Source organism: Pinus tabuliformis, chromosome 1_1, assembly GCF_031772625.1.
Source record: "Pinus tabuliformis cultivar Carrire ecotype Pingquan chromosome 1_1, CPIR1, whole genome shotgun sequence".
Taxonomy (NCBI): domain Eukaryota; kingdom Viridiplantae; phylum Streptophyta; class Pinopsida; order Pinales; family Pinaceae; genus Pinus; species Pinus tabuliformis.
In genome coordinates, this window is record NC_142297.1 from 908,138,599 (window position 1) to 908,282,777 (window position 144,179).

A 144,179-nucleotide genomic window follows, 5' to 3' on the forward strand; every position below is an offset into this window, starting at 1 on the left:
TCAATAGTAATTATAAACCATTTTCTTATTTCTTTATCTTTATTTCAAAAGAGATTATGTTCCCAATTCCTTTTGAACTTTTATGCATGAAATATCGTTTAAAAAGTAAATCATAACGGTTTAAGTGGAATAAATGACTACATAGAATTTTACCCACATCAGATGTCCTTTCCCCTTTTCAAATTATTCCATGGCATCTCTATATTTATTCATAATTCTCATGCTATGCATCGATTTCAGCAACTCGATATTTTTTGTGATCTTGTCATAAATATGTACAGCTTACCATTTTTACCACTGTACAATTGTCGTTAGTATGTCATTCCTACATTTAACCAGTCAAAGGCGACCTATCATTTTTCAGGGAGGCATGGGTGACTTCCAAAGAACTTTTGTATACGTTTCAGTCTTTTATTTGGTTGTACTGGGCTACATGATATCCCATAATAGAAAGTTCTTAATGGTATCTATGTTAAAAAAGTATTATCCAAATTTAACAATTTGTTGTTCCATTAATAGCTCTATGCATTGATGTGTTACCTGTGTTAAGGCTAAGAGGATGATCAGTACACAGCGAGCCACAGACATTAGCTGTTTTAGATGTCGCCTGAGAAATTCTATTACGAGATGGATGGGTCACATATTTTCCACGACTGCAGCAACCCAATGAAACCGTGGCTATCGAATTTTTATAGAATTTGCAAGATGATCATTCTATAGTAAGAGGAAGACGAAAAATAGTGACGGATACAGTAGTAGCTGAGGTATCTGGACTACTAGCAGTCGGACCCATATGTACACATAAAACATTAAGGCTTCAAGACACTGTGGTTGTCTTTCAAGACGAGGGACAGAACCTAATTGTCAAAGGTAAAGGAGTCCAGCCTTCATCTCTGGGAGAACCATGGATAGAGTTGGCTAGAGTAGTTCAGAGCTACATTACATGCAACAGAAGAAAGGATGTGGTAAGACCACGCCACCTTAAATTACTAGCAGTTTTAAAACAGAAATGTTCTGTAAACTTGCCTGCATATTTGAATTTTTTGTTGCATGACGCTGCTCAAAGCATAAAGAAATCCTGGCATATAGATACGGTTGTAAGTCATCATTGTCTAATTCAGTTGATAGTAAGCTACAATCTTGTCCAGTAGCAAACCATTTGGGAAGAATTAGTGTTTTCTATAGATGGGGGGTTAGCCTTACCTGCCCCAAAAAGAAAAAGGACCACCAACACAGCAAATAGACCACAAAAACGTAGACACTCTTCCAAATTGAGAACAAGCATGGGAACAGCTAAAAACCTCCAAGGTAGCAGCAACCATCTCTTAGAATTATCTAGCCCTGAAAATGAGCAACCCTTACAGCTGGAAGGAAGAGACAACCAAGAATCAGAACTTGAGGAGGAAACAGAGCCTACTAGTGAAGAAGAGAGGGATGAAGCAGAACTTCCTCTACCTCCCAGCACAAGTCCACCACAAGACCCATCATATGAGGAGGAATTGGCCCATATTTTGGCCAATATGAGTGAATATATTCAGCCTGAAAGTCCACTCAACCTTAATGTTGAAGCAGAACAATTAGAAGAAAACTCTGCCCATAATAGGAGTATATCAAAAGAAATAGTTGGTGAAGTAGAAACAGGGGTAGAAACCACTCAGGAAAAGGCATACCAAGCTAGGATTACCTCTCCAAAAGAACCTACTCAGGTCGATGTAAACACAGAAGATGTGGGCCAAACAGAAGAAATGGAAACTAGTCAGGGCAAAGACACAGCCCTTGGAGAACAAAACCCAACTGAGCAACCAAGCTCAGTAAGAGCAAAAACGATTAGTGAAATAGTTGTTCCTCCCAAGAAGAAGAAAAGCAAAATTAAGAGGTTGCGAAAGGAACAGCAGAAGCTGCAGAGCTTAGTGAAAAGACTTAGACAAAAGATAAGAATATTAAAAAGGAGAAAAATTGCAAGTAGAACCCCAAAAATGGTGAATGCAACCATTCAAACTGAATTCCATGATACAAGGGCTATAGAGACTCAAACCAAGCCCATACTCATTCAAAACGATAAGGAACAACATGCAACCGTTATAGAAGTGGCTGCCCAAACAGAGACTGCACATTTCTGCAATACAACTATTCAAACGGAGGCAATACCCTCCAATAGTGTAGACACCTAGACAGATATCCAAGCCAAAGATGTTTTGATAAGCAGTGATCCTAGTATAACAAATCTTCAAGAGAAGCTGGCACAGGCTCAGCTGACTATAGAAAGGCTTGAGGAAGAAACTATTCCCCAACAAAGGTACCAAGAATTACAGAGGCAATTGCAGAATATCAATGCGTCGGAAAGTGAGGCCTTCAAGAAATGTCGGAGGGCAGAAGAAAGAACTGAAAAGATAAAGAGAAGACTGGAAATAGTCATGTGTCAGATGGATACTCTCTGTTCCCTTTACACAGATGTTTTAGCATGCAAGTCCCCTGCCAAGAACTATGCTTTATTTTTGTTAGAAAGGTATTTATAGTTAAAAATTAAGGCTGTTAGGGCAAGGAAACCCATAGAATTAAAAACTGTTGAGGATTTCATAAACTACTGTAAACACCATGGAGTGAAAGTTCAACGCTTACTCTGTGAGTTTTATTTGCATAATTTTATATTGGAAGAAGAAATGGAGAAGAACCCCGGCACTTTTGTGGGCGATGTATAGTTTCAAGCATTCATTCCATTTGCTGTTAACAAGTTAAAGCCCATAACACTTTCCAGAGGCAAGAACATGGGTTGGACCTTTGGGTCAGGGGTGAACCGAAAAACCCATTACAACTGCTGACCAAACATAAGAGTCTAATGCAAAAGGAAGGAGTAATCCAGACCTTGGGACCCATCCACAAACAAATTGTCCAGCAAGGGGTAGAGTATTTCCTCTCTATCAAAGACAATTACTTGGCAATAGCCAAATTTAGATGGAAAACTTCCAATCGTAATGTACAGGACAAAGAACCATTTAACTATAAAAACTTTAAATTAGCTATAGATCTCTTGGTTACTTATAGCAACCTCATCTTGAGGGAAGGGCCATATTGTCTAGGCTGTCGATTTCGTAGTCCTATTGTCTAGTATCTTACAGAAGGGTATAAAGCTATATATGAATTAATTGAAGGACAGACAGGGCACATCTTTGAAATTTTGACTAAAAATCATGGTTTTATACCACCTCATGACATCCCTTCTCCAACCTATTCTTTGACTGCTTTGCACACAAACTACATGGTTTTCATGAGGGCATGAAAAATGGTAAGCAGGGGAGTGTGTTGAGCTATGAAAAAGATATGAATTTGCCATTTATTTCATCATCCTTTCCTTCAATTATATCCCCTTTGTGTTCTAAAGATATTCATATATCAAAGGATTATAGTAAAAACTAGGGAACTATTTATTATTACAATTTAGCTAATTATTGTCTTTTCTCATGTAGGAAAAGGATGAAATGGGAAAACTATTGTTCCCTACCCGAGAGAAGGAAAAAGACAAAATGGAGTAACTGTTGTTCCTTCAACAGGAAGTAGTGTACAGGTAGCAAGACAAGGATGGAGCGCGCAGTTATGGATAATGACAGAGAAGATCACAGCATCAGCACAAAAGACAAAGATCTCACTGAAGATGGAAGATTGAGAGGATCTCTTAGGATCTCTTGATCCTGAGGGATCATTGTTACTATTCTATCTACTATTACTATTTTATCTGCCTAGCCATTATAAAAGGCACAACAATTGTAAAGAAGGGGGGTGCGAGATTATTCAGAAATTACTTTTGTATTTTTACTTTGATCATCGATTCTCATTGTTGAAACAGAGTACGAACTGGCTATAACCATTTTGCATATGATTAATATATAATACAGTTGTTGTTCCTTCTTTCATACTAAAGTAACCCGACAGTGTTCACTAGAAGCTAAGGACCCGACCCTGGTGGATTCACTTGGTGTTCTTGTATCATCCCTTTACGATTTATGCCGTGTGATGGTTTGGTTTCATTTCTATCAATTATAGTCGCATTTCTTTTCTAGACTTAATAAATTGATTTGTTTTATATGTTGTAATTGAATTGTGTTGCTATTCATTTCCCTCATAACAAGATCACTGCTTTTTGCAAGTATATTGTTGTGCTATTCATTTTACTTACAGAGCTTCACTGTTCATTTCAGTAACTTAGCTTTGTTGTTCATTGCAGTTACATAAGTTTTACTGTTCATTTCTATTATATAGTGTTGCTGCTCATTTACTTTCTACAATCATTTAGGTTTTCCTTTTAGCATTCTTACAGTTAGCATAATTATCTCATTTTGATCAGTGGTAGTAGCATTATTGATTTAATTCATTGCCATTTCCAATTGGTTATTTAGTGTGGTGTGTGTGAGATCAACAACTGTAAAGAACATTGGCTATTACTGTCAAAGCTCTCAGATTGAGGATCTTATTTATGCTTGATTTAGTTTACATCAGTTAAACAAGGAATGACTTATTGCTACTATATCCTTGACTGATAATTGTTGTCACTTTTTTGAATAAATAATTTAGTTTCAGAGCATTGAGTTTCCTTTAATTTCAAGTGAGTTTTATTTAAAGCATTCGTTTACACTTGTATTTAAAAGCACTGTACTGCAATTTAGAAACGTTACTCTTGAGTAAATAGCCACCACAAACTGTGTATACTCTTGAAATAGAAAATCTTTCCCGGATTGATAACTAATGTGAAGATAATTAGGAGTTAAAAAGTTACCTTTTATACCTCAACACTTGGAAGACGAATGTTAGCCATATTATGGATAAGGAGGTTTTGGTTGAAGGTTTCTTCAAGGTGTTCTTTATTAGGATTTCCCAAATCGGGCTAGGGATTACCTTCAGAGAGTGGATCCTCAGGAATTTCTTCCCAAGAAGTGTCAATACTTTGCAAGGACTCTAGCACAATATCTTCAAGAGATGGGGCTGCAAAGGTCTCTTCGTTTATGGAACATATCCTTGGATTTCTTTTAATTGTCGGAGGTAAGGAGTGAAAGATGGGGAGCTGAGAGAGGGAACAAGCGTAAGCCTAAGTAATTACTTTGACTGGTTGTTCCTGAGTGATAGGATACTCCCACAATGTCTCTTCTTCGAAATGAGGCTTTTCCAAATGGGAGGAAGTATCTTTTCGACCTTTACAATCCATGCATTAATCTTTTTGAATCCATGACATTTATAGATGAAATCATAAAAAGTTGTGGATGATGGTTCAGGCCCTCCTTCTAGCACCAATTTGTTGACAAGGAAAGTTTTTGTTATGCCAATAAGGGGAACTAACCCGATTGCAGACCCCAATTAGATCTACTTTCATTTGGAATGGCTAGTTCCAATGGGTTTTAAGGACCCAGTAAACTGTTATATGTGTTGGAAGATTGCTTCTTCGAGGAAGACTTCAATTAAATGAACAAAGAGAAACAACTAACCTATAAGTATCAAATCATATCTACACTAATTTTAACTACTTATGCTAATCCTAACTATTCTAATCTATCCTGCAGGAGCATAACAAAAGAGATTAAACATCATATATAGATTCCAAGTCCAAATGAATTAATAACTGGTTCATAGATGAACAAGTGTTATAGACATTTTGTGCCTTATAGCTCTAAGCATGAAATGTCCATAAACCAAGGGATCCTAAGTCCCTAAAAGTGTTGTTCCGACCCCTAAAGGAACAAGGTCAACAAATTAGAGTTTCTCCCAGAAGTTCTCCACCAGAAACTGCTCAGAATCAGTCAAATCAGGATCATTTCAGCTACTCCACTGGCTACCTGCGTTGCATAGCACCCAAATACACTAGCTAGGTGCGTTGCAACGCACCTAAATGCACTATCAGGGTGCGTTGAGTGGGAAATGACAAATGGCAGTGCCATTCCGTGAGGTGGAAAGACAATGGAAGCTTCCAGAATCTTCTCCAATGACACTTGCCTTACTGAGTTCGACCAAGGATGAGTAAGAGGCTCTCAGTCTCCAAGTGGAAGCAAGAACTGACAGAGAGAAGACACTAGTCAAATCATAAGCTGACTCATCCTCCTTGCATACATCTATATATGGATCCCTCATCCCAGAGATCCAGGGGCTGGAATTTTGTACATTGCAAAGAATTGCTGTTGGTTTTGAGATAAATATCAGAGTATTGGGTGATTTATGCTTTGTTGGAGGTGAAGAGGGGCTTCTTTGCTGCGAGGTTGATGCTGGATCAGGAATCATCGGTTGTAACTCCTCCTGCATCTTCTTGTTATATCAATAAAACTATTTGAGTTTCTCCTACATGCTTGTGTATCATTGATGCTTGTTACATTTGTATGTTTAGCTTAAATCTGATCCTAAGCTATTTATGAATATGAATCCATGTCTTTGTGTAGTTTTCTTCTTCTGTGATCTTACAGGAACTTGGTGAAGCTGGGAAAGTAAGGAAGCAGGTAGCTGGAAGCTGTCAAAGAAGAGAGAGATTGGATCAAAGGACTAGTGCAAGACACAGGTTGGTTCATCCTATTCCTCTTTGTTTATAGTTCATAAAGAAGAATACAAAAGTAGTTTTCTCTGTTTGTTTCTAAGGTCACTGTCACACCTTAGTGGGATAGGGTCGTTCTGAATAGACACTTTTCCCATTAACAAGAAGGCTGTATTAAATCTTAATTACAATCTAATTACTTATACAGGAATACACATTCCTGTCCATACAAATAAAACTTGCAATTGATGTTTAACAAGGTCTCGAATCAGCGATCAGTCATGAATTAACCATGGTAACAAATCATATTTGAATAACTAAGACTAGTCATGAACTGTCTATTATTATATTTATGCCAGCAACAACATCCTGATTCTAAACACATGAAAGGAGAGGCAAAGGAATCTGAAAAAGGCTCTTTCTCGACCAAACATTCTTCTTTATTCATAATAAATCAAAGCTGTTCTCCAAACAAAAAGCCCTCCTCTCCTATCTGGCGGTAATACTTATCCCGCTGGAAATGACTCTCGGTCTTCCTTTAACTCTTCATCTCCCCCCTGTTCTTTTCAATATACAAATCAGAATACATAGACATAGAACAGTCAGTGTCATTGCTGACACGTAGAAGGCATATCTATTACGATGCTTCCTTTTATGGGGAAATGAATGGATGTTGATTAAAAGAGAATGACTGCATGTCATCCCTTCGGACCTATATTGAGTGGATGTTATTCCCTATCATTTCTTGAAGGAAACTGAAGACACCGCACTCATCATTCCTCATCTGGCATGACTGAAGGTTTGTTTGGAGGTAATAACATCTTGATGTATCGGTGTTTTTCTTCCTCTTGACGTGGAGCGTGCCTCCATTATGCACTATGGTGGTTGATATCTATTTCTGCAGAACATGCCTCTGCAATATTGACACCGGTGGTGCAGAGGTGTCATCTTGATATAATTCGCCTTTGTACGTTACCGAGTCCACTTGAACTTGCCTACAGAAATAATTCATATGAGAAATATAATAAATATGCTCACAACAAACCTTGCATTCAGCCACAATTTCTATTTAATCTTACAATGCAAAGCAACTATGTTTACCAACCCTACCGAACATGCTGTGACATGTATTTCCTTTGCCCATAATATTCATTTTACTCAAGGATTGCTTAATCAATGCATCAAAAGTGGACCATTCACTTTATGGGATTTTCTTTCGAAAACCCGGACCACAGCCTTTTATCGTAATACACAGGAAAACACGAGAAAACCCACGGCCGAGCCATAAGGTCGGACCTCAAATAATATATACCCAGGCGTATAATTATCGCCAGGTCTATTAATCGCATAGCGCCTTATGTCTAAGCTTTGGGCTTTGCCGATTGTGACTTGCGATTAGCCGCACCTGAAATATATATGTGCCACAGTTCATAATCCCCTCAGGTCCGCCATATGAGACTTCCCTTTGAAAACCTGGACCGGAACGCTTTATCGAAAACATAGGGAAAACACGGGAAAACCCACGGCCGACCATAAGGCTGGACTTCAAATGATATACACCCAGGCCTATAGTTATCGTCGGGTCCACCATATCACATCGCAATGCTTCGATGGCAAGTGAATGGACCTTGGGTTTCATCAAAGCCCAATTGCGATATGCGATGGGCTCTGGACGTGAAATATATATATGTTGCACTTAATAGTCTTGGTGGGTCCACCCTATGGGCTTTTCCTTTTAAATACCGGACCACAACACTTTATTGAAAACATGGGAATACATAGGAAAACCCTCATCCGACCATAAGGCTAGACTTTAAATACTATATACCCAAATTCATAGTTATCAATGGGTCCAGTATATCACAGTGCACCTTATATATAACCCTTGGGTTCTGCCGATTCCAATATGCAATTGGGGATGCAGACCCAATAATGTATGTATTATACTTGATAGTCCTGTTGGGTCCATTGTATCGCATCGGCCTTATGGCTCGGTTTTGACTCCTACCGATTGCGATATGTGAAAGGCTCTAGACCCAAAAATATATATATTATGGTTAATAATGTTGTCGAGTCTGGTGTATCATGGTATGCATTACGTGTCAATGTTGATTGCGATAAGCAAAAAAGGGTATGTTATGCATGTTTTGCGAAGCATTTCCATTATAAAGAGTTATAATGGGAATAAAGGTGCAATAGAAGGTTTTGTGGGTTGAATCCAAATACAACCAGAATAAAGAGTGGGGGTTGGTTATATGCGTGAGCATAGAGCACCGTGAAGGTTTACGGGGATTGAAAAGTCCCAATGAAGGAAATGAATGAAAGGCTGGGCTGGGTCGTGAATGAACCAAGAAGCAGAGATCTATTACAGGGGGTCTTGACCATTAAGAATTGAAGCTTTGACTCGACACATAGTCAAAAAACAAATCATTCGAAGAAGTGTAGGATCAAACTTCTAGGGACCCATTCAAATTTGCTGCCAAAGCAGGTTTTAATAGGGTGGTGGTTGTGGCCACAATAACACCATAGTGCAGGCCCTGCGTTTGGTACTATGGGAGCTTCCTGCCTTAGGGGCATAGCCCCCCCCCCTAGTGATTTAATTCGCAAAGACAGGGCAGTGATCTTTATCATGCCCCTGATTTTTACACTTGAGACACCAAACTTCTTCGCGTACCTCTGGCCGAGCCACTTTTTCCTTTTTCAAGCTCTGCAACTCTACGTAGATCTGTTGAACCCCCAAAGAAGCACCCTAAATAGGCGTTTCATTCAATCTCATGCAATTTCCAGGGCTTCCACTTGAGTTACTATCTATTTTTGTGATAAAGAAACCCTTAGGTGGGGCAGGAGCGAGGCTACAAACCATTTGCGGTGCTGACTATTTGTGAGATTCATATTAGCTTCACAGATTTGGCACTTCAATCTTTGATCTAATTCCTAGTGCATTTCGCCAGGCCTCATCATGATTTCCTCGAATCCAATTACTGATCATGATTCAGACTTAGGCTTACGAAATTCTTTGTTCGGAGTAGTTTGAGTGTCTACTAATGATGCCAACGGGTTATCGGTGTAGTATTTAATGTACCGTATCAATGTGCAACCCTGTAGAGCAGTAAACAAATGCGTCTTCTCTATATTATCATCTATAATTTGTTGTTATATCCATACAGCCTTCACAAAAAACCAAAACTAATCTAGATCCTCACTTCCTAAGCCCTTGAAAACCAGAAACTTCATCGTATTCGACATGTTGACCAACGGCAGAGGTGGTGGCGGTGTGGGTGAAGGTTGGGGTGGTGTGGGAAGATGAGGTATCCACGAAAAACCCTGCCTTATCAACTGGATGGTGCTCTACAGTGAAGCCTGTGTTTCTCCCTCATCGTCACTTGAAGGAGGTCCAATCAATGGACTATATTTAGGGCTTGCTCCCCCTTGATTTCTAAAACTTCATCCACTTCATGTAGATCCAAACATCAAGGTAATGGCATAACCTGCTTTTCACACAAGATCATATTAATCCACGTATTCAAAGATATTAAATACTTACCTCACGGTCCCTTGAAGAATCATTGCTTTGCTTCGATGTAGCTGACTGTGGTACCAACCACGAATTTTGTCACAAAGCCTCCTATGACTCGATCAAGCTAGTGATCAAAAACACGCGTGATTTTATCTTCAGAAGCTTCCAACCTCTGCACTAGCTTCGGGGTCCACACTATTGAATCGTCAAGCCTCCACCTTCCTTGGTCGTCTGCCAATTTAGCGATCAACTTGTATAGTTCGATTGGGAAGGTGCAAAAGAAAATTTTGTGTATTTCTGTGTATAAATATTTTTCCAATCATTGTTCTTTCGTCAAGCATGGATTTCTATTTTCTTGCATTGCGAATTCATGGATATTTTTATCCAACCACTTCTCAGTTTCCTTCTTGGTCAGATTCCAGTGATGCGACATCACACATCTCTTTATGTAGATCCCAGTCCTAGCAATAGAATCATTTGTTGGCTTAGTGGGTCCTGACCCAAGTTTAGAGTTAGTTGTGCCAAAAAAATCCCTACACTACTAGCCCTTTCGACATCAATCCATAGAATGTGGACTGAAGACTCATCCGAAGTAGTATGGGGGGATGATGGAACCAAGTTTCTACACCTAGAGATTAGCGTGATGTCATTTTGTGTCCTAGATCTGCCTTTGTGCAGATCGATAATCCCTTATGGCTTATTGATGTAACTTCCTTTAATCAACCTCTAGGATTCTGTGAAGTTCTATGACTGGCATTCATGGAACCTGAACAGGTGAATTAACTACTTACACGCATCATAAATTACTCTTAACCTAGTATTTACTCAGATCTACTTAAGTGTTCGATATTTTTAACATACAAGGATATAATCTTGGCATAAGTACTTAACATTAATTGCGTTCAGATAACAATATAGATCAAGTAAAGTCGTGCATCAATACATCATTATTTCACAAAACCATGATTTATCATAGCATAAAGCACATTCACTTGTAACAGAAGTAAAGAGATAAAACACAGGAATTTCTGGAATAATATTCTTTTATTGATATTCAGTTAAGCTTACAGACTCAAGAATTCCCTGCGCACGTAGCTGCAGGGGTCCGCGCACTCAGCTGCAGAATCCACTCTAGGCCTCTATGCACTTAGCTACAGAGCTTTCTTCTACCTTTTGCACTAACTTAGATTCCTTCTATCGTACCCATAGAAAACTTCTATTCTTCTCTTATGCCTTAGGTTCTCTAAGACACACCTATTTATACAATCCAATGGTTCGCGGACCATGGGTAGATATTCAAATATCTGACTTAACTTACATAAAAGAGGTTAAAAACCCTTTTTGACTCTTTACTTAACTACACGCTCTGCTACCACAATTTGTGGAGACTTTCCATCTTTTGACATAAAACTTTGGCTTTTGCCCCAAAATTGACCCAGGGGACATCATCCCAACATGGCCTTCAAGATATTCCTCAAATGTGCCTCAGAATGCATCATTGATCTCCTGACATTTCAACTTGATGTCTTTGTCTATGATCATCTTGGTGTCTTCGTAAATCACTGAACCACTCGCTCAACTGCTTCTCTAGTTGCACTTCTATGGGTGTTCTTTAACCCTTCTCTCTTAGAGGCCATTGATCCTGAACTGCTGAGAGATGGATGGACACTTTCTTTATCTGGAGACATGATGACAAACATGGCAAGAAATATGTCAATTGAAAATAAATAAAACTTGAGGACTTACATGCAACATACCCGGGAGATTGATGGCAAGGATTGTGAAATTTTCACGGGGAGGTCGGGGGAGTAACTGCCAAAACTACACAAAAGGAAGTCCAGACTATCGGGAGGCTGATTTACTACTAGAATTGCATAATGCACAATCCAAACTGACTTGTTGGGTGTTGAGATCGCGCAATACGCAATTTCAGTCAGAAAGTCATGCAAGCCCAGGGACTGCATTGCGTAATTTTCTGGGCCAGCATACATTGCCTCTTTGAATTGTGCAAAGTAAGTCTCGAGGACACTATTTGGCTAGATTTTCACATTTTCTGGGAGGAAAGTAGAGCTTTCCCTCTCAGAAACGTGCAATGTTGTTCGCGCAAGGCAGAGACTTGGCCAAGATTGCCCAGACCTGTCAACGGGCAATTGAAAATAGATGAAGGTTTGAATCCATGATGAAATTAAGTGTAGGTAAGAGTGAATGATCATGCATGCAAACAAAAAATGTAGGATTCTGTTGAAGCCCCGAAAATCGGGTCGACAACAAGGGGGATACCCACTCGGTTTGGACCTTGGTTGGTAGCTCCTTATCCGTTTGGTGTAGCGGGTCCGACTGGGGATAATGGGACCAGTTTCCCAATCTAAGGGTGTGTGTGTGTGCAGAGTTGGATAATGTTGAACTAAGAGTTCTAATCTAAGCTACTTTAATCTAATTCTATGCTATTGTAATCTAATGAAAACAGCACATCTAATCTATGCTAGCCCGGGATGTATTTCTTCTATTATGCAATCTAAAGAGATTTCAAATAATAACTGGTAATAAAGATCATTCAGCTATCATAAGAATGGAAATCAATTAAGATGAACCACTTTGCATAAAAAGTTAGGCAAAACAGTTGTTAACAGCATATCACATAATAACTTATTCATATATCAAACATAAATAAATGGCTCCACCATACAAAAGTGCCAAATGGTAACTCAAACATTCATGCAATAACATATAAACAACTAAAAACTGTATATCACTTTAAGAATATAAGCAGAAATGATCAAGAGATAAAAGTACCATTTATGACTGGTCCTACTCATAAGCTTCAAGCAACAATGATTTATCTCTACTTGTTCTAATATCTACCGAGAGTACAGAAGTGCAACATCAGTAGCAGATATCAAATGCAAACGTTAATAAACCTTGATCCATTCATTCATCAAAACCTCCTTTGACGGTGCAGAAGTGCATGTTCTGAGGACAAGTTTTTGACAAATTTCTGGACCCTTCTCTAAATGCCTGAGAAGGGTTTAAATACTGCTAACTAAATAACTTAATTACATAAATTTCAGATACGGTTTAAATGACCGCCCTTTATCTAAGCAAACTTATTTCTAAAAATTGAATCTAATTCCTAACTATTTCTGCATTTGCTCCTTAGTGCTGCGAGCATGCAACATTTGCCTGGGAAGAGTCAGCTGGTTGTCTTCTGCTTTTGCTTGAGCTACGAAAATAGAAATGGCAAGCGCTGGCACCACTTTTTAGTAAACTAGAAGATATTTTTGGGAATCATCCTCTGGCTGGGCGAATTTACTGCGTATATACTTGGTAACAACCCAAATTTCTCTCAAATTGCTTCTGCTTTTGCTATCTCGGTTTCCGGACTTGTGGATGACTAAGCAAGTTAGGGACTTTGCTTTCTGAACAATTTTCTTAGCGATGCGCGATTAGCGCCTAGCGCTAATCGCGCATCAAAAACTGCCTCCGTTCTTTGATCTGGGCCTTTCTGGTGCGTTTTCCGCCTTTAGCGCTTTTTCCTTTACTGGGCATAAGCTTCAGAATTTTGTAAACATGCTGCTTTTGTGAGCTTTTGACCTTGAGTGTCGAATCGCCTATTGATATCAGCATCTGTTCAGTAATACTCTGGAATCTGCGTTTCTGTTGCATGCGGTATCCGTTTATGAGGGCATCTCTTCTCTGTTCTCCGAGCATTGATGCTTTCCCTTTTTCCTTAGATGTTTCCTGCACATTGCTTCATGTTGTTTCCTGTTTTTCATTCCTATAGTTCACGCAAAGAAAAAGAGTGATGATAATAAATTTTGACACGAAAGCTCTAAGCTCTACGAATGTATAAAATCATGACACCTCATAGTGAACTGACTCTTCGAAAAACAAAAAACTGTCCTTCATGAATACCTTGGCGTACATTCATTAATTTTCTTTAAGGCGCACGCCCAATTTTTGGTTTAGGGACAGCTTTTCTTGAATGCTGAGCCGAGGAAAATTTGCGATGGGTGATTTCTGCGACTTGCATCCCAGCATCGCGTTTATCGCAAGATCACAGATCGCATTTATTGCAAGATCGCAGCTTGCATTTATCGCAAGATCGCAGCTTGCATTTATCGCAAGATTGCATTTATCGCAAGATCGCAGAACGCATTTATCGCAATTTGTTAAGTTATTATGTGTTGTTTATGCGATGTTGCAATATGCGATGTCACATATCGGCCATCAGAGATTTCTTAAGATTTTCATTTATGGGCGCTTCTTAATGTATGCGATGCGATGAATTTCGCGTCGCTTCTTCGCAGTTTTTTATTGTGCTCATAAAGAAATGTTTCACACTTCTCCGTGCGATGTATTTTTTGAGGAGTATAATACAAAAAAATTTATAATTTTTTTTTTTTTGAAGTTTTTATTAAGGGTCCCCACTTCTTTAGTGTTATTGCTAATACTAAAGAAGGAGGGGGGTTGTTGGTGGTCACAACAATGGAAATTTACTTGGAAGAACGAGTTATCTCTGCTTTTCTATTGAACTTTTCAAATTTCCAAAACAAATTTTTTTTAGAAAATTAAAATTTATTATAAAAAGATAAAGTGCATTATACTCCAAACTGTCAATGACATTTTGTTCCAACCTCTTTCTATTTTAATTATTTGCTTCCTCAGCTTGTCCTTGCATTTACATCAGCCATTACTTGGTCTTGTAAAGATAAAATAAGGTCTTCCCTGTGTACCAGTTTTTTAAATATGCTCATTTGTCGTAGGTAGAGCCTCTGCTGCCAGTAGGTGTTCATAGCCTCGACAGGGTTACCTATTACCCAGTAATGATCCTTTATCCTGCTTAAGGTGATCTACAACTTTCAAAGAAAAACCCATATTGACACTTTTTCCTTTTTTATTCTTAAAGAACAATGTCTTGGTTTGGTAGCCAAATTATGACACAGTCATTCACTTGATTTACACTTTTGCTAAAAAAGCTGGCTCGTGATGAGACCCCTTGTCTTTTGATCTCAACAATCTTAAGTCGTTGCCCTGTTTTGGTGGACAGTAATGGCAAAGACAGCAAGTTATAATATCTGTGATCATGATAAGCCGACTCGTGATGAGACCTCTTATTCTTCAAGATATAGTGTATCCTTGGGTCGTTTCTCTAAATGCTGCGATTTTCTTTAGCAGGGAGGAAGTCATTTTTTCCTTAAGAAAGCTCTGGATGACAATAATAGAGTTTTTGGAAATGGCTGTTCTACAGGGAATCCTCATTTTGTTATTGATACCTTTCATTGTACTAATATAAAACAATTTCTTCACTAAGATTGCTTTCATCAAATTTCTTGAAGTTGAAACTAGCATCATATCTGGGTTAAAGTTTTTAACTGTATCTATTAATAATAAAGATCAAGTTTCCAAAAGATTTACTATTTATACAAGCAGGAGTTCAAAATCTGATAGAGAAATGGTGTCTTTAGTAAATGTCAAATGTTGTTAACCACAGCAAATTTTATTAGGGAGGAAAATATTTAAAGAAATGAGAGGTAACTATTCCCTTGGATTATGTACATGATAAGGGTAATTTCTTCTCTTATTTTGCCTACCAAGATTGAAAAATTAAATTATCCACCTAATAACCTAGCTAAACTACCCCTACTTCTATTCTAACTATACACAGACAAATTGACTAGGTAAAATGATATTTCCAGTGAAACCATCTTTTCATTTTTTTTCCTACACATATGTACCTTTTAAACATCAGTGTTAAGAATAAAACTTTTCTTGGACTGTGAACATTGAATGTAGGATTAGAAAGTGTAACTTCAGGTAGAGTTCCGCCTGAAATTTCTTTCTTATGAAATCTTCTTTCCAATTGGATACCTATTGGATCATAAAAATCAGGATGAATTTCTGTTATGGATTGGTGATCATATAATAGGAAAGATGACAAGCCAGGTTGCGAATATGATTTTTTAGTTTTAATGGCCTGTAATCTACTATGCGTTAAAGTCAAGCTTTTAGCAATTTCTCATAAAAGGAAAGTTTCCACATATAAATAACTAAATAAATCAATGAAGAATAGATGGAAATTTTTGGAAAGAGATTTATCAATTAACCCGAATTGCTGGCAAATTTCCAAAAATACTTTCTTTCGTTGATGATGTTTTGGATGACATAGAAGTTTCTTCTGAAAGGCTGATATTGATTGATCGTGGAATTGAAAAAGTTTTGTATTTCCTTGACACAATTTAGTTTTCCAAAATGGTAATACATCTTTCGAATGTTCTTTGATAAGGTGCTTAATATACCATAGTAATCTATCAAAAGTCTGAAAATTTAAAATACAATCTGATTTTATACAAAATGAGTGCAAGCGAAAAAGAATGCAATGATTATCTGTACAACTAATGTTACAGCACAACTGGGATTGACTTGAAATATCTTCTTTTTTACAAGAACTGGCCAGAATTATGGGATCCGAGTAATTTTGAATTACGTCTTGTGAATCAGAAAACAAGTTATGATTGGGAACAGGCATGCAGGTTTGCTCATGATACGAATCATAGATCAGGATATTGTTTTGGATAGTAAAATCATGCAAATGATCCGTCACTTTGGAATGAGAATCGACTGATATGATTCTTGAATTATAATATCTCTCATTATCTGAGCGTTGTTGAGTTACTTGAGATAAATCAACATCATCATCATCAAAGTAGCTATCATAAATGATTTTACAGGTTTCTCTAGATTTTTCTTTTTCATCCAATATTTTCAGAAAAGGAAGGTCAAGTCGTTCTTGTTTGTAAATGACCAAAGGATGTTCTATAGCTGCCTATTTATCTTGAAAACCTAATGGTGATTCATTTGAATAATCCTCTGTACTTTTTGAGATATCATTAATATTGAGGGGGAAAAAATTATCATCACTAAATACATCAGGATAAAGAGAAAAATGTGATTCTGAAACAATGCATTTGAAAATATCATCGTGAAAAAATTCTTGTTCATCACATTCATTGTAGACATCGGGCTTTAGATCATACCTTTGCGTGTTTGTATTTTCCGAAAGAGAATTAATTTGCTGTTCTAACCTTGGCGTCTGCATTTGTTGACTTGCGATGATATTATCTAACCTTGTCTCCAAGTTGCTTTCTGGTTCCAAGGCAGGCTTTCTTTCAACGTTCTCGCTTTTGTCTTCTTGCATTAGAGCAGGCATGTTTCCTAAGCTTTGGGAAGTTTCTTCATCATGAGTGATTCGCACATTCAAATTGGAATTTTCATTCCTATTAGAAGAAAATAAAACAAGACTTGGACTAATTTCTGATGGATCGGACATAGGAGGTAGGGAATGCTCAGCATAATCTGAAGATTCTTCATTCATGAGTTCATTTTCAAGATCATATTTTAGACAATCAAGATGAAATCGCATATTAAAATCCCTAACAGATTCATCTTCTTTTCGTAGATACTCAATTTCATCATATACCTGATCATAATCATAGCAATCAAATTTACAAATGAAAGCCTTGACAAATTGGTCCCAGCTGTGAATTGAGGCAACTGGGAGGGTTCTACACCATTTTCTAGCTTCCGCCGTGAATGTGAGAGTAAAAATTCTACATAAAATGCCTTCATCAATTCTTTGAACATTCAAACTTGAAACACTTTGAATAAATTGAAGGGCATGAAAATCAGAAGAATTATTTTTACCATTGAATTTTACCTGAGACAAGAGTCTTACCACTTCAGGTGGAGTGTTGGAAGAGGCACGAACATGGATACAACTCCAAATGGGAAGTTTGTGAGCAGCCATCCTAATTCAAATGTTTACGATTTCAAACCATTCCAACAGACACTATGCTCAGGCCCTCCTTCTAGCGCCAAATATGTTGAAGCCCCGAAAATCGGGTCGACAACAAGGGGGATACCCACCCGGTCCGGACCTTGGTTGGCAGCTCCTTATCCATTTGGTGTAGCGGGTCCGACTGGGGATAATGGGACGAGTTTCCCAATCTAAGGGTGTGTGTGTGTGCAGAGTTGGATGACGCTGATCTAAGAGTTCTAATCTAAGCTACTTTAATCTAATTCTATGCTATTGTAATCTAATGAAAACAGCACATCTAATCTATGCTAACCCAGGATGTATTTCTTCTATTATGTGATCTAAAGAGATTTCAAATAATAACTGGTAATAAAGATCATTCAGCTATCATAAGAATGGAAATCAATTAAGATGAACCACTTTGCATAAAAAGTTAGGCAAAACAGTTGTGAACAGCATATCACATAATAACTTATTCATATATCAAACATAAATAAATGGCTCCACCGTACGAAAGTGCCAAATGGTAACTCAAACATTCATGTAATAACATATAAACAACTAAAAATTGTATATCACTTTAAGAATATAAGCAGAAATGATCAAGAGATAAAAGTACCATTTATGACTGGTCCTAGTCATAAGCTTCAAGCAACAATGATTTATCTCTACTTGTTCTAATATCTACCAAGAGTACAGAAGTGCAACATCAGTAGAAGATATCAAATGCAAACATTAATAAACCTTGATCCATTCATTCATCAAAACCTCCTTTGAGGGTGCAGAAGTGCATGTTCTGAGGACAAGTTTTTGACAAATTTCTGGAACCTTCTCTAAATGCCTGAGAAGGGTTTAAATACTACTAACTAAATAACTTAATTACATAAATTTCGGATACGGTTTAAATGACCGCCCTTTATCTAAGCAAATTTATTTCTAAAAATTGAATCTAATTCCTAACTATTTCTGCATTTGCTCATTAGTGTTGCGAGCATGCAACATTTGCCTGGGAAGAGTTGGCTGGTTGTTTTCTGCTTTTGATTGAGCTACAAAAATAGAAATGGCAAGCATTGGCACCACTTTTTAGTAAACTAGAAGATATTTTTGGGAATCATCCTCTGGCTGGGCGAATTTACTGCGTATATACTTGGTAACAACCCAAATTTCTCTCAAATTTCTTCTGCTTTTGCTATCTCAGTTTCCGGACTCGTGGATGACTAAGCAAGTTAGGGACTTTGCTTTTTGAACAATTTTCTTAACGATGCGCGATTAGCGCCGGGCGCTAATTGCGCATCAAAAACTGCCTCCGTTCTTTGATCCGGGCCTTTCTGGTGCGTTTTCCGCCTTTAACGCTTTTTCCTTTACCGGGCATAAGCTTCAGAATTTTGTAAACATGCTGCTTTTGTGAGATTTTGACCTTGAGTGTCGAATCGCCTATTGATATCAGCATCTGTTCAGTAATACTCTGGAATCTGCATTTCTGTTGCATGCGGTATCCGTTTATGAGGGCATATCTTCTCTGTTCTCCGAGCATTGATGCTTTCCCTTTTTCCTTAGATGTTTCCTGCACATTGCTTCATGTTGTTTCCTGTTTTTCATTCCTGCAGTTCACGCAAAGAAAAACAGTAATGATAATAAATTTTTACATGAAAGCTCTAAGCTCTACGAATGTATAAAATCATGACACCTCATAGTGAACTGACTCTTCGAAAAACACAAAACTGTCCTTCATGAATACCTTGGCATACATTCATTAATTTTCTTTAACGCACGCGCCCAATTTTTGGTTTAGGGACAGCTTTTCTTGAATGCTAAGCCGAGGAAAATTTGCGATGGGTGATTTCTGCGACTTGCATCGCAGCATTACGTTTATCGCAAGATCGCAGATCGCATTTATCGCAAGATCGCAGCTTGCATTTATCGCAAGATCGTAGCTTGCATTTATGGCAAGATCACATTTATCACAAGATCGGATTTATCGCAAGATCGCATTTATCGCAAGATCGCAGATCGCATTTATCGCAATTTGTTAAGTTATTATGTGTTGTTTATGCGATGTTGCGATATGCGATGTCGCATATCAGCCATCGGAGATTTCTTAAGATTTTTGTTTATGGTCGCTTCTTAATGTATGCGATGCGATGAATTTCACATCGCTTCTTCGCAGTTTTTTATTGTGCTCATAAAGAAATGTTTCACTCTTCTCCGTGCGATGTATTTTTTGAGGGGTATAATACAAAAAAATTTATAAATTTTTTTTTTGAACTTTTTACTAAGGGTCCCCACTTCTTTAGTGTTATTGCTAATACTAAAGGAGGGGGGTTGTTGGTGGTCACAACAGATTCATAAAATGGGAAAACATGCATGTGTGTGAAATGAGTTGCCGAATCAGCGATTGTCTGTGCAAAATAGTGTCATGCATGCGAAAATAGTGAGATGCAAATAAAAACTAAAACGATGCTTTTATATGCTAACATGCATGAAAATGATAGAAATCATTCATAGAAATCAAGCATACAACACTCACACAAGCCAAAACACAAAAAAGTGATAGAAATGTTGCAAAAGACAAGTAAAGCAGGCTTACCCGGAAATAGCTGAGTTGGATGTGCTGAAGACTCCTAGATGTGTTGTGGTATGTTAGAGCTCTAAGATCTATTTGAAGAATGAGCTCTGGAGTGTCAAATAAATAAGTTTGAGGTTTATGATGTGCATGCCACAAATCTAGGAAAAAATGAGACTTGGAGGAAAGTTTCTAAAATGATCTTTGCATGTAACCTCACGCTGCTAAAAATGGATCCCTAAAATCTAGGGATGATTTTTTCATGTTGCTTTCTTCTATTTTGGGAAAAGCAACACATGCAGGAAAATCAAGTTTGCTAGGTCCTAGAGGGAACCGATCAACCAGAAGGCATATGCAACAACCTACAAAACTGGGATAGGGGTTTGGGCAATTTCTGGGAGGAGTTGGGTTGGATTTCCTAAAGCGATTTCATAATTTCTGGAGTCAGTAGGTGACTGCTATCCAGAATTGCGCAATTTATGGGTTGAGCTGTAGTGATGGGCTAGATTGTGCAGTTTTCTCAAGGAAGCATGTCTGTCTGCATTGCGCAATTTCTGAGTCCTATAGGTTGCCCAATAGATTTGTGCAATTTCTAGAGGGAAGGTTGGTTCCCCTCTAGAATTGCACAATTTTTTGAGGGATTTGCTAAGCCAGCAACTAGCTTAAGTCCAAAATGACAACTTGTGAAAGGAGTGAAGAAAACTGACATGCATAGGCTGGCAAGGCACTGAAAAACTAATGAAGCCTATGTACTTGACAATGCAAGACATGCTACTAGGGTGGTTGGTAGGGAGGCTCCAAAATGAAGCTAAGGAAAAATTTTGGAGAGTTGTTGTAGCCGCTACAACAAATTTCTAAGTGGAAAGAAACACATATGAAAATTATACATAGAGAAAGGAACACATACTACCACATAACAATGCTTGGAATCACCACATCCTACTTTATTAGGCTTTTAGAACAACATAGATGTATTTTTCCTTAATACCAGCCATATTTGTAGAAATAGTGGTCTCTTTAATAGAAAATTGAATGCTTCAAATGAGTTCCTTCATTCCTCTTATAGGGATATTTTTAAGAAAAAACAATTACAAAAATATCTTCCAATGCGATAGCTGGCTAAACTAATTAACTGTGCCAATGTGCCAAATTCCTAACTTCTCTAATCATTTCCTAACAACTTGATACCTTCTTGAAAATAAAATATATATAAAATGGCCAAAACAATAGAGATATGTTATGATCTTTAAATAAGGAGAAATCCTTATTGTTGACTCACTTGATCCTTAAAGGTGGGATTGGGCGTGACAACCCTGATTCGTGGTGGGCTGACCAGCTAGTCACACCTTTGCCATATAACTGGATCTGGTATAGGAGTGTGAATAAGGGTGCGTTAGGCCATCCTCTAGTTTGTGAGCATTTTGTAATTCAACTTGTTGATGAACAAGGTCTTCACTAACGATAGTAGCTAGAAGTCCCTTTGCAAATAGTTTCTTATGGTACTTCCTTTGAGAATGCTGATCCTTTCACATTATGCATCCACCTTTCTCTTGGTCTCACATAAAAATTGTTCATATTTCTCCCATGGTAGTAGTTTCCCTTGGAAATCCCAACAACTGTCCTTTGGTCAAAATTAGAATTGAAGGTTGTAACTGCGCTTGCCATGTCACTCACACATGCTTCAACCCTGTCTCTAGCTTCTTTCTTTTGAATCACTTTGGTGATATCCATGACTGCACCAGTCTTGTCAATGATGTTTATTGTCCTTAACTCATTAATTGATTTTTAATTAAGGAGTTTGACACTTTTCCTTTAGCACCTTGATCTCATTCGGTGTTGCCTGATATTTACTATTAATTTGGCCTACATTTTGGTGAGTTGACTGGAGTTGTTTTTCCTTTCCAGTGTGTGTTTAGTGTTGTCCAAGTCGATTTGAAACTTCTTTAGCTCATTTTCCAATAACTGCAATTCCATGAGATCTTTGGTTAATGACTCCATAGGATTTTGTGGGTTATCTGACATGACTAAGACACAAATATGGGACTCTATCATTTGTTGCAACTCTATCACCTGCATCTTAATATCCACTACCTCATCATTCCTCTCATTTGGCTCCCTAGAGAGAATTTCCTTATTTTCCACCTGAGCTAGCTCCTTGTTCTTCACATGCTCTGCATTAGCCATTCTAAGTTGTTGTTGTAATGACTATATTTTTTATTATGAGCCCTTGATAATGGCCCCTATAATGGCCTTATCATTGGGATCCACCCCCAACTTGATGATTATTTTTTTGTAGCTTTCATTCTGGAGATAAAGGGATCTTGAAATTATTTTTTATTGTTTTACCCTAGTAGCTTCTTTCTCTAGCAGCTTCTCAGCCTTGCTGATAGTCAACGCTCCCTTGTTCAATTTGCTATATAACATCTCCCCTACCTGTTTTTGTAAATTGATCTTGTCCTACAAAGGGACACTAGTCATGTCTAGAGAGAAATCTACCATTTTAAATTGTGGTTGAGAGGGGAGGGACTTCATTGAGGGGTGATATTAAGAGATCTTCATTTGGCTTCTTTCCAAGTCCATAGTGGCCAAAAGCCTGGTCTAATATGGAATTGAGTGGGATGCCAATTGCGATAAAATGTTGTCCCTGATTTTTTTGTTTCTCTCCTCTATCAACTACCTTTCCTCCCATTTAGGGCCTCCAACTAATGTATTCGCCACAAAATCAAGGATTCTCACCTCAGTCGAAGTAGAGGCAGCAAATTTTTGGGGATCCTCTAGTTGTACCTAGAAGTCAGGCTAATCCATCATTTTTTATTTCAATTTTACCTCAATTTCTTCTTCTGCCTATTCCTAAATCCTCACCTTTTTAACTAAGGATGCATCTTCCATCTTTCTATCCCCTGCCTCATCAATATTTATTTTCTGATACTTTTCTTTAGTTCTTGGTATCTCAATCTCCATTTTTTTTAATGGGCCGTAAGTTAGAATTATCCTTCCATTCTAATTCTAGAATAGATTCATGTTCATAAGCAGAGACATTGATGTCTTTCCTCCTATTAGAAATAACACTATTAGGATCATAGTGCCACACTTATCCAAGTTAAAATTTTAATTCCTTCAACATGAGTTCCACCTATTAGAAAGCCTTCCTAGAATTCACAATGAAGGGGCTCACCATGATGGGAATATTGAGAATATATCCCTTTTTAGCTGGACAAAAATTAATCTAATCTGCATTTAATCTTTTCTTGATGAATTCTAAGTGGAAATTATCATGGGAATAAATGTGGGCAACTCATAGGGAGGCAATTCATATCCATATAATTGGATCTTGGTATAGTCTTCAAACAAATATTAATTTCCCACCCTAGTGTCCTTTTTGAGTTAGAGGATTCTTCTCTATTGAGATAAGACTCTAGGAAGGGAGACTCTATTGATAATTTTGTACGCAATGGTCATGAAAGTAGATATAAAATGAGTAAACCCCTCATTATTATGCTTCTTTTTCAAGGAACTATCCCATCCCACCATAAATTTCGTTTTCTTATGGAATTTTGTGTTGCTTAGACCTAGCTACTCGAATTTTTCCATATGGTATAAAGGAACAGGTAAGAAAATATAGAATAATAACTGAAGGTGAAAGCTAGGGGGAATGCTTCACATTGGAATTTGATAGCCTCATCCAGGAAAGAAGGAATATCAAGGAAAATACTTGAATTCATCATTTTATGTAAAAAAAAATAAGGCTTCTTTGTAGACATTTGTTGTCTCATCATCATTGAACAACCATAAGGTAACAGAGAGGATGGGTTGCACAGATCCTAAAAATAGAGAAACGGGCAAGGTTTTCGAGATGGCGGAAAATTGAGCATCTAAGGCTAATATTAATTAATGAAAGACTTGTTTCTCTCCAAATGAGAGCCCAGCATAATCATATAATAGTGTAGTGTCTGTAAATGGAGCTTTGTGGTTTCCAGGTAAAGGAAGGCATTGTGTATTAATTCAGGGGTAATCTCCAAAATTTTATCCATGTTGGAGGAAACACAACAATTTTTCTATTTAACAAATGTGGCCATGAGCCAAGATATGAATTCAGGGAAATGGTAAAACGTGGGGGTGACAAGGTAGTACAACCCTGAATCAAGGACATGGAAGGGGTCATTCTTATTCAGATAGCAGCCATAAAAGTCAAAACATAGGTCAGATAAGTTTATAGGGGGGGACATAATAGCAGTGCTGACGGGCTTTCCAAGGAAGCCATGGCACTTCCCCGAGGAGAGTGGATGATACAGGAGCATAGAGGCTCCAATGAATATCGCTACTATCACCGGCCTTACAATGATCAGAACTACCACAGGGCAGATAGCCTCTAATTTGGAGTCTTTTTTGGTTCACACCTGATGGATATGCATGGCTTATATATTGTATATATTTATATATTCTTGTTTATATATATAGACCTACAGAAAAGACATCACCCTGCGTGGTGTATGTGGAATATTGTAGATGGCAGACATATTTATAGTTTCTTTTTATATCAGACAGTGACTGAGCACCCTGCATGGTGATGAATGCTATATGCATCCTATGTTTTTGATAAACTGAGCAACATTTTTGAAAATTCCCACAGTGGCAAAGGGAAAATACAGCATATGCTGAAAAGCATCTACAACATGTAATTTTTCAATCATAATGAAAGATTATGATTTTTCTAGTGGAAAAAAGAAAGTTTATAGGGTAGAAGGGATCATGAATTTCCACTTGGGTGTCCATGAGGGGTTCAGTATGGCTCGAGGGTTCTGTTTGATGTTGTTTATGGGTTTTCGGTGAGCACTTCTTTAATTTGAGCATGGTGACAAATTATACAAGGACAAAAGGACTAAGAGATACCTAGAGAGGAGGAAACTGGAAGTTGTTTTACTTAGGAGGCCTTAGGTTGTGAGCCTTCAGTCATAGTTAGCTTCACTCATAGAGGTGATAATAAATTAAATAGCTTGAGCCCGAGACAATTTAAATAGAAAAGTTTTCAAAACGTGATGTTTGGCATGCCAGGCATAACGATTAGTTTGTGGGGATTTCAAGCAAGAAATATATTGAGATGGTGCAAGGGAGACACGTGGCAGAGCTGGGTTGGGTGGAAGACAAGGGAGGAAATATGTAAATCAATTTATTTCTGCACTTCCTTACCATGCTTTCTTGATAACATACCCAATGGCTGACGTGATTGACATGTTGGACTGACAAGTGGCAGGCCCATTAATCTCCCCACTAGGGTGCCTGTGCAAAGTTCGAGTCAATGGCTCACCCCCCTATAATCAATCATAACCATTGATTTGACATTCAAATTTGCTGATTCTGACTTTCTAAGGTCTAGCACTAGCTTAGAAACCGCACTTGTCCCCCCTCTGGAGTTCCTCTCAAGTGAGAAATTTTTAAGATGGGCAGTTATTATCTCTTTAGGTATCCACTTGTTAATCATTTTTATTAGTGACATGTGGAAAATACACTATCACTTGGTGACTCCTTGACACCAAGAATGACGCTAGTCATTTTGGGCTTGAATCCGAACACTATGGCACCCTATACCTAGAAGCTTGAAACCCTTTATAATGCAATTAGACAAAGATATGGGGCCTTTGACCTTCTAGTGTATATCACTAGGATGACGGAATATTGACGTCAACCAAGACTCATGTTGACCCATGATTGATCCATGCATCATTCATATCTGCATCCTCTAAGTACTTGAAAACTCCATAACCACCTTCCACGTACCACCTCCTAGCAAAAAATTTTTGATGTCATATTTTCTCAATTGTATATTTCCACCCATTTTCCGAGAGAGAAAATCCCCAGTTTTTCACTATGCGCAACTCCATTATAAATGATGTAATATCAAGTGCCTTAAGAGTTGACTTAGAAAAGTATCATGGGGATCTTGGGCTGCGGGGTCTAAGCCTTCCATTTATGCTATGAGGCTCTGTCAATCAATGTCCCCGACTCTGAAAATTGGTATAGTTTAGATATTTGGTCCCTTGAACTATTTATAATTGATTCTACAACAAGAAGCGGGGTTCCAGGGTTTCAGGTTTTTTGCTTTTACGATCTCTGCTTTGGCCATCCTCCTCTTTCGATCTCAGTAATCACTTCAAGAGTTTTTAAAATCATTAGAAAGTTTATCCTAAGTGTTTTCTAATTGAGTGGGCTCAATATGGACCTTAAGCTCCTTCGTTTATCTGAAATAAAGTTTAATCTCTACCATGTTTTGCACCCCATTGCTCTGGGATGAAAAAATTAAGAAAAACAAAAGAATGTTACAACATGCTTAATACATTAATTGTGTAGGTTATTGATAATATTTGATGTATATCATAGGAAATCTAGTCTAGATAAAAATAAGGGACCCACACCTTATTTCATGATGACCAAAACTCGACTAGTTAGAGTAGTTATTACTCTTCCTTGTAGTTACGAGGTCATAGGGAATGAGATCCTACTTTATAGGGATTTTTGAGGGAATAAATCCTCTCTCCAAGGAATTTTCCCCTTAAGAATTTTTTTGTATAGATAAGAGGCCTTAGTAACCCATTGGGAATTTGAAACTCTGGTAGGAGATAGTCAACAATAGAAAAAGGATTTCTTGCATTTTATTTCAGTTTTTTCATGTTTCATGTATGAACACATTTGTTTATTAATGAAAATAATTGTTTTTTTTATAATGTGATTTTTATTTAGGGACCTGAGTCTCCTTGGATTAGGGACCAACCCAAGCGATAAAGCCCTTCTTTGTACCTTTATTTCCATGCATTAGTTTATCTAATCATTGATGTGATTTTATTGATAAATATTGTTTTTTGCGAGTTGATAAAATAATTATTTTTATAAGTTTTATTATGCATCTTGTCTCTTAGTCATGCACTATCATACCTAGATTATTATTCATTACCCGTTGTTCACATATTTATGCATGCTGTATAAATATATTCTTGTTTTTCAAAGCTATATGATAGCCCATATTTTCCTATTCCTTGCATGAACTAATCCATTGGAGGCACATGAGCTTGGAAAATGTTCATTTACCCTTATATAACCTTCCTCCACCTTCTTCACCCATCATACCACATTTAGACCTCATAAATTTTCTCTTCGTTTTTTTTAGTAACAAAACAGGGTTATCATATAGTAGTATGTAGATTTGATTAAACACCTCTAGATTCATACCCAAAGCCTGCTTATCATTCCTTAGCATGTTACAATGCTCATTAAACCTTCGAGATGGAGTTTATAGGTTCACATACCCCTTAGAAAATTTACCCTATTAGTTGTAGCTTTCTTTCTGCAATTAGGGTTTCTAATTCGTATGTCTTCTTTCAGCTACAAGTTAATCTATTATGAACCATAGAAAAGGATTAACTTGTCTGCAACATTCTTAAAATAATTTTTCTTTTTCTTTCTCACAATTAGCATAGGTTTCTTTTTTTCCATTTACTTTCCTGCAATTAGCTTATATTTATTTCATGCAAAAGATAGTAGGTTTACTTCTTTTCATTTACCTTTCTACAATTAGATTAGGGTTTACCTTCTGCCATTTTTTTCCTGTAAGATAGAATAGTGATTTATTTATGATGTTTCCTTTCCTACAAGCTAGATTAGGCCTATTTTATGTTCATTAGTTTTCTAAGAATTTCCTGTAGCCTAGATAACAAAAGTCATCGCTATGTATTTTTAGCTTCTCTTTAGCTGCATCAGGTCAATGAAAGAGTGAACATTACATGTTGCACACATAGTGTCGACATCTCTTAAGTTATTATGAATCCCAAGTTGATAATTAAAGTTTAGATCTTCAATAGTTTCAACATTCTTGTTTTAATACTAAGGGTCATCACTAAGTATTGAGAGAATAAAGCATGGTCACCCACACAACATACTGTATACACATGTCATCTGGGATTAGTCATGATACAGATCTCTAGCATAATATCTAGCAGTAGGGCTAGACTCTAATGTGAGTGCACCTAATGATGGCCCTCAAAGTACATAAACATTCTCCAACACAACTTGGGAGAGGCTATGGACATGAGTGAGGTATCCCCATGTCCCAAGGTATTTGACTCATCTAAATGATATGACTCGACTATATACGAATGAATGAGTTGATGTCAAGCATGCATGGAGACCATCTGATTACTAGCAATTCAGGTATCTCATTACTAGATGTGAGATAGTCTGCTAATAGTGAAAATGTTTCCCATGATACCTAGTACAATCTACAAATTTCAAATGAATTAACTAATGTCGATCGCTCCATATAATCGGTCAATATGGCCCAGTGATGAAAACCCATGATCAACCACAAAGAAACCTGTCATTGAGGATTGCAAGCTCCAAGGTACTTTATTTTTTCTAGATCTACATCTCAGATAAGGCACTAAAGTAAATGGGAGGAGATCCATTGAATGAGTGTGTTGGTGTATCCCCCATCAATCGACACAAAATTTACACCAATATAAGGTATATGATTATCACAACTAAAGAATTGATGCACAAGTGACACAAATATTTTTGTCATAAAATGTATAATGATATTGGCAGATGGAAGACTCTAACTAAGACTTCCCTTGAACATATAACATCATGAAACAATAGTGAACTTGGAAGCATAGACTAAAAAATACCAAAAGACACAATGATGACACAAAGGGAATCACCAAAGCTCGTAGAGTGGAAGGGTAACTAATTGAGTGATATATTGACTTAATAATAGAGTCACTTGATTCAATATTATGGTGTGATTATAACATTGGGAGAAGACCAATTATAAGATTATGATTCAAATAAGCCCCATGTTCAAGGAAAAAATACAACTTCCATGATACAACATGAAATACAACAAAGACTCCCCCGCCCCCCCCATTTTTGTATAGTGTATCCCCTTCATAGTTTAGTGAGCATGAAAAAAAATACAAGCGATCTCAATACATTCATTTTTCGTTCAATTTTAACGAGTCTAAAAAATTGATACAATAATAATTAGGATGGTTCCTTTTTCATGAGTTTTATAGAGAGGATGGAAAAGAGGTAAGAGTACACTCATGTGCTTCTCATAGTTTAACTAATAGAAAAGAAATATTTCACTAAATTTCATGTTCAATAATAAGTATGAAAGGATAGAAAGGACTTGGCATGCTTATATATGTTTTACAAGAATGAAAATATTGAAAAATAAGCTCAGGATTTTCATGGTTTAATGAGTATGAAAAGAATACCAAAAGGAACTTGGTATTTTCATTATTTAACCAACATTAAAAGAAGGCCAAAAGAAAGTTTGTTTAATAGAGATAGGTGGTATAACAATATGCATCTTGTTCTGAAATTGATGGAACTGACCTAAGAAAAGAAGTAAGTAGTGGTAAAGTGTCTAGAAATAGAAATCCACTCATCGTAGTGGTCTTTCTAAAAGTTGATGATGGGTTGCGGGATGGAGGAAATCTTGACGCAAAGGCAAGAGGTCAAGCACAACTACAAGGTTGGTGAGTGGAATGAAGGAAAGTAGTGTTATGACAACATCTAAAAAGACATTGATTATCATAATCATATGCGACCATAAAGAAACAAGTACGAAGTGTGGGGAACCCATATAAGGAATGATGTCTAGAAATAAGAGAGAAAGAGAGGCATGAGGCTCAATTTTGATGTCATGGAGGGTACTAAATAGGATCCACAAAACTATGAATAACAACATTCTGGGCAAAAAAATTGCAATCAAGTGTTATGATAAGGTGCCAATGAAGGGTAGGATCTATTGCACAAGATATGACATGAAAAAGGATACGGTTAATGCCAAAATATAGTAGGGTAGGCCCTAGGGAAAAGTGAAATGGTAACATAAAAGGAAAATAATGCAAGGACAAGATTAGTGAGTCCTATTCCTATATACTAGTTTCAACGAGATGCCTGGAGGTAGCGTGAAATATGTTATGCTAATCTTTATTTTATTTTTAAGATAGGTATATACATATGTATACGGCACCATACACATAAAGCTAGACATAAAAGGACCCAAGAGATATCCCATGGCGAGGCTTCGCGATGATGTACCCATCAGGATCAATATACTTCAAACAAACATAGGATTTAAAGTTGACACAAATGTGACAAGCACCAATGTGCTTGATGATGGGAATAATGTTTGGTACCCAGGTGGAGATGCATGGGGCAAACCATTATGAAGGAAATGTGCTGGAAGTTGAGCATCAATATCAAGAATAATTTCATATGAAATAGGGAGGATGTCACATATAATAGGAGGATTGGTATAAGTGACGATCTCATTAGGAGGGCGATACACTCCAATCATAAAGTTATTCAAAACCCCAAGTTTATTGGAAACATCAATGGGAATATTATGAGGAATGTTCACAAACGTCTGGTCAAATATCACATCATGGATGATATTAGGATCTTGCACACAATAAACATCTTGTGAACAAACAATATGTGTAGGTGATCATTCCATAGTTCCAACTAGTTGGGAAATAGTAATGGATGAGATGGATCCTCCCAAGATAGATAGGAGATTGTGATGTCATCCAAGATTTTAACATTGAATGGCATCATAATATCAAGGAAGAAACATGAATAAGAATGGGTGACAACTTGAGAGGGTGATGAATATATAGAAAGTTAAACATCATGGGAAGAAGTTGAAAGAATGATCTAGGTGTTAGTGGACCAATCAAAATCATATAAAGGGGAGTGAGAATAAAGTTTGAGAATTGAAACCGAGGGAAGCACTTGAATCATTATCCACCAGTGTCATTTCACTATCCATCAATATCATACATAATGGAATAAGAATCAAGTTATATATCATGTGAAGAACTCCACTTAGGTTCAGGAGACACCATTTCACCAGCAGGAAAATGCCCTCAAAATAAGGATCGAACAAAGGATCAATAGATCCATCGGAGTTAGATGAGATTCAAAATGTGACCATGTTGATGATGTTAGCTGAATGTGACAATTTAGGTGGAAGTAGTGGCAATGTTCCCATCAATGAGGAGTCTATTAACATCCCTACTCCAATGCTCTCAGTAAGAGTAGTGGAATCACCTACAATGGGTATTGACTAACTATCATGAGATCGAAGATCAACTTTTTTGAAGTCTAACTACTCAATAGTGACTATCTTACCCTAATGGGGGAAAATCACAAATTGAAGGACTAAAGACATGACAGCGGTCATATCATAAAATTAACTTCATATGAGAAGGAGATGGTAATCAAGTAGTGCATCATAGACCTTGACATGAACATAGATCATTTCCCCCCTAGCTTGATAGGTAAAGAAGAAAATACCCCTTGAGGTTGTAAAGTATTCCGATAAAAGGCCTTCAATGTTGATCTAGTTGTAGACAACATTATTGAACCAAGATCCTTCCAACATTTCGATGACATAATGTAGGCCAAGGCCTCCTTATCCAAAATTATCCTATGAACACGTTTTTTTAAAACTTGGACCATTATCTAGAATGCCAGATGATGTGGAAGACAAGGTTTCCATAAATAAGGATGAAATTTCATGATATTTGAATCCAAGGGATCCACCCCACCAATAGCAGAAAATATTTTCTTGCCTTACATCGATAAACTTTGTAAAATGTAACACCCTCCTCCCACATTTACCCAAGTAATCGGCCAAATGGAGTAATAATGTGATGATAGGCTACTATAATGGGATTTAACCTCCTAAGTGACCTTAAGAAAGTGGAACCAATGGAAACACAACATACATACCTTCCACATCAACAACAAAACTCCCATGATCCATCCCAACCACTCAGGTAACTAGCCCTTGAGACCAAATAAAGTTTTAGACCCTTAAACCCCCATACGCTCCCTTGATATGGGAAAGAATGCATCTAGGAGGCTCCAAAAAATTCCAAAGCATGGGTATGCACGTGTTCAGGGAATTCTCATCCCAATGTTGTGCCTGTGTCTCTAGGATTTAAGCCACTTTTTTAGGCCCAGATCCCAGGTCACTGCCTAGAATTGAATGACAGTTTTGGAAATGAATTTACACAACATAACAATGATGCATTAGCGAAAACAAGGACAAGGTCTAGACTGGACCCCTATTAAGCCATGATAGGCATTTCGTCAAACATGTCACAAATATGTAATCTACAGGTGTAAACAAAAATATGAGCATAGGGGTCTCATACATATTTGTGAATTTCTAAGTAGCATTTTTCCCTTATATAATTAGTTGCATTATAATCTATTAGGTGATAGACACATTGTTCATTCATTTACAAATAAAAACATAAGGAGAGCCACACATCATCTCTGTCATAATACATGCTTATAACCAACATAATAACAACAGAAATACCAAGGATACATCAGCCATATAATATGCATATAAACCAGTACATTTACACATTATATTTCAAGGAAAGAACCTATTATTAATGAATGTAAAAGCCAACCCCGGATGGGACTGCCATGTTCCACCCGACAATAGAATGGATGAGCCAATTCTCTCTTTAGCCATTCACCCCCATGCCATATTGCAAGCACAAATGTGGGACTGAAACCTGAAGAACCAATCAAGGCATCTCGAGGGTAAACCACCTCACCCTCATTAATAGAAACTAGGCTTTACCGCAATCCACACTAGATCACTAGGCCAAAACAATAAAGATGTAATAACAGGCTTGACCATGATCTCCACTAGATCACTAAGCCAAAACAAACATGGATGCCACTGGATTTCACCACCTACACCATGAGAAAATTTCTTGTCTCCTAGTCTCTCAGGCTTTATTGCAATCCACACCAGATCACTAGGCCCTAAACTGAGACTCACTCTCCAGGCTTTACTGCATATCCCATCGTGGGATTACTAGGACTGATGGAGAGCACCCACCTCTAAGATTTACTATATTTACTACCATCCACCGATCGAGGAATCCTAGGCCCACTGAGGCAAAAAAAAACCTGACATTACTGCAACTCATAGTTTGGTTTAGGGGTTACTAGGTCACGTGTTCTATTATTTAGAGATCCACATTACTCAGCTTTGAATCCATCCAACAATCTAGCTCAACCAAGACATGAGAACCCCATCACACCATGGCTATCTAAAAATGGAAAGGCCAGGCTGAAAACATTGTCACACCCAACAAAACCCATGCAATAACAACAAATAACCACATGAAATACCATGCATGCTAAATCTAGCAAGGAAAACACACATGAAAATCGAGACTTGCAAAGAATCTTATTGTAGTTTCTTAATACTATTGTTCTTTGCTTGCTCCTTCCTTCCTCTTGCCTCCTTTTCCTTTCTTGATCCAATGCCAAAGTGGTCCAAGAAAACTCCAAGTGTCCAAGAGTGAGAGAGAGAGAGAGAGTCAGAATAATGAGAGAGCTCCAAAATCGAACTGACAAAAGGTTACAAACTAATCCTCATAAGCCTTTTTATTAATTAGGCCTATATTTTCTTCATTTTCCATTATTTTCCTTCATTTTCCTCCTCACATGCAGCCTGTGACCTTTCACCTTCCTTTTCTCCTAATTTATTTTATTTTTATAAATAAATGTGCCAAAATGTCATTTTTCCTATCCAAAGCCTTAGCCATTTCCTTTTCCAATTTCCCTAGCCATAATAAACCAATGAACACCCACACTAAGATGTGTTTCCCAACATTCAACTTTGAATACGTGTCCCATCAACCATGGTTATCATTTTTTTCCTTAATTAACTTTTATTTACATGGAATTTTCACTAGGGCTATTACAAAACCCTCCCCCTTGGGGGACACCATCCTTGGTTTTCAACCACACCCATACTTCAACAAAACCACTAAAAAGAAAACATATTTCCCATGGATCTTTATAACATAGCTCGATGCAGTATTTACAATGATCACCTTGTAAAAAAGAAAATCGACATGACACCATAACACAATAATAACATGACACCCATACCTCTTATTGGAGCATTATAACATTTCTCATGGCAATATTTACGTCCATATACACATTTACATATAAACATCACACCAAAATATGTACCAAAAACATATACAAAACATCATACCAAAATATTCGCTCGACTAAGGAATACATAGCCCACATCTGACCCGCCATCTCCCATGTAGCTTCATAAGGCCCAAAGTGCTTCCACTACACTTTACCCTTCTCTATTGCTCAGTTCCAAAGCATGCGCTCCTTTTTTTGCAATATACACTGAGCTTCCAGATGGAATTCTCCATCTGGCTCCACCTGCAATATAGACCAATCAATCACATGATCAACATATTTAACATACTTCTTGAGTAATGACACATGGAAAACATCATGGACTTTCACTGTCAGAGCCACTGCAATTCGATTCACTATTGGTATAATCCTCTCAATAATCCTGAAAGGTCCACAAAAATGTGGTGCTAGCTTGGCACATGATCCAATCTACAAGGATATCTTCTTCGGTTTGATGTGCAAGTACACCTATTACCCAAACTAAAACTCCTTGAACAATTGTTTTAGGGAAAACTAGTGTCGATTCAAACTACTAGTCCCACTAAGATGGGTAGCTATCCTAGAAACAAACAATGAAATATTTTCAAGAGTTCCTTCACATGTGATAGATGGAAGAGAAGAAAGGAAGACCAACCTGGATCTTCCACTTTGATCCTAGCTTGATTTCTCCTTTCCTTTATAGAATTTTCCACTCCTCTCCTACTTGTCCCGCTTCAAAGAGTACCTGTAGAGTCAAAGTAACAGTGAACTATCAAAGAATCTCTATCTAAAACATCATAAACAATGCGGAATCAAAAACAGGTTGACCATACAATTACATTCATAAACAATAAGATTCACAAATACAAGATCATATGGAGGAAAACTCAAAGAAATTTATTAATAGTAATGTAAGAGAGGATTACAACCCAGCTGTCTGATCCAGCATCATCCTCCCAGTTGTAGAAGCCCTCTTCACCTCATGAACAAGTAAATCACCCAACAATGCAATGTCTCTTCTCACCAAAAAACCAACAGCACTTCCTTACAAAATACAAAATTCCTGGGCAAATTCAAAGAGGCAAGTGTCATAGGAGAAGTTTATGGAAGATTCCATGATCATCCACCTTGCAAACTGTCTATGCCATTTGTCTATTCTCACTCATCGCACCCCACAGAAGGCCATTTGAGTATGCATTGCACCTATCTAGTTAGGCAGTCAATATGCATCGCACCTTGCCCATGGAGTAGTCTGTATGGTCTAGTTTCGGCTAGTTTGAGTAGTTTTTCAGGTGGAACTTCTGGGAAATGATGTAATCGGCTAACCATGATCCTTTAGGGTGTGAAACAACACTTTTAGGGACTTAAGGAGCCCTTAGTTTATGGACATATGAGTTTGGGGTTGCAGTGCCCAAATATGTCTATAACAGCCGACCCCTAAAGCATGAGGTCATAAATCTTCTGATGTCGAGGGAAATGCTTTATTCATGAGGATCCAAGGTATTCAAACTGAAAGGTGACTTGTATAAGATACAATACAATACATTATCATAATATTATTTTCATGATCTAGCCGAGGTGGGCATTCCCATGCTCAGCTTTATAAATTCATTTTCATGTACATAGGACAGACAATCGTCTGCTATTGCAGACTGATGATTCTTGCATGAAGAGTCATCTTCCCTGGCATAGATGCCTATCTATGTAGCTTTTGTGTACAATTGATGTCTTTATTTTCCTGAACATATCGCAGCCCGGATGGATGAAACTAGATCCGAGGTCTTCAAAACTCGTCCAATCTTTGCCCGATGTACAAGTCAATCCATGTGAAAATATGTTCTGAATTCGAACATGGAAAGACATCACCTGATTACCAGCCAATGATGTAAGCTGTTAACAGATGCGAGAGGAGTCACCGATAATGATGATGATCCTAAAGGTACTACAGTACAATTCACATGGTGTGAATATATGAGCCGATTTCAAACATCACGCAAAGTCTTTCGGTCGAAGGTCATTGATGTAAACCTATCGCCGGAAGTGAGAAACTTGCCATTGAGGCATGCAAGCTTCAAAGTACTGAAAAGGTTGTTTCTAAGTCAACTTCTTGGATAATGAGCTGATGTCAACAAGAAGTGACTTGTTGTAGGAGGGCCTTGATGTATCCCACATCTACGACGTGAAACGAAGCAAATGATTTTTGTGGAGGTGAAAACGATCTGAAGATATGAGGTTCAGGAATGGCAGTCATGAAAAATGAAGCTTGGATGTAATGTAGTGGATGAGGCATTTTCTGGATGGTGAATTCTCTAAATGACTTCTCTTGAACATATTGGCGACACTGATATGGACTGGTAGCATTAACCCCATGGTTGGCACGGCAGACCAATGGTGACGATAAATGGAAAAACCCAACCCAACTTAATCACGGTGATGGAGTGAAAGTGTCATGTTCAAGAGTGACTTGCTACCAATACCTCTTTATTTTTGACAAGCTTGAGGAGGATAACATATGCTTGGTCTATAATTTTCCCTTCGGGAAAACCTGTCGCTTTATGTTTAGCGAACCTAGCGTCAATGAGACTCGTTCTTGTCTGGGTGGACAAGTTTGTTGCTATTGTTTTAACCAGTTTAATGACAAATATAACTCAGTTCTTTTCATGTTTAGAGAGTTTGAAAATGGACGAAAAGGAAACTCCAACAGTCCTTTTTCATGGCATAATCCCTTAAGTCTGAAAAAGTGTAAAATAATACGAAAGGGATGGCTTTTTGATAGTTTTAACGAGCTGACAAAGGCAAGCACTCGATATTTTTGTTTAATAATCCCTCAAGTCCAAGAACATTAAAATATATGAGAGAGATAGCATTCCCCTCACTTTAACAAGCTGGGAAGGCCAATAGCTCGACAATATTTTTATATTTAGCGAGTCTAAAAAGAGTTTAAAAGAGGCTCGTTTTTTAGGAATGAGTGGTATTTCTGGGTAGCAGCTGGTTCCAGGTAAGTTTGGAACTTATCAAAACATGGCAGTGTGAAGAGGGTGGCAATCAGAATCACTCATTGCAGATGTTCCTCAAAAGGGTAAACAATCAAGTGGAAGCGTATGGTCAGCCAAATGAAATGGAGGTAACAGAAGGAACACAAGCAAAGTTCAAAACGGTAGATAGCAAAGCGATCACAAAAGGTTATTTACCAAAGGCGGGTTTATTTTTTTAATGAACTTGAACCTTGTGCCAACATGTGCTCAGTGTAGGTTGAGTTTTTAACGAGCTTGAACCTTGCGGGAACATTGCTCTTGATATTGGTCAATGATATTCAGTTTACCGTTTAACACTTCAAATTCTTTTCTCGGCTGTTCAACCTGCTCAATCACTCCATCAAATTGATTAGAAATACACATATATATGCTTGAAAAATGAATTAAAAACTAACATTTTACTTGAAGTACGTGAATAGTAACATAAAAAGTAGTTTTACCTCTCATTTTTACCATTTCATTTCAAATTTGGGATTTGGAGCTCTGGAGTGGTTTTTTGCCTCAAACTTCATCAGTTGATTTCAGGAGATTCGGTGGACTATTCTCCGTGCTATCAAGACCAAGTAGGAGCTAACCCTGAGCTCTTCATTTTCATTCCATCCTTTTCTGATTTTGAGCAAGTTTTCCCCTTCTTCTGAGCCCCTAGGGTTTGAAGAAATCATTCTCCCATCATTGCACCTGCCCTATATCAAAAGGTGCAATGCATACTGAGCTGTACACTAGCCAGTCAGTATGCATCTCACCTAGTCCAAAGGCAGGGTGCGATGGGTGCAGAAGGGAAACTTTGCACAGTGATTTCTCATGAAATTTTTGCCTGTTTTTGCTCAAATTTGGATCCTAATTCATCTTTTTTCTGTGACTCAGATATTTTTTGGATCAAGATGGTCATCATGTGGCGTGAACATGAGCATGAATAAGAAGACATGATTTCCTTATGTGAATAGGGTACTGTTATTGCATTGTGAAACTGTGGTTTGCTCAAATTCTTCCGTATATCTAGCATGAGGCAACAAATCAGCTTGTTGCAGTATTTCCTCGATGCATGGGATCCGATCAACCAGGTGTTCCAGATTAGAGGTAAATCCATCCCACTGATAGTCGAGGACATCTACTTTTTGACGGGGTTATCGAGGCGTGGTGCCCCTCTTTCACTGTCGGGATCCGCCCGTGGGGGCGAATCGGTGAGAGATTATATCCGTCAACTTTGTAGAGATGGATCTCAGCCTAGTAGAGATGGCAAGATCAATATTTGATACATCCTTGATCGGTCCCTGAGGACCATTTTATTCACCTTTGCTAGATTGGCTGGTAGCGCAGCTCTTCATTTGGTGAATAGATCTTATGTGCAGTATGCTTTAGAATGCCTAGAACCAAAGGTATTCAACTAGTGTGAGGCAGTACTTCCGGTGATAAAAGAACAACTCTCTAAGGTAAAGAATGGAAGATCCAAGAACTTCGGATATGGTTCCATTTTGACTACCTTTGCCTTAGAGAGGATCCCATTGATGCAGCCACAACACATTTCACTAGGATTGCCAGCATCGAGGGAACCCAGGATGCAGAGATGGGTTGATCTCATGGCCAGACATGCTGGTCAGCCACAAATTACTTTCTCTGATGCCTTCTTTGAGTGGTTTGATCGTCAAGAGATGGTCTTCTCAGAGTACCCGTATGTCGGGATGGACTTCTGAGGTGACCCGGATTTGGCGTTGCTAGCCGGCGAGCAGTGGGGTGTGATAGGTAAAGATTTTGACCATACCTTTGTTTATCAGTTTTATAATGTTTTTGTGATTTATCAAGACTAATTGAACTCATGTACTTGTGCAGATGGGCATCTAAGCCAGGGAAGATGACTCTTCTTGTGAAGAATCACCAGTCTGCAATACTAGATGATTATCTGTCCTATGTACATGAAAATGAATTTATAAAGTTGAGCATGGGAATGCCCACCTCAGCTAGATCATGAAAATAATATGATGATGATGTATTGTATTGTATCTTATACATGTCACCTTTCACTTCGAATACCTCGGATACGCTAGTTCTAGGTAAGTTTGGAACTTCTCAAAACATGGCAGTGTGAAGAGGGTGGCAATCAGAATCACTCGTCGTAGATGTTCCTCAAAAGGAAAAAGAGAAATGTTCCCGCAAGGTTCAAGCTCATTAAAAAATCAACCTACACTGAGCACACGTTGGCACAAGGTTCAGGCTCATTAAAGAATAAACCCGCCTTTGGTAAATAACCTTTTGTGATCGCTTTGCTATCTACCCTTTGTGAACTTCGGTTGTGTTCCTTCTGTCACCTCCATTTCATTCGACCGACCATACGCTTCCACTTGATTGTTTACCCTTTTGAGGAACATTTGTAATGAGTGATTCTGATTGCCACCCTCTTCACACTGCCATGTTTTGAGAACTTCCAAACTTACCTGTAACCAGCTACTACCTAGAAATATCACTCGTTCCTAAAAATTTAAACTCTTTTTAGACTCATTAAATATAAAAATATTGTCGAGGTATTGGCCTTCCCAGCTCGTTAAAATAAGGGGAACGCCATCCCTCTCATATATTTTAATCTTTTTTGACTCGAGGGATTATTAATCAAAAAAATTGAGTGCTTGTCTTTGTCGGCTCGTTAAAACTATCAAAAAGCCATCCCTTTCGTATTATTTTACACTTTTTCAGACTTAAGGGATTATGCCATGAAAAAGGACTGTTGGAGTCTCCTTTTCGTCCATTTTCAAACTCTCTAAAAATGAAAAGGACCAAGTTATCTTTGTCATTAAACTCATTAAAACAATAGTGATAAACTTGTCCACCCAGATAAGAACGAGTCTCACTGATGCTAGGTTCGCTAAACACAAAGTGACATGTTTGCCCAAAGGGAAAATTACAGACCAAGCATATGTTATCCTCCTCAAGCTTGTCAAAAATAAAGAGGTACTAGTTAGCAATGACTGGGGAAAAATGGGAAGAAAACTTGAAGAACTCTATTGGTAGCAAGTCACTCTTGAAAATGACACTTTCACTCCATCACTGTGATTGAGTTAGGTTGGGTTTTTCCATTCACTGTCACCATTGGTCCACCGTGCCGTCCATGGGTTAACGCTACCAGCCCATATGAGTGTCACCAATATGTTCAAGAGAAGTCATTCAGATAATCCGCCATCCAGCAAACATTTCATCCACTGCATTACATCCACGCTTCATTTTTCATGACCGCCATTCCTGAACCTCATATCATCAGATCGTTTTCACCTCCAAAAATATCATTTTCTCTGTTTCACGTCGTAGATGTGGGATACATCAAGGCCCTCCTACGATAGGTCACTTCTTGTCAACATCAGCTCATTATCCAAGAAGTTGACTTAGAAACAACCCTTTCAGTACTTTGAAGCTTTCATGCCTCAATGGCAAGTTTCTCACTTCTGGCGACAGGTTTAAATCATTGACCTTCCACCGAAAGACTTTGTTTCGTGTTTGACATCGACTCATATATTCATACCACGTGAATTGTACTGTAGTACCTTGAGGATCATCATCATTATCAGTGACTCCTCTCGCATCTGTTAACAACTTACATCATTGGCTGGTAATCAGGCAATGTCTTTCCATGTTCGACTTCAGAACATCTTTTCACATGGATCGACCTGTACATCAGGCGAAGATTGGATGAGTTTTGAAGACCCCAGACATATTTTCATCCATCCGAGCTGCGATATATTCAGGAAAATAAAGACATCAATTGTACACAGAATCTACACAGATAGTCATCTAAGCCAGGGAAAATGACTCTTCATGTGAAGAATCACCAGTCTGAGTAGACGATTATCTGTCCGATGTACATGAAAATGAATTTATAAAGTTGAGCATGGGAATGTCTGCCTCAGCTAGATCATGAAAATAATATGATGATGATGCATTGTATTGTATCTTATATAAGTCACCCTTTAGTTCAAATTCCTCGGATCCTCATGAATAAAGCATTTCACCTGACATCAGAAGATTTATGACCTCATGCTTTAGGGGCAGCTGTTATAGACATATTTGGGCACTGCAACCCCAAACACATATGTCCATAAACTAAGGACTCCTTAAGTCCCTAAAAGTGTTGTTTCACACCCTAAAGGATCATGGTCAGCTGATTACATCCTTTCCCAGAAGTTCCACCTGAAAAACTACTCAGAACTGGCCAAAACTGGACCATACAGACTGCTCCATGGGCAAGGTGTGATGCATATTGACTGCCTAACTGGCTAGGTGCAATGTGTACTCAAATGGCCTTCTGTAGGGTGCGATGAGCGAGAATAGACAAATGGCAGAGACAGTTTGCAAGGTGGATGATCATGGAATCTTCCAGAAACTTCTCCTGTGACACTTGCCTCTCTGAATTTGCCCAGGGATGAGTAAGAGATCATGAAATCTCCAAGTGGAACCAAGAACTATCAGTGGAATGACACTAATAAAAAACCTAGAGCTGACTCACACCCTTGCAAGACATCTATAAATGGATCCCTCATCTGAGAGATCTAGAGGCTGGAATTTTGTATTTTGTAAGGAAGTGTTGTTGGTTTGTTGGTGAGAAGAGACATTGCATTGTTGGGTGATTTTCTTGTTCATGAGGTGAAAAGGGCTTCTACAACTGGGAGGATGATGTTGGATCAGACATCTAGGTTGTAATCCTCTCTTACATTACTATTAATAAAGTTCTTTGAGTTTTCCTCCATATAATCTCGTATTTGTGAATATTATTGTTTATGAATGCAATTGTATGGTCAATGTGTTTTTGATTCTGCATTGTTTATGATGTTTTAGATAGATATTCTTTGATAGTTTGCTATTAATTTGACTCTACAGGTACTCTTTGAAGCGATAAAAGTAGGACAAGAGTGGCAAATTCTATCAAAGAAAGGAGAAATCAAGCTAGGATCAAAGCGGAAGATCCAGGTTGGTCTTCTTTTCTTCTCTTCCATGTATCACACTTAAAGGATTTCTTGAAAAGCTTTCATTGTTTGTTTCTAAGAGATCTACCCGTCTTAGTGGGACTAGCAATTCGAAACAACACTAGTTTTCCCTGTAACAAACTATTCATTCCCCAGCAGAGTCGCCATTTTGTTTCAGGGAAAACTAGTGTCGATTTGAACTGCTAGTCCCACTAAGATGGGTAGCTATCTTAGAAACAAACAATGAAATCTTTTTAAGAGTTCCTTTAAGTGTGATAAATGGAAGAGAAGAAAAGAAGACCAACCTGGATCTTCCACTTTGATCCTAGCTTGAATTCTCCTTTCCTTGATAGAATTTGCCACTCCTCTCCTACTTGTCCTGCTTCAGAGAGAACCTGTAGAGTCAAAGTAATAGCAAACTATCAAATCATCTCTATCTAAAACATCATAAACAATGCGGAATCAGAAACACGTTGACCATACAATTGCATTCATAAACAATAAGATCCACAAATACAAGATCATATGGAGGAAAACTAAAACAACTTTATTAATAGTAATGTAAGAGAGGATTACAACCTAGCTGTCTAATCCAACATCATCCTCCTAGTTGTAGAAGCCCACTTCACCTCATGAACAAGCAAATCACCCAACAATGCAATGTCTCTTCTCACCAACAAACCAACGACAGTTCCTTACAAAATACAAAATTCCAGTCCCCAAATCTCTCAGATGAGGGATCCATTTATAGATGTCTTGCAAGGGTGTGAGTCAGCTCTGGGTTTTTTATTAGTGTCATTCCACTGATAGTTCTTGGTTTGGCTTGAAGATTTCATGATCTCTTACTCATCCCTGGGCGAATTCAGAGTGGCAAGTGCCACAGGAGAAATTTCTGGAAGATTCCATGATCATCCACCTTGCAAATTGTCTCTGTCATTTGTCTATTCTTGCTCATCACACCCCACAGAGGGCCATTTGAGTATGCGTCACACCTAGCCAATTACATAGTCAGTATGCATCACACCTTACCCATGGAGCAGTTTGTATGGTCCAGTTTTGGCCAGTTCTGAGTAGTTTTTCAGGTAGAACATCTAGGAAATGATGTAATCAGCTGACCATGGTCCTTTAGGGTGTGAAACAACACTTTTAGGGACTTAAGCTGCCCTTAGTTTATGGACATATGAGTTTGGGGTTGCAGTGCCCAAATATGTCTATAACAACAACCTGTTCTGATTTGCATAGATGTTCTGCCTATCCTGTGTTGCTTTCAAATTCTTCATGATTATCTGTGTTTCCTGCTCCATGTCTGCCAACATGTCCAGTCCAATCAACACCCCGTTAATTGGATCACTCCAACTAATGGGAGTATTATAACTCTGCCCATACAATGCCTCTTAAGGGACTCATCCTCAATGACTCTTGATGGCCATTGTTGTATGCAAACTCAACTAGTGGAAGATACTCATCCTAATTTCATTGTTGATGTATCATGTACATCCTCAACATGTCCTCCAATATCATATTGACCCTCTCATTTTATCCATCTATCTGTAGATGATAAGTTTTACTAAAGGCCAACTCTGTGCCCAACCCTATAAACAACTCCTTCCAAAACATGGAAGTGAAATTCGAATCCATGTCTGACACAATCTTGTTCGGAACACCATGAAATCTGACCACATATTTGATGAACACCTGTGCAACGTCACTAGCTGAATACATAGTCTTAACTAGAATGAAGTGCACAACCTTTGTCAACCTATCCATGACAACCATGGTGGAATCATGTTATCTCACTATCCTCAACAATCATGTGATGAAGTCGATGGAAATGACTTCCCATTTCCATTGAATCACAATCAGCTATAGCAGTCCTCCTGGATGCCTACACTCTGCCTTTACGTGCTGACAATCAAAACATATAGCCACAAACTCTACGAAATCCTTCTTCAGATTCAACCATTAATAAAACCTCTTTACTGCGGTCAATTTCTCCTGATAGCTTGGGTGAACTGAATATGGTTTTGTATGAAACTCCCTCAAGATCACCTTCTTGAGCTCACTGTTGTCTGGCACATATATCCTATTCCTAGATCTAACCAATCCATTTGCTGTGAGACAATAGTCCACATCCTGTGCACCTATACTTGCACCTTACTTGTACCTGTACTTGTACCTATACCTTCATTATAATACAACCTATGCGCAATCTCCATATACCTGTCAAATTGCTGACCTGCATGCAAGATCCTATCTTATAGATCTATCCCATAGGAACACATAGTCGTTATATGATTTACTTGTATTCGCCTATTAAGAGCATCTACAACCTTATTTTCCTTTCCCTTGATGTACCTAATCTCTAAGTCAAACTTGTTGATCATGGCCAACCATCTAGATTTCCTAACATTCAAATTTGGCTAGTTAAACAAGTATCTCAACCCACTGTGATCACTCATAAGTACAAATCTCCTCCTAAGAAGATAGTGCCTCCACATATTCAATGCATGTATGATCGTTGCTATCTGAAGATCATGTGCTAAATAATTATACTTGTGCTCATTCAGTTTCCGTTATTCATAGCACCCCACTTATCCTTCATGCATAAGGACTCCACCAAGTTCTCTCTTGCAACCATCTGTACATACTACAAATTCCTTGTCTGAATCTATGATCTTTAGCATTGGATCATCTGTCAATAACTACTTAAGATGCTCAAAACTGGTCTTGCACTCCTTTGTCCATTCAAACATCTTACCTTTCCTCAGCAATGATGTAATAGGATAATAAATTTGTGAGAAGTTCATGATGAACCTCTTGTAATAACCTGTAAATCCCATGAAACATCTCACCTCATCCACATTCCTTGGAGCTGGCCTTTCCATGATAGCTCTTATCTTCTCTGGATCGATTGTTATGCCCTCATTGGAGACAACATGTCCCAAGTAATGTACCTCAGTCTGAAAGAAACTACTCTTGAGGAGCTTAGCATACAACTAATGCTCTCTCAACAACCTCAACACTGCTACCAAATGTCTGGCATGCTCTTCATCATTTTTAGAATATACCATTATGTCATCAATGAACACAATAAAAAAAAATCCAAATAGGGACACAACACACTATTCACCAAACACATAAATGTAGTTGGAGCATTAGTTAAACCAAATGGAACTATAATGAACTCATAATGCCCATACCTGGTTAGAAAAGTTGTCTCGCAATTGTAATCCTCTTTTATGCCTACCTCATGATTTTTAGATCTTAAATCAATCTTCGGGAACATTTCTCCCTTCAGTTGATCAAACAAGTCTTCAATCCTCGACAACGGATACCTGTTCTTGATGGTCACTTTATTCAACTTCATGTAGTCAATGCATAATCTAAGAGTACCATCCTTCTTCTTCATAAACAATACTAGTGTGCCCCAAGGTGATACACTTGGCCTAATGTATCCCTTGTCCAACATTTTCTTCAATTGTAGCTTCAATTCTACCAACTTAGGTGTACTCATATTGTAAGGTGATTTTGATGTTGGAGCTATCCCTATCACTAACTAAATAGAAAAGTATACTTCCTTGTGAGGTGGAAACTCTGAAATCTATACGATAAACACATCCTAAAATTGCTATAGAATTGGGTACCTTCTCAAAACATCTGTACCCTAAAATTCCTTACCTTTGTCGCTAGAAAGATGCACTGCAAATAATACACACCATTTCCTACAACTATGCTTGGCCTACATAGTTTTCACCATTCTAACTGATGTGGCTTTCTTCTTTCCCTATAAACTCTTGGATCCCCATTGTCATCCAAGCATTCATTGGATTTGTCATAAAAATACACCTTGGTCCTGTGAAGGTACAACCAATCCATGCCCAACAACATATTGTATGATGCCAACGGTAATACATCCAAATGTGTTGTTGTAGACATTCCATTCAAGTCAAATGCACAAACTCTTACCCAATGATGAACTATTTTCTTTGTACCTATAGCTAGCTACACTAACCAAGATTCTTCATACACTTCTTTATTCAAACCATAGTTATCCACCAAGTCAGGACTAACATAACTATAATTAGATCCAGGGTCAATCAAAATAGAAACAACTTGATCACAAAGCTTACCATCCATCTCAATGATAGATTCCTAATGGGCTACCTGTCTATTATCCAGTGCTGCTTAGATACGAGAAACACTCTGACCAACACACCCAAAAAATTTCACCTCATGTGCACTATATATATGAGGCCTACCACCCTAATTCTGTGGATAATCTCTCTTAAGGTGTTCCTTACTCTATGTTGTTGCTATGATCCATGTCCCTGTCTAGCTGCATTGAACTTATTTTGTGGTGCCACATTTTCTTTCTCTTTTTTATTTTGAGGCATTCCTCTTTGCGGCTTCCATTTACCTTTACCTTTCTCTTTCCCTTTCCATACTTGCTGAGATTCAGTCTTATGCTTTTACTATTCATAGAAATGCTTCAATTTTCCAGTAACTTCCTCAGGTGACCGAGGTTCATTATACTCAATTCGATCTCTAAATGTTAATGACAAGCCACTAAAAAATCACAGAACTTTACCCTTCTCATATTTAATATATGGTACATAGCTAAATAGCTCCAGGAACTTGGTCATGTACTCTTCATCTATTATCAATCCCATCTTTAGCTCATAGAATTATTTGGCCTTATTGTCGTAGTACCTTTCTAAAAAGTACTTCTTCCTGGAAAACCTCTTGAACTCATGCCAAATCAATTCGTTTATCCTAATGTCTTTGACCTGCTTCACATATTCCCACTACATATCTGCTTTACCTCTCAGGCTAAATATAGCTACTCTAGCCTTCATATTATCTGTGTAATTATGCAATTCAAAGAACTTCTTCATCCCAAGTATCCAAGCCTTCGCATCTTCTGATTTCTTAAAATACCCATCAAAAGTAGGTGGATTTTCTTCCTTTAATTCATCTAGAAAGTATCCCCAATCACTCCTCCAGTAAGAAAGATAAAAATGATGATCATAATGCCTATCATAACCAGAACTAGAGTAGTACCTATGTCCATCACCTCTCTTATCCAAAGTATCCAACAACCTGCCATCTCTAATTGTGTCATCTCTATCTGACCTGTGACCACCATGAGACCTACTACCATATTCCCAATTAGTTATGTTCTCCTACCCATGGATGATCCGAAGTGGCCCTTGTCACTACAATTTTGACAAACTCTGAATGATTATTGCGTTAACCTCTACTTGTTTATCTTGTGCTTGCATGATTTTGTCATTATCCGCCTTACAGCTCCTTATTTTTTCCTGCAAACTTTTCAATGTATTTGTCAAATCAGAAGAATGTCCAACACCACATTTCTCATCTTATTCATAGGGAGAATATTTGTAGTCTACCATCTTGCTATTCATTTTGATCTCTTTCCTGCGAGGCATACTATGTCAGCTAAACCAAATCACAATAAATCAATGCACCGTAGCAATATTCGGGTAGGATATCTCATCTACAAGATCAACTAGTGAACGTAGTACATGTATAACATAATCATGACAACATATATACATATAATACATAAGAATATAAGCATATAACCATCATTATAGCCAGAGACCAGTCATCAATGCATGACCATATCAACACATACCATGACCTCATGCATGAAAACAACAACCATACCAATGTACACTGAAAATACACAATCATAAACAACATGTAACTAATCATACACTCATGATGACACATTTCACACCAACAACATTCTCTTTCACATGGCGACATCAGTAAAACCATCGCTGAAACCATGCATATGCAACAAACATATAGACCACAGGATGATTAACACACGTGCAAATGACATGAATGCATGACTAACACACACTGCCCAACTAATCCAAGGGGTGAACCCCACTCTGATACCGCTTTGTGGTATTAGATATGAGCCAAAGAGAGTGCAACCCACTCCGATACCACTCTATAACACCCTCCTCCCACATCTACTCAAGTAGCCGATCAACCAGGGTAAATATGCGACGAGAGGCTACTATAATGGGATTCAACCTCCTAAGTGACCTGAAGAAAGTGGAACTGATGGAAACATAACATAGAGACCTTCCACATCAGTAAAATAACTCCCAAGAGCCATCCCAACCACTCAAGTAACTAGACCCTGAGACCAACTAAAGTTTTAGACCATTAAACACCCATATGATCCTTTGATATGCAAAATCATGCGTCTAGGAGGCTCCAGACACTCCCACAACACGAGTATGCATGCATCCAAGGACTTTCTTCCTAGTGATGTTCCCGCATCTCTAGGATTGGAGCCACGTTTTCAGGCCTAGAGCCTAGGTCACTACCCAGAACTCAATGACACTTTCAAAGATGAATTTACACAACATAGCAATGATACATTTTGCAAAAAAATGACAAGGTATAGAATGAACCCCTACTATCCATGATAGGGATTTCATCAAACATGTCACAAATATGTAATCTATAGGTGTAAACAATAGATCTGAGCATAGGGGTCTCATACTTATCTGAGAATCACTAAGAAGCATTTTTCAATTATATCATTAGCTGCATTATCAAATTAGGTCATAGATACATTTTTCATTCATTTACAAATCAAAACATAAAGAGAGACATACATCATCACTATCATAATATGTATAAATTCTCTACAAATCTGCTCTGAGGTACTATGTAGAAAATATGTTGTAGGTTAACTCAATAATGCAATATAAATCAAAGCAGAATACTATAACCTACTTCAACTATCAATTCGCGGAAGATTAAGGATCGAGATGACCACATATAACCAGAAGAAGAAGAATCAATGCATAATAGACATGAAAGTACTTTGGGGAAAGCCTCAGCTAAAAACCCCACTATCTGTATTATCATACAAGGTGGAATACATAGGAATTATACAAAGCCTTAGCTCTCATAGCTAGCCATTTCTTAGTATAATCCTCACAGATGCTCACAGGAAATCTTGGCTTCTCTCAAGCCTTCCTCTCTACCCTCCAAGCTCCTATTTCCTTGTGTTGTTCCTCTAGGATGATTCTCCTTCAACCAAGTGGAACACTAGCTCACACACTATCAGAACTGCGCAATCCTCAAGGAATGATTCCTTGACTGCTTGCATGAGTTTTCTTTATAGGAAAACACATGAAACTGATAGTACAATTTCCTTGACTTTAATCTCAACTGGGTCTTTCTCAGAATAGACATGCATGAGTTTCTGATGAGAGAATCATCACTTAACTGGAGTAGCACTAGTTGAGTGCATGCATGCATCAACTGACTGTTAACTCACCATTAGTTCCTCAAACAGCTTGGAAATAATTTAACTGGGCTTAACTCAGTAAACTGAGTTAACTAATTACAACTCAAATATAACTTAATATTATCTCCTTAATTTAAGGGATAACTCTTGCATGACTTCAAAAAGACTTCTAACTTGAATTTCTCCAACTAATTAATTTGAAACAAATTAATTAATTATTTCCAAGTAGATGTTAAGATTAAATTTGATTTTAATTCACAATTTAATTCAAGGACAAATTAAGTTGGAATATTCTTGTTGCCACAATTCAAAACTCCCTCTCAACAAGAAAGAGATTATCTGCCACCTCGATCATGTCTCTATGGAACTCGAATTTACACTTTGACAATGCCTTTGTCAAAATGTCAGAATCTTGCTCCTCTGTAAAATATACATTGTAGCAACATGATCCTCTTGGCCCGTGAAAAACCATGGGCAACAAATCTTTCCTTATGCTTCTCCGCACTACCATCAGCAACTTTCTTTACCTTGTAAATCCAACAGGAACTCACAACTGACTTGTTCTCTGGTCTTGGAACCACGTCCCAAACACTATTACGAACTATGGAGTCATACTTCTCTACCATAGCATCAACCGAAATAGGCTGCTACACCGCTTCCTCAAAGGAAGATGGCTTGGTCTCAACACATTCCCTAGTAAGGGCCATGTATCCAGTGCTCCTCTCACGTGACCTCCTCTGTCTGTGCTCAGAAGATGGTGCTCCCACATTCTCTCTCACATCCTTCAACAATCTGTCAGCTTCTCTTGTGTGCTTCCATCCATCTCTGGAAGACTCTGCTTGAGTGGATGTCTCCACTCCTGGAACCTATGCATGTGGTTGCTCCCCATTTGTCTGAGGCTCCTCCTCCTTAGGAACCAACAGGTCCTCCACAGCCTGTAGTTGGAGCTCCCTCTCAAGGGAAACTCGCATTGCCTTCTGCTCATCAAACTTGAGATCTCTGCAAACCACTATCCTCTGATTGGTAGGCAAGTACACCCGATAGTTGTGAGGTGTATCAGTGTATGCCACAAGTATCCCCAACTCTACTTTCGGCTCAAGCTTCTTCCATGCATCCTTTGTCACATGGAAATATACCGATAAGCCAAAGATCCTGAAGTGACCCACATTTGGTCTCTTACCGGAGAAAGCTTCCTCTAGTGTTTTCATCCCAAGTATGCAATGCGGGCTTCTATTCTGCAAGTAGACCACTGTGTTGCATGCCTCAGCCCATAAATGAATTGGTAGGGCTTGGTCATGAAGCATTGCCCGTGCTACCCCAACAATAGTTCTGTTCTTCCTCTCAGCCACCCCATTCTGCTGTGGGTTATGAGGTGTCGTCAACTCTTGTTTAATTCCTTTCGCTGCACAGAAGTCCTTAAACTCTTAAGAGACATATTCTCCACTGTTGTCGCTTCTCAAGGCCTTGATCTTCTTCCCTGGCTCTTTCTCAACAAAAGCTTTGAACTCACAAAACTTTGTGAAGGTTTGGTCCTTCTTCTGCATGAAATAAATCCATCATTTACGAGAATAATCATCAATGAAAATCACAAAATACCTTTGCTTCACTATGGATGCCGTCGAGAATGGTCCACACATCAGTATGAACTCACTCTAAGATAGCCTCTACTCGATAGTCTCGATCACAAAAGGAAGACTTGGTGTACATTCCCAAGGTACAACCTTTGCATGTGTCAACTTTCTCAAGTTTACCTTTGGGAAGTCCTGTATATATCTGCTGCATTATCTTCAAATCCCCATGATGCAAATGGCCCAACCACCTGTGCCACAACTCGCCAATGTCTTGGCTTTGTACCAGTTCTGCTTTCGTACTCAATGCTGCACAATCATCTTCCTCTAGTTTATAGAGATTCTTCACCTGAATCCCTATCCTCTTGGTCTGACCCATGGCTATGTGTCTTAGGAACGCCTTTCCTTTACTGAAGACAACATCGTATCCTTTGTCCTCCAACATTGCAACTGATGCTAAGTTGTTCAGTCCAGGCACATACTTCACATCTTTCAAGGTGATAGGAGCTCCATGCTTCTTCTGAAAAGCAACCGTGCCCACTCCTGAAACACTATACCTTCCATCATCACCAATCTCTATGCGCATCTTGAGGTCTTTCTCATCAAAGGCACTGAATAAATTTTTATCATTGGTCATGTGGAATGAGGCTCCACTGTGAAGATACCAGACACAACCCATCATCGATGACACCATGCATGTGATGAGGGTAAAGTCCATTTCGAACTGAGAGGCTAATGCCTCACCTTCCGATCGTTTCGAGGATCCCTTCTTGGACTTCTTCGATGGGGATTTAGTCGCATAATGTCCCATCTCGTGACAATTAAAGCATCTTAATTTAGACTTGTCACCCTTCTTCCCTCCATGAGAAGAACTTCATTTGAAATGGGAATCATTCCCCTTCCCTTTCCTTGCCTTACTTGCTAAGGCTAGATTTTCTTCATCATCATCCTTGGATGAAGAACCACCTCGTGTGCTCCTCTTGATCTCCTCCTACATGAGATCCAACAACAGTCATTCCCAATCTGGCAATTTCTCCCTTCCATTCACAGAGTCCTTGTAGCTATTCCAACTCTTTGGAAGGCCAAGGAGAGCGAGGCTCACCATATCATCATCGACAGTAGTTATTCCCACACTACCAAGCTCATCTCTGCATGTGGTGAGCTTGTTTAGATATGTGGAAATAGTATCACCCTTATTCATCTTGATTCTTCGAAGCTTATCCTTGAGCACCAATTTCCTCTGGTCACTACTATTCTGGTAGAGGTCCTTCAATGCCTTCCACATTGAAAATGGAGTATCCTTCCCATGGAGACTCGAGACAATATGGTCTCGATCTCCCTCAAGGATGATCCATCTCGCCTTCGCCACACACTTCTTCCACTTAGCCAACTCTTGTGCATTAGTTGAAGCTGGATTTGGGATTTCTTGATCAATGAAATCCTTTAAGCCATTGTCTTCTAATACAGCCTCAATTCTATCTTTCCATGCTATTTAATTTGAGCTACCTTCCAAGGCATACTCGAGTCTCAAGCCATAGAACGCCATTGTCCAACCTTGAATTATGATATGAATTTGATTTGCACATGCAACCCCAAACTTCAAACTTCGAATTCTCTTCTCAGTATATTGTTCACAGCTCTGATACCATTGTAGAAATTCTCTACAAATCTAGCTCTGAGGTACTATGTAGAAAATATGTTGTAGGTTAACCCGATAATGCAATATAAATCGAAGCAGAATACTATAACCTACTTCTACTATTAATTTGTGGAAGCTTAAAGATCGAGCTGAACACATATAACTAGAAGAAGAAGAATCAATGCACAATACACATGAAAATACTTTCGAGAAAGCCTCAGCTAAAAACCCCACTATCTGTATTATCATACAAGGTGGAAATACGTAGGAATTATACAAAGCCTTAGCTCTCACAGCTAGCTAGTTCTCAGTACAATCCTCACAGATGCTCACCGGCAATCCTGGCTTCTCTCAAGCCTTCCTCTCTACCCTCCAAGCTCCTATTTCCTTGCGTTGTTCCTATGGGATTATTCTCCTTCAACCAAGTGGAACACTATCTCACACACCGTCAGAACTGTGCAATCCTCAAGGAATGATTCCTTGACTGCATGCATGAGTTTTATTTATAGGAAAACACAGGCAACTAATAGTACATTGTCCTTGACCTTAATATCAACTTGGTCTTTCTCAAAATAGAATGCATGAGTTTCTGATGAGGGAATCTTCAGTTAACTGGAGTAGCACTAGTTGAGTGCATGCATGCATCAACTGACTGTTAACTCACCATTAGTTCCTTAAATAGTTTGGAACTAATTTAAATAGACTTAACTCAGTAAACTGAGTTAACTAATTACAACTCAAATATAACTCAATCTTATCTCCTTAATTTAAGGGATAACTCTTGCATGACTTCAGAAAGACTTCTAACATGAATTTCTTCAACTAATTAATTTGAAAAAAATTAATTAATTATTTCCAAGTAGTTGTTAAGACTAAATTCAATTTTAATTCTCAATTTAATTCAAGGACAAATTAAATTGGAATATTCTTGTTGCCACATATCAACATAATACATGCTTATAACTAGCATAATAACAACATAAATACCAAGGATACATCAGCCATAATACGCATATAAACCAATACATTTACACATCATATGTCAAGGAAAGAACCTCTTATTAATGAATGCAAAAGCCAACCCGATATGGGACTACCACGTTCCACCCGACCATAGAATGGTAGAGCCAATTCTCTATTTATCCATTCACCCTTGTACCATATTCCAAGCATGAATGTGGGACTCAAACCAAAAGAACCAACCAGGGCATCCCGAAGATAAACCATGTCACCCTCATTAATAGAAACCAGGCTTTACCGTAATCCACACTGAATCAGTAAGCCACAATAATAAACATGTAATAACACGCTCTCAGACGATCTCCACCATATCACTAGGCCAAAACAAGCAAGGATGCCACCAAATTTCTCCACCTACACTGTGAGGAATTTTCCTATTTCCTAGTCTCTCAAGCTTTACTGCGATCCTAGGCCCTAAAATGAGACCCACTCTCTAGGATTTAGTGCATATACCATCCCGGGATTACTAGGCATAACGGAGAGCACCCACTCTAGGATTTACCATATGTCCATCCATTCACCAGTCGAGGATTAATAAGCCCACCGAGGCAACACAAAATCCAGCTTTACTGGAACCCACAGTCTGGTTCAGGGGTACTAGGCCATCTATTCTATTATTCAGAGATCCACCTCACTCAACTTTGAATCCATCCAGTAATCCAGATTAACCAAGAGATGAGAACCCTATCACACCATGGCTATCCAGAAATGGCAAGGCTAGGTTGAAATCACTGCCACACCTAGAAAAACCTATGCCATAACAACAAAGAACCACATGAAATACCATGCATGCTAAATCTAGCAAGTAAAACACAGATGTAAATTGATACTTGCAAAGAATCTTGTTGTAGCTACTTGATCCTGCTCTTCCTTGCTTGTTCCTTCCTTCCTCTTATCTCCTTTTTCATTTCTTGATCCAATGCCAAAGTGCTCCAAGAAAACTCTAAGTTTCAAAGAGAGAGAGAGAGAGAGAGAGAGAGAGAGAGAGAGGGAGAGAGAGAATAATGAGAGAGCTCCAAAATTGAATTGAAAAAAGGTTACAAACTGATCCTCAGAACTCTTTTTATCAATTAGACCTATATTTTCTTCATTTTCATCCTCACATGGAACTTGTGACCGTTCACCTTCCTTTTCTCCTAATTTCCTTTATTTTCATAAATAAATGTGTCAAAAATTCCATTTTACCTTTCCAAAGCCTTAGCCATTTCCATTGCCAATTTCCTTGGCCATAATAAACCAATGAACACTCACACTAGGATGTCTTTCCCAACATTCAGCTTGGAATATGTGTTCCATCAACCATGGTTATTATTTTTTGTCTTTTTTAACTTTTATTACATGGAATTTTCACCAGGGTTGTTACATAAAACATCTAGTGCAGACATAGCAATGGGATCTTGGGCCAGATCAATGAAAATACTATATTTTTGAGTGGCCCTCGCATTATGATTATGCTTATTCTTTCAAAGTTCAACCTTAGGTAGGTTCAGCATAGTGGTCAGTGATTTCTCATCAAAATAAAGAATTCCATTATGTGGAGGTTGGGTCACAAGCTCCAAGGTAGAAATTCCACTCTCACGATTCTCATAATTATGCACTTTGGTCGTGACATTGATCTCTCCCTTAACCATAAATATATCTTGTGTATAAGATAAGGCATTAGAAGAGGTTTTTTTCCCCACTACTCCCTTGCTAAGGTGGTGGATGATTAGAACCCATATTTTGTTTCTGCGTTGGAAAAGGATTTTTCAACACAACGGGTTGACGAGCAGGAGGTTGTTGTGAGAAGTACTAATGAATTTCATACATCCAAAGGAACTCATGAGTAATGTCCCCCCTCAAATATTGTACTGAAAAAAATTCTTATTTTTATTATCTTTGGTGCTGCTCTTATATTCTCTTTGTTTTATGATGTTCCTTGTTCCTCATTGAAATTTTTATACTTTTTATTCTTACCTCCTGGTTGTTGAGGGTTCTTGGTTAATGTGGAATGAACAAATGTAGCACATCCCCTTACTATTTCCATCCCTCACTAAGTATGTAGAAGGAGGATGTTACTATGATGAACTAGACTCAAATGTCCAGTTATGGAAATGGGATCAACAATTTTCAACCTTTCCCAAACTTCTCAAAACCTAAGGTATACATCTTCATCATATTTGTCCAATCCAGACCTTTCCAAAGATGTAAATGTTACCCCAATCTGACTCATGGATCTAGAGATGTGACTATTTAAGTTTATACCATTTCACAACCCTTTCCTTATCATTAGTGGCTCCCACATGGTGCCCTCGTGGTACACCATGTCGCACCCACGTCATCACCCTTCCATCATGGATGATTCCACATGGAAGGAATTCATTTCTTGGTCACGAGGTTGCTCAATTTGCTTTGATGGTGAACTAACAAGGTGAAGTACCTTCTGGAGCCTGACCTTCAACCATGTCAACTCATCCTCATCGACTTTGCTTGAAGATCAACAAAGTTGACTCTTCCTATTTGATTTTTCTCGACAACTGACCCTACCGACTCATCCTAGTTGAGTTCTCTCATTGAATGACCGTATTGAGTCATTGTGGTCAAATTCGCTCGACAACTGACCCTGCTAACTCATCCTAGATGACTTTTCTCAACGAATCCTGCTAACTAACCTCGCTCAACTTCACTCAAAGACTGACCCTGCCAACTCATCCTGGAAGACTTCGCTCAATGTTTGAACCTACTAAGTCATCCTAGTAGATTTCACTCCATGGTCAACCCTGTTGACTCATCTTAGTTGACCTCAATCATTTAGAAGACCAAGCAAATGACACAAATTGGCTGACATACCTTAACTAACTAGTCAAATGACCAAAACTAGTTGACTTGCGTAACTAACAAGAATAGTAGAATGACCCAAATCGGTCAACTTACCATGACCATCAAGACCATTCAAATGATCCAAATGAGTTAACATACCTCAACTAATGAGTTAAATGACTCAAACTAGTCAACTTACCTCAAATACCAAGACCAGTTGAATGACCTAAACTTGTTGAATTACCTTGACTAATAATTCCAATTGAACAACCCAAACCATTTGACTTACCTTGATTAACAAGACTAGTTGAACAACCCAAACCAATTGACTTACCTCAACTAGCCATTTGACTACCTCGACTAGACAATTCCTAACAACTAATTCATTTCAATATAGAAAATCGATTAAATCAACATAGAAGGTCTATATATCCATGCTCATGCCATTTAAACCATTATTCAGGCTCAGGATGATTTACATGAACATTCCCATTGCTTAGGAAGAATTCAAGGAACCATCAACACATATTTATACAAAGAATCATATCCATTTTGGTGTTATGGGTAATCTAGAAACACATTAAGCAACACACATTATTCAATTCAAGGATGCATATGAAAACATAAATATATCATCTCTTCTAGGAATAACCATTCCTCAATAATTACACATCATTTAACATCATTCATTCATATAGGATTCAACATTCCTCATCAATAACATGGGAAATAAACCAACACATTTACATATCAATCACATTCAAAAGTATAGGGGTTTAAGTAAACACTTATCTTATGAAATAATTCTGGAAACTAAGGTTGGGACTCTAACTCTCCACCCAACCATACACAAGATACATCCAATTCTTTCTTGCAACTATCACCCCCGAGCTAGATTCCATAGCTTGAGGAGGAGTAATCAATGAAGTAAATACAATGCTTCCACTTGAGACAAGGCCTCCCAACATAACCCACCTTTCCCACCAGCTAATTAGGTAATCAAATGCACAGGGGCACACTTCCCTCAATTGTTCGCGATAGTTTTTCCCTAATGTCATATCATCGGGCCTTTACTCAGTCAACTTCAACGCAAAGCCTTTTTTAAGCATAGAGGAATCACATCTATAGTCCAAGAGAATAGTTCATCCTAACATGGGAATGTTCAACAACTAGAAAAACTACTATTAAGCTAGTATGCCCTTTAGTCCACAATATTTCATGTGGTTTCTTCAAACGACAAGATAAGTCACTCTTAGTGATAGGAGGAGATTTTGTATGTAATTATGGAAAGGTTCTTCAGCTAGACAAAATAATATTAAGTCAGTAACTTCTTCATTCCACAAAATCCCTAGTGGTTACCTAGAGAAAACCACACTTGGTGGGTTCCTTAGCTCTTAGGAAACCACAGGAGGAGGAGAGCTCAATATGGGAAAATTATTAATCGCATTAAGTACCATGGTAGTGTAGAGACCACCCTTTTTAGGTAGTTCTTCAGAGAATTGGTGAGCACCAGTATTGCAGTAATAATGTTGCAACTCCTAGGCTTCCTAATTTACTTTTATCAACACGATAGTTTGTAACAAGCTTGGAAGCGACGATGCTATATGCACAAGTACTAGTTCTTACTGCAGGCTATCACTTGGCCAGTTGGCGCAAGATCACTAGGAGCTCAAGCCAACTTCTATGGATTCCAGAAGAAGTTCTATGTGTGATGAAAGAAAGGAAATCTTACCCTATAGAGGCTATTCTACTTGCAGAAAGGAAAAGAAGACTGAAATGTAAAGTAAACCTAACAAACCCTACTTAACTAACTAATCCTACTTTTGCAGAAATAGAGATGAAAAACCATGAAATGAAGGCCATTACCTACTCAAGAAGTAAACAACATCTACTCAAGCTATTTCTAGAAGTAAATGAGCGAAAAACATCTTTTTGGATTTTTATGTATTTTTATGTGAAATTGTCATGCATGTAATTTATTTGATTGTGAATGTGGAAGTGATTAGGTGGTGATGGAGGGCAACTTTGGGATTTGTAGAGGTGTAACAAGGTGTGGATGGGTCATAGGAGGCCTCAAGTGGCCTTCTGGATGCTTTTCCTACAATCGGACTTCAAAAAGACACCTACAAGAAAATCTCCAGGAGGCTGTAGGGGATCTACGGCAGGTCTATAGGAGGATGTTGAGAGCTGTTTTGGAGGTTTTGAAGGTGGGAAAGTGGGTGGAAAGGGTAGCTGAAGGCTAGGATGATGTGTTAAGGTGTCTAGGGTTCATCAATAATGTTTAGGAGAGAGAAAGATGGTCGGATTTGTCCAAGGAAAGAGACGAAAGTTTATGGGAAAAGTGCGGAAAACTAAGGCAGATTTGTGAGGGACTTTGGGTGATCTATGAAACATAGATCAAAGAGAGATGGTGATGGCTGATTGGCTGAATTATTGTGAGAAGATATTTGTTGCAAGAGAACTAAAAATCAAACAATGAAATTAAGCAAGCAAAGAAACTAGATACATCAAAAAAATAGAATTTTCATCAAGCTAATCTAAACTTTGATCTAGGAGAGTAAATGTTGAAAAATGCTACATGGAAAGAAAGCATGGAAGGGAATTTATTACAAAGGCAGAAATGGGAATGGAAAAATGGATCTAAAGCAAAGCATTAACCTTCAAACAAATTGCAACACTAGAAATCCTATGGAGAAGGAAAATCTGTGTTTTTGTGGTAGCAAGAGGGTCTTGGCCTCAGTTCATGGTCCCAAGGGGCTGAAAGGAAGCCAAGGCTTTTTTGATGGCCTTTTTGTATCTTCTCTCTATCACTGTTCAACCTGCTACAGAAAATTGAAATGGAAACAACCTTCTAAATCACCAAAAGCAACCTATTCTTAATCGAGAAAGAAACTTATCTAATAACAACTAATTCATAAACTGAAACAAAGCATAGAAATACAAACAAGAGGAGCTTGGATGCTTAGATTGGGCCCTAACCCAAGAGCTTCAGCCCTCTGAGGTAACTCAGTGCTAGCTCAAAAATGATCTCATCTTCATTATCAAAATAATAATAGGATTACATAAAACTATCAACAAAAGTAAGCACGAAGTTGAGCAGAGCAAAGCTGCAACAAAAATTTGACTAACTTCCTAATGAGGCCCTAGGCCTCTCTACTTATACAATTGAAGATCCCAATAGCTTCCATAAAATTAGGGAGGCTTGGCTCCCAAAACTTGAGATAAACAGAAGGTATCCTCCCCCTACTCGGCTGCCTCTTAGTGTATTGATGTGGCTGTTTGTGCTCTGAGCTGCATGATGGATAATTCGAAGTGGGGAGTCATAAATGAGGGGGAAACCCTCCTATAAATCCTTTCCCTTGTCTTCTTCAAATATATGATGCCAATTTTCCATTAAATCTTTGACTTTTTCTCCAAAATTCAACAAAAATCTGCATTAAACACACATTAGACTCCATGGCATAATAACCAACCCATCTCACTCTAGAAGCATAAATATAATAAAAAAGCATGCAATAAGCTAAGAGAATGGTGGATTAAGCTAAGTTAGGAGGCAAAATGAGCCCATATAATTACCCATTCCTGGGGCTCATCATCACCCCCCTACTGAAGGTGTTGCTCATCCTCTGAGCAACTAGTCCATCTCCTCATCCTTGATGGCCCTGATGGCCTCCCTGACATCCCATGCTTCTGATGTGAGGTCCTCTTCTTTGTCATGGAATCTTGCCTTTCTGTCCACCTCTTCCCACTGTTGTTGCTCTTCTTCCTCTTTTCTGCCCTCTAGTAGTCCTAGCAGCAGTGGGGGACTTAGTTTGAGGCCAATCCAATTGACCTTCAAACTCTGCATAGAGTGCTTATACAGTGGCACTCTCCTTAATGCTTCTTTCATCCTTGTTAGGGAGTGATACTCCCTAATCTGCAAGCTGTGTGGTAGTGTGTTCCACCTCCTCATACAAGCATGAATGCAGTCATCCCCAAGTAATCTTTCCATATCCTCAAAATATGCAATGGCCCGAGTGTTAGAAAATTATATATTACGGAGCAATGGAACACATAAAATATTCCAGAAATATAAACACAAAAACGCATAAAACAAGAGAGACATAGATATACATGGTTCACCCAGTTTGGGCTACGTCCACCCCGAACATCCAATCCTTCCTTTCTATTATCCAGCAAAATGAAGAGATACAACCTACATCAGATCTGTTGTAATATCCTCTGTTTTCTCTCATAGTCTCACCTCTCTGTTTCTCGCTCAGAGAATACACTTCTATTACATAGCCTCAAATACAATACCCTCATACAAAGAGAGGGGTTGCCTTCTAGGGAAAAAAAACCCTAAACTAAACATAACTTCTACCGTCAGATCATCCGCCTAATGAACAACCCAAATTGACTAGAAATTAATATACTTTTACAAGGCAATTTTACATCTGTTTTTAGCTCGGGGGCGCTGCCCCCCAGCTGGGGGGGATCGGGCCCCCTAGACCTCCGCGGGGGGGGACAAGTCCCCCATACACCCCCCCGCGTGGAGGGGTGTACAAACTTCCTGGGGTATACAACCGGCTGAAACAAAGACCTCTGAACAATAATGCTCCACACACAACAATCTCCCACTTGGAGAATGATTTTAGCAACTCCATCACTGATTCATTTGTTGGAAAATGACTCCTCTTTGGACCTAGCTATTTCTCATCTTCATCCTCATCCTTGAAGACCAATTGAAACTGAGCATGTTCTTAGTTTCTCCCTGGTTACAACTTTTGTTAGCATATCTGCAGGATTCTAGCTAGTGTGTATCTTTTCCAGCTTCAACTCTCTATCTTCCAACACTGATCATATGAAATGGTACTTGGGTTGTATGTGTTTAGTCCTGGAATGAAATGCTGAGTTCTTTGCAAGATGAATGGCACTTTGGCTATCAGTGTATAACGTGCCCATATCATGCTCCTTACCCAATTCACCCATAAACCTTTGTAACCAAATCATTTCTTTACTAGCCTCTGTAGCAGCAACATACTCTGCTTCTGTTGTTGAAAGTGCAACAACACTTTGGATTTGTGAAACCCAACTGACAACTGTTCCACCTACAGTAAATACATATCCTGTAGTTCTCCTTCTGTTATCTCTGTCACCTGCCATATCTACATCCACATATCCCTATAGAGAAATGTTTGAACCACCAAAGCATAATGCTTGATTTGTGGTACCTTTCAAATATCTGAGAATCCATTTCACTGTCATCCAATGTTCCTTTCCTGGATTGTTCATGTGCCTACTTACAACTCCCACTGCATGTGCAATATCAGGCCTTGTGCAGACCATTGCATACATTAAGCTTCCAACTGCTGATGCATATGGAACTTTAGACATATAATCCATGTCTTCTTGGGTCTTTGGGCACATTTCCTTACTAAGTTTGAAATGAATAGCAAAAGGTGTACTAACTGGTTTTGCATTGTGCATATTAAATCTTTTCAACACCTTTTGTATGTACTCATTCTGAGACAATGTTAATTTGCGATTTTTCCTGTCTCTAGTGATTCTCATACCAAGGATTTGTTTTGCAGCTCCCAAATCCTTCATTGCAAATGAATTTGCCAATTTTCTTTTGAGCACATTTATTTCCTGCATGTTAGACCTTGCAACAAGCATGTCATCCACATACAATAACAATATAATATAGCTGCCATCATTTTGCCTTTTTAGATAAACACAATGATTAGAGTGACATCTGGTATAACCTTGTTCAGAGATAAACTTGTCAAATTTTAGATACCACTGCCTTGGAGCCTATTTTAAGCCATACAAGCTCTTCTTCAACTTGCACACTAGTTTCTCCTTCCCTTTTACCTCATATCCTTGTGGCTGCTGCATATATATCTCTTCCTCCAAATCCCCATGGAGAAAGGTTGTCTTTACATCTAACTGCTCAAGATGCAAATCTTTAGCTGCTACTAGACTTAAAATAGTTCTGATTGAAGTCATTTTAACAACAGGAGAAAATATTCCATCAAAATCAATACCTTTCTTTTGTGCAAACCCCTTCACCACATGTCTAGCTTTGTACCTCTGTTTTCCTCCATCTTCTTCCTTCAGCCTATAAACCCATTTATTCTGCAATGTTGTTTTACTGGCAGGAAACCTAACTAAGTCCCAAGTCTAGTTATGTGCTAAGGAGTCCATCTCTTCTTTCATGGCTTGCTCCCACTTCTCCCTGGTTTCTACCTGCACTGCTTCTTCATAACATTTGGGTTCACTAGAATCAGTCAACAATAAATAATATAATGAAGGAGAGTATCATTCAGGGGGTATACTTATCCCGATAGATCTTCTAACACCACTTTCAGGTGTTTGGGGTGCCTGTTGCTGTTGTGGTGGTTGCTATTGTTGTGGTTGTCGATTATTATTATTTTCAGACACCTTTACTTTTTCAGTGATTTCATCAAGAACTACGTATTCCTTGTTTTCTTTTTCCTATTTCTTTTCTTGCAACTGATTCTTATACAATACCTTTTCATTGAATATTACATCTCTACTCGTAATGATTTTGTGATTTTCGTAATCATATACGCGATAACCAAAATCATTAACACCATATCCAATAAAGGTACATTTCTTTGACTTTGCCTCAAGCTTTGTTCTATTTTCTTTATCAATATGGACAAAGGCCTCACAACCAAAAGGCTTTAAAAAGGAGTAGTTTACCTTTTTACCTGTCCATGCTTCCTCTGGAACATCACCATCCAGGGAACTTGAAGGCCCTCTGTTTATTAGATAAACAGAAGTATCTACAACATCTGCCCAAAACTGTAAAGGCAATCCTGCATGCAATCTCATGCACCTTGCACGCTCCACGATTGTTCTGTTCATCCTTTCTGACACACCATTTTCTTTTGGTGTTCTTGGAACTGTCTTCTCTCTACGAATTCCATGCTCTGAACAGTACCTATCAAACTCTTTGCTGCAATATTCACCTCCATTGTCTGATCTGTGACACTTCAATTTCTTTCCTGTCTTAATCTCAACCAAAGCTTTCCATTTCTTGAAAGTATCAAATACATCAGATTTATTCTTAATACAGTAAATCCAAGTTTTTCTAGTTGCATCATCAATAAAAGTAACATAATAACGAGAGCTACCAAGAGATGATACCTGAGCAGGTCCCCATACATCTATATGCACAAGCTCTAATTTTTTGCTCTTCTTTTCTTTCCCAACTCTGAGAAATCTGACTCTCTTCTGCTTTCCATAAATGCAATTCTCACAGAAGTCCAAATCAACATTCTTCAAAACCAGCAACAAGTTCCTCGAGTGAAGAATCTTCATCCCCTTTTCACTCATGTGTCCGAGCCTATGATGCCATAATGTTGCATCTGCTCCTTTGGAAGTTAAAGCATTAACAGAGTTAGAAATACCATTGCATAAATACAATGTACCAACCTTTTCACCTTTTGATATTACCAAGGCTCCTTTGGTGACCTTCCAAGCGTTATCTGTGGAAGTTTTCACAAAACCTTCATCACCTAACTGCCTTGTTGAAATCAGATTTTTCTTTAGATCTGGAACATGCCTTACCTCTTTTAGTAGTCATTGGTCTCCACTCTGCTGTTTTACAAGAACCTTACCCATTCCAACAATTTTACAGGGTTTATCATCACCCAAACGGACTTGTCCAAAATCTCCTTGAACATAGTCATGAAAATATTTCTTATCAGGTGTGGCATGGAATGAGGCCCCTGAATCTACCACCCAGGAATCAGTAATATTTTCGAAAGAAAGAATCAAAGAATCTTGTAACACCTCACCTGTCACATTTGCTTCATGATCGTTTTCTTATTGTGCATCTCCTTCTTTTCCCTTTCGAGATCTACAGTCTTTCTTTAGGTGTCCTTTCTTTCTGCATTTCCAGCACACCATCCCCGATCTGGACTTGGATCTACTTTTCCTTGATTTACTGTGATATCCTGAGCTCTTTCCTCTTTCCATTTTTCTTCCCCTAGACTCTGCACTCAAATCATTACCCGATGTCTCATCGTAGCTTTTCCATCGCATTTCCTCGCTAAGGATAACACCGACAACATCATCAAACTTTAAAGTACTAGATCCAAAAACAGAGTTACTAATGCCCATTACTAAACCATTCCAACTTTCTGGTAATGAGCACAAGAATAACAGAGCTCTAACTTCATCATCAAAGTTTACCCCTACAGAACATAACTGACTTGTAACAGTATTAAAATCATTTAAATGGTCTGCAACAGATCCACCTTCCGACATCTTCATATTAAATAACCATTTCATAAGAAATACCTTGTTTGAGGCCGAGGGTTTTTCATATAGTTTCTCCAACACCTTAATCAAACCCTCTGTCATTGTTTCCTTCAAAATGTTGAAGGCGACCGACGCTGCGAGGCACAACTGTATTGTTCCGAGTGCCTTTCTATCGAGAAGGTTCCATTCTTCATCCGTCATACCTGTCGACATATTTGTTTTTCCACCCAATGGTAGGTATAAATCTTTCTGATACAGGTAATCTTCCATCTGCATCTTCCACAGCGAGAATTTTTGGCCATTAAATTTCTCGACCCTAAACTTACCATCTTCCACCATTGCTCCCACTCGAGCGAGGAACCCTTCTTTCCTGCGAGTTTATCAGCCAAATAGACCTTTGGCTCTGATACCAGTTGTTAGAAAATTATATATTACGGAGAAATGGAACACATAATATATTGCAGAAATATAAACATAGAAAATGCATAAAACAAGAGAGACACAGATATACATGGTTCACCCAGTTTGGGCTACGTCCACCCCGAACAGCCAGTCCTTCCTTTCTATTATCCGGCAAAATGAAGAGACACAACCTACACTAGATCCGCTGTGATATCCTTTGTTTTCTCTCACAGTCTCACCTCTCTGTTTCTCGCTCAGGGAATACACTTCTATTACATAGCCTCAAATATAATACCCTCATACAAAGACAGGGGTTGCCTTCTAGGGAAAAAAAACCCTGAACTAAACATAAGTTCTACTATCAGATCATCTGCCTAATGAATGACCCAGATTGACTAGAAATGAATATACTTTTACAAGGAAATTTTACATCTGTTTTTAGCTTCGAGGGCGCTGCCCCCCAGCGGGGGGGGATCGACCCCCCCGGACCCCCGTGGGGGGGACAAGTCCCCCCCGCACCCCCCCGCGTGGAGGGGTGTACAAACTTCCTAGGGTACACAACAGGCTGAAACAAAGACCTCTGAACAATCATGCTCCATACACAACACTGACCCTGATCATTGATATACTTAGGGGCAATTTGAGGATTATTTGCAAGCAGCTGGTGTGTGCTAATGAGAACCATGGGGTCTGATGGCTTAGCTCTGATCATTAGGGGTTCATTTTGCTCTTTTGCCATCAACTTTTTGATTTTTGTTGCCCTTTTCTCCTCATGATTCATCCATGAAGCCATGGCCATTAGCTGTAGGTCCCCTAGCCTAGCATTGGGGTCCCACACATTCATGTTTGTGAGGGCCATGTTATGCAAATAGAACTCTACTATTTTTTCCTTGTCTTCTGAAGAGCTTTGGTCACATAGGTCCATGAACTGTCTGTAATCCTAAAAAGGCATTGTGCCTCTCTGTGCCAAAGTCTTGATCTGAAATTGTAGCCATTGGTCTTTGAGGTATAATCCATATGATTTTTCTAATGTTCTGCACTGCAGTGCGTCCATAGATTAGCTGGCCATGCATGCAAATTGTGTCTCTTTTTCTTGCAACTATCCTCTTAGCAACTCATTTTCTATTTCCAAGTGAGTTCTTGTGATTGCCTCTCTATGTATCACAGCACTTAACTCCCTACCCATTTCTCTAAGCTTGTTCTCCATGTGGCTAATATTCTCTACCCCCTTGGATTTGGCAATTTGCATCCATCTATGTCTCCTTATTCTTTCTTTTTCCAACTCAAAGAAAAGTGGGATTGCAAATTTCTGTGGAATGATTCTTCCCCCCTCAAGAATATTATAGTAAGAGCCCAAATGAGGCTAGGGGTCAGGTTCTGGTGGCTATGTAGCTTCCTCCATCCCCTTTGACTATTCTTCTACCCTTTTCTCAAGTTTTTCAGTCTCCTGTAGCTTTGTCAGGGTCTCCTGTAACACAGTATGTGCCTCCTGTAGAGCTGTTTTTGAGTCCTGTAGTTGCACTCTTTTCTTCCAGGTGGAGGATTTGGGACTTCCTCTTTCATATGTGATGGGGGTTTTAGAGGGATATTCTTCCCCTTTGACAGTGGGTGAATCTTCAATTATAATAGGCACTGTTGATAATGGCTGTGGTTTCCCTATTTTTATCCTTGTGCTTTTTTGAGCCCTGAAATACATTGATGTCTATCTCTTCCTCCTTTTTTTTGGTTTAATTGGGGTGCTAAGGGCAGTGAGGTTAGCTTCTACCTCTCTTTCTAGGGCCTCAGGAGACACTTTTGTCTTTTCTGCCCCTTTTTCCTCTCCTTTTGTCTTTTTCTCTGTCTCTGCTAGTTTTGTTTTCTTTTGTTCTGTTTTGGTTTCTTCCTCCTATATTTTGGTTTCCTCCTTCTGCCCCTTGCTTCTCTTCCTCCTCACTATTAGAAGGACTAAGATCATATGTGAGGGCCTTTATATCATCTTCTTCTGTCATGTTTCTGAAGATTTCCCATGCTATGGGGATGGTGAAGGTGTGCAGGGCTTCTTCTACTAAAAATTTAATCAACCCATGATGTTCCAACTGATCTGGACCTCCTACCTTCAACTTTATGCTGGAGTCTATGAGGGACTATAGGAGAAAATAGGGGATGTTGTGTTTTTGGGGTGTTGGAGTGTCCATGCCATATCTCAGCTCATGGAGGAGTCTAAAATGATAGCCATAAACTATGCTATACCTCCCTTCACAGTAAATATATTTGATAATTTGGTAACTGACCTCATCCCAAGGGTAAGGTATGCTTGTTCTTCTAATGCCATTTTTGTCTTCTACAGGATGTTCATTTGGTTGGAAGAAGTTTTTCTTGGCAGATTGTCCAATTGGCTTTTCCTCTTTGCTCCAAGGTAATCCAAGAGGAAGGGTGTTAACCGTACTGATAAATTCTGGGGTGATTTCCATGGAGAGACCTCTAAAAGTAACAATGGCATGGGTCCTTGAGTGAGGAACTAAAGAAAGGGAAAATTCCTGAGCCACTTCTTCATCAAACCCTTGGAATTTTTCAAAAAATGGCATCCAATTTGCTCTAGTGAAAATGGCTACTAACTCAGGATGTTCAGGGAGCCTGACTGAATTTGTGGGCTCCTTCCTCATGAATCCCCTTGTCATTGTGCTTATACCCCTTTGGAACACCCCAGGTAGAGATGGAGATAAGAATTTTGAAGAAACAGGAAAACAAAGAAAAATTGTGTTTTTTAAAGAAAATAGGCAGAAAGTTTTTATGGAATTCCTCTTCTTCTACAGACTCAATTCCTCCTTAAAATTGTATCATTCCTTGCACATATTGATAGTCAAGGTGGGTATGCATAGAACCTACCTCTTCAAGCCATAATTCGAGCAAAAACCCTGTGTTTTCTCCTTCAAAACTGCTTACTGCCCCTCCTATAGAACTGGCTGTAGGTGCTCCTGTAGAACTTGCTACTGCTCCTGTAGAATGTCGATAGCAGGAGGATGGATGAAAGCGATGGATAACGATGGTTTAGAAGCTATGGTGGTGACAGAGAGCTTTCTGCAGCTAAGTGGATGAAGATGAAATGAAAGAAAATGTGGTGAAGGAGATTCGAGGAGGAATACTTATTTCTTCTTTTAGATATTCCCGGTGATGGGGTGAGCTGGCAAAAAGGCACATTGACATATTTGGACCGTTGGTTCCCACTGCCTTGTCATCATGGCTCTTCCCTGCAATCACTTCCCATCATTGCATCAAAGTTTGTATACCCTCCACTACCTGTCCTTTGGATTTTTCTATGAGTTGACTAGGCACACGTGTGGTGGCATCTCCGGATGAGCGTAGTCAACTGGATGAGGGTGGCCAGTTAACTGGCCACCTTTTCTCATTCAACCCTAACCATCTCATTCACTTATGCATATTTTTCAATTACACAGATGCAACAGAGGAGAGGGTTAGTCACTTACCTGGGAGTCGAATGTATGTGTTGTGAGGCATTTTGGTTCCTTTTGCTGCTGCATGCTTGTATTTCAGTTGTTGCATGCCTATATTTCCTTTGCTACATGCTTTCTGCTGTCTGTTGTATGGCTTGTTTTCTTTGTGTAGGTATCCTTTGGCTGGATCTGGCTTCAGATATCCCCTTCAATCCCCTGGTTGCACTTCTTTTGCTGTTGTGGCTTGATTTTAAGGGGATCAGCTGCTACAAGAAATCCTACAGGAGCTCCTATAGCTGCTTCTCCCTTTAAAAATTTTAGTTGATTTTTGTACTGGGAGCTATGAGGATGATACCAGATATGTTGATGGAGATGGAGAGGTATTTGGTAAGCTGCAGGTGAGATTTGGAGGTGCTACTTCCTTTTTTTTTTTTGGTTTTTTTCTAAAAACTAGTTTCTATGTTTTTTGACAGGAAGGAAAAGAAATGATGATGATGAGGTGGTGCAGGTGTGGGATGGATGGCTAGGAGGGTGGATAGCTATAGGAGGGTCTACATGCTCTTCATGAAACTTTCTAGCCCCTCAAATTTCTTTCTGGAACCATTTCTGGCTCTCTGTGATTTCTACAGGAGCCTCCTGTAGAATACACAGGGCCTCTTGTAGAACAAACAGTCTTTGAAAAAAACACAGTGAGGTCGAAGAAAGGTCAGCAATGATGGAGAAGAGTTTAGAGGAGATGAAATAGGCTTTGCGGCATCTTCACTTGCTCCCTATGGTCCATATGTAACCTGCAATGCACATTAAGAGTCAATCTTCTCTTCCTCCTTTTCTCTGCTTTTTCTCTTCTTTTTTTTTTTGAAAGACAACTAGGGCGCCTCAAGGAGGTTTTCACCCTAATTGCCTGCCCTGGATGCCTCCAAGGGAGGTTTTCACCCAAGGACCTTATTATCTCTCTTTTTTTTGTCTTTGTCATCACTGGGCCACCTCAAAAGAGGTTTTCAACCCAATGATGGGACTCAAGCGCCTCATGGAGGTTTTCACTTGAGTCCTTATTATTATTATTTTTTTTTCTGCTTCTTCAGTGAGTGGGTGGAGTGGAGGCTAAGACCTACTCCACTACCAACACTGTCTTATTTAGATCTTCAATGAACTCTCACTTGGAGAGGGGATTCTTGTAAATTTTCAACCTATGTCCATTGACAAGCATGGGGATGGCTTCTGAATCAATGGTTCTGATCAGAACTGAACCATTGTCATTGCATTTTTCCATAGTGTAGGGTCCTAGCCATCTTGTCCTCAGCTTACCTTTGAAGTCTTTATACCTTGAGTCATAGAAGAGTGTTCAATCTCCCTCTTGGAATTGCTTCTCCTTGATGTTTTTGTCATGCCATATCTTCCTTTGAAGCTAAACTACCTCTTTGTGGAGAAGGGCCTGCAATCTTTGTTCATCCAATCCATTGAGCTGGAGTAGTCTTTCCCTCTGTGCATGGTTGAGGTCTAGGTCCAGCTGAGCTACCTTCCTTAGTGTATTGTATTCAAATTCTATTGACAGCAAAGCCTTCTTCCCATAGACTAGTTCACAGGGTGTGAACCCTATAGTGGTCTTCCATGTTGTGTTGTAGGCCCAAGTGGCCTCAACTAGTCTATCCACCCAATCTTTTCTACTACTACTCACTACCTTGGTCAGAATTCCTTCTAAAGCTCTGTTAGTGACTTCCACCTGCCCATTGGCTTGTGGATGGTAAGGGGTGGAATTCCTGTGCTTGATTTTATGATGTGTGAGCAGGTCTTCAATCAAATTAGAAGTGAACTGACTACCTTGATCTGTGACCAGTTCTCTTGGATACCCGAACTTACAGAATATGTTTTCTCTTAAGAACTCAGCTACTTTTCCTCTGTTGCTGCCTTGATGGCCTTGGTATCTACCCATTTTGTCAGATAATCGATGCACACAATGATGTATTGCTTTTGTTTTGAAGGAGGGTTGATAGGACCCACAAAGTACATGCCCCACTTCTCAAATGGCTCAAAGGTCATTTCATATTGCATGGGCATCTCATCCTTTGGAGTAGGTTTCCCCATCCTTTGACACCGATCACATTGGCTGGTATATCTCCTCACATCTGGATGAAGAGTGGGCCAATAGTAGCCTGCCTACAATATTTTGAATGCAGTCCTCTTTGCTACAAAATGGCCTCCACAAGGCCCATCATGACAAGTCAGGAGAATGTCAAAAACTTCCTCCTCCCTGACACATCTTCTCAAGATCTGATATGGGCCAAGTTTGAAGAGTTCCCCCCGATCCAAGTGAAAGGGGCACTTTTCCTTACGATCTTTCTCTTCTCTTTTGAGAACAGGTGTGGTGGGAACTGTGTTGAAACCAAGTAATTTGCTATATCAGCAAACCATGGAGAGAGTACTGAGATAGAAAATAGGTGTTCATCTGGAATTTGATCATTCATCATTCCTTCATCACCTGCAGGCAAATTTACTCTAGAAAAAAAGTCAGCAACAACATTTTCTTTACTAGGCTTATCAACAATGGTTAAATCAAACTGCTGCAGTAAAAGCAACTATCTAATAATGTGAGCATTTATATCTGGTTTGTTCATTAAATACCTAATTGCAGCATGATCAGTGTGTACAAAGGTTTGATAGCCCGTGATGTAATGTTTGAATTTGTTTAAGGAATGCACTATAGCAAGGAGTTCCTTCTTGGTTACCATGCAGTTTAACTCTTCCTTTGACAATTTTTTACTTATAAAGTATATGGCATAAGGTAACTTTTCATCAATTTGTCTTAAGGTTGCTCCTATTGCCTTGTTCGAGGCATCTGTGTGAATGTGGAAAGGTAGGGCCCAATTTGGGCCTCTCAAAATTGGGGTAGTCACATGTTTGCTTTTCAAGGTATCTAGGGCTTCTTGACAGTTTTCAGTCCATATGAACTCGACATCCTTTCCTAAAAGACCAAACAATGGAGAGGATAACTTACTGAAATCTTTAACGAATCTTCTATAATATCCAGCTAAGCCTAGGAAACTTCTGACATCTCTCACCTTTTGAGGAGGTGGGACCCTTTGGATGATGGCAATTTTGTTGGGGTCCACCTGCAATCCTTGTTGAGATATTGCATGACCTAGCACGGTCCCTTCAGTCATCAAAAATTCACATTTTTCCAAACTGAGGGACAGGTTCATTTCAATACACTTGTCTAAGACTTTTCCTATGTTAGATAAAGCTTCTTCAAAGTTAGAACCATAAGGAGTAAAATCATCCATATATTTCTACTGCATCATGAACCAGTTCAGAAAATATACTCAATACTGCTCTCTGGAAAGTGGCTGGAGCGTTGCACAAACCAAAAGGAAGGACTCGATATGCAAAGGCACCCCAAGAACAAGTTAAAGTGGTCTTATCTTGGTCTTCCGGGGTGATTTGAATCTGATTGTACCCACTAAACCCATCTAGGAAGGTGAAAAACTTTTTCCTCGCCAGACCATCTAACACTTGATCTATGAAAGGAAAAGGAAAATGGTCCTTTTTAGTGGCTTTTTTCAGTTCATGATAATCGACACAGATTCTCCACTTACCATTTTTCTTTGGCACTAGCACCAAAGGAGAGACCCATTCACTGTCAAAGATGGGGTAGATGAATCTTGCATCAAGTAATTTTTTCAATTCTTCCTTAACAATGTCTTCAAGGGCTGGATTCATCCTCCTTTGAGGTTGCCTAATTGGTTTGTAATCTTCCTTAATATATATATGATGAGTACATACTGAACGGTGCACTCCCTTCATCTCCTTATAACTCCAGGTGAAGGCATCTAAATGTTTTCTCAATAAGCTACACAACTCCTTCTCCTAGGGAGTGGATAGGGATTAGTTGATTTTCAAGGTTCTTTTGGGGCCGAAATCTATATTCTTAACACGAAGAGAGGTCAGGTCGGCCACACAGAGGTCGGTTAAGGGATTGTCTTGGGTTTCTTTCACTAGATCTTCTAATGGAAAAATACTGGGGAGTGGATTCTGAATTAAATTTTCAATGATATCATCCTCATTTTGCGGTTTCCCCCCATGATAGTTTCTACTGCACATAGTGGTGTAGAATAGACTTTATCCTCATCCTCGTCCTCCAACCAGAGAGGTAGATCATGTTCTAGCAAGGGTTGGGCAGGAGGGTATAGGATTAGCTACTTGGACATATGCCCATTCTTGATGGTCATGTTCCCAGCCCGACAACTGATGTAAGCATTAACAGTGGCCAACCAGGGTCTTCCCAAGATGAGAGGATACCCAGTGAGCTTTGCCTTTAGCTAGAGAACTAAGAAATCAGTAGGGTATTCCCAAGAATCAATGGAGACCATCACATCCTCCATAATCACTTCAGGGGTCATGGTGGAGCGGTTTGCTAGCTGCAGTACTGTCGTGGTCTTCCTTAAGGAGCCCTGGAGGTTAAGTTTGAGCATGGTGTCCTTTGTCATCACATTAATGGCAGCTCCCAGATCAATCAAGGTGTGTGGGATCATGGTGCCATTTATGTGGACATCAACTACTGGGCTTCCAGGGTCTAGATATTTCAGACAGATTACCTACCCCAACATCAGGTTGGATAGTTGTCCTATGACATTGATGGTTGGGGAATCTCTCTTGCGCCTGCCTAGATGCCTAAAGCACTTCTCTTTGATCATTCTATTGTATATAGGCACATCCTTTATGGCTTGGAGAAGTGGTATCTTTACACATAATTGTTTCAACTCTCCTAGAAGTTTAGTTTCTTCTGGGTGGGCTCTATTGTCCCAGATAGTCTGTCAGGAAAGGGTGGAATTGCTTTAGGTTCACTTTCCTCTTTATCTTCCTCAACCTCCTTAGGGGGAGGCTGGCTATCTGGAAGAACCTTCCCAAATCGCAGGTTAATCTCTTGAATCTCTACAACATAGGTTGGGCATGATGTTTCCCCACTATATACTTGTTGGGCCTGTCTATTGTTCAGGTTTGGGTTCAATTGGGCAGGCATTTGGGGTTGCCTTGGTGGAGTAGGAGGCAATGGTTGTGGTTGAGTAGGTGGTGGAGGCAAAAGAGTAGGAGGAGAGTTGTACTGGGGCCTCCACCCCTGATGAGATGCATTCCACTAAGGTTGTGGCTGAGCATAGGATTGAAATGAATGAGCGGTTGGTTGGGAATGATATTGAGATGGATAGGACCAAGGAGGAGGCATGGACCAGGAAGGATGAGTAGGAGGGCCCCAAGAAGGTATGGAAGTGGCTTGGTTGGGGTTGTAGTATGCTTGAGATGTCCCTTGCATCCCCTGCTGGTATGGTTTAGGTCCATGCGGTCTCCTTTGGTTCATGAAATAGAGTAGTTCAATGGCTCCTTCGACCCCTTGGTATACAGTTGTAAGTTCGGGAAAGAAAGGACACTAATCTGTAGAATGATATTCTTCACAGATGGAACAAACCTCTATAGAGTTCAATGGACATTCGTTCCTAGGATGTCTTCTGGTGCACCTAGGACAGAAAATGGCTAAAACCCTCTCTGCTTCCTCTTGTTTCCTTTTGATATGCAAGGTATCCATTTTCATGGCAAGATTCTGTAGCATCTCACTCTTGAAGTCTTCTAGCATGTGTCCAAGTTCACCTTTGATGGATAAACTAGATGAGGAGGTACTGGCTATGGGTTGATTCCCCCTACCTCTCTTTCTGGCTGCTCTAGAATGATTTCTAAAAGCAGTCTTTATGTCCTCATAAGGTAGTTGGTAGATGTCTCCCCAAGCCAGTAGATGGAGGGTGTCTAGAAGGTCTTATGGAATTCCCCTGAGTAGGACGAACTTCAAAGATTTGGGGTCAAGTGTGCACCCGACCCTTTTGTAACTGAGCTAGAACCTCTCTTCATAATTTTCCAAAGATTCATCACTTCCCATGGTCATTCGGAAGATTTCTTCCTTGGTATCTTTTGACCTACAGTAGTCTCGATATTTGTTATTAAAAGACTACTGCATCTGAGCCCAAGTTGTGATGCTATTACTAGGTAACCCCATGAACCAATGCAATGTCGCATCCTTGAGGGTAGAAGGAAATAGTTTCAACTTTTTCTTGTCTTCTGCATAGTCATAGGTTTGATAGATAACAATAAACTCAAACAAAAAGGTGTCGGGATCTTCTGTAGTCAACCCATGGAAGTAAGGTAGGGTTGAAGGGCTTATGTTCTTCATTTTGGTGTCCCCATTGGTCACTCGAATAAGAAAGGTACCCTCTACTCTTTCTCCATTTCCCATAGCATTTTTGTTTTCAACCATTGTCTCAGGAGGGATGTTTTCTTCCTCTTCTTCCCGTATAGGTTCTTCAAATATCTTTGGTTGTTCACCTAAAATTTTTTCTTGATTACTGCCACCGAAGAAGAGAGAAGGTTGGCTATGTGATGTAGTGGGGGTGTTGGGCAAGAATTTTCCTGAATTCGCTTTATTCCTACGAGGCATGAAAAGAAATCTTTTGGTTGATTTTTGTTTTTTCTGCTTGTACCTGCAAAATTGAAATTGATTGAACAAACAAATTGCAACTAACAGAAATGAACTTGCTGAAATGAAATTGTAGAACTGTAAAGGAAAGCAAATGAAATGCATAACTGAAAGCAAGGAAATAACTAATCTACTTTTGCTAAAATGAAGTTGTTGAAATGAAATTTGCAGAATTGAAAATGAAAGAAAATGAAATGAAGAACTGAAAGCAAGGAAATAACTAATCTACTTTTGCTGAAATGGAAATTGCAGAATTGAAAATGAAAGCAGGGAAATGTGGAAACTGAAAGAAAAAACTACTCTACTTTTGTTGAAATAAACTACTTAGCAGAAGGTTGTGATAGAAAATAGAAGAAAGAAGTAATCACAAAATACTCTGACACTTACCCAGCAATGACACCAAAAAGATGGTTAGCACCAGTATTGTAGCAATAATGTTGCAACTCTTGGGCTTCCCACTTTACTTTTATCAATCCGGTAGTTCGTAACAAGCTTGGAAGCGACAGTGCTATATGCACAAGTGCTAGTTCTTACTGCAAGCTGTCACTTGGTCAACTGGCACAAGATCACTAGGAGCTCAAGCCAACTTCTATGGATTCCAGAAGAAGCTCTATGTGTGATGAAATAAAGGAGAGCTTACCCTACAGAGACTATTCTACTTGCAGAAAGGAAAAGAAGACTGAAATGTAAAGTAAACCTAACAAACCCTACTTAACCAACTAATCCTACTTTTGCAGAAAGAGAAATGAAAAACCATGAAATGAATTCCATTACCTACTCAGGATGTAAACAACATCTACTCAAGCTATTTCTAGAAGTAAATGAGCAAAAAATATCTTTTTGGATTTTTATGTGAAATTGTCATGCATGTAATTTATATGATTGTGAATGTGGTAGCAATTAGGTGGCGATGGAAGATGACTTTGGGATTTGCAGAGGTGTATCGAGGCGTGGATGGGTCCTAGGAGGCCTCAGGTGGCCTTCTGGAGGCTTTTCCTGCAATCGGACTTCAAAAAGACACCTACAGGAAAATCTACAGGAGGCTGCAGGGGATCTACAGGAGGTCAATAGGAGGATGCCAAGAGCAGTTTTAAAGGTTTTGAAGGTGGGAAAGCAGGTGGAAAGGGTAGCTGAAGGCTAGGATGATGTGTTAAAGTGTCTAGGGTTCATCAAGAATGTTTAGGAGAGAGAAATATGGTCGGATTTGTCCAAGGAAAAAGAGGAAAGTTTATGGGAAAAGTGTAGAAAACTAATGCAGATTTGTGAGGGACTTTGGGTGACCTGTGGAAAATAGATCAAAGGGAGATGGTGATGGATGATTGGCTGAATTATTGTGAGAGGATATTTGCTGCAAGAGAACTGAAAATCAAACAATGAAATTAAGCAAGCAAAGAAATTAGATACATCAAAAAAATAGAATTTTCATCAAGTTAATCTAAACTTTGTTCTAGGAGAGTAAATGCTAAAAAATGCTACATGGAAATAAAGCATGGAGGGGAATCTATTGCAAATATAGAAATGAGCATGGTGAAATGGATCTAAAGCAAAGCATTAACCTTCTAACAAACTGCAACACTAGAAATCCTGTGGAGAAGGAAAATCTATGTTTTTGTGGCAGCAAGAGGTCTTGGCCTCAGTTCATGGTCCAAAGGGGATGAAAGGAAGCCAAGGCTCTGTTGATGGCATTTTTTTATCTTCTTTCTATCACTGTTCAACCTGCCATAGAAAACTGAAATGGAAACAACCTTCTAAATCACCAAAAGCAATCTATTCTTAATCAAGAAAGAAACTTATCTAACAGAAACTAATTCATAAACTGAAACAAAGCATAGAAATACAAACAAGAGGAGCTTAGATCCTTGGATTGGGCCCTAACCCAAGAGCTTCAGCCCTCTAAGGTAACTCAGTGCTAGCTCAAGAAGGATCTCATCTTCATTATCAAAATAATAATAGGGTTACATAAAACTGTCAACAAAAGTAAGCTCGAAGTTGAGCAGAGCAATGCTGCAACAAAAATTCGAAAATTTGACTAACTTCCTAATGAGGCCTAGGCCTTTCTACTTATACAACTAAAGCTCTCAACAGCTTCCTTAAAATCAGGGAGGCTTGGCTCCCAAAACTTGAGATAAACAGAAGTTATCCTCCACTTGCTCGACTGTCTGTGGCTGGAGGAGTCGATACCCATTATAGATAGGTTGATTCACCGAATAATGTGCATGCCCTATATAGGTGAGAATACAGCGATGATATTTGGCGGAAAGGGTGGCGAGCAGGCTCTCGTAGAGTCAATGAAGGAAATATTTAAGCTGGTGAAGAAGCCGCATGGGTACGCCATCTCCAGCATCTGCAGCCCCACTATGAAGTTAGCCACACAGATCCTCACTAGGAAGGTGATACATAAGTGTCATGCCGATGAGGTGTCGACACCTATTGTCACGCTCATACAGTAGTGTGCTAAAGGAGTCCAGTTCAATTGGTCGGACTACCTTCGCAAAGAGTTCCTGGCGAACTAGCGCAAAGCACAAGATCTCAGCAAGGCATTCTACAATGCGTGGCTCTTGTTGATCTAGGTCCGAGTGTGACAAAGGACCCTTCCAAGAACTTTTACTTTCGTGATGTGTTAAATTGCATTTTTAAAGAACATTAATGAGTACATCTACATGCTATAGCGAAGAGGAACATGACAATCATCAACACATGAAAACATAAGATGTTGATAACGAAGTTCATGTATGAGGGACTATGTCTCTAGGCCCTGGTGTCAAGATGATGTAGGCTGCTGCATTAAGTGCTATTAATAGTGAAGATGTACATAAGAGGTGACGCTGCTATCATACAAGGAAAATGCCCTCACGCAAGAGTGGCTCCAAGAGATGTTCCGCTACAGGAACTCTTAGTCAAAAAGGACTCCTATTAGTATGACATAAACTCATGCATGATGAGCATCCCACCAACATGGCATAAAAGGGATCTCAATGAAAACATACATGGCGACAACATGAGTATCCCATCAACATGAAGACAAAGGGATATCAAATAAAACGTGTTGAATCATGACAACAAGTACAACCCACAAATGATTCCGCATCACATCAAGAAAGAATCATGAAACAAGTACAAAAACAAGATCCCACATCAAACATCAAATAGGGATATGTGTAACACAATGCATAGCAAAAAGAAGTACATGAACATACTACATATACCTCACATCTTGAGGCCATCTAAAGAAGAGGATGTCAAACTGCTGATGCTGGTCATACCATCAATCTCGCAGCGTCGAATCTCATGGAATGACTACTCACACATGAATGTTGACACCTGCACTCCACTTAGAAAAGTGGCCAAAAAATGAAATGAGAAAATGGAAAATCTGAATGCACCATCAGATTTGTGGCGTCGAATAGTGCAAAATCGACTGTCAAATTTCTGAATTCTGAGAAAGTGGAAATCTGGGGCTTAAGGAATCTTTTAGATTCCCCTTAGATTCCTCAAAGATTCCCTCCTCTGGTTCCTCTGCAAATTGGCTGCTCAGATCAAGAAACTGACTGTGCCATCTAGTTCCTTGCGGAATTCTGAGAAAAATGAGTATGAAGTTGGTTGCATTCTGACTCTGGCGAATTTCAGCGTCCAAGGAATTTGGAAGATTCCCTCAAAGATTCTTGAAGATTCTCCTCTACTGGGAATCTAAAAATATGCTACTCAAAAGGTGAATTTGACCTCTCCATGGCGTTCCCTTTGAAAATTTGCGAAAATTGACTATAAACTTGGTTACATTCTGATAAAAAGAATTTTTACCTCCCTAGAGAATCTTCGGGCATCAAAGAATATTTTACCTCGAAATGCGTGTCAAGGTTCTGCCTCCTCTGTCTCGAAATCCATGCTGCAATCCTGCTCCTCCATGCTTGGGCACACTGACAAATGACGGGTTTATGTAAGTTTCATGGCGGATTTACCAACAAAGTGGTTTTGGTGTAATGGTAAAAATAGAAATTGGTTGAGAAGAGGTTGGGAGATAAAATCCCACCCCTCCCAAATTAACATATATATATTTTTATTGGGGGGGTCAGGTCCACATTGGGCAGCCCACCCCTTAACTCCAGCAAGCCCACTGTGCTGTTGCATGTTGGTGTACCGTGCATTGTACATGGTACATGGTTTAATGTGGGGTTTGTTGGTTCATTCATGGTACATATCATGGGGCCATCACATGGTGGCGGGCCAACCCATGTGGCTAGTGCAGGCTTGATACCCACTAGCCTCTCTTAAAAATGATTAATGTATGTTGGAGGGGTGTGGGGTGGTGGGGGTGGTCGTCCACCACCTCCTTTATTTATATATATATATATATTGTAATAATAATGAGCCTTTTCGAAAATTTCAAAATTTGACCGAAGGAGTAAAATTAAATAGGCCACAAATTCAGTTAGAATTTGGCCCAGGTTGGCCAAAATCCAGTGGCCGGGTTTTGCCCAAATTGCGGCCTCCTTAAGCCTACCCAATGAGCAAAATTCAACCAAAAATTTCACTGGCTCGTTCTCCCTCATACGAGCTCGGATTGACGAACTGTTTGCATTGCTGTGATAAGGATGACGAGATCTACGCTCTAGTCCTAGTTCGAAATCATTCTGATACTAGGAAGTTGGACTCTGGATCTACTAACGCCCGAGAGGTATCAAATATCGCGATATGCAAACTAGCATAGAGTGAAAAAATATTTGATCCCTCTCGGGACTTGGTGGATCAAGAGTAAAAATGGATGTTTTAATTTAATGTATGTTAAACATTTTAGCTTGGTTAAAATAAAAAATAAAATAAAAATCAACTATTAATTTTATTAATTTTTATAAATTACTAATAGTAATTTTTAAGCTCCAGGTTTATGATAACCCATGGTATAGACCCATGGTAATACCATGGTATTCATGTGAGCATAGACTATTTAAAGGGGAAATTATATCATCTTATATGCATCTTAAGTTTGGGTCTACCAAGTGCTTAGAGGGATAAATAGATTTAATCCCCCTAAGAGTGGTAGATGTGGAGTTAAGATGGATATAGGTTGGTTTTTATGATAATGAAGATATTAAATAGACTTAGGAAATTATATTGTAAAACCATCTTAAGGTGAATGGTTAAAGCATAGACATTGGACAAGTATATTTTTATACTTCTGTTTTAAACTGAAACAAATCCAGGGCTAAAAGGAATGGATTGATTGCACTAGTCATCCTTCTATAACTTTCCAACATAGGCTGGAGTAAACAGATTGTAATTTGGGTAATTTTTCTAACTGCAAACAAGAACATACCTGTGTATTGGCAGGGTGGTTACGAGGTCCCTAGAAGTGATGAATTTGAATTTTTCTTGGTTTTATATATAGTATTAGGTTTTTTCTCATGCTTTCTGTGAATGACACAAGTGAATTTTATCCTACACCCACTAGGTTATCGATATGTAATTTCGGTGATTTTGATTTCAAAAGATATTTTAAAGAAATGCAATGATTTCATTTGTGTATTCAATAAACACAATATTCTAATGGAATTTTGCATTTGTGGTTTACCTATACAGATTCCATGGAGAAGTATTAGTGGTGTGAAATCAATTGTCCTCAAGCAGAGGCTTTAGTTTTACTCTTTTCTAGAAGCAAATACTTTCTTCCAACATTTTTGAGTTCCACGAAAAATTTGAAAGTCCTAATAGTATTCAATTATGGGTTCAAGAGAGACATAGTATTCAGTTATGGGTTAAAGAGATCCACACTAAATGATCTATCAGCCTTATCTTCACTTAGTTTAAGACTATTCACTTGGAGAGGCTGCATGTGCCCCCACTTCAAGAGCATAGTAAAGTCATGTAGAACTTAGAGAAGCTATCTTTAAGATTTTAGTGAAGATTGGAAAAATGTTTGGGTTTAATAACACCTAGTCGAGCATTAAGCTTCCAATAATGCTAGATTTTAACCTGGAGCACTTTTGTGATTTGGAGGAGATGCCCCCTCATATTTGTGACACATCTTCAGTTGTGAATTGGACTATTACTAATTGTCATTTCCTTCGAAAGTTACCTGATGACTTGGGGAACCTCAACACTTTAAGAATGTTAAGGAAGGAAATAAAATACATTATGCTAAGTTCTCTTATGCTTTTCAAGTTTTTCTTGGATATCTACAACGTTTCAGGTAGGAAAGTACATTCTGTTAATGAAAATTTGTCTTGATAGAAAGGCCCAATTTCAAATTCTAATGCTTTCAAAAAACATTGTATAACTGTAATGTTTCTAAAAGGAAAGCATATTTTTTCAATTTAAGTATCATGATCCCATATTCCAAGTTATTTTTCAGTAACCCATTAGGCTTTGTAGCTTTGAATAAATCCATTTCTTTCGATAAGATCCTCTTCCAAATTAGAATGCAGTTTCCTTTTGGCAATAACCACATACAATGTCTTGATTTTGTTGCTTGAAAATAGAGGTTATGCTTTACTATTTCACAGAATTTCTTACAATCTTTCCATAAGTATTGATTTGTAATCTCAGTCACTGAGGGATGACAGTAATGACAAAGGTAATATTCCATGGTTTGAAGTTCCCCTCTTACTAAATATTTAAATATATCACCACAATTTAATTGTTAGTTAAAGGAATTGTATTTGATTTGTAAACAACTCATTGCTTGATTTATAGATTTTGATTTTTTCCCTTTTTTATTTTTTTCTCAGATTTGGTATGAGATATCTTCCAAGATTTGGGTTCCCTAGTTTCCCCACCATAGCTACGAGGTTTAGATGCTATCATTAAATATTCTCGGAATGTTACAACTTTTCCAGTAAGTGTGCTTTGAAACATTGTTGTTTCTTTTCCATGGTGTTAATGCAAATAAGCACTGCAACTAATGCCATTATTTAGATTAAGTGATGAAATCTAGGTGGTCTTGTAATGATGGAGTGATTGTTTTCTAGCTACTAAGGCCATATGCATTTTTATCTCTTATGTTGTCCTGAGATATTCAAATTCAGAATAAGAATTGAGGTCTCGTTTCCACTGTAGATTGCAGTCAGTTTCTTGAACATAATATATAGTAGATTATCTTTTACTAATCAACTGTGGATGTGATCCCTCGTAGGAAAGGAAATTCAAAGTGACTTTGATTTCACATTGATTTGTCAAAACATCCACACAGGAAAGGAGATTCAAAGTGACACTGATTTCACACTGATTTGTCAAAATGGAGGCAAGAGAAAAGGAAACTTTGTATTCAACAATGCTCTTAATTTCATATGTACATGCACAGACATATTAGTAGAAAATATTGAAGGATTTCCTAAGTAATATTTTCCATTCCAGTACATTCTTTACAACCTGTAAATAAATAACTCAGAACAATTCATTACACTACTTTTTATTCTTTATTAATCAGTGGTTAAGATTTGGATATTGAACTGGCTAAGATTTTTCTTCCTTCTGTGAAATTGTGTGTTCTATAATGCTTTTTTTCCATTCACTATGTATAGCATATAAAGTGTGTCTAATGGAGTAGGAAGATTGGAAAGTCTTGTGATCCTTGAACTATGTTACAAGGCAGAAATCCAACGGGGCAGGGTAGGTGCATCCCCACAAAGGGGTCACAAATACCAAAGTTGGTATTGGCTAGTGCTTTGAGCTAGAAAATTTCCTTTACCCTTGTATTAAAAGTGAATCTGGAGAGGATTCTAATATTATCTTTATAAGATTTATATCATTTAAGATTGATGAATAAAATTCATGAGACATAAGCTAGGATGTCCTTGCAAGGTGGTTGTTGATTATTGGAAGCTATGATGGCCATTATGTCAGGCCAGGTGGTCACACTCCCTTGATCGTGAGCACGATTGTGATCAAGATGGAAGACTTCATAGTCTAGATTGATTGTTTAGCAGTGACAATTAGTGGGCTCATTCACAAAAGCTTCTATTTCACTAATCCCTTGTATAGAGTTGTCAGATTCAATTTCCAAAGGTTTTAATTACACAATAGAGTTGGGTTCTGAGAGAGTTGTGATTCACAGTGTTAAGTATGGCAGCTATGACACTTGAAAGAAGACAAGCATAGTAGAGGTATCAGACTTTGCTATAAGCTTACCTGCATATTATAAGGGACTTGGTTAGCCTTTTTATAATTTTATAAACAAGTTCCATGTTGTGGAAATGTGAAAAAAATACAGTGATATTGCCACCATGTGGCTCTTGTCATATATGGTTTTATACTTTTTCAAAAAATTCTCTAAGAGTTCACAATGCTAAGATTCACTAGGACTTTACAAAGTTTTATTATTTAGTGAAAGACTCACCAAGATCTTACAAGATTTTATAATTGAGTAAAATATTTGCCATGCCTAGTGAGAGATTCGCCAAAAAATTATATATACATATTATATTATTGATAAAATTGCCTTCCATTTTTCCTATATACCATGGAGATTCACCCATTTATTATACATATAAATTTAGGGGAGGTTCTTAAAATTTTCCCTGCATACAAGGAAAATTCCCTCACGCGGGAGTGGCTCCAAGAGATGTTCCACTACAGGAACTCTTAGTAAAAAAGGACTCCTATCACTATGACATAAACTCATGCATGATGAGCATCCTACAAACATGGCATAAAAAGGATGTCAATGCAAACATACATGGTGACAACATGAGTATCTCATCAACATGATGACAAAGGGATCTCAAATAAAACATGACAAGTCATGACAAAAATTACATCCCACAAATGATTCTGCATCACATCAAGCAAGAATCATGAAGCAAGTACGAAAACAAGATCCCACATCGAACATCAAACAGGGATCTGTGTAGCACAATGCATAGCAAAAAGAAGTACATGAACATATTGCATATACCTCACATCCTGAGGCCATATGAAGAAGAGGATGTCAAACTGCTGAAGTTGGTCGTACCATCAATCTCGCAGCATCGAATATCATGGAATCGCTGCTCGCACATGAGTGCTGACACCTGCACTCCGCTTAGAAAAGTGGCTGAAAAATGAAATGAGCAAATGGAAAATCTGAATGCACCATCAGATTTGTGGTGTCGAATAGTGTAAAATCGACTGTCAAATTTCTGAATTTTGAGAAAGTGGAAATTTGGGGCTTAAAAAATCTTTTAGATTCCCCCTAGATTCCTCAAAGATTCCCTCCTCTGGGTCCTCTGCAAATCGGTTGCTTAGATCAGGAAACTAACTGTGCCATCAGGTTCCTTGTTGAATTTTGAGAAAAATGAGTATGAAGTTGACTGCATTCTTACTCTAGCGAATTTTGGCGTCCAAGGAATCTAGAAGATTCCCTCAAAGATTCTTGAAGATTCTCCTCCGCTGGGAATCTACAAATCTGCTGCTCAGACGGCGAATCCAACCTCACCATGGCATTCCCTGTGAAAATGTGTGAAAATTGACTGTAAACTTAGTTACATTCTAGTAAAAAGAATTTTTGCCTCCCCGGAGAATCTTTGGGCATCAAAGAATATATTGCCTCGAAATGCATGTCAAGGTTCTACCTCCTCTGTCTCAAAATCTATGCCGCGATCCTGCTCCTCCATGCTTGGGTGCACTGACAAAATGACAGGTTTATATAAGTTTCATGGCATATTTACCAACAAAGTGGTTTTGGTGTAACAGTAAAAATAGAAATTGGTTGAGGAGGGGTCGGGGGATCAAATCCCGCCCCTCCCGAATTAACATATATATTTTTTTATTATGGGGGGTTGGGTTCGCATTGGGTAGCCTGCCCCTTAACTCCCACAAGTGCGCTATGCTATTGCATGTTGGTGTACCGTGGGTTGTACATGGTACATGGTTTAATGTGGGGTTCGTTTGTTCATTCATGGTACGTATCATGGGGCCATCGCACGGTGGCGGGCCAGCCCGCGTGGCTAGCATGAGCTCGATACCTGCCTGCCTCTCTTAAAAATCATTAACGTATGTTGGAGGGGTGTGGGGTGGTGGGGGTGGTGGCCCACACCCTCCTTTATTTATATATTCTTTTAATTTTTGTAATAATAATGAGCCTTGTTGAAAATTTCAAAATTTGACCAAAGGAGTCAAATTAAACAGGCCACCAATTCACCTAGAATCTGGCCCAGGTTGGCTGGAATCCTATGGCCAGGTTTTGTCCAAATTGTGGCCTCCTTAAGCCTACTCAATCAGCAAAAGTCAACCAAAAATTTGACTAGCTCGTTCTCCCTCATACGAGATCAAATTGACGAACCGTTCACACTACTGCGATCAAGGCAATGACATCTACTCTCTGGTCCTAGTTCGAAAGCATTCTGATCACTTTGATGTTTGAGTTTCCATAAGCCCTCTTTGTCCTATGTGTGTCTCTAGAGCCACCTAGATCACTTGCTATCGATTGTGCTGGCAGCATGGGAGCTACCATAGGATAGCCAGTTCCCTTCAGTCGTACCAAACCTCCCTGAAGTAGCAAAGTATGCTTCATTGTGGGCAACCAAGGACACATAGTGAGTGAGGGAAAGCCAGATCTTCTGGATCTTAATGGACATGAATAGTAGGATGGCCAACAATCGTAAGCCGTGATTGTTGCCCATGGTGTATGCCAACCTACAGGGCTACGCTGAGTTCAAAGCCTATTTCGATCGAGTATCCATTAGGGTGTGGAAGGACCCTATGCAGAAGTGGTACGACTTACTGTATCTGGCCATAGATGATGCCATTGATGCGGTGCTTGATCAATGGCTGGCAGAGTGGCGCACTACCACAAACTTGGCAATGGGCAGGAGCAAGTCTGCCATGCAGAAGAAGAAGGAGGAGGCCAAGCTGAAGATGGCACAACTGGTTGAGAAGAGGAAAAAGGAGGCCACTGATAAGGCCCAGGTAGAGCAGGCAGGAAAGCAGACAGGTGGAACAGAATGTGGCTTTGACAAAGCTGCGAGGTCGCCTTCACCTGAGATAGAAGAGGAAGAAATAGAACAACACAACGTGAACCCTTAGGAGATGTCTCCCCGCTTTAAGCACCCAAGAGAGCTGGAGAAGGGAGGGTCCAAGAAGAATTCAAAGGTGACCAAGACCTCGCGAGACCCTATCACATTGATAGAAGGCGACTTACATGATATCAGTGACACAGTCAGGGATGCTACCTCAGAGGCCCTGTAGAAATTTGAACAGCAGCAACAGATCATCCTAGGGGCTATCCAAACCGGGTTGCAAGGGTTGTAGACCTACTTGTCGCAAGCTGGCATGGTGTCTACCAGCTTGGCTATCAGCACTTCTGAGGCTGCCAATATGCCACACACAGAGGCTTCCAGTGAGATAGTGCTGCCGGATGGAGCACTGAACACAGAAAATGAGGCTGACAAGCCCACTGTCAGCACTCTAAAGGGAGTTGGGTTGAACCTAGCAGTGCTTCCATGCGAAGCACTCCACCTCTTGTAGGATGGATTAATTGCAGAGCTAAGGGCCAATGAGCACTGTGCCCTCCAGGTAATCAATGAACAATGGATTAATAATGAATAGATGGCCCTACAAAGAAATGTTGCCATCGCCGCTGAGACCTAGGAAACCAATCAGAGCAAGAGGATTATGCAGGTCATTGAGGAGGCATGCTGAATGGTCCTAGAGTTGGCCATTCCAGAGGAGGAGACAATTGAGGTACGCATCTGAAATTTGGCCATAGGGGTGTGTGACACTCAGACTGAGATGGCGTGGGTTCAGTTGGAGTTGAACTTGCAAATTACAGAGCTACAGTTGAGGGCCCAACCTTCAACTCTACCAGAAGTGAAGGAACATCGGGCGACCACTGTCACAGAAGCAGTAGCGGCGGTGGAGAGTGTAGTAGCAGATTGCACGCAGTTGTTTGAGTAGTCATTTGAGGTCTTGATAAGCCTGTGGGAGGACCCCAATATACAGAGGCTGGAGACAGAAGTGCACAAGCTATAGTAGCACTACAATGAGGTTAAGGGCATAGAATGAACCGTTGCACTAACACTGAGACTCACCAAGCTGCAGGAGGCCAAGTAGCTGAAGGAATAGGTGGACGCAGTGCTGCACAAGGAAGTAGTGCAGAAGGCAAGACTAAAGCCCTGGCTAGGGGAAGCTTATGTAGTTACAGGAAATATTGAAGGCAATCTTGCAACTCTGTAAGAGACACAACAAAAACTTCAAGCTGACAGCGTAGGACTAGTGACCGAGAAGACAGTGGAAGATGCAAAGCAGGTGACAGCTCAGTGCACGACCGAGGTAGCGGTCACACGGGTCAAGCTAGAGGGGCTTCACGCAAATATCTCCACACCTACCGAGTGACTCAAGGGTGAATCACAATGTTTGTGTTGGCGGCCTATTGGGAGTGGGATCCCCCAAGGACAGTTTTGGGGCTAAAAGCCCATGTTTGAGACAATTTTGTAATAAAATTGTAAATACTATGCATTTTGTGGTCATGGAGCATGAAGGTTTCATGTGTCATAAAGGGTAGCCTACCCTTAGTTTTGTAAAGAAAAATCGGCTGTAAGAGATCTACCCATGGTCAGCGGACCATGGGATTGTATAAAAAGAGCTAAGATCTAAGTAGTTTTAGAGACACACATGATCGATAATGTAAGAGAGTCATAGCTCTTAAGTAAGAAGACTAAGTATTGGGTTGTAGCATAGGTAGAGGCTCTGCAGTTGAGTGCACAAAGGCCTACAGTAGAAGTCCGTAGCTGAGTGTGCGGACCCCTACAGCTGTGTGCGTAGGGTGGATAAAGTTTGTAAACACTTGGAAGATATAAATGAAGAGAAATATTTGGCAAGTTCTATGTCTTTGTTCTGTTGATGCATCTAGATATGTTATGTATGAATTTACTTTATTATGCTTATATGATGTGCGAATGAATGTAATTATATTGGAAAAATGAATGCATTTACTTATATCTATTTACGCGGTGTTAACTATAATTTTTTGATAAAGATAAGCAAATCACTTAGATTAATTGGGGAATCTACAAGGTATGCCGCCATAGTAGTGCGAAACTACTTGAGTAGCAGGTTAGGGTTGCGAAAAGGACGATCAGACCCTTTCGCAGAGGTATTGAAGGATAGAATAAGCGGTTAGTTTGGCCAGCCCTAGAGCTAAGCGACCTACGCGAACGTAGGGATAGAGGGAATTAAACGACATCACAACCATCTTAGGGTGCAAAAACTTGGTTCCAGCATCCCCCCATACTATTTTGGGTGATACTTCAGTCAGCGCTCCGTGGAATGATTCCGAAAGGGATAGTAGTGTAGGGATTTGTTTGGCTAATTAACGTTGAACCTGGGTCAGGTCCCCACAAGGCAATAGAGTGTAGAGGAATAAACCTCTTATCTTGTACTTGAAAAATGTGTAATTGAAATTCCAACTAAACATTGATGAATTATAAGCCTATCACTAAACTATATATAAAATTGAGACAATAACTTTAGAATTCCCATGTATGAAATTCTCCCCAAATAATGTAGCGAAATTCCTCTGAAGATCAAATAAACAAAAATTTCTACATGCGAAGGAATTTTCCCACCTGCACCCAAAGTTAATTGAGTGGATAGTACATTAAACCTGTATTATGAATTCCTATAATGGTTGGTACTTTATGCTGCATGAACGTATGAAGGTGTTCCATGCAAGTTGATGACCCTACAATGTAACACATTTTCTTCCATAAATTTGATGATCCTTCCATGATTGATTGGGGTGTGTTATAGGGTGTTTTGTCACATTTGGTCAATAAACATGTTAACTAGATCAATCAAAATTATTTTATCCCTTGTCATCATCACTGCAAAAATACCTAAGCATGACTCTCCCTAATCCCGAAGTTTCTACCTTTAACTACTTCATTTCAATGATTTTAAGGCCCAACACACTCTGGCACTTTAAGAGACTACATTCACCAACAATTTGACCCTCTCTAGACCACCATTGATGACCATCAGGTTTCCCCTTGCTGGGGGTGTGTTGATTCTAAAAATTCAGGAAAAATAAAACAAACCTTGAAGCTTCCTCTTTTAGAAGCTTCCAAGAGTTGTTATAACCATTTACCTTGGATGAAAGTCTTGAATCCTATCCTATCCTACCTTGGATATTTCACCCATTATCCCTTAATCCAATCTTTCCATCCACAAGCTAGGGGTTGGCTTTTGGAGATAGATTCTACTCTCATGTTTTTGTTGTGAGAGTCATTATCCCATGCATTAGGGTGACATATAGACACACTTTATGACAAGGACAAGTCAACTTGGAGGATCTCTTCTACAAGATCAACTCTATATTTGGTTGCAACTCTCTGCATTTCTATTAATATAAGGAGTACATTGTTTTCCTATATGTGATGTTATGATTTCATGTATTTCAATACCATGTTGATATATTGAATAAAGTGATTGGATTATGCTACATATATGTTTTATATCTTTGGCTTGTGTTTTTTTATTGTGCAAGTTCTAATGATATCGATCAAAGCTAGGATTAGAGCATACAAGCTAAGAGAGGAATGAAGCTTGCAACAGATTCTAGGCAGGCTTCATCCCATTGTCTATAAGGAAGACATTATAGTCCTTGCTTTATGTTGTTCTAGGTTAGTCCACCGGACCTAGGGAAGACACTTATATCCGCATTTGTAGATTCAGTATAACAAATTGGCGACCATACTAGGGACCAGTGAATTCCTTGGTGGTTTCCATGTCCTTAATGCTTATTTTATCTCTTCTTTAGACCTCTATTGTCTCACTTAGTCAAGAATAAACCTAGGAAGATATTTCATTGAGTTTCAATTGCAATCTTTATGTTGGAACCTTGCATCCCCTAATTATGGCTCCCTCTGATGTAGTCACATATCAGTGGTGCCCTTTTAGCACCTGTGTTGGTCCCTATTCATGCAAAAATTTTCTTTTGTTTAATTTTCTCTTTGTCTAGCTTTGTTTCAACTACTCTTCCTTGAGTCCTTGAGTGTCTTGTGGTCTCTCAGAAGCCTCCATTTGGTTTTATTTTGGTTTTGAGTACCTTTGATAAGGATTTGTTTAGATTTTCTTTTTTCTTATCATTAGGTCATTAGCAAACTGGTTTCTTTGATCATTGAGTGCTTGAATGAATTGGGTTTTTATTCATCATTCTGAAAATTTTTCCTTTATTAGTGATTAGACGTGCACCTTAGTTTTCATCATATTTGAAAATTAAGTGGAATTGAAAAGAAAAAAAATGAATTGGAATATAGATTTTTGTGTGTGCATCAGTATTGGAATGGTTGCATTAAAAGAAAATTGAACTGCTGCATTTTATATGTTGCATACTCTTTGTCTCTTCTATCCTTTAGATATATTTTCATTGAAAGTGAAAGATTTCATTTCTTCATGCTAGCTTGTATTTTTGGGAATTCAGGTGAAACTTGTTGTGAGCCCTAAAACTGAAACTTAGTTGAAGATAAACATTAAAATTTACTAAATCAACCTAAGGAGCATTTGTAACATTAACGAAAAAATTTATAGGTCTAGGCTAGATACATGCTCGAGTGTCGTTAAACATAGGATTTATTGTTGTTTTCCAATGTTGTATCTGGGGGGTGATATCCCATTCCACGTATCTAAGTGTATCAGATCATAATCCATGTACCTTTGGGTATATTGGATGCCATTCCATGCATGACAAGTATATGGGAACACTCTCATCGAATGGTTATGCATTAGAAAACACTACTATGGACTACACTTCCACATACTGTCTAGGATATTTTGGAAGTACACCATAGGTTTCTATCCTCATTATAGGTAACTGAGTCAATTTCCTTGTATACCATGATACACTGAACATAACATTTAGGGATATTTCCTGCACATACATTAAGTCTTTAGTCCGCCAAGATCTATATGGCAATTCACAGTTGCTTGGTAAACGTTTATGCCTAGTTTACCCCTTTTTGATTTATTTTTGTGTTAATTTTTAAAATTTATTAATCCAACATGGAAGAACAAACACATTTCCCCCATCACTCACGTAGAATTAAAAATAAGCCTCCTCTTCCACCAGAGGAAACTCCTAGCCATCGTCATAAGCATAAGAAAATGCAAATTACTGAATCAAGGACTTCGAGAACTATTTCTTGCCCTCCTAAAATTGATCCACTAGAATCATCCTTCCCTTTGAGCTCTGAGCTTGAGATTACATCTTCTCTTCCCAGTGAATCTGACACAATTGAAATAGAAGTACCTGAATCCTTATTTCCTAAGGTTATTGAACCTGATTTTACTTAATCATACACCTTAGTACCTGAGGTTATTTAACCTAAGTTACCTTATCCATATTTACATGTTACTTGATGGCCTTCCCTTTGTCTTCCTTTGTATCAGACACAACCGCCGACTATATATCTTGGACTTGACTGTGAACCCCTTCCACTTAGTCTTGTGAGTACTAAAGAGATCCCACAAGACGAACCTCATACCTCTTCTCGTGTTCATTTGATAGGGATTCATCTTTATCAGACTTATCCTCTTCCTCCTCTTCAGACTCCATCTCAACCTCCTTTATTAGATTATTTTCCTTTCAGTTCACCCTTGATTTTTCCATAGAAATCATCTTTGGGATTGTTAAGAATGACTAAATATGTTATGGTTTCCCATCCTTCCACTTTGGTTTGAACAACCATTGTTTCTCCCTCATCCATGTTTATGACATTGCCAAAGACACATCTGTATGGTAGTCCATCTGTCCCACCTGGTTATCAATTGTTGTTTAGTACCTTCTCTAGTGCAGCATCTAGTCCCTGGACCTTTCCCATGACATCCATCTCCAGACTTCCATCTGGCACTTCTCTAATGAGAATTATATAGTCTTCTCCTTCTCCTCCACCTACACCTTCAGTCGAATAGTTGGATGGTCCTTATCTTAGTGGACACCCTCAACAACCCAACTCTCCTTATATTGGGTGCCCTTCATCTAGTGGGTAGTTTCCTCCATCATCCCCTCCTTGTTTAGCAGGGGGTGACCTGTTGTCGATATACTACAGGTTAGTGCTCTGCCTTATTTGAATCCTCCTTATTTTGGTTTGACCGCTAATGTTTGGAAACCTACTTTTCCATTCCAACCTAGTTTGGTTGTGAGTACATCTATATATTCTCAACCTATACCATCTTCATCCAAAATTCCTACCTATCAATCTATATCTTAGCAAGCTCAAATCAATGTGATCCAACCTCTACAGGTTGTCGCTATGACTCAATCTATTCCAAGAGTATCTGGTACCTCCTAAGTCTCGTATTCTCATCCTATACAAGGTGCCTCACACTGTCAACTTCTTGGACAATTTATTCCTCAAATCCTAGTAGGATAGACTGCATATGGGGTGACACATCCTCCACTGCCTCCACCTTATGTTGGAATGATGCAAAATCCTACGGGGCAACAGTATTATCCTTTTCAAGGTATCCTGCATGTGCCTTATCAAGGCCAACTACTCCAAACCCAACCTCTCCAACATATGCAAGGCTATCCTTGATCTAGACAACATGGATATCCATATATTGGTTATCAGAATCCTCCTTATCCTAGTACCTAGGTTCCTCTTTATAAATATCCTTCTTATTACATAATACATATTCCTATTTTCTAGGCTATTCCATCCTGTCTAGGTTATCCTCCTTTGAATTTTAGTAGGCAGTTACCTTTCGTGGAAAATCTTAAACTTCCATATCTGACTTGGCTCACGAATAATCCTATTGCTCATTTTCCTTTCTGGATGATAATTCCTACTAAATTGCCTTCTGATATCCCAAATTCAATAGGAATCCTAGAGAAGACCCATCCACGCATGTGATGACTTATCATCTGTAGGGTTCTTCAAACTCCATGAATGATGATTCCATTCAAATATTTCTTTTCCAGCATATGTTTACGGGCTCTGCAGCCAAATGGTATATTTAATTAGAGCTTCATTCAATAATTTCAGTTCCTTAGCCATTATATATCTAACACATTTCAAGTTACATAGACGATATGAAACTAGAAGATAACTTTTGACCAACTTTAAACATAATAATTCTACTCACATTTCTGATCATATTCATGAGCAACGACATTGTTAATGGTTGGTTAAAACTTATGTTCCTAGTCAATATTTAGCAGAATGGTTGATTAAGTCTTTGTTTCCATCAATCACAAAAGATGTGGCTAAGGGTGGAGTTGTGACTGAAGAGCGAGTGATTGATCGTGCCTAGTATTTAGATCTCATTTATACCCAATTTGGCATACTTTATGAGAAAATACCAAACTCTCTGAAACCCTCAAACAATATTCCTCAACCTCCTGGTAAAGAATCACATGTTGCTGATGGCATGATTGGTTCTGCCAATTCACAGTATGAGAATAAATCATCTAGCACTTCTACCATGACTGCCCAGAACCCTCCATCCAATACTCTTGTGGATTCTACATCTAATATGCATATCATTCATTCAATAAAGGTAAATCTCAACAACAACCAAGAAGTAAGAAGAAAGGTAAAGGCAAGAAGAAGAAAGATTCTCCTCCACAGGATAAACAATCCAATCAGTCCTCTGATGAGAAATGGAAGCCTCGCTATCCATGTTTGATTTGTAACGAGGAGCACTTCACTCATGACCATCCTGATTGCATGGAAGTGAACCAATTATTGAAATCTTCTACTTCCCCATTGTGTTTCCTGACCTGTTTCCCAATCATGAGACTCACATGGTTGCTTGGGACCCTACTTCCTCTAACTTGGTTTTAATGCTTTCCTCCACAAAGCCAAAATCTGATGTTATGGTGGCCACTCGAAGTAAATACTATGGTAATGTGAATCCTATGAATGGTCATGCTAATGATCAACCTACTAGTTTGACTCCATCTCCATCAGATCCCACTCTCCCTATAATTCCAAAGGAATTGACCATTAAGCTTCTAAAGGGAATTATTCATAAGTCTACTTTCAACCCTCACGCACATGTTCTTCAAAATTATAATGTAGTTGAGGACCTGGCTCAGTGTCCATCAGTTATGTCCACGCTTGAGGTGTTGAAAAACTGTCATTCCCAAAAGAAGGCTTTGCTTTCTTCCATTGGATGTATTGATCCTTCAAATTCTAACCTATTCATTTTCAATCATGATAACTACTCCCCTTGACTTCTGGCTTAATTGGCCTTTATGATCTAGGTTGTATTTTGTGATAAGAACATACATCGTTCTATTGTGGACGAAGGAGACTTGACCTACATTATGTCTTTATCTTGCTGGAAGGTGATTGGTTCTCCTCAATTGAGTCAATTACCCACCACCTTGAAGGATTTTGACAAACGAACATATAAACCTTATGGTATTTTGAACTCCTTGCAAGTCGAATTAGGAGATAAATATGTATCCATAGAAGTTGAAGTTATTGATGAAATTCTTAAATATAACCATTTATTGAGTTGCACATGGGTTTACATGATGACTACTATTGTTTTAACTTATTTCTGGATGATCTCCTTTCCCCATAAAGGTGGGATTGTGGTCATTGATCAACTCATCTTCTTTACCTCTATTTCTCAAGTTACAGGAAGTATCCCTCTTATAGGGAAAACTCTACACCCATATCAACACGTCGGGGGTTGGATTGCTTAAGGATTCCTTTCTCATGGGAACCTTTTGATGAGCCCCAAAAATGGATAATTATTTGGGCTCATTCAACCTCCTAATTCAACTTAATCCACCATTCTCATTAGTTTATTGCATGTTTTTAATTATATTTATGCTAATAGAGTGAATTGGGTTAGTCGTTATGCCAACAAGTCTAATGTGTGCTTTGTGTAGCCTTTTTGGTCAATTTGGAGACAAAATTGAAGGTTTTAATGAGCACTTGGCAGCCAAATTCGTGGGAGAACAAGGGAGAGGATTTGTAGGAAGGTGTACCCTTCATTTATGGGCCCTTACCTCGATATCTCCACCATCAGCTCGGAGTTCAAAGGCCACCAAACCAATTAGCACAAGGGCAGCCAAGCAAGTCAAGTAGGACTGCTGTTAACTACAAGTCTTGGGCAGCCGAGTCCCTAAAGTTTAGGAGGACTATTGGGGTCCTCAATTTGTATAAATAAGAAGGCTTAGGGCCTCATTTTGGTTAGCTGGTAGTTAGTCATTTCATAGTCTTGTTGTAGTCATTTTGTAGTTCGATTTTTAGGCAATAGATTAGTTTTGCTGTCAGCTCATTTTCAAGTTCTCCTTGTGGACAGTTTTGATGTAACTCTTCTTTCTTGCTCAATAAAGATGAATCCAGCTTTACACCAGCTCTAAATCTCTCTTAGGAGGCTGTAGCTCTTGGGGTTTGGCCCATCTCAAGCGCCCAGTACCTCCTTTGTTTACTTTCATGTGTCTTTGCTGCATTCTTAGAGTAAAATCTGCTATTTAGATTTAAAACTTGTTGTGTTATTTAGGTTGCTCTTGATGATTAAAGTAGATTTTCATGTTCAGATTGATTTGGATAGATTAATAACATAAAGGATCCTTGGAAAAAGGGGCTCAAGCACCTCTGATCTTACCTCTCCCTCAGTGGGATCATGAGTGGGACAAAGGTGACCTTGCTGCCCACAAAGACGCTGTTTTGCTTCACCATGCAAGTATTAGTGTTGGATTCTTAGTTGTCAAACTTGATATCAGTTTTGACTGCATGCTTAGGGTTATGATTGCTTAGTTGCATAGTTAGTTCATCTGATTTTGTGCAAATAAACTTCTGTTCCATTTCTTTTGCTATTATCTAGGTCAGATTAGGTCAAGGTAATTAGGTTCTTGATTTTCCAAGTCTTCATTTGTTAAATTCGAAAAATAACTTGCAGAGCACCTGTTATCCTTCTCTATCTACCCATAATACATCAGATAATCTGCTCCAACCCTTAGTCCATGATTCGTACCCTTCATTTTCCATACTTTCCCCACCTTGCCCTAATTCCTACATCCTTGTGCATCATCGCTTCCTCCATCCTTGAACAAATCTAATCGCTCCTTAGCCTCATCCACCAAGTCCTAGATCTATTCACACCCCTATTTCACCTCCATACTCATTCCTCCATCTTTTTCCCTCCATCCATGCTCCAAAATCCCATTTCGAAACATCCTGTAGAAGAATTACAGAACATCCTATAGAAATCCTGAACATCCTGTAGAACCCCTGCAGACTTCCTGTAGAAGCTCATAAACACGGTTTCTTGGCAGCCAAACTTTGTGAGACTCTCTGGAAGGGTGTTAGGGACCCCTTAGACCCTCTCAGAACCTTCCCAACCTTTCCCAAGCATTTCGCCTCCTTGATCCACCTCTGCACAGTCAAAAATAGTTAGAAGCACATGCATGATAATTCCAACAACTTAATCAAAAATACAAAAAGATGTTTTCTTCAGATAGTGATAACTTAGACACATGCATCTTACCTTCATAGAAGTAATGGCATCTCCTTCAGTAGTTTGCATGCTCTCCTTTGCATCAATAGGACTAGCTGGTAGAATTAGGGTTTACTAGGGTTTGCGTTTCTGTTTGGCTTTCAGTTTCTTTCCGCAAGTAGATTAGCTTCCTTCGAGTTAGCTTTCATCCATCAATTAAAACGCTTCTTCTAAGAGCTCATAGAAGTTGGCTTAAGCTCCTAGTGGACTTGTGCCAGCTGACCAAGAGACAGCTGCGGCAAGAGCTAGTACTTGTGCATACAGCACCGTCGCTTCCAAGTTTGTTACGAACTACCGGGTTGATAAAATTAAAGAAGGGAGTTCCAAGAGTTGTAGCATTATTGCTACAATACTGGAGCTCACCATCTTTTTGGCGCCATTGCCGGGGAAGCGTCAGAGTATTGGTGATTGCTGCTTTTCTTCTATTTTCCACTACAATCTTCTGCTAAGTAGTTTATTTCATTTCCATTATGCAATTTCGTTTTTGCGAAAGTAGATTAGTATTTCCCGCTTTCATAGATTAGCATTTCAATTCCGCAATTTCATTTCTGCAAGCGTAGATTAGCATTTCAATTCTGCAAGCGTAGATTAGCATTTCATTCTTGTAATTTCATTTGAGCAAAATAGATTAGTCCTTTCCTACTTTCATTTCAATTCCACATTTTCATTTCAGCAAGATAGTTAGTTGCAGTTCAATCTATTTTAGTTTTTGCAGGTACAAGCAGAAATAAAAGAAAAAAACAACCAAAAAGATTTCCTTTCATGCCTTGTAGGAGTAGAGATAATTTAGAAAAATGATTGCACAACACCCCCACTGCTTCACACAGCCAACATTCTCTCTTCTTCGATGGCTATGATTAAAGAACCCTTAGGTGGACAGCAAGAAATATTTGAAGAACCTCAAGGGAAGAAGAAGAAGAAAACATTCCTCTGGAGCAAATGGCTACAAACAGAAATCTTGGGAGAAGCACCTTGTCCAAAGACGAATTTTAAAATCATATCGAAGATTTCAAGAGTGATATGAGGCAGTTTCTTGCCATGCAACTGGATACCTTGCGGATCCAAAAGAAGCAAGAAGAAGCCAAGAGGGCTTTGGCCATTTTTTGTCCTAGGTGCACTAGAAAGCATCCTAGGAACGAATGTCCATTGTACTCCATAGAAGTGTGTTTTGTAAGTGAAGAATACCATCCTACAGATCAGTGCCCTTCCTTACCCAGAATCAAAGCTGCATATCAGAGAGCCAAAGGAGCCACTGAATCACTCTACTATATGAACCAAAGGAGGCCACATGAACCTAGATCTTATCAGCAGGAACTGCAAGGGACATCCGAGACCTATTATGACCCCTATCAAGCCACTTTCATGCCTTCTTGGGGTCCCCCTGCTCATCCTTCCTGGTTCACACCTACTCCTTGTTCCTTCATAGATCCATATTATGCCCAACTAGCTACTCATTCGTTTCACTCTTATGCTCAGCCACAGCCTCAGTGGAATGCACCTCATCAGGGGTGGAGGCCCCAGTACAACACTCCTCCCACTTCTTTTCCTCCACCACCTGCTCATCCACAACCATCACCTCCTCCTCCACCAAGGCAACCCCAAATGCCTACCCAACCACAACCCCATCCGCATCCATCTCGAATATACACCCCCACTGAGCTACCCATACCACCATTTCCAAACTTGTCCATTGGAGTAGCTCAACAAAATTGCAATGCTGAGACACAACATGTCCAAATGACTCCTCTTGAGCTCGATGATCTTCACCATAGCTCAGGAAGAGTGTTGCAAAGCAGAGATTATCTTGAAAGCATTGAAGGACCACATCCGGCAAAAGAAGATTCAAAAGAGGAGATCAAAGAACCATGGGCTGCACTTGATGAAGAGAAGAGATCAAAATCAGAGATCGAGAGAGCTCCCTCATGGTTACCATCAAATCTTCCATGTATTCAAGAGAAAGATCAGCAAAAAGAGGAAGATGAGGAAGTCACGTTAGAAGGTGACATGAAACATGATCCAGATCAACAAAAGAACCAAAGATATCAGAGCTATATTGAGATATGGTTTTAGAAGGTCACTAAGTTGCAGCAGTACTCTCTTCTTCAGCTATGTTTGATCCCTTCAAAGTCAAATCATTTGGTCTCTGAGATCCGAATAGCTGTCAAAGCATGCATTTCAAGCCTCCACATCAGTTTATCTCTAATCTCGATGTGCACATGGCTCCATTGGAAGTATTCTTATACTTGAGAACGATTTTGTTTTTCAAGTAGGGTATGGTAGAGAAAAAAAAAGGAGAAAAAAGAAAAAGAAAAGAATGAAAAAAGAGGAAAATAGAAATCTAAGGTGAAAACCTCCTCGGAGGCGCCTTAGATTGGCTCATTGATTGAAAACCTCCATGAGGCAGTCAATGGGTTGGGAAAAAAAAAGAGAAAAGAGAATAAGATCTCTGGGTGAAAACCTCCCTTGGAGGCGCCCAGGGCAGGAAATTAGGGTGAAAACCTCCATGAGGCGCCCTAGTTGTTTTTCAAAAAAAAAGAGAAAAAGAAAAAGAAAAATAAATCTAATTTCCATTGAATAATTTCAGGTTGCAGCATTGACATTGCAGGTCAGGAGGATCATTCAAAACAAAGACAAAGGAGTTTTTGTGCCTTCTAGAGGAAGTTCTATATTTCTACAGGAAACATCCTGTAGAACCTTCAAGCGAGCCAGATTTGATTTTGGAAGGGGATCTAAAGCTTGGAATCCATTGGTTATGCCTGCAAGCATCCATGTTCCCATTCCTCACCCTTTTCCATCATCTTTTCCACCTCATTGTGCTTCTTCATTGTGCTTCTACAGGAAGTTCCTGTAGAAATTGTAGGAAGCTAGAAATGGATTTCAAAAAGGTGGTTTGGCGAACATGGTAGCTTCCTCAAGGGTTCAGAAGTCCTCCTGCACTTTTCAAACTCCTCCTCCATCATCTCCATGCCTGCATCACAACCCAAGCTCAGTTTTCTTACCATGCAACAAAACTGCAAAATGCCTTGAAGAAAAAACACATAGAACAGAATTTGTTTCTTCCATAACTTGAAAACCATGCATCCATTTGAAAAACCGTTTTATGGGGAATTGTACAGGGGTGATGGCAACATGCCTGAGCAGTTTCAGCCAATTCCGGTGCACGGTTTCCAAGAAATTAGCCTCCATCACCATCAGCCATTTTTGCATTTTCTCCATATCCGTGCATCCGTTTCAAAACCTGTTTAATGGGGAGATGCACATGGATGATAGTAGCCTACCCAAGTAGTTTCAGCCAATTCCGATGCACGGTTTTTGAGAAATTGATCTCTGAAATATTTAGCCATTTTCCATTTTTCTCGAAATATGTGCATCCATTGATCACGATTTTGCTATGGGAGGTGCATCATGATGATAGGAACATGCTCGCAAATTATCATATCGATCCAGTTTACCGTTTAGGAGCAATGGCAAAAACAAGTTCTGGTCCTGTGAAAATTTAGCAGCAGCAGCTTGAAGGTGCAGATCTGAACGTGGAAATGAACTCCTGCAGCATGCATCCGGCCAGAGGACACCTGCACAAGGAAAAAACAACCATGAATCATCAACCAAGCCATCATGCAACCAAAGAAACAAATGCATGCAGCAACAAAAAGGACACAGCAGCATGCCGACTTACAGGTATGTGTCTAAATCGGTTCCTCTATTTGCATCAATATGATTTAAAAGTGCATATATGAATGAAATGGTGAGATTAAGCCAGGAATCTAGCAAAGTTAACCCAACAGTGCCTTCTCTAGCGCTCAGCCGGAAATCATGCAGTATACGTGGATAGTCGACTCACGTGGAAATAAAAAACAGGGAGTGTTGGCTGTTTGAACTCCAGTGCAATTGATCTAGAAGAGAACATGCAGTTCATGATAGCACTGCAGTTTGCATGTGGCCACGTACCCCTAGCCACTTCACTCCCTCACCGCAAATCATGCCGTAATTGAAAAATGCTCGGCTGACTCTCACCACCTGCTGATTCATTTGCACTTGTAACGTCCTTAGGAAGAGTACACATCCTCTGCTCCCACAATCTGTTAACTAGTCGTCCTCCATCGGGTTTTCTACCTGTTTTCGAAATTATCCCACGTATCAGGCTCGCTTAGAGGTGCAGGGGCACTCTACAGGCGTTTCTACAGGAATTCGTCTACAGGAAACGCAGAAAACAACTCTGCAGAAGGAAAACCCGAGATTTTTGTCAAAATTCAAGCTTGAAATGAGAAAAGTAGTTAAAGCTCGTGTCCAAGGTTACCAGGGTTCTTGAAAGTATTGATTTTGGAGTTTTTCAAATGCATTATAGATCTGTTAATGGTGGAGCAATCTGTTTGAATTCAGAATCTGATCATCTATTTCATAGTCCATGGAGGACAAGATATTCCCTGCTTGGTCTAAAACTGTTGAAGAATGCTTAGAAGAATATGATGTGAGCTTAGAGAATGGTTTAAATTCTCATGAAGTGGAAAAACGCCGTCAAATATATGGATGGAATGAGCTCCAGAAGAAAAATGGTACACCTTTGTGGAAGCTGGCAGTGGAGCAATTTGATGATATAGTTGTTAAAATACTTCTGCTGGCAGCTGGCATTTCATTTCTTCTCACCTACTTTCGTGATAATGTGTCTTCTGAGGAGGGCATAACAGCCTATGTAGAGCCCCTGGTCATTCTCCTGATTCTCATCCTCAATGCCATTGTTGGAGTATGGCAGGAGAATAATTCTGAGAAGGCTTTGGAAGCTCTCAAAGAAATGCAATCTGATCATGCAAAGGTCTTGAGAGATGGACATTATGTTGTAGATCTTCCCTCCAGAGAACTTGTTCCAGGAGATATAGTGGAACTGAAGGTGGGAGACAAGGTTCTTGCAGACATGAGAATTGTGTCCCTCAAGACATCCACCTTTAGGATGGAGCAGAGCTCCCTGACCAGAGAGAGCATGCCTGTGGTCAAAAGAACATATCTAGCCACCTTGTGTGACTGTGAGTTGCAGTCAAAAGCATGCATGGTGTTTGCAGGAACTACAGTTACCAATGGCTACTGCACATGCATTGTTGTGAGCACTGGCATGTTTACAAAAATAGGTAAAATTCAGGCACAAATTCAGGAAGCTTCAATGGAATGTCATGATACCCCTTTGAAAAGAAAGTTAGATGAATTTGGTGAAAGACTGACAACAGTGATTGGTGCCATTTGAATTCTTGTCTGGATCATGAACTACAAATATTTTCTTTCATGGGAAGTCATAGATGGGTGGCCAAAAAAATATCAGGTTTTCGTTTGAGAAATGTACGTACTACTTTAAGATTGTTGTTGCTCTGGCAGTTGCTGCTATACCAGAGGGATTGCCTGCTGTGATTACTACATGTTTGGCTCTTGGCACTTGTAAGAGGGCACAAAAGAATGCTATTGTGCGTAAGTTACTGAACATGGAGACTTTGGGTTGCACCACAGTGATTTGCTCTGATAAGACAGGTACTCTTACAACCAATCAGATGTCTGTCAGTGAGTTTATAGCCATAGGGCACAGTGCTGGTTCACTTAGAGAGTTTACTGTTGAAGGAACAACATATAATCCTGAGGATGGAAAAATATTGGATTGGCCTGCACATAATATGGGGGAAAATTGAGAAACTCTGGCAGAAGTTGCTGCAGTTTGCAATGATGCAGGGATATCTTGTCAAGGTCACCAGTTCCGTGCTACTGGTATTCCCACTGAGGCAGCCTTGAAGGTATTGGTTGAAAAAATGGGAGTTCCAGACCCAATGGCAGGTGATACAAGTGCCATTCTCAACAGTGGCACAGTGAAATTGGGCAATTGTGATTGGTGGATACAGAGATCAAAGAGGCGGGCTTTATTGGAGTTTGATTGTGATCGAAAATCCATGGGTGTTATTGTCATGGAACCAATGGGACAAAATCGTCTACTAGTGAAGGGCGCCATGGAAAATTTGCTTGAAAGGAGTGCTTTTCAACAACTTGCAGATGGATCAGTTGTTGAATTAGATGATGCATCAAGGGAATTACTCTTGAGGAAGTTTCATCAAATGAGTTCAAAGGCTTTGCGTTGTTTGGGACTTTCTACAGGAAGTTTAGAGAAAGGGCAGCAGAAGGAGAAATTGGCCGAGATTTTAGCTAAGGAGGCAGCACCTGTGTTGGCCACCCTAAGCGCATCCATCCCCTCCATGAACACTCATTTTTTTCAGGGTTCGGACACAATTTAGTCATGGTTCAACCTTCTACAGGAAGCTACAGGACTTTCTACAGGAAGTTCTGTATTTTTACCAGAAACATCCTGTAGAAGCCTTTGGGCAGGCCAGAATCAAGTATGGAGAGGGATTTGAAGCTTGAAGTCTGTTGAGGAGGCATGCAACCACTCTTCTCTTCCATCCTCCATGGGTTTCATCTCCTTTCACCACCATTGCCACCATCAGATTGAATATACTTGCACAATCATACCAAAGCTGAAACTTCTCTAGGAAAAGGAGCACAGGCAGTGGGAAGAACAAAGAAGCATGGTTTCATGACAGAGAAGAGGACATCACTTCAGAAGCTTGGCATGACAGGGAGGCCACCAAGGCCATCAAAGATGAGGAGATAGATTGGTTGCTCAGAGGATGAGCAACACTTTTAGTAGGGGGTGATGATGAGCCCCAAAAATGGATAATTATTTGGGCTCATTCAACCTCCTAATTCGACTTAATCCACCATTCTCATTATTTTATTGCATGTTTTTAATTATATTTATGCTAATAGAGTGAATTGGGTTAGTCATTATGCCAACAAATCTAATGTGTGCTTTGTGTAGCCTTTTTGGTCAATTTGGAGACAAAATTGAAGGTTTTAATGAGCACTTGGCAGCCAAATTCGTGGGAGAACAAGGGAGAGGATTTGTAGGAAGGTGTCCCCTTCATTTATGGGCCCTTACCTCGAATTCTCCACCATCAGCTCGGAGTTCAAAGGCCACCAAACCAATTAGCACAAGGGCAGCCAAGCAAGTCAAGTAGGACTGCTGTTAACTACAAGTCTTGGGCAGCCAAGTCCCTAAAGTTTAGGAGGACTGTTGGGGTCCTCAATTTGTATAAATAAGAAGGCTTAGGGCCTCATTTTGGTTAGCTGGTAGTTAGTCATTTCATAGTCTTTTTGTAGTCATTTTGTAGTTCGATTTTTAGGCAATAGATTAGTTTTGCTGTCAGCTCATTTTCAAGTTCTCCTTGTGGATAGTTTTGATGTAACTCTTCTTTCTTGCTCAATAAAGATGAATCCAGCTTTGCACCAGCTCTAAATCTCTCTTAGGAGGCTGTAGCTCTTGGGGTTGGGCCCATCTCAAGCGCCCAGTACCTCCTTTTGTTACTTTCATGTGTCTTTGCTGCATTCTTAGAGTAAAATCTGCTATTTAGATTTAAAACTTGTTGTGTTATTTAGGTTGCTCTTGATGATTAAAGTAGATTTTCATGTTGAGATTGATTTGGATAGATTAATAACATAAAGGATCCTTGGAAAAAGGGGCTCAAGAACCTCTGATCTTACCTCTCCCTCAGTGGGATCATGAGTGGGACAAAGGTGACCTTGCTGCCCACAAAGACGCTGTTTTGCTTCACCATGCAAGTATTAGTGTTGGATTCTTAGTTGTCAAACTTGATATCAGTTTTGACTGCATGCTTAGGGTTATGATTGCTTAGTTGCATAGTTAGTTCATCTGATTTTGTGCAAATAAACTTCTGTTCCATTTCTTTTGCTATTATTTAGGTCAGATTAGGTCAAGGTAATTAGGTTCTTGATTTTCCAAGTCTTCATTTGTTAAATTCGAAAAATAACTTGCAGAGCACCTGTTATCCTTCTCTATCTACCCATAATACATCAGATAATCTACTCCAACCCTTAGTCCATGATTCGTACCCTTCATTTGCCATGCTTTCCCCACCTTGCCCTAATTCCTACATCCTTGTGCATCATCGCTTCCTCCATCCTTGAACAAATCCAATCGCTCCTTAGCCTCATCCACCAAGTACTAGACCTCTTCACACCCCTATTTCACCTCCATACTCATTCCTCCATCTTTTTCCCTCCATCCATGCTCCAAAATCCCATTTTGAAACATCCTGTAGAAGAATTACAGAACATCCTGTAGAAATCCTGAACATCCTGTAGAACCCCTGTAGACTTCCTGTAGAAGCTCATAAACACAGTTTCTTGGCAGCCAAACTTTGTGAGACTCTCTAGAAGGGTGTTAGGGACCCCTTAGACCCTCTCGGAACCTTCCCAACCTTTCCCAATCATTTCTCCTCCTTGATCCACCTCTGCACAGTCAAAAATAGTTAGAAGCACATGCATGATAATTCCAACAACTTAATCAAAAATACAAAAAGATGTTTTCTTCAGATAGTGATAACTTAGACACATGCATCTTACCTTCATAGAAGTAATGGCATCTCCTTCAGTAGTTTGCATGCTCTCCTTTGCATCAATAGGACTAGCTGGTAGAATTAGGGTTTACTAGGGTTTGCGTTTCTGTTTGGCTTTCAATTTCTTTCCGCAAGTAGATTAGCTTCCTTCGAGTTAGCTTTCATCCATCAATTAAAAAGCTTATTCTAAGAGCTCATAGAAGTTGGCTTAAGCTCCTAGTGGACTTGTGCCAGCTGACCAAGTGACAGCTGCGGCAAGAGCTAGTACTTGTGCATACAGCACCGTCACTTCCAAGTTTGTTACGAACTACCGGGTTGATAAAATTAAAGAAGGGAGTTCCAGGAGTTGTAGCATTATTGTTACAATACTGGAGCTCACCACCTTTTCACTTCCTCCACCTTCACTTCCCAAGAACACTTCTGTGGTATCTTATATCAATATGATCTCATCTTCTACTATTCTGAATGATCCTTGGATTGTACCAGATGAAACTAACGTTGAATTTTTTGGGGACCAAATTTCACTGAGCCCTATTGATCTTGGTTATGAAGCCATTTATTATGCTTGTGCATCTCATTATGAGTTTACTTCTTCGATCAATTAGATTGATTTTTCATTGTGTTATGGCATGTCTTCTAATATTTTTTCTTGTACATTCCCTACCAATGAGAGCATCATGGAGATCATTATGCCATATGACATTCCATGGGATGATAATCACCATCATTACTCCTTACCAGATTCTATTGACGATAATCTTAGTGACCTGTATCAACCTAATATTGTTGTGTATCCTATGAATTTCATTTCAATTCATGAAGTCTATTATGAAAATAACTTGTTGAATGTCAGAGGGAAAATAGCTCTCAATTTCTCAATTAAACTGGGCATTGTCAAAAACCTACAAATCAGTGCATCTTGTTCTCTAGATGAGATTAATACCTATAACACCCTATTCCATGAATTTTGAGATGTTTTTTCATGTTCATATGAGGATTTTCTAAACATCGATCCAGATATAGCGATGCATGAAATAAGAACTTATCCTGATGCAAAACCAATTTGGAAACGCCTTCATCCATTCCATTTGAAGAAGGATGTCACAATTAAAGTTGAAGTTGAAAAAAATTTACGTGTTGGTTTCATCTACCTAGTTCCATTGACTGATTGGGTGTCAAATATTGTTCGTGTCATGAAGAAACAAGGAATAATTTTTGTATGCATTGATTATCAGGATATAAATCGTGCTGGTCCAAAGGACAATTACCCAACTCCATTCATCGATGAGATTGTTGAGGACTGTGTTGGTTGTGAGATATATTAATTTATGGATGGTTTCTCCAACTATAATCAAATCAACATTCTACCAACAGATCAACCGAGGTCTACATTCATTTGTCCTTATGGTACATTTTCATACCGAAAACTTCCGTTCAATTTAAAGAATGTTGGGGCCACATTTTAGAGGGGGATGTATTACACCTTTCATGATATCAAACATCTCATGCAACCTTATTCGGATGATCTACCTGCTCATTCTAAATTTCAAACTGATCATTTCATGCACCTTCGGGCCATATTTTTATGATGTAGACATTATAATATTCAACTTAATCCTCACAAATGTGTGTTTTGTGTAAGTTGTTGTCTACTTCTTGGTTTTTTCATTTCAAAACATAGAATTCGTATCGATTCCTTGAAAGTTTAGTAAATCATCGATTTTCCTGCTCCTTCCCTTATTCAGCTTCAATGCTTCCAGGGGAAGGCTAAATTTCTTGGGAGGTTTGTCACTAATTACGCTAATTTGACCAAAGGATTCATTCACCTTCTTAAGAAAGGGTTTCCCTTCCATTGGGACAACACTACTCAAAATTCATTTGATTCCTTGAAAGATATACTGATTCAGGCATTTCTATTATATCCCCCTGATTACCAACACGATTCTTTCTTGTGTCTCGTTGTGGCATTTACTACCATAGCAATGGTATTGGTCCAGGAAGATGATGTAGGGACTGAACATTTGATATATTATCTGAGTCAGAATCTTAATGATACTGAAATCAAGTATACTCTTGTAGAAAAGTTAGCTTTGGCGGCTATCCAGGTTGTCGAAAGGTTACACCATTATATATTACTCCAAAAAACTATGGTTATTTCAGATTGAAAACCTATGACATATATTTTTTCTTATCAACTGCTAGAGGGGAAATACTCTAAATGGATCGTCATCCTATAGGATTTTGATTTGGAAATCTTCAAGTCCAAATCGAAGAAATCCTTAGTTTTTTTTCGAGCTTATTTGTGACCTTCCTTCTATTGATTCTCAATCAACGTCTGAAAATTCCATCCTAGACGAGTCATTATTTCTGATTTCATCATCTGACTCATGGTATGGAGACATTCTAATATATCTCCAAACCCATATTTTTTGTTTTTCTACCTCTTTCTTCGAACAGATATGTATTCGATACCAAGCCAAGAGGCACATCATCATCGGTGACATCCTTTATCGTTGTGGTATCGATATGGTTTTTCGAAGGTTCCTCACCTCTGAGGAGGCAGAGAAATTCCTCAATTAGTGCCACTTAGGGGCATGTGGAAATCATTTCTTTGGTTATGCCACTCCTTAAAAAATCCTGCATCTTGGCTACTTTTGGCCTAACATATTTCATGATTTCATTCTCGTTGTCGAGAAGTGTCACGCATGCTAGATTTATGATCGTGAGACCCATGCTCTACCTGCTCCTATGCATCATGTTATTGTCGTGGGTCCTTTTTCGAAGTGGGGTATCGATTTTATGACATATAACCTTCACCCAGCCGGGGGGCATGGCTATATTATTGTAGTAGTTGATTACTTTACTAAATGGGTTGAGGTGATGCCTACATTTAACAATACTGGCGAAACAATTACATATTTTCTCTTTAATCATGTTATCGCACAGTTTGGTGTTCCACAAGCCATAGTTATAGACCATGGGAAACAATTTCACAATCACATGATGTTTGATCTGACTGCCAAGATGGGACTCTCTCATGAAATTTCCACTCCCTACTACCCTCAAGCTAGCAGGAAACTTGAGGCTATTAATAAAGTTCTTAAAACAATGCTTCAACGTATGATAGGGGTCCATAAATCTGACTAAAATTTTATTCTTTAAGCTAATTTATGGCCATACCAAACTTCCATTAGGACTTATACCATATTTTTTTTGTTTCAATTGGTTTATGGTCTAGAATTTATCCTTCCGATAGAATGTGAGAATCTATCATTGAAACTTGTTGTACAACTTCTTCCTACAACTTTTGTAGAAGAGGAATGTCTCTTACATGTTATGCCTTTAGATGACACTTAGGGAGATGCCTCAATGACTAATGAAGCCTATAAGAAATGTGTAAAGGTGTAATATGACAAAAATGTCAAGCCTTGTGTCTTCTTGAAAGTAGATCTTGACCTTCTATACGACCAATAATCTAATAAGTTAGGATTAGTAAAGTTCCAACCCATGTGGCTAGGTCCATATATTTTCAAGCCTGTTCTTACTAAATGGGCCTATGAGCTAGTCAATTTTGATGGAATTCCACTGGTGTAGCCTAGAAATGGGTTGTACCTTAAAAAATACTATGCGTAGTGCACTATGTACATACTGTATATAGGTGTGTTGAGTTTGTTTGCGGTGTGTATATTCAGAGTTTCCTATAATTTCTGTTGATCCCGTTTACGTTTTCTTTGCAAATGTCGGCATCCTCTGAACCATATGTTGGTTATGCTAATGGCGCTAATTGTAGTAGTTAGAACCTATCTTCCGCAACGTGGGCTATTTTTTCTCCAAATGGTGAGTTGGTGAGTCTACGAGGGATTTGTATCGATCACAACACCAATAAAACTGTTGAGTATAACACAGTGGTAAATATTTTTTCTGATGCTATTTTACATGGTATTTTTCATTTAGTCATCAAAGATGACTTTGTTGTGGCCACAACCACCACCCTATTAAAACATGCTTTGATAGAAAATTTTGAATGGGCCCCCTAGAAGTTCGATCTATCATCTTTCTGAATGATCTGTTTTATCCTAGGGATTTTAAATCTTTGCCGAGTCAAATTTTCAATGCCTAATGGCTAAGCCCCTTGAATAAACCTCTACTGCATGGTTCATTCATGACCCATCCTAGCCCTTCATTCATTCCCTTCATTGGGACTTTTCAATCTTCATAAGAATTCATGATACATTTATGCCCACACATATAATCACCCCCACCCTTAATATAATTATTTGTGTGCTTAACCCACAAAATCTTCCATCGCGTCTTTATTCCCATCATAACTCTTTATAATGGGAATACTTCACAAAATGCACATAACACTCCCTTTCACTTATAGCATGCAAAATTGGCGCGTACCATGAGGCACTGGACTCGAGGAATTATAAATCATAATTCATATATTTCGGGTCTAGAGCCCGTCGCATATTGCAATCGGCGATGTCCATGGCATGAACATAAAGCACAGTCCAATATGGCCGACCCGTCGATCCTATTAACATATTATATATATTATCGGGTCTACCCCGCCCCATCGCAAATTGCTATCGACGGAGTCTAGCGCTCATGCATAAGGTGTGACACCATACGACAGACCTGGAAATGATTATAGGCTCTGGTATATAATTTTTGAAGTCTGACTGCATGAACCGGCTGCGGGTTTTCACGTATATTCCTATGTATTCGATAAAAGGTTGTGGTCGCAATTTTTAATGACAATGCTACATGGTAGACCCAATAGGGTATAGGTTCCCATCTATAATATTTCAAGTCCGGATTTCAGATCCAGTTCAGTGTATGAGCGAATACGAAGAGTCACCTATGTGGATATGTTTTATTTAAATATTTGGCTTCAGGCATTGGCGGTCATCTTTCCAGGTGTTTCTTGTGTATTATGAAGGTGAAAATTGCTCCAGGTTTCATCATGAAGAGATGACAGACAGTCATCCTCTTCTAATCAACATCTATTCATTTCGCCAAGGAAATGAAGTGCTCCAGTGACAGGAAATGCCTTCTATGTTTCAACAGTGACACCGATGGCTCTACCTCTGTGTATTCTGATCGGTATATTGAAAATAACAAGGGACGATGAGGCACTAGGGCCTGAGGCATAAATATTACCTCCAGATTGGAGAGAAGAGCTTTTTGTTTGGAGAAAATAGCTTTGATTTATTATGAATAAAGGAGACTATTTGGTCCAATGAGGAGCCTTTTGTTTCAGATTTAAGATACCTTGCTTTTATGTGTTTTGAGACAGGGGGTTGTTGCTAGCATAAATACAAATGTGTTTTGTTTTTTTGTGCATATTGATAACGATACAGCTTATAACTAGCCTTGGTTGTTTGAATGTAATTCTTCATCATAGTTAATTCATAAGCAGTCCCTGATTTGAAACTATGTTAGACATCAGTTGCAAGCTTTACTTCCATAAAAAGGAATGTGTATTCTTGTATGAATGATTGGATTGCAATTAAGAATTGATGCAACCTTGTTCTTATGTGAACCAGTAATTGATTCATTTGGACTTGGAATTCATATATGATGTTTAACCTCTCTTTTGTCACGCTCCTACAAGATAGATTAGGGTAGTTAGGACATAGGCTAGAGTAGTTTGAAGAAGTATAGATAGGATTAATACATAGAGGTTAGTTGTTTTATTTTGTTGATTTAATTGAAGTCTTCTTCCCATAAGCAATCTATCAACACCTTTAATAGTTCACGGGGCCATTTAAAACCTGTTGGAACTAGCCACTCCAAATGAAAACAGATCTCATTGGGATCTGTGATCAGGTTAGTTTCCCTTGTTGGTATAGCGAAAATTCGCCATGTCAACAAATTGGCGCTAGAAGGAAGGCCTGAAACGTCGTTCATAGATTTTTATGATTTCATCTGTAAATGTTATGCATGGACTCAAAAATATTAATGCATGGATCATGAAGGTCGAAAAGATCCTTCCTCTCATTCGGAAAAGCCTCATTTCGAAGAAGAGACACTGTGGGAGTATCTTGTCAGTCAGGAACAACCAATCAGAATACTTACTCAGGCTTACGCTCATTCCCTCTCTCCTATCCACATCTTTCACTCTTTATCTCTGACAACTAAAAGAAAGCCAAGGATATGTTCCATAAACGAAGATACATCTGCAGCCCATCTCTTGAAGATATTGTGCTTGAATCCTTGCAAAGTATTGACACTCCCTGGGAAGAAATTCCTAAAGATCCACTCTCTGAAGGTAATCCTTGGCCCGATTTGCAAAATATTAATAAGGAAAGCCTTGAAGAAACCTTCAACCAGAACATCCCTATCCATGATATGGCTAAAATTCCACTCCCAGGTGGCAACCAGCTTCAACCGGGTGGGAACCAACTCCCACCTCCTTTGAGAGCACTTCCTCCCTGGCTCTCTCAAGATGCTGTAAAGGTACCTCGGTAGTATCATCCCTTACCCAAGAATGCAGAAAGAGGACTGCCTAAATTCGACCCTGAGAAGGGAGAAACCCCTGATAACCATATTCACTCTTTCTTCTTGGTCGTGCGCATGTTGGGGGGTAGCCGATGAAGATATAGTGTGTCACCTATTCCTTTTTTCTCTGATTGGTGCGGCCTCCACATGGTACTTTAGCTTGAGAATAGAATTGATCACCTCGTGGGCTACCTTTCAAAAGGCCTTTTTAGACAAGTATGGTGATGAAAAAACCCATGCAGCCTTAGTTCTAGAACTATCTTGTTTGAAGATGGAAACCAAAGAAAAGGTCAAGGATTTTAACATCCGGTTCAACACCTTGTTCAACAGAATCCTAGCCAACGCTAGACCTACTAAGGAGGTGCTCATGGAATTCTACATCACTACTCTCCCTATCCCTATTGCGATGTGGGTCAAAAGGAGTAACACACAAACCTTACAGGGTGTTATCGATGAAGTAGTAAAAGTCGAGAATGAAATGCTCAGTCTCACAGCATGCCATCATACAACCGAAGAAGAGAAGCCCTCTCAAGCATCCAAGAAGAATAATGGGAGTGATAACAAGGGGGTTGAAACCAAAGAAAACGATACCATAGATGTGGAAGGTTTTCATTAGATCATTAAGAAACTGACAAACACATTCATCGATATGAAAAGGAATTCTGGAGAGAGTACAAGCGGGAGTGGAGGAGAGTATAACAACAGAAAACCTTTCAAATTGTTATATCGTAAGAAGACAGAAGGTGTTCATGGTCCACTTGAACTTCTTGCTCCACCCAATGAAGGAAATTTGAATACAGAAGAGCTGGCTCTTATCGGATCGCTCCTTAACCAAGAAGAACCTATAGTGGAGCTAGAGCCAAAACAAGAAGATGAGGAAGAATACCAAGTAGAAGAGCCCTTGGAAGAAGAATCTCAAATCAACGTACTGTGGGATTTCTATACAAATGAGAATGATGATGACCAAGGAGACAGTATGGTAGAAATCCACACTAATGAAATCCACACACGAAGCAAGGGGCCACTTGCGGGTGTGATGAAGCCTGTAGATTAGACCAAGAAAGATGTTCACCCTATGAAGGCATCCGCTCCCAAAGTTCCTATTGAGAAGGGTAGACCTAGTGGTCAGTCCAAGAATACCCCAGTTGCAAACCATACAGAGAAATAAAATGCATCTCCAAATGCAATGAAGGCGACTCACAATGGTAAAGGCCCACCTAAGAATGGAAAAATCAGTATGTTTACTTTGCCCTATCCTGTTTAAAACATTGATTACAATATTGTGGATGATATTAAGAAATCTAGGGCTAATATCACATACTTTGATTTGCTAAAATTAACGTAGCAAAGAGATTTGCTCTTGAAAGCTATGAATGAGCAGAACTGCAAAAATCCCACCATTCTAAGTAGCCAAACCCAAAAGTCAGTCACTAGACCTGTTAGTACTCTTAGTACAACCCAAAAGCCAGTAACCATGGAAGCCACCCTATCAAAAATGAATTGAAACTCCCAAGATGTCAGTGCAGCCATGATAGGAAGGAAATCAAAATCCATGACTCCCCCTTTCCTTATCACATTTGAAATATTCAACATGAACATACACAATTGCTTGGTAGACTCAGGTGCCTCGTCCACTGTGATGCCTTATGCTGTTGCTAAAAGACTTCATGTGATACCTGAGAAAACTGGAACTCGAATCATGCAATTAGATAGGACAAATGTGAAAGTAATTGGGGAATTGAAAGATGTATTGATTCGGATGACTACTAAACCAAAATACACACAAGTCATTGATATAGTTGTAGTCGACATAACTAAGGCTTATTGAATTCTGCTTAGTAGGGTCTGGTCAGCAAAACTGAATGGATAATTCTCAACTAATTGGTCCCATCTCTTGCTTCCTTGGAAGGGAAAAAGTGATATACTGAGAGTTGATCGTGAAAGATACATGAAGTATGTGGTGACGGAGCTAAATGGTCCCAATGAACCTGTAATGTTTACCAACACTATCCTTGGGAATTATAGTTTCAATGTTTGTTCCACACAAATTTGTTTTGGAGAATTCCATGCAGAAACAATTGAAGAAATTGAAATAAATGCACAGTTGGAAGCTCTCCCCTGTAATCCAAATGATGAACCAGCTTGTAATATAGTAGATGATAGAACTAGTTTCGTAGGAAGCAATTCAATTGATGTAACACTAGACTCTATATTTTGGACACTCTATTTTGATGGCTCTAACTAACTTGAAGGTGCAGGTGCTGGGAGCATTCTCGTTGATCCACAAGGGAACCAACAGCTGATGGCCAGCCGGTTGGAATTCACGTGCACCAACAACACAGCAGAATACAAAGGCTTGCTATAGGGCCTGAAGGAAGCCATTGATATGAAGGTAAAAAATCTTAAAGTTTTTTGCGACTCACAAATAATCGTGGATCAAGTAAGGAAAAGGATACACTGCAATTCGCAACACCTGGTAAGGTACTGGAATGAGGTATGGAGCTTAATTGACAGTTTTGATTCTTTTAATATCACATACATACCTCGAGGGAGAAACCAAGATGCCGATTTGATGGCTAGTATGGTTGCTAAACTTTTGCTTGATTTTTGATTGAAGAAGAATAAATGTTATGTTGAATTTATTTTTAGACCATCCATGCCTAATAACATCTCAAATTGGCAGGTGTTCAAAGATGACGGGAAAATCCTTGAGTTCTTGCACTGCAAGAAGACATTCAAGAATGCAGTCATTGATGAAAAAGAGCATGACATGCTTATGAATGAGAGGGAAGATGAGGAAAAGGATCAGTCCAATATGATTCCCAAGTCAGTTGTCAAGATGGAGCACTTGTATGACCTGCATGGTAAATTCAAGAAGCCAACTAATTGCAAAACACATAGCTCATCCATGAAGTACGAATCAGTCAACCTTGGAACCAAAGAAGACCCAAAAACTGTTAATTTGGGCTTAGGGTGCTCTCCACAAGAGAAGGCTACATTTGTCAAGCTATTTAAGGAATACAAGGATGTCTTTGCATGGACATATGGAGACCTAAAAACCTTTGATACCAACATTATGCAGCATGTAATTCCTTTAGAAAAGGAGGCTAAGCCCTACCAACAAAAGCTTCGCAAGATGCATCCAAGCCTGGAACCGTTGGTGAAGAAAGAATTAAATAAAATGCTGGATGCTAAAATCATTTTCCCGGTCAGACACACCCGCTGGGTAGCCAATCTCGTGCTGGTGAGAAAGAAAAATGGAGACATTAGGCTGTGTATCGATTTCAGAAACCTAAACAAAGCATCGCAAAAAGATAAATATCATGTCCCTCCTATGGAACACATCCTTCAGTGCGTTTCTGGGTCCGAAATGTTGTCCCTATTAGATGGTTTTTTAGGATATAATCAAGTGTTGGTATCTAATGGGGATCAGCTGAAGACAACCTTCAACACTAAATGGGGCACTTCCTTTTGGACTTATTAATGTGGGCGCCACATTATAGAGAGCCATGGATATAGCTTTTCGAGGGTTGATTAACAGATTAGTAGTGGTTTACATGGATGACATCACTGTGTATTCATACCACAGAAGGGATCATATTCATCACCTGAAACAGATTTTCAAAAGATGCCGAAGGTATGGAATATCATTGAATCCCAAGAAGAGCGTCTTCGTAGTCACAGAAGGGAAACTATTGGGTCATATCCTCTCTTAAGAAGGGATTGTTATTGATCCTAATAGAATAGAGACCATCATGAGAATACAACCCCCTGCAAATAAAATGGAAATGCAATCTTTCTTTGGAAAGATCAATTTTGTTAGAAAATTTGTCTTAGGTTTTGTAGAAATAGTGCACCCCATGCAACTAAAAATGAAGAAAGACATCGTGTATAAGTGGAGAGATGAAGCCAAGAAAGCATTTCAGTGAATCAAGGAAGCCATCGCGAAAGCTCTTGCATTGGTCAGCCCCAATTTCGGCAAGGAATTTTTCTTGTACACTTTTGCTTCTGATGTTTCATATGCCGCAGTACTCACTAAAAAAATGTTGAAGGCAACAAAGTCCCTATTTCTTATATGAGCTCTAATCTCCAAGGAGTAGAATCAAACTACCCTGACATGGAGAAACAAGGCTTCACAGTTTTCAAGGCCATAAAACATTTCCGCCCTTATTTACTAAAGGCCAGGACTAAAGTGATCATTCCCCACCGCGCTATCAGAGCCCTCTTTGTGCAGAAATAAATGGGTGAACGAAGAGGAAATTGGATAGCCGCACTTCAAGAGTTCGACCTCCAGATTAAGCTGGGAAAGATAGTTCGAGGGTAGGGACTGTGCAGACTAGCAGCAGAAGCCTTGGCGGAGAAAGTAGGGGCACCAGAGGGACCATAAGTGCAGAACCCATAGAATGCACAAGTGGAATTCAAGGAGGAGTCCCTATGGATTAATGAAGTGCTGATTTATGAGCGTGAAACATCGGAAGCCCTTTTGGACCCTGAGTCGTGGTATTCCAACATCCTCTTTTATCTTACACGGGGGTCATGTCCTGAACACCTGGATGCATCACAATGGAGAGCACTCAGATTGAAATCTAATTAGTATCATTTGGCCAACAATACAATATACAAAAAAAATTATGATGGAATCTAGCTCAAGTGTTTGGAAAAGGATGATGCCAACCATGTCTTGAAAGAAATGCATGACGACCCAACAGGTGGTCACTATGGTGGAAAGACCACTGCTCACAAAATATTAAGAGCTGGATATTATTGGCCCACAGTGTTCAGAGACTTGCATGCATACACCTAGAAATGTGAGGCATGTCAAACTGCCATAGGACGAGAAAGAAAGCTAGTCGTTCCCCTCAGGCCCGTTATGATTTATCGCCCGTTCCAGCAATGGGGCCTAAATGTTATAGGCAATATCACTCTAAACTCTTCACGGTAGCATAAGTATATACTCACAGTGACTAACTACTTCACCAGATGGACCGAAGCCATCCCGCTTTAGAAGATAAACAAAGATGAGGTAATATCATTTATTGAGAAGTTCATTATCAACAGGTATGGCATCCCTGACGCTCTCATATTTGATAATGCTTCTTACTTTCCATCACTGAAATTGATTGAATTTTCTATTGATAAATCCATCCAGATAAGGTACGTAGCAAACTATTACCCCTAGGGAAATGGAGTTGCAGAGTCCTCAAATAAGAACCTCATACACATAATCCGTAAGCCTGTCACTGACAACCAGAAGAACTGGCACAACACTCTAACAAATTCCCTTTGGGCCAATAGGGTCACCCCGAAAGTGGCCTTAGGACACTCCCCATACTTCCTCGTCTATGGATAGGAAGCCATCCTGCTTCCAAATGTTACTCTTCCCTCTTTACAGCTCTCCCAAGCTTCAAGAGGAACCCCTTCAACCTTGCTTCAAGAAAGGATCAACCAACTGGAGAGGTTGGAAGAATTGAGAGATAAAGCCAAAAATAAATTCAGAAATCACCAAATGATTGTGAAGAGGTGGTTTGATTGCCATCTGGCAGGAGATAAAGATTACCAGGTAGGACAGCTAGTCCTGAAATTGGACAAGTTGAATGAGCCAAAAGGTAAACACAGGAAATTCTAGCATTTATGGCTAGGCCCATTCCAAGTTGCAGAAAAAATTGGTCAAGGAACTTACAGGTTGAAAACTTTACAGGGAGAAACTAAAAAACTTCCTGTTAATGGCCAACATTTGAAGAGATACTTCCAGTAGCCACCACATGGTGGTTACCTCCTGAATAGGTTAGAATTCATTTTATTTTTGTTGTTAGTTTAGTTGCATTTCTATCTTTTCCTTTTTGTCTTTCTGCAAAGTTTATTTTCCTGTTGTTTTGAATTGCAATCCCTTTTAGCCAACTGATTTCGGCCATCCAGTCTCGTTTTTACCTTTTTAGGTTGCCCACATGCACCACCTTTAGCTTCCGCCTCCTTCATTAACTTGCTGATGAGTCTGCTAATTATAAATCCATGGTTACCTTGCAAATCAAAAAAAAATTCAATCAGCCCATGAGAACTTGAAAATCAGCTATGGAATTGAAACCAAAGCCACTCATTGGCATCTGTTGGGAACTAGGTGAGATATGTTTATGACTTGGATATCTGGAGCATGTAGGGGCACCTTTATGAAAAAAAAATGTGTAGCTACAGCTGGATTGGCATGGAGGAACACTGCATTTTTAAATAAATCCCACTCAGACCTAGCCTATACTTGCTTGTAAGGTTACAGTCATTCTCCATTGGTCCCATCCACCACACTAAATTGTCCAATACTTGTTATCTACAAGTAAACCTCCTTTCATGGGCTAAGCTCACTGTCATATACCCTATGGAAAATCCAATTGTGCTCTAGTCCTTGTGCCTGAAACTGGAAGGACTTATTTAAAAGAAAATGAAATGTCAAGTCCTTGTGCCAAACTGGAAGGACAGGTTGTTTGGGAAGCCGGTTAGAGTACGGACTATTTCTGCACTCAGAGTACTGATTGACACAGCAAGCCCAACCTTGCTTAAGCGGTTTAAAAATATGGTAAGATCCATGACTACGCCACATTCAATCATATGAAAATATAGAACTGAAATTCTTATATAAAGTGCAGATAAACATATCTACATCAAGTTTGATGAGCAATAAAGAGCTGAGGTACACACCTAAACAGGTATTGATAGACTAGTGATGGCCGAAAAAGGATTTTTGAAAGTGGGAAACAGCTAAAGGAAGGTCAATAAATACCATAACACTACTATTGGAGAATGCCTATCAAAACCCTATCAGTAAGTAGAAGCTATTTGTCTTTATCCCACCTGAAGAAATTAATATTGAAGTGGAACCCATGCCTCTCCATCTATATAGTTTGCATTTTGAGTTTATCTTAACACCCTAATGTTCTAGTGATCCAAGGTTTATTTGGAAACAGAGATAACAAGTTCACCCAGTGGTTCGCCATTTGTTGTGGCCACCACCACCACCCTATTAAAACATGATCTGATAGCAAATTTTGAATGGCCCCCCTAGAAGTTCGATCTTTCATATTTCCGAATGATTTGTTTTATCCTAGGGATTTTAACTCTTTGCCAAGTTAAATTTTCAATGCCTAATGTCTAAGCCCCTTGAATAAACCTTTGCTGCATGGTTCATTCATGACCCAACCTAGCCCTTCATTCATTCCCTTCATCGAGACTTTTCAATCTTCATAAGCATTCATGATACATTTATACCCACACATATAATCACCCCCACCCTTATTATAATTTTTTGTGTGCTTAACCCACAAAATCTTCCACTGCGTCTTTATTCCCATCATAACTCTTTATAATGGGAATACTTCGCAAAATGCACATAACACAACACGTACCATGAGGCACTGGACCCGACGGCATTATAAACCATAATTTATATATATCGGGTGCGTAGCCCGTTGCATATCGTAATCGGTGGTGTCCATGGCATGAACATAAAGTGTAGTTCGATATGGTGGACCCACCGGGGCTATTAACCTCAGCACATAAGTATTTTGGGTCTGCCTCCCAATTGCTTATCGTAATCAATGGAGCCCTAGGCTTGTGCATATTGAGATATGCGATATAGCAGACCCGCCAATCCTATTAAACATAATATATATATTATCGGGTCCGCCCCACCCCATCACAAATCACTATTAGCGGAGTCTAGCACTCATGCATAAGGTGTGACACCATATGGTGGACCCGCCGATGATTATAGGCTCCGGTATATAATTTTTGAAGTCCGACTGTACGACCCACCTACGGGTTTTCATGTATATTCCTGTGTATTCGATAAAAAGCTCTGGTCATGATTTTTAATGAAAATCCTATATGGTGGACCCGATAGGGTATAGGTTCCCATCTATAATCTTTCAAGTCCAGATTTCAGATCCGGTTCGGTGTTATGCAATGATTTTCAGTGTAAGTCGGATTTTGTTTTTTTTAGCATTTTATCATATTTGTATAAGTATGACTGATGATTGGTTATCTCTGCAGGTGAGGACCGAGAGAAGGAAAGCGAGGTCAAAGAATGGATGCATAAGCTTCAAGTATGACTCCAGATAAAAGATGCATGAGCGAATACAAAGAGTCACCTATGCGGATATGTTTTATTTAAAGATTTGGCTTCAGGTGTTGGCAGTCATCTTTCCAGGTGTTGCCTGTGTATTCCAAAGGTGAAAATTGCTCCAGGTTTCATCATGAAGAGATGACACACAATCATCCTCTTCTAATCAACATCTATTCATTTCGTCAGGGAAATGAAGCACTCCAGTGACAGGAAATGCCTTCTACGTGTCAGCAGTGACATCGATGGCTCTACCTCTATGTATTCTGATCGGTATATTGAAAAGAATAGGGGAAGACAAGGTGCTAGGGCTTGAGGCATAAATATTACCTCCAGATAGGAGAGAAGGGATTTTTGTTTAGAGAAAATAGCTTTGATTTATTATGAATAAAGGAGACTGTTTAGTTCAATGAGAAGCCTTTTGTTTTAGATTTAAGATACTTTTCTTTTATGTGTTTTGAGACTGGTGTTGTTGCTGGCATAAATACAAATGTCTTTTGTTTTTTTGTGCATATTCATAATGATACAACTTATAATTAGCCTTGGTTGGTTGAATGTAATTCTTCATCATAGTTAATTCATAAGCAGTCCCTGAATTGAAACTATGTTAGACATCAGTTGCAATCTTTACTTCTATAAAAAGGAATGTGTATTCCTATATGAATGATTGGATTGCAATTAAGAATTGATGTAGCCTTGTCCTTATGTGTTATCAGGAAAACTAGTGTCCATTCAAAGCTGCTAGTCCCACTAAGATGGGTAGCTAACTTAGAAACAAACAAACCAAAGTTACTTGTGTTTTACTTTATGAGAGATAGATGAGAGAGAAGCAGAGAGTACCAACCTCAGTCTTTCACTAGTCTCCTTGCTTGTTTCCTCTCTCCCTTGATAGAGCTTTCGCCATGCCTTTATCACTTGTCCCACTTCAAAGAACACCTGTAGAGTCAAAGCAAAAAAATACCATCAAAGCATAGAGATCTATAACCATAAACAATATAGGATCATATGTACATTAACCATACAAAAGCATATATAAATACAAGATTCAGAGATATACAAGTATATGGAGGAAAACTCAAATAGCTTTATTGATAGAAGTAGTAGAAGAGAGGATTACAACCAAGCTGTCTGATCCAGCATCATCCTCCCAGCATGAAAGCCCTCTTCACCTCATAAAAAAGCAAGATCACCCAACAATACAATGTCTCAAAGAGAAACCAATAGCACTTCCTTACAAATTACAAAATTCCAGCCTCTGGATCTCTAGGATGAGGGATCCATATATAGATGTTTGTAGGAGAGTGAGTCAGCTTCTGGGATTTTGATTAGTGTCATTTCACTGATAATTCTTGGTTCAACTTGGAGATTTCATGATCTCTTACTCATCCCTGGGCAATTTCAGAGAGGAAAGTGTCATATGAGTAGTTTCTAAAGTATTCTTTGAGTTTCCACCTAGAAAACTACTTCTGCCATTTGTCTGCTCTCAGTCATTGCACCCTACAGAAGGGATTTTCAGTATGCATCACACCCTTTGTGTGTAGCAGGTGAGATGCATCGCACCCTCAACATGGAGCAGTCTGTATGGTCCAATTTTAACGAGTTTTGAGTAGTTTTTCAGGGAGAACTTTTGGGAAATGATGTAATAAGTTGACCTTGATCCTTTAGGGTTTGAAACAACACTTTTAGGGGTTTAGAAACCCTTGTTTTATGGACATATGTGATTGGGGTTGCAGTGCCCAAATATCTCTATAACAGTTGCCCCCTAAAGCATGAGGTCGTAAATCTTTTGATGTCGGGCGAAATGCTTTATCATGAGGATCCAAGGTCTTTTCAACTGGAAGGTGACCTATAATAAGATACAATACAATACATTATCTTCATAATATTTTCATGATCTAGTTGAGGCAAGCATTCCCATGCTCATCTTTATGAATTCATTTTCATGTACATAGGACAGACAATCGTCTGTGTGGCAGACTGATGATTCTGGTAGAGCCATCATCCCTTAGCTTGGATGATTATCTATGCAGCTATGATGTACATTTGATGTCTTTATTTTCCTGAATATATCACAGCCCGGATGGATGAAACTAGATCTAGGGTCTTCAGACTCATTCAATCTTCACCTGAAGTACAAGTCAATCCATGTGAAAAGATGTTCTAATGTCGAACATGGAAAGACATCACCTGATTACCAGCCAATGACATAAGCTATTAACAGGCATGAGAGGAATCACCGATAATGAAGATGACCCTCAAGGTACTGCAGTACAATTCACGTGGTGTGAATACATGAGTCGATATCGAACACCACGCAAAATCTTTCGGTCGAAGGCCATTGATGTAAACCTATCGCTGGAAGTGAGAAACTTGCCATTGAGGCATGCAAGCTTCAAAGTACTTAAAGGGTTCTTCCTAAGTCAACTTCTTGGATAATGAGCTGATGTCGACAAGAAGTGACCCATCATAGGTAGGCCTTAATGAATCCCACATCTACGACACGGAATGGAGCAAATGATTTTGTGGAGGTGAAAACGATCTGATGATACAATGTTTAGGGTGGCCATCATGAAAAATGGAGAGTGAAGGTATTGCAATGGATGAGGCATTAGCTGGGTTGGTGAATTCTTTGAGCGACTTCTCTTGAACATATCGGCGACACTAGAATGGATTGGTAGCATTAACCCCAAAATGGATGGTACGAAGGACCAATGGTGATATGACCAGTGAACGGAATAACCCAACCCGACTCAATCATAGTGATGGAGGGAAAGTGTCATGTTCAATAGCGCCCTGCTACCAATGAAGTTATTCAAGTTTTATTCCCTTTTTCCCTAGTCATTGCTGACTAGTACCTCTTTATTTTTGTCAAGCTTGAGGAGGATAACATATGCATGTTCTATAATTTTCCCTTTAGGAAAACCTGTCGCTATGTTTTAACGAGCCTAGCAACATGAAACTCGTTCTTGTCTGCATGGACAAGTTTGTCGCTATTGTTTTAATGAGTTTAATGACAAAGATAACTCGGTCCTTTTCAATTTTAGAGAGTTTGAAAAGGGATGGAAAGGAAACTCCAGTAGTCCCTTTTCATAGTATAATCCCTTAAGTCCGAAAAAGTATAAAATGATATGAAAGGGATGACTTTTCGATAGTTTTAACGAGCCGAACAAGACAAGCGCTCGATATTTTTGTGTAATGATCCATCAGGTCCAAAAAGATTAAAATATATAGGAGGGATGGCACTTCCAATCACTTTAACGAGATGGAGAGGCCAATTTCTCGGCAATATTTTCATATTTTATGAGTCAGATAAAAAGAGCTTAAAGGAGACTTGTTTTTGAGGAATGAGTGATGCTTTTGGATAGCAACTGGTTCCAGGTAAGGTTTGGAACCTTTCAATCACGACAATGTAAAGAAGGTAGCTAATAGAATCACTCATTGTAGTTGTTCCTCAAAAGGGTAAGCAATCAAATGGAGGCGTATGATAGGCTAAAAAAGAGTGGAGGTGATGGTAAGAACACGACCAAGGTTCAAAAGTTGATAGCTATGCGATCGCAAAGGTTATTACCGAAGGTGGGTTCAGTTTTTAATGAGCTTGAACTCTGGGGGAACATATGCTCATTGCTAGGTTTATTTTTTAACGAGCTTGAACTTTGCGTAAATATGCTCATGCCAGTCGTATAATAAGGATGTCTCTCATTGGTAGGTTCATTTTTTAGGGAGCTTGCCCCATGCAAAACTTTGCTCCAGAGCCTTTTGTATGCAAGCTAGGAACGACCAAGCTACGAGGTTAAAGGGTTGAGAACCTACAAACTAAGAAAATAAAAGGTCATTTTTCACTTGCATAAAAAAGGTTTGCATGCCCCCAGGTATAAAGAAGAGTAAAGTTTCCAGGTTACCATACGGAAGTTCTTGCATTAGCAAGATTGTTTCGTCCGCATTTGCAGACAAAACACTTCCTTGGCTCTGTCCGAAATAGACAAAGGTGAATGGTGGGAATTTCCAATCACATAACCTTTGATGGGGGAATCCTTTTCCAGTCTAATCCCATTTTCCTAAACAGATGGGTGTGTCAGACTAGTCATATATCCTACGTGGAAACCTACCTTATATCTGGGGTTTTCCTGCCGAAGCAAGTCAGGGCGCGTGCCCCCTGGGTTTAGTCACCTTCAATGAATCACTTGCGATCAACAGGTGGAAGGACTGGAGGTTGATGAGACATTCCTTGTGCAAAAGGACCATTTAGGTATGGCATTTGACTAGTAGTTGTGATTGAATCAGGGAATGAAAGCTGGTCAACTAGTTGGACCATTCTACCTTCATACAGAAAAAAAAATAACTCGAAAGAGTGAGGAAATAATAGCTCCCATGCTATAAATGTATTCATGCCCAAGGAGTAGATTGTAATCTAGAGGACCTTGGACTACCATTACGTTCAGATGAACGGTTTTCCTTCTCAAAGTTATAGGCAAACTTAGAAGGATCCATAAAGGTCGACTAGTTCCTTTGTTGAAGCCTGACATGTTTTGAATCTAGGGCAGAAGCGATGGCAAACCAAGTGCTTTCCAAGTAGTTGAGGAAAAGATACTCACAGAAGCCCCTTCATCTATGATAGTACCAACCATGATCATTCTGTAAGCTTGTACTGTGATTCAGAATGGTACATTAGATGTTAGGCGGGGTCTCCCTAGTAGATTCCAATCGAAGGAAATGACTAGATTGCTTGGAGAAGAGTCTGAATAAATGGCTAGATGAATCTCTAACGAACTTCCTTCCTGTGGTAAAGGAACGGGTAGATTGCCCCCATGTTCATTGGATTCTATGTTAATAAAAAGAATTTGAAAAATGTCATTCTCATTCTCTTTGGTGACTGTATCATCTGAAGGCAGACCTTCTGAAGAAAATATTGGGTCAACTGCCATCTCGACCTATTGACTTTGGTCTGATGTGGACTCAGAGGGTTTATCATCAATGATAGGTGCTTCGACCGACAAAAAAGGTGTGCCAGTTGGATTTTCAACTAGCGATGGACTTGGCAAGAGTTTCTTGTATCCAGGAGGAAGTCGTTACGGTGAAGCAAGATGGTTATCCAAGACTCTTTTAGCTTCATCTAGAAAAGGACAACGGTGGAGGGCATGATGGACTTCACACAGTCTACAAGGAAATTTAGATCTTCCTTTCCATCCATTGACTTCGTTTTCACTAGTTGATGGTGTACTCTCAACATGATCATCAGAGGTTGAAGACACCAGATTGTGCAAGTGGGGAGACCAGTCCCTTAAGATCCATGAGATGCAAGGACAATCTCGATGATAGTTGTCTCCTTTGCAAATGACACAAGGAGATTTAGGTTTGGATGGTGCAGTGTGTGGATTTTTGCCAGATGATGCATGGTTGCTCCCTTTCACCATTGGCTTCTTCTTCTTCTTCTCTTTCCCTTTCTTCTTCTTCTCAGTTACTTGCTTTTTAGTGTTACTAGCTTCACCAAGCAAAGAGGAAGAAGGAGAGTGAGAAACAAATGAAGTAGAAGGTGGGGGAGTGACATCAGTTTCATCTAGTTGCTGATTTGATTGTTGAGGAATTATGATGTTTCGAACGACAGAGGTCGAGAAAAGCCAAACTAGCAGGCCAATTGTGAGTCTTGGAAGGGACAATGTCGCCATGTGTGGAGCACCAACATCTCCCCAAGAAGAGAAAGGACTAGGATTCCCCCCAAGGGGAAATCCTTGATTGGTGTACTCCATTTTCTCGACCTAAGACCAACGTGGGAACAATGATGTTATTCTGATTAAAATAAATTTTATGACACTTTGATACAACTTGCTTTTTCAATTTTTAAGAGTCGAGAAAAAGCTAAAGATGACTCTAGTCGCCTTAGATTTTTAATGAGCCTAAAGTGACAAGTTCTCAGATGGACCTTTTCTTTTAAGGAGTTTGAAAAGGAATGAAAGTGACTACTATGGAAATCTAGATAGAGGGATTACCAAACCAATCGCAAAACCGCAGTATACCTTTTAAGGTACGGCAGTCAATATTTCTGAATGTTGTGTTCAGTGCATTGCGATCGATAGGGTGGCAGACTGTTATAGACATTTTTGTGCCTCGCAGCATGGAGAATGAAATGTCAATAATTACAGGGATCCTCAGTCCCTAAACATGTTGTTCTTACCCCTAGAAGAACAAGGTCAGCAAACCACAGCACTTCCCATCAGTTCTCCACCTGAAAAACACTCAAAACAGGCTATTTTTGGATCATGTCAGCTGCTCCACTGAGAAACTGCGCTGAATGTCAACTGCTCCTCCTTGTACCTGCGCTGAAAGTCAAAACCAATGAAGGCTACCTGCGCTGGGCGAGATTGGCCAAGTGGCACAGTCATTCTGCAAGGTGTCAACTGCCCAGGAAGCTTCCAAACTGACACTTGGTTCAAGGAATTCACCCTGTGATGAGTAAGAGGTACTTGATCTCCATGTGTAAGCAAGGATCTCCAAGTGGACTCAAGAACTGAAGTTTAACTAAAGTGGGAGAGGACACTAGTCAGCTTTATGCTAGCCTCAAGCTGACTCATCCTTTCTCCAAATCTCCTATATATAGAGCTCTCTCATGAGGTCTAGGGAGGCTGGAATTTTGTGCAAAGCAAGGAAGTGCTGTTGGTTTACAGTTAGAGCTATTGGGTGATTGCTTTTATAGAGGTGAAGAGGAGATTTCTTGCTGCTGGGGAGGTGCTGCTGGATTGGAGCCATTGATGGTTGTAACCTTCTCAGAACCCTTTTACTTCTATCAATAAAGCTTTGAATGTTCTCCTATATACTTGTATTGCATTGATGTATTGTATTTACTTGTATATCTGATCCACTCTAATCCATGCATCAGTTATGAGTACATGTTTCTTGTAGTTTCCCTCTCTTGTTTGTGCAGGATCTGTGTGTAGCTGGGCCGGCGAAGAAAGCAAGGAGCTGGGAACAAGAGACAAAGAGAGAGGACAGGATCGACAAAAGCGAAAGACACCGGTTGGTTAATCTTTTCTTCCTTCTCTGTACTTTCATAAAGGAAAATATCAAAGCTTTACTTTCAGTTATTGCTAAGGAACTGTCACCCTTAGAGTCGGGATAGGGTCATTCCGAGTCGGATACTTTTCCCCACAACAAACTGGCGACTCCGCTGGGGAGCCTAGTATCTTGTTGGTGTTTGTAGTATCTTTGCTATTCATTTCCTGAAGAAAAGAGTACCAAATCGAAAAGCTTTTGACTATATCAAAAGCGAAGTAGAGGCGCTGCTACTCTTGCTCATTTTCTGAGCAGATTCATGATTTGAAGAGCTGATCTACAAAAGACTCTTGTACTCTTTGTGATAGCTTTTCATCCTCTTGATCATCCCTTAGCCTGTACTTGACCTATAGCTTTTTATTTCAGCAAAAACAGTGCATTTTTGAGCTTTTTATGACCTGGAAATCCTTGTAAACGCAACTCTCGTGTCTCAGTGCAGGCTGTACACAGGCAGTCTGCATTTCAGCGCAGGTACTCCCTTCGGGAACTGCGCTGAGAGTCAATTTGACAGACCAGAGCCTGCGCTGACCCAGTTAGGCTATGTCTTCCTGAGGTTTCCCACTGTGTCTTAGCCTTGTTTTCACTGATTTTTGCTGCTGATTGCTGGTCATTGTACTTGCTGTAAACCAACTTTCCTTGACATTATTCCGCCTCAGTTGTGTGATGAAACTGTGAGTGTTCTTTCAGTATTTCTTGCTTCAGTTACAGTTTCCCATTGTGAAAAGTGAACCAGTATAGCGGTGACCTCTTAGATCCTGAACTGTAAAAGTGTCTTTGTGATCTTAAGAGCTAGTTTTATTACTGTTCATGGCTGTTTGAGTTTGTTTGTTTTTCATTTTATGGTTTGAATTCATACATTTTTAGTGTCGAAACAAGTACCTGTAAGGCGTCTTTTGATTTTAGACAAAACTTGTTTGTTTACGCTTCAAATTGAATTCGAAAATTATACGACAGTTTCCTTTTGTCTACATCAACATTAAGGGAAAAGAAAAGAAATACATGCATCTTGCATTTGCATTTTTGATAAGTTTGCGTGATTGATCTAGGAGAAAGCACATTAGTTTGTGCTTTGTGCTCTGTGTGGAAAGATTATGTTTTTCTCTCCCCTCAGCAGTTAGGATTTTCAAAGCTAAAAAGATTGTAAAGCTTGCTTATCATTTTAGCTGCATTTAGGAATTTGTACCAATACATCTCGTGGTGATCCTGAAAGACAAACTGCTAAACAAGATCAACTTAAAATATATTGAATGAATCTAAAAACGCTTTGTAACATAACGCTCACAATAGAGGTCTAGGTAGAGACGTGTTCCGGCGTCGTTAAACGTAGTGACTGTCGATCTCTACGAAGGTGGGTGATTCCTCCTGAGGGACGATAGCACTAATACGGACTTGTGCTCCCGCGTACCGTCGCGTATATTGGGAGACCCCTATAGGCATTTATCCTTTATCCTTAGGAAGCCGTGTCGGCCGCCCTACTGATCGCGATGCAGTGAACACAGCATTCACGAAGATCGACCACCCGTACCGTAAAACGTATTCTGTGGTTTCGCGAAAGGTTTGGCACACCCTCTGCCTAGATCTCCAGAGCAGTTTCTTTTGGCCTTTTTCAAACTCTATAACTGAAAAAGTCCAACTGAGCATTTGTCACTTCGGGCTCGTTAATACATCGAAGGCGACTAGAGTCATCTTTAGCTTTTTCTCGACTCTTAAAACATGAAAAAGCAAAGTTGTGTCTAAAAGCGTCTAATAAATTTCATTCAATACGGAAACATAATTCCCCTTTTTGTATTTTAGTTGATCAAGTAATCCGCAACCGTGGAGGAAAGTCAATTAAAACTCCGTCGTTCGAGGAGACTCGCGAGTCAACCGTCTTTGTCTCCGGAATCGAGAATAGTACGGACGAAGCGAACTCGCTTGACCGGGTCAAAATCTCCCATTAAAGTTAGAACAACAGTTCCGACAACATCTGAGATTCTGGTCACTCCTAATATTTCTGGAATCCCTGCCTCTATTGAAGAAGTTCAACAGCAACAGAGGGACAGTTGTACTGATCCTAGTCTGAAGACAAGTACTTGCATAACTGAACCAGTTCCATCTGAAACCGGTCCACAGAGTCTTGTTGCTCAAACAACTGTCGCTGTCGAAGCAACCCCTTATTCGGCACCAGAAATCTTTTGCGGACCTGACGGTCTTCCTCTTCCTCCTGATCTGATTGCAATAGAGGAAATCGTAGAGGACCAGCAAGCAAATACTCCAACTCATTTTGGAGTAGGCGCCACTCTTTTTCCTTCTGCATCAGAAGTTTGTCCATCGCCATTGGAAGTTCCTGTAGAATCGTTAGGCAGTTTATTGGATAGACTTAAAATGTCTGAGCAGCCGTCAACATCTAGGACTGTGCCAAATGACACAGCGACAGCAGAAACTCCTGCTGTCACTCCAACGATGTTTGCCGGCATACCAGCTATCCCGACTAGCTCTCATCAGCTAGAAGGAGTCCACCCAGGGACTATTATGACAACTTGGTCTGTTCCAGTTTGTTCTTCCGGTATAATGCCCGGTAATTCTTATGTTGAAACTAGACAAATTGATCCCTTTGGAAATCAGTTTGGGCCATCCAGTCCTCAAAGGCAATCTATACCCTTGAGTTCCGGATTATTACCATATGGGGGGCAATATGCCCTTTCACTTCCCCTTCCGGGGGGATACCCATACGGCAGTTTTCAACAACATTCAGGTTTGACTGAAGTAACGACGAGTGGTTGGGTACCTATGTTATCCCAACAACCAAGAGTTGTATATTCCATGCAACAGTGTGTACCTATGTCTAGTATCCCGACGGCGCCAGCGATTGTAACCGTGTCGCAAGTTCAATCGATGCCTGTTGTATGTCAACCCCAAGTTGTAATGCAACAGCCCATTGAACCTGCAACACAACCACAATCGCCAACTGCCAGGATGACACAGACACAAACGGGAACCATAACCCCGCATCTTGGTCCGTCGGTTAGTATCGCACAACAAAACATGGCTTCGCAACCATGGATGGTGCAATACCAACAACTCAGTTTCAACAGGTGTACCAGGGATCTGAACAATAGATCTTTGCGAATAGTGGGCAACCCTATATTCAGAACGGGTTAAATCAACCACTTTACAGTGGCCAAGCCCACCAGCCCTATCAGTCATATCAACATCAGTTGCATTATGCTGGTATGCAAAGGCCTACTGCTCAGGCGATTCCATCCTATCCTGGGTACGCCTCGCCAAACCTGAGTCAGCAGTTGCCATTCGTGGCAACTCTAGAATTACCAGATTTACATCGATTGACGAACGATCCAATCGCCTATGCCCATTGGTGGCCAGCGATTCCTCACAAACTTCCTTCGGACATTCCTAAATTCAATGGAAATCCTGGCGAAGACACGTCGAATCATGTGATGACATTCCATCTGTGGTGTTCGTCGAATACCTTGAATGATGATTCGATAAGGCTTCGCCTTTTCCAGAGGACATTGACTGGTCCGGCGGCTAAATGGTATATTGAATTACCTAGAGCCTCTTTCGACAATTTTAGTTCCCTAGCCACGACTTTCTTAACACACTTTCAGTTACCTATAAGGTACGAAACTGGAACAGAGATCTTGACCAATTTCAAGCAGACAACGGCCACACATATATCAGATCATATACATGAGTGGCGTCGTCGTCGCAGAATGGTAAAGACCTATGTTCCAGATCAGCTATTAGCTGAGTGGTTTATAAAGTCGCTTCTTCCTGCTATAACAGAAGATGTGGCCAAGGGAGGCGTCGTAACAGAGGAGCAGGTTATTGCTCGTGCTCAATATTTGGACTTAGTATATACTCAGTCGGGCATGCTCTATGATAAGATACCTGACACCCCCAGACCGGAATTTTCAATCCCTCCTCCTCCCAGATCGAATAGTAACTCTCATGCCGGTGATGGCGTGATTGGAACTGCAAACGCTAAGTCGACAAAGGATTCAAATAAGAAAGCCCGTAAGACTTCGAATCAAAAAGCAAATCAAGAGATTCTTGCTTCGGAGGTGAATGCTGTATCTACGGATAAAGGCAAAAACTCCAATCAACCAGGAAGCAAGAAGAAACAAAACAAAGGGAAGAAGAAGAAACAGGGTGACTCATCCCCTCAAAAAACTTCTTCGAACCCTCCTGGGCAAGGGAAACAAAATTATCCATGTCATATATGCGATGAGGATCATTCGACAAACAACTGTCCGTTCAAAGCTGAGTTAAAGAGGTTCTTTAAAAGTTCCCAGACTTCAGCTGTGTTGACTGATCCATTTCCCACCCCAGGTCAAAATATGGTTGATAGTGGAAATGCTTCCCCGTCACAAGTGCTTATGTTGTCGGTTTCTAAGCAGAATGATGCTTTGATCTCGACCAGGAATAAAGATTATGGGAATCCACCGGTGTCGAACGACAAAGGGAAAGATCAACCCAGTAGTTCGACAACAACTTCGGCAGAAGCTGTACCCCCCCTCACGCATGAATTAACAATAAAGCCACCTAAGGGAGTAGTACACAAGTCGACATTTAATCCTCGCGCCAGAGCGGCGCAGCATTATAACATAGTGGAAGATTTGGCCCAATTGCCATCTGCTATGTCGACTCTTGAGGTACTGCAAAATTGTCCATCCCAAAGGCAGGAATTGTTATCAGCAATTGGTGGAGTGGATCCTAAAGATTCCAATCTTGTATCCTTTGATCACAGAGGATATGATCCTCGGTTACCAGCGCAACTAGCTTTCCTTATTCAAGTGAAAGCACTCAACAAAACAGTTCATAGAACGATTATTGATGAGGGAGCATCGACATGTATCATGTCGATGAGTTGCTGGAAAACTCTTGGATCTCCAACCTTGTCGCGATCTTCGACGACATTGAAAGCATTTGACAGTAGGACGTACACTCCGTACGGTATCCTAAATAACTTTAAGGTTGAACTAGGAGGAAAAATAGTGGAAATTGATGTTGAAGTCATTGATGGCAATCTTGACTATAACATCCTACTGGGAAGACCATGGATATATGCCATGGCAGCTGTAGTGTCGACATATTTTAGGAAGATCGCATTCCCGTTTGAAGGAGGGATTACGATCGTCGACCAACAGAATTTCCTCCCTAATGGTTCACAAGTTACTGGAAGCATTCCCATGATCCATGGGAGCGACCATTCAGTGCAAGATATCGGAGTAGGCTTGCTAAAAGATCCCACAATGATGGGAACTTTCGCGTTGCCACCTCCTTCCCATGTAGGGGATATCCCGTTTGTAGCAACATGCAACATGGTATCTTCTTCGAAGGTCGCAGGAGACAAAGTCGTCATGGATTATCAAGTGGTTTTGCCACCTAGCCCTATAGAAATATTGTAGCAATCAATGTTTCAGGCATGGGAGGCGAGCCCAAATCAACGCTCGTCAAGCGTTTGGGTAGATAGGTCTGGAGAATATGGTACCCCATTAGATCCATGGTCAAAAGTTCATGGGACTGACGAAGGAATCTTACAATCAATGATGATTGAGGGGGCACCATGGAATGATCACCACCATCGTTCCCTTCTTCCAGAGTGTGAAGAAGAAACTCAACACGACCTATATCACCCTTCAGTGTTTGAATTCCTAACAAATACTGTAAATACGGTGGATTCAGAGCGAAACCTATCCAATATTGAAGAGACCGTAGCCATAAACATCTCGACAAAACCTGATGTTGTAGAGAATATTCATGTCGGCAAAAGTTGTTCCCCTTCAGAACTGGAAATATATGGTGCTCTTTTTCGCGAATTTAGAGATGTCTTTGCTTGGTCATATGATGAAATGCCAGGCATTGACTCGAGCATAGTTGAACATGAGATTAAAATGTATCCTGATGTCAAACCAGTAAGACAACGGCTTCGGCAGGTGCACCCCAAGAAAGCCGCTGCCATTAAGGCAGAAGTTGAAAAACTTCTCCATGCTGGATTCATCTACCCGGTTCCTCTAACCGATTGGGTATCGAATATTGTCCCTGTTATGAAAAAACAAGGGACGATAAGAGTGTGCATCGACTATAGGGATGTAAACCAAGCTTGTCCAAAGGACAACTACCCTACACCCTTCATCGACCAGATAATTGATGAATGCGCCGGATGTGAAATCTTTTCCTTTATGGATGGATTTTCCGGGTATAATCAAATAAATATCCGCCCACAGGACCAGTCTAAGACTGCATTTATTTGTCCGTGGGGCACATTCGCTTATCGAAAATTACCCTTTGGTTTGAAGAACGCAGGGGTGACGTTTCAGAGGGCAATGAATTATGCCTTCCATGACATCAAGAACATCGTTCAACCTTACCTCGACGATCTTCCGGCTCATTCGCGGAAGCGGACTGATCATCCACGGCATTTGAGAGCAATATTTCTACGTTGCCGACACTACAAGATAAGACTCAATCCGCACAAGTGTGTGTTTTGCGTCGGTTCTGGTCGTTTACCTGGCTTTGTAGTCTCTAAGGATGGGATTCGTCTCGACCCCTGTAAGGTTCAGGCAATCATTAATTTGCCTCCACCTTCAAATTTGCTTCAGATTCAGAAACTCCAAGGGAAAGCAAACTTTCTGAGGAGGTTCATTCCAAATTACGCAGAACTTGCCAAAGGTTATACTCATCTTTTGAAAAAAGATGTACCTTTTGTCTGGGACCAGGTTGCGCAAGCTTCCTTTGACGCTCTGAAAGATTCCCTAGTAAGAGCGTCATTAATGTACGCCCCGGACTATCAAAGAGATTTTAACCTGTATCTAGCTGCAGCAGATACGACCATTGCGATGGTCTTAGTGCAAGAAGTCGATGGAATTGAACATCCTATTTATTATTTAAGTAAAAACTTAAATGACAGAAAGTAAATATTCCTATGTTGAAAAACTAGCGCTTGCTGCTGTTCAAGCGATTCAAAGGTTTCGACATTATGTCCTCTTTAGGAAAACTACCATTCTGTCAGATTGCAACCCCATGACGTATATACTGTCGCGACAGTTGCTTGGGGGCAAATATTCAAAATGGATAGCGATCCTTCAAGAGTTTGATCTGGATTTTGTAAAATCCAAATCGAAGAAAGCTCTAGTTTTCACGGAATTATTATGCAATCTCCCATCGTCGTCCAACGATGAAACATCAGAAGAGTCAATCGTGGATGAAAATTTGTTTCTGATATCAGTAAGTGATGAGTGGTATGGAGACATCATTGTTTATATCCAAACCCAAAAATTTAGGCCTAATACCTCACACTCGGAATAGAAGCGTATACGATACCAATCTAAAGACTACATGATCGTCGGTGATACACTTTACCGTCGTGGTGTCGATACAGTTCTGAGAAGGTGCCTTACCCATGAGGAGGCCGAGAAAGCCCTGAATGATTGTCATTCAGGCGCGTGCGGGGGGCATCAATCTGGATATGCAACAACACAAAGAATCTTACGAGCAGGATATTTCTGGCCAACTATGTTTAAAGATTGCATAATAGCTGTCAGAAGTTGTCATGCGTGTCAGATCTTTGATAGCAAAACCAGGAGACCGCCCGCACCGTTGCAGCCTATAGTTGCTGTTGGGCCTTTCGTCAAGTGGGGCATCGATTTCATGCAATGCAACCCCACCTCGACCGGGGGGCATGGGTATATTATAGTCGCTGTTGACTATTTTACCAAATGGGCCAAGGCGATGCCTACATTGGATAACACTGGTGAAACAGCTGCCCTTTTCTTTTTTAATCATGTAGTCGCCAGGTTTGGCATTCCGCAGGCTATAGTGACAGATCATGGATCGCATTTTCGCAATCACATGATGGTTGAATTAGCTGCCAAACTAGGGCTATCTCACGACAGCTCTACCCCATATTATCCACAAGCCAACGGACAAGTTGAGGCAATCAACAAGGTCCTAAAGCGTATGTTGCAAAGGATGATCGGGGTTCACAAAAGAAGATGGCACCTACTCCTGTACTCAGCATTGTGGGCTTACCGAACCTCGGTAAAAAACGCCACTGGGTTCACACCATTCCAATTGGTGTATGGCCTGGAGGCAGTCTTACCGATCCAGTGCGAAATTTCGTCTCTTAAACTCGCAATTGACCTCCTCCCCGGAACCTCAGAAGAAGAGGCTCGTTTCTTGGAATTGATCCAGTTGGATGAAAACCGTCGTGACGCCGCTTTGGCGAACGAAGCCCATAAGAAACGAGTCAAGGCGCAGTTCGACAAGAATGTCAAACCTCGTATCTTCTCTGAAGGTGACTTGGTTTTGCTTTACGACCAAGAATCCGACAAATTAGGAGCAGGAAAATTTAAGTCCTTATGGATGGGTCCCTATATTGTTAAAAGGGTGTTAGCAAAAGGAGCCTACGAGTTAATGGATTATGATGGGATACCACTGGCGCAACCCCGCAACGGGTTGTACCTCAAGCGTTACTATGCCTGAATAGTAACCTGAGTGCTTTTGTTGTATTTTGTTTTCGCTAAAGTGTTTGTTTCGGTTTAGTAATCCACCCTTCTCGTTTGTTGCAGATGTCGAATTTTTCTGAGACATATGTAGGATATGCCGACGGAGCGAGTCGTAGTACGCGGAATTTGTCCTCCGCAGCCTGGGCCATTTTTGATCCAAGCGGCGAGTTAGTGAGTTTCAAAGGTGTGTGTATTGGGCAGTCAACGAACAACATCGCTGAGTATAGCGCGTTGATTGAACTCCTCTCTGATACCATCACTCATGGTATACGCCGACTAATTGTTAGGCTAGACTCACAGCTTGTGATACTACAACTCACTGGTATATATTCAGTCCGCAATCCAGCTATTTATCGAATGTTTCTGAGGGTTAAGATTTTGGAAAGAGAGTTTGATTCAATTCAATACCAACATATTTCCAGAAACTTGAACACATTAACAGATTCATTAGCAAACTATGTATTAGATAGACATTTACGACATATATAAAAAGAGATGCATCGGTGCTATGCAAGTGGATCGCAAATAAACCAGAATAAACCCCGAAAATCAAAATATATAAAGCTGTTTATAGTTTGTACATGATGTGCTGTAATCAAAACAAAATTGGTCGTATGACCTAGAACTCAAAAAGATGCTAGGGGGCACCCTAGCCTAGTGGTGCTCATGATAGTACGTCACGGTCTGTGCAATCATGCACAAGAGACGAGTCCATCGTCTAGGCACGCCAATAGTGTGCCGCTGCAACTGTAAAGGTAACTCGTCAATCTGTACATCCGGAAGACCACGAGTAAGGCTCTCAACCTGCTCCTGCACAGCTGCAAGTATCTCAGTATCACCAAGGTCGCGAATAACAACTCTCCTAGCAGGCTCTGCTGCTGGGGCAGCAGCTGGCGATCGTGGACGGGCTGCTGGACGAACAGGACCAACATCTGCATGCACCCAAGAGTTTGATCAGTTTTGCACAGTAACATCATGAGTAAAAACAATAAACAGTGATATGGTCAGAGATTTTACCGATAGCACCCCATTGCTCGCCATCCGGCAGCACCAAGTCCGGATCACCTCGGTAGTCCATACCCACGTATGGATACTCAGAAAACGCCATCTCCTGGCGCTCGAACCACCTAAAGAAGGCCTCAGTGAAAGTAATCTGAGGTTGACCAGCATGTCGGGACATGTGGTCAACCCACCTCTGCATGCGTGGCTCGGTCGGAGAAGGCAAGTCAAGTATGATGTACTGAGGCTGCATCAATGGGATTTTCTCCAAGGCGAAGGCAGTCAGAATAGAACCAAATCCAAAGTTCTTCAGCCTCCCGTCCTTTACCTTGGTCAATTGACTGTTCATCTGAACAAGTACTGCATCACACCAGTTAAACACTTTCGGTTGGAGACACTCCAAGGCGTGCTGCATGTAAGATCTGTTGGCAACATGTAAAGCTGCGCTACCAGCCATCCTACCAATGGTAAACAAAATGGACCTAAGAGACCTGTCAGTGATGTCACGGATATTGATCTTGCCGTCTTTGCTCGGCTGTGAACCTTCCCGGCAATACTGACGAATATAGTCTCTGGTGGAATTAGTCCCTCGAGCCGTACCTGACAAAGAAACGGGGGCACCCCGCCTTGACAGCCCAGTCAAGAAGTACATGTCCTCTATGGTCAAGGGGATGGTTTTCCCCCTAATCTGGAATACTTGGTTAACAGGATCCCAAGCATCAAGCATATACTGCAGTAAAGAAATCTGTGCTCTCATGCTAGAGATACGGAAGAACTTCAGTAGGCCACAGTTCCGAAGCACGTTCACCGTGACCGGGTCATGGAGTGCAACCATGTCCTCTGCTTCATGTTCTCGTTCTCGCCATGTAAGGGACATTTTGTTCAAAGTTCCCTGCAAGCAAACAAGAGAAGGAGTAAGTTCCTAATTTTGATGAAAAACTGGCGAAAAAATCATCAAAAATCACATGCAGGATCAGTTTTTCTAGGCCCAGTGCAGGCAGAGAGTCTCTCCCTTGCGCTGAGGCGCAGTCTGCCTTAAGACCACCTGAAATACAGCGCAAGTTTCGAAAGGAGAACCTGCGCTGATGCCAGGGCGCCTTGATGAAACCCTTAAACCTTGAAAAATGTGCATGAAACTGAAAAAGGAAACCATGAAAGTGAAGGGCTAAGGTTTAGCTCCTACCTAGTCCAAACGGCGCCGAAAATCGTCCACAGAATCTCCTGGAATCAGCTGGTGAAAATCAAGGAAGAAGAGGCACCTCCAGAGCTCCAACAAGCAAAATGCAAATGAAATGGTAAATGAGAGGTAAAAACACCTTTTTATGACTTTTTACACAGTTTAAAGTTAAATGTTAGGGTTATAATCTCATTTTCATGCAAATATTGTCCATTTCTAACAAAGTTTGTTGCAGCAATTGAAGGTGAAGTACTACATTTGAAAAGAGAAGAGCTAGTAAAAGTAAAAAAATCAAATCTGACCATGAATCGAGCAGTTTTACCGCGGAATTTATGCTCGTTAAAAAATAGAAAAGCGTGAGCAAAAGTTCCCACCAGAGTTCAAGCTCAGTAAAAAATGAACCTATCCCGGTAAATAACCATTGCGATCGTAAAATTATCAGCCTTAAAAACCTTGGTCGTGTTTTCATCCATCACCTCCACCGTCATTTGGCCGGTCGTTCACCCCCATATGATTGTTTACCCATTTTGAGGAACAGCTGCGAAGAGTGATTTCACCTAGCCATCCTTGTGACACTACCGTGATTGGAAAATTCCAATTTGTACCTGGAATCAGTTGCTATCCCTGTTTATCACTCGTTCCTCAAAAGACGAGTCATCTTTGAGCTCTTTTCTGACTCGTAAAATATGAAAAGTTTGCCGAGTTCTGGCCTTCCAGCTCGTTAAAGGGACCAGAAGAGCTATCCCTCCTCTAGATTTTAATCTTTTTGGACCTGAGGGATTATTGCACAAAAAGATCGAGCGCTTGTTTTGTTCGGCTCGTTAAAAGTACCGAACACCCATCCCTTCTGTATTGTTTTATACTTTTTCGGACTTAAGGGATTAGATGACGAAAAAGGAATTTTGGAGTTGACTTTATGTACCTTTTCAGACTCTCTAAAAATGAAAAGGACCGAGTTTTCCTTGTCGTTAGACTCGTTAAAATGATTAAATAGCGACAAACTTGTCTTTAGATGAGAACGAGTTTCCCTATCGCTAAGCTCGTTAAATCATAGCGATGGGCTTGCCCGAAGGGCAGGTTATAGAACAAGCATATGTTATCCTCCTCAAGCTTGACAAAAATAAAGAGGTACTGGTCAGAAATGACTGGGGAAAAATTGGGAGAACATCAAAGCTTAACGGTAGCAAGTCGCTCTTGAACATGACACTTTTCTTCCGTACCACATCGGGTTGGGTTGTTTCATTCACCGGTCTCATCACCATGGTCTTCGCCAAACCATCCACATTTTGGGGTAATGCTACTGATCCATTGCATTAGTGTCGTTATATGCTCAAGAGAGGTCATTCTGAAAGTGTCAACCGTGTCCCATCCACTGCCATACATTATCCTTCATCCATTCATGATCGCCACCCTGAATCATATGTCACAGTTTGTTTTCACCTCCACTAAAATCATTAGCTCCGTTCCGTGTCATTGATGTGGGATTCATTAAGGCCCTCCTTTGACGGATCGCTTCTTGTCGACTTCAGCTCATTATCCAAGGAGTTGATCTAGGAACAACCCCATCAATACTTTGAAGCTTGCATGCCTCAATGGCAAGTTTCTCACTTCCGGCGACAGGTATACATCAATGACCTTCGACCAGAAGATTTTGCGTGGCGTTCGACGCCAAGTCCTTTATTCACGCCACGTGAATTGTACTGCGGTACCTTGAGGGTCATTATCATTATCGGTGATTCCTCTCGCGCTTGTTAACGGTTTTTATCATTGACCGGTAATCAAGCGATGTCTTTCCATGTTCGACTTCAGCGAAATTCTCACATGGATCGACTTGTACTTAGAGTGAAGATCGAACGAGTTTGAAGACCCCGGATCTAGTTTCATCCATCCGGGCTGCGATACATATTCAGGAAATATAAAAGCATTTGTCATGTACATCATTGCAGCAGATGATCATCCTACTCAAAGGATGATAATTCCAGCAGAGAATTATCGATCTACCATCAGACGATCGTCTGTTCTATGTACCAAAATGTATTTATAAAGCTGAGCATGGGAATGCTCGCCTCAGCTAGATCATGAAAACAGAATGAAAAATAATGTATTGTATTGTATTGTATTATAGGGCGCCTCCTCAGCACTGGAATGAACTTCGGACCCTCTAGATAAAGCATTTCACCCGATAAACGGCCTCATACTTTAGGGGGCAACTGTTATAGACATTTTTGTGCCTCGCAGCATGGAGCATGAAATGTCAATAATTACAGGGATCCTCAATCCCTAAACATGTTGTTCTTACCCCTAGAAGAACAAGGTCAGCAAACCACAGCACTTCCCATCAGTTCTCCACCTGAAAAACACTCAAAACAGGCTATTTTTGGATCATGTCAGCTGCTCCACTGAGCAACTGCGCTGAATGTCAACTGCTCCTCCTTGTACCTGCGCTGAAAGTCAAAACCAATGAAGGCTACCTGCGCTGGGCGAGATTGGCCAAGTGGCACAATCATTCTGCAAGGTGTCAACTGCCCAGGAAGCTTCCAAACTGACACTTGGTTCAAGGAATTCGCCCTGTGATGAGTAAGAGGTACTTGATCTCCATGTGTAAGCAAGGATCTCCAAGTGGACTCAAGAACTGAAGTTTAACTAAAGTGGGAGAGGACACTAGTCAGCTTTATGCCAGCCTCAAGCTGACTCATCCTTTCTCCAAATCTCCTATATATAGAGCTCTCTCATGAGGTCTAGGGAGGCTGGAATTTTGTGCAAAGCAAGGAAGTGCTGTTGGTTTACAGTTAGAGCTATTGGGTGATTGCTTTTATAGAGGTGAAGAGGAGATTTCTTGCTGCTGGGGAGGTGCTGCTGGATTGGAGCCATTGATGGTTGTAACCTTCTCAGAACCCTTTTACTTCTATCAATAAAGCTTTGAATGTTCTCCTATATACTTGTATTGCATTGATGTATTGTATTTACTTGTATATCTGATCCACTCTAATCCATGCATCAGTTATGAGTACATGTTTCTTGTAGTTTCCCTCTCTTGTTTGTGCAGGATCTGTGTGTAGCTGGGCCGGCGAAGAGAGCAAGGAGCTGGGAACAAGAGACAAAGAGAGAGGACAGGATCGACAAAAGCGAAAGACACCGGTTGGTTAATCTTTTCTTCCTTCTCTGTACTTTCATAAAGGAAAATATCAAAGCTTTACTTTCAGTTGTTGCTAAGGAACTGTCACCCTTAGAGTCGGGATAGGGTCATTCCGAGTCGGATACTTTTCCCCACAACACAGACACGGCTTCATAAGGATAAAGGATATAGCCTATTGTGGTCTCCCAATATATACCCAACGGTACGTTGGAGCACAAGTCTGTACTGGCACTTGTCGTATCAAAGAGGAGAAATCACCAAACCTACGATGAAAACGATAGTTACAAGGCTTTAGGACGCCGGAATACGTCTCTAGCCTAGACTTCTAGATGTTGTGCATTAGGTTCCAAAGCATTTTTATGTTCATTGAAGTTTATTTTACAGTTGATCTTTCTTAAGAAGTTTGCCTTTAAGGTTCACCGCGTGATGTAGATATACAATTCCTAAATATGAAATCTAAGATGATAAACAATCGTTTACTTTCTTTTAGCAATGAAAATCCTAGCTACTAAGGAAAGAGAAATAAAATTCTTTCAACATAGAGTAGAGAGCACACACTAGATGCACTTTTCCTAAATCAATTTCCGCATGCAGTCTAAATGCAAATGCAGATGCATGTATTTTTTTGTTAGTTTCCTTAATGTGAGAATGACAAAAAGAATGTACAGATCTGAACTATTTTCTTTCGAAGCAATAGTACTAACAATTTTCTCTTTTTGAAACGAAAGGAAGACTAAGACGACACTTTGCGATTTTGAATTTAAAACTACTTTCGACAATTGAAATACTAATAATTTCAAAATCAAGTACAATAGAAAAAGTGTAATCGACTATATAAAAGAGGAAGACTTTATGACACTCTTTTTCTTGACTGAAAACAACACTTGCGACACTTTCAAATCAAAAGACGACAGTTCAATTAAGCTACTTTTTGCAAAGGAGAACTCTAAATGATGAAAAATACATAAAAACATTCACAATTCCTAACTGATGGAGGCTGAAATAATGTGAAGGAAGATGGTTTCAACAGTGATATATTGATCATCGACAGCAAAACTACTGAATAACGCTGAATAAAATGAAGAAAAAACCAAAATCTGGAGGCAGAAACAGTCTCATTCAATCATCGCACCTGTAACACAGGGAAACAGGGATGCATCTCACCTGCAACACATGGGAGGTGTGATGCATCCAGATTGCCAATGAGAGACAGTGCGATGGTCCAGGGACAAGACTGAGCTTGGTTTTCACTCATAGTTTGCAACTAAGTTCAGGGATTTAGGCTGAGCTAATGATAGATAGTAAACACAAAGTATAGGGGCTGATCTAATGAGGTTATTTGAGCTACCACTAGGGCACTTAGGATGTTTGCAAGTCAGATGTTCAGTTCATAAACCAACCCGGAGATTGACTGAAGCAGAGTTGATCTACTTTGCAGTTGCCTAGCAAAAGCAGTTCGAATGCTAGCTAGCTTAACTTCAGGCTCCGTCTGTAGTTTATAAAGCAAACAACAGTAACAAAAGAAACAAACTATTCATTCCCTAGTGGAGTCACCATTTTGTTAGCGGGAAAACTAGTGTCCATTCAGAGCTGCTAGTCCCACTAAGATGGGTAGTTGTCTAGAAACAAACAAACCAAAGTTACTTGTGTTTCCTTTATGAGAGATAGATGAGAGAGAAGCAGAGAGTACCAACCTCAGTCTTTCGCTAGTCTCCTTGCTTGTTTCCTCTCTCCCTTGATAGAGCTTTCACCACTCCTTTCTCACTTGTCCTGCTTCAAGGAACACCTGGAGAGTCAAAGCAGCAAAATACCATCAAAGCATAGAGTTCTATAACCATAAAAAATATAGGATCAGATGTACATTAACCATACAAATGCATATATAAATACAAGATTCAGAGATATACAAGTATATGGAGGAAAACTCAAATAGCTTTATTGATAGAAGTAGTAGAAGAGAGGATTACAACCAAGCTGTCTGATCCAGCATCATCCTCCCAGCATGAAATCTCCCTTCACCTCATAAAAAAGCAAGATCACGCAACAATACAATGTCTCAAAGAGAAACCAACAGTACTTCCTTACAAATTACAAAATTCCAGCCTCTGGATCTCTAGGATGAGGGATCCATATATAGATGTTTGCAGGAGAGTGAGTCAGCTTCTGGGATTTTGATTAGTGTCATTTCACTAATAGTTCTTGGTTCCACTTGGAGATTCCATGATCTCTTACTCATCCCTGGGTGAATTCAGAGAGGCAAGTGTCATATGAGCAGTTTCTAGAGGATTCTTTGTGTTTCCACCTAGCAAATTGCTTCTGCCATTTGTCTACTCTCACTCATTGCACCCAACAGAAGGGATTTTCAGTATGCATCGCACCCTTTGTGTGTAGCAGGTGAGATGCATCACACCCTCAACATGGAGCAATCTGTATGGTCCAGTTTTGACTAGTTCTAAGTAGTTTTTTAGGGAGAACTTCTGGGAAATGATGTAATTAGTTGACCTTGATCCTTTAGGGTTTGAAACAACACTTTTAGGGGTTTAGAAGCCCTTGGTTTATGGACATATGTGATTGGGATTGCAGTACCCAAATATGTCTATAACATTATGTTAACTAGTAATTGATTCATTTGGACTTGCAATTCATATATGATGTTTAACCTCTCTTTTGTCATGCTCCTACAGGATAGATTAGGGTAGTTAGGACATAGGCTAGAGTAGTTAGAAGAATTATATATAGGATTCAATACATAGAGGTTAGTTGTTTTATTTTGTTGATTTAATTGAAGTCTTCTTCCCAGAAGTAATCTATCAACACCTTTAACAGTTCATGGGGTCCTTTAAAACCCGTTGGAACTAGCCACTCCAAACGAAAATAGATCTAATTGGGATTTGTGATCGGGTTAGTTCCCCTTGTTGGTATAGCAAAAATTCTCCATGTTAACAAACTCACAACTTCTAGTACTACAATTGACTAGTGTATATTCAGTTAGAAATCCAACTATTATTTGCATGTTATTGAGGGTTCACCTTCTAGAAAGACACTTTGATTTCATCCCATGTCAAAACATTTCTAGAAATCTAAACACATTGAAAAATACATGGCTAATCATGTTTTAGACAGAAATTTACGACATATGTCAATAAAATTTAAATACACATCACATCCATTGAAAGTAATAATATGAACATAGGAAATGATAAACATAGTTATATATATAAAGTTTTGGTTTTACAAAATTTGTTCCTAAGACACATATGGCAACACGACCTATCATATCAAAAACTACATGCAAATATGGTTATCAACCCCCATAGTGCTCATGATAACATGCCACTGCACGAGCTCCCTTGTGCAATAGTTGACCAATATTGCTTAGCACTCCAATAGTATTTTTTTGAAGTTGCATAGGAATTTGGTCGACCATGGTTTCATCTATCCCATGTGTCAGCCCCTCCATGTGGTGTTCTACCTC

At 39.6% G+C, this 144,179-nt stretch overlaps 1 pseudogene; it reads left to right on the forward strand.

Annotated features, from left to right (window-relative positions):
* The first annotated feature begins 1,283 nt into the window (after positions 1–1,283).
* LOC149217351 (calcium-transporting ATPase, endoplasmic reticulum-type pseudogene) lies at positions 1,284–106,549 on the forward strand (annotated as a pseudogene).
* Positions 106,550–144,179: the final 37,630 nt, after the last annotated feature.